Below are 105,360 nucleotides of genomic sequence, written 5' to 3'. Positions count from 1 at the left end.
GATCAACTCATCATCAACTTGACAAACAGTAATGTCACGAGTCTAGTCTTCGATGACATTGCAGCTGCTGTTCTCCAAGAAGAAATCGGCGTAAGAACAAGGAAGACAACAAGTAAATCTGCAACAAGCAGAAGCATTGATAACAATGAGAGGGAGATCAACAGAACGTGGTCAAAGCAGCAGTCACAAACAAGGTAGATCGAAGTCGAGGGCAAGAAGAATTTAAAGTGCTACAACTGTGGAAAGAGGGTCACTTGAAGAAGGATTGTTGGAGTCTAAATAAAAACTCCAATCCACAGGTAATACCGCAAACACTTCAGATGATGGAGATGCTCTATGCTGTGAAGCGTCAACCACCGTGGAAGGAAGAAAAAGATTTGCAGATATATGGCTCATTGATTCAGGAGCAACATATCACATGACCTCAAGAAGAGAATGGTTCCATCAATATGAACCTATCTCAGGAGGATCTGTGTATAGTTGCAATGATCATGCCTTAGAGATCGTTGGCGTGGGGACCATCAAATTGAAGATGTATGATAGAACAATTAAAATTGTTCGAGATGTGAGACACGTGAAAGGCCTGAAGAAAAATTTATTATCCTACGGATTGTTGGATAATAATGCAAGCAAGATTGAAACACAGAAAGGAATCATGAAGGTGTTTCGTGGAGCGCTTGTGGTGCTGAAAGGCGAAAAGATAGATGCATTATACATTGCATAACAAGTAAGCATCACCGGTTGAAATTCAACACATCAAATTCTAGAGGCAAAAGTGTTCTAGAACTGGTTCACTCTGACGTATGACAAGCACCAATTACATCCCTAGGCGGAGCAAAATATTTTGTCTCATTTATTGATGACTACTCCATGAGATGTTGGGTGTACCCTATTAAGAAGAAGTCCGATGTGTTTTCAACTTTCAAAAACTTCAAAGCGCGGGTGGAACTTGATTCTGGAAATAAAATCAAGTGTTTCAGAACAGATAATGGAGGAACACACAAGGAAGAATTTGATGACTTTTGCAGGAAAGAAGGCATCAAAAGACAGTTCACAGTGGCGAACACTCCTCACCAAAATGGAGTGGCAGAGCGGATGAACAGAACCTTGTTAAAAAGAACAAGAGCAATGTTGAGGGATGCATGCCTAGAAAAATCATTCTAGGCAGAAGCAGTCAATACCGCATGTTATTTGGTGAATCGAGCTCCATCAACTGCAATAGAGCTGAAGACACCAATGGAGATGTGGACTGGTAAACCAGCTGATTATTCAAACCTCCATGTATTTGGAAGTATAGTGTACGTGATGTACAACTCCCAAGAAATTTCAAAGTTGGATCCAAAATCCGAAAATACAATTCTTGGGGTATGCTGATGGAGTAAATGGGTATCGCTTGTGGGATTTCACTGCCCGCAAAGTGATCATTAGCAGGGATGTTATCTTTGTAGAAGATAAGCTACAAAGAAAAGAAGAAGATGGTAGCGCTGAAAAGTCAGAGACTACGCAGATACATGTGGAAGAAGAGTTTGAACAAGGAGATTCTTCTTAAGCAGAATCAACACATGATGAACAAGAACCAGAGAGTTCTGAAGCTCCAACAACTCGTCAATCAGATCGTGTGAGAAGACATCCCAATTGGAACTCAGATTATGTTATAGAAGGTAATATTGCATACTGCCTTTTAACAGAGGACGGTGAGCCATCAACATCACAGGAGGCAATAAACAGCTCAGATGCTTCACTGTGGATGATGGCGATGCAAGAAGAAATTGAAGCCCTTCATAAGAATAATACATGGGACCTTGTGCCACTACTACAAGGAAGGAAGACAATTGGTAACAAATGGGTCTTAAAAATCAAGCGAAATGGTGACGATCAAGTAGAGAGGTATCGTGCAAGACTGGTGGTAAAAGGATATGCTCAAAAAGAAGGTATTGATTTCAATGAAATATTTTCTCCTGTGGTTCGACTAACAACAGTTCGAGTAGTTTTGGCAATGTGTGCTACATTGAACTTACATCTAGAGCAACTAGATGTTAAAACAGCTTTTCTTCATGAAAATCTTGAAGAAGAGATTTACATGCTCCAGCCTGAAGGTTTTGAAGAAAAAAAAAGAAGAACTTGGTTTGCAAGTTGAACAAATCTCTGTACGGTCGCCGAGGTATTGGTATAAGAGATTTGATTCCTTCATTATGTGCCTTGGATACAACAGACTTAACGCAGACCCTTGTGCTTATTTCAAGAGGTCTGGTGATAACAATTTTGTTATATTGCTGTTGTATGTAGATGACATGTTGGTTGCAGGATCCAACAAAGATCATATTGAAGAATTAAAGGCACAACTGGCTAGGGAATTTGAAATGAAGGACTTGGGATCAGCAAACAAGATTCTAGGGATGCAAATCACCGAGACAGAAGTAATAGGAAGATTTGGCTTTCACAAAAGAATTACTTGAAGAAGATCTTGTCACGATTCAACATGCAAGATTGTAAGCCAATTTATACCCCTCTTCCTATTAACTTAAAGTTATCCTCCAGTATGAGTCCTAGCAGTGAAGAAGAGAGGATGGAGATGTCTCGAGTATCGTATGCATCAGCAGTGGGAAGTTTAATGTTCGCTATGATATGCACAAGACCAGACATTGCACAAGCAGTGGGAGTGGTTAGTCGGTACATGGAGAATCCAGGCATAGAGCATTGGAATACAATAAAGAGGATCCTGAGATACATCAAAGAGACCTCAAATGTTGCATTATGTTACGGAGGATCAAATTTACTAATCAATGGGTATGTAGATTCTGACTATGCAGGAGATTTTGATAAAAGCAAATCTACTACAAGGTATGTGTTCAAAGTTGCTGGTGGAGCTGTAAGTTGGGTTTCTAAGTTGCAATCAGTTGTGGCTACATCCACAACAGAGGCATAATATGTAACAGCTACACAAGCCAGTAAAGAAGCAATTTGGTTGAAGATGCTGTTGGAGGAGCTTGGGCATAATCAAGAGTATGTCTCTCTATTTTGTGATAGTCAAAGTGCCTTGCATCTAGCAAGGAATCCAGCATTTCATTCAAGGACAAAACACATACGATTTCAGTATCACTTCATTCGTGAAAAGGTGGAAGAATGAACGGTTACCAACAGAAGATCCATACCAAAGACAACATAGCAGATTTCATGACGAAGGCAATCAATGCTGATAAATTTACCTGGTGTCGATCCTCCTGTGGCCTGTCAGAAACGTAAGCAACATGAAGGTACAAGATAGAAAGAATAGTGTGAAGATATGATTGTTCCAATCAAATCTTCAAGTGGGAGATTGTTGAAAAGTCTTGGCAAGCACCGAAATGTGCTAATAAAAAATTCCACCGAAAAAATTTGTCAAAAGTTGGGTTTTTGTTGAATTTTGGACAACGGTAAAATCATAATTTTAGTCATTGTAATTTAGGGTATTTACAAATTAGTCTTTAGAGCTTCAACTATAAATACCCTAGCTCATTTAGCTTCAAAACCATCCCAAAGCATTCTAGCTTTCTTCCAATACTAGAGAGAATTTAGAGAGTTTCTTGAGAGTTGTTTTCTCCTTTTTATCAAGAGAGAATTATCATTGTTTTCTCCTTGGTAGATCGAGAGAGGTTGTAATTCCTATTTATCTCGTAGTGAAATTCTTCTACCGTTGCCCGTGGTTTTACCCTATATTATTTAGGGTTTTCCACGTAAAATTTGTGTCCCTTTATCTTCATTTTTATTTTCTCAAATTATCAGTTGCGATTTTGCTCTATCTGATAGCCGTCTTCCGCAACAATTGGTATCCGAGCTAGATTAGAGTGTGTAATATCTGCTTATTGTCTTTGTGGTTGCCACCAAAAGGTGGATCCTCCAAAATAAGAAAATAAGAAGTTATTACTCATTCTTTGAAGGTTCCAGAGACTATTCAAGATAGTGAAATAGTGGGAGCTATCCGTAGAAGCTATGGCAACGAAATTTGATATTGAAAAAATTCAATGAGAGAAAATTTCTCATTATGGAAATTGAAGATGAAGGCCATCCTAAGGAAAGACGGGTGTCTAGCGGCTATCAATGAAAGGCCGGATTTCGCAGATGACATCAAATGGAACAAGATAGACGGGAATGCTATGGCAAACTTTCATCTAGCATTAGCAGATGAAGTATTGTCAATCGAGGAGAAGAAGACAGCTAAGGAGATATGGGATCATCTCACCAAATTGTCGAGGCCACATTGCTGCACAATAAAATTTTCCTTAAGAGGAAATTGTACACTCTCCGTATGCCAGAATCTACTTCAGTGACGGAGCACTTAAATACACTGAACACCTTATTTTCTCAGCTTACATCCTTAAGCTGTAAAATAGGAGAACAAGAACGTGCTGAACTTCTACTTCAAAGTCTACCGGATTTGTAAGATCAACTCATCATCAACTTGACAAACAGTAATGTCACCAGTCTAGTCTTCGATGACGTTGCAGCTGTTGTTCTACAAGAAGAAAATCGGTGCAAGAACAAGGAAGACAGACAAGTAAATTTGCAACAAGCAGAAGCGTTGACAACGATGAGAGGGAGATCAACAGAACGTGGCCAAAGCAGCAGTCATAAACATAGTAGATCGAAGTCGAGGAGCAAGAAGAATTTAAAGTGCTACCACTGTGGAAAGAAGTGTCACTTGAAGAAGGATTGTTGGAGTCTAAATAAAAACTCCAATCCACAAGGCAATACCTCAAACACTTCAGATGATGGAGATGCTCTATGCTGTGAAGCGTCAACCACTGTGGAAGGCAGAAAAAGATTTGCAGATATATGGCTCATTGAATCGGGAGTGACATATCACATGACCTCAAGAAGAGAATGGTTCCATCATTATGAACCTGTCTCAGGAGGATCTGTTTATAGTTGCAATGATCATGCCTTAGAGATCGTTGGTGTGGGAACCATCAAATTGAAGATGTATGATGGAACAATTAAAGTTGTTCGAGATGTGCGGCACGTGAAAGGTCTGAAGAAAAATTTATTATCCTACAGATTGTTGGATAATAATGCTAGCAAGATTGAAACACGGAAATGAATCATGAAGGTGTTCCGTGGAGCGCTTGTGGTGCTGAAAGGTGAAAAGATAGTTGCAAACTTGTACATGCTGAAGGGAAAGACATTGTTAGAAGCAGAAGCCTCTGTTGCCTCATGTAGTTCAGATTCTGCAATGCTATGGCATAAGAAACTTGGACACATGTCAGAACAAGGAATGAAAGTCCTTGTGGAGCAAAAGCTACTTCCATGCTTAACAAATGTATCACTTACTTTGTGTGAGCATTGCATAACAAGTAAGCAGCACCGGTTGAAATTCAACACATAAAATTCTAGAGGCAAAAGTGTTCTAGAATTGGTTCACTCTGACGTATGGCAAGCACCAGTAACATCCCTAGGTGGAGCAATATACTTTGTCTCATTTATTGATGACTACTCCAGGAGATGTTGGGTGCACCCTATTAAGAAGAATCAGACGTGTTTTCAACTTTCAAAAACTTCAAGCGCGGGTGGAACTTGATTCTGGAAATAAGATCAATGTTTTAGAACAGATATGGAGGAGAATACACAGGCGAAGAATTTGATGACTTTTGCAAGAAAGAAGGTATCAAAAGATAGTTCACAGTGGTGAATACTCCTCAACAAAATGGAGTGGCAGAGCGGATGAACAGAACCTTGTTAGAAAGAACAAGAGCAATGTTGAGGGACGCAGGCCTAGAAAAATCATTCTGGGCAGAAGCAGTCAATACCGCCTGTTATTTGGTGAATCGAGCTCCATCAACTGCAATAGAGCTGAATACACAATGGAGATGTGGACTGGTAACCAGTTGATTATTCAAACCTCCATGTATTTAGAAGTATTGTGTACGTGATGTACAACGCCCAAAGAATTTCAAAGCTGGATCCAAAATCCAGGAAATGCAAATTCTTGGGGTATGCTGATGGAGTAAAGGGGTATCGCTTATGGGATCCCACTGCCCGCAAAGTGATCATTAGCAGGGATGTTATCTTTGTAGAAGATAAACTACAAAGAAAAGAAGACGATGATAGCGCTGAAAAGTCAGAGACTACTCAGATACATGTGGAAAAAGAGTTTGAAGAAGGAGATTCTTCTGAAGCAGAACCAGCACATGATGAACAAGAACCAGAGAGTTCTGAAGCTCCAACAACTCGTCAATCAGATCGTGTGAGAAGACGTCCCAATTGGCACTCAGATTATGTTATAGAAGGTAATATTGCATACTGCCTTTTAACAGAGGACGGTGAGCCATCAACATCACAGGAGGCAATAAACAGCTCAGATGCTTCACTGTGGATGATGGCGATGCAAGAAGAAATCGAAGCCCTTCATAAAAATAATACATGGGACCTTGTGCCACTACCACAAGGAATGAAGCCAATTGGTAACAAATGGGTCTTCAAAATCAAGCGAAATGGTGACGATCAAGTGGAGAGGTATCGTGCAAGACTGGTGGTCAAAGGATATGCTCAGAAAGAAGGTATTGATTTCAATGAAATTTTTTCTCCTGTGGTTCGACTAACAACAGTTCGAGTAGTCTTGGTAATTTGTGCTACATTGAATTTACATTTGGAATAGCTAGATGTTAAAACAGCTTTTCTTCATGGAAATCTTGAAGAAGAAATTTATATGCTCCAGCCTGAAGGTTTTGAAGAAAAAGAAAAAAAGAACTTGGTTTGCATGTTGAACAAATCTATGTATGGTCTAAAGCAGGCGCCGAGGTGTTGGTATAAGAGATTTGATTCCTTCATTATGTGCCTTGGATACAACAGACTTAATACAAACCCTTGTGTTTATTTCAAGAGGTCTAGTGATAACGATTTTGTTATATTGTTGTTATATGTGGATGACATGTTGGTTGCAGGACCCAACAAAGATCATATTGAAGAATTGAAGGCACAACTGGCTAGGGAATTTGAAATGAAGGACTTGGGATCAGCAAACAAGATTCTAGGGATGCAAATTCACCGAGACAGAAGTAATAGGAAGATTTAGCTTTCACAAAAGAATGACTTGAAGAAAATTTTGTCACGATTTAGCATGCAATATTGTAAGCCAATTTCTACCCCTCTTCCTATTAACTTCAAATTATCCTCCAGTATGAGTCCTAGCAATGAAGAAGAGAGGATGGAGATGTCTCGAGTACCGTATGCATCAGCAGTGGGAAATTTAATGTTCGCTATGATATGCACAAGACCAGACATTGCACAAGCAGTGGGAGTGGTTAGTCGGTACATGACGAATCCAGGCAAAGAGCATTGGAATATTGTAAAGAGGATCCTAAGATACATCAAAGGGACCTCAAATGTTGCATTATGTTACGGAGGATCAAACTTACTAATCAATGGGTATGTAGATTCTGACTATGCAGGGGATTTGGATAAAAGCAAATCTACTACAGGATATGTGTTCAAAGTTGCTGGTGGAACTGTAAGATGGGTTTTAAAATTGCAGTCAGTTGTGGTTACGTCCACAGAGGCAGAATATGTAGCAGCTACACAAGCCAGTAAAGAAGCAATTTGGTTAAGATGCTATTGGAGGAGCTTGGGCACAATCAAGAGTATGTCTCTCTGTTTTGTGACAGTCAAAGCGCCTTGCATCTAGCAAGGAATCCAGCATTTCATTCAAGGACTAAGCACATACGAGTTCAGTACCATTTCATTCATGAAAAGGTAGAAGAATGAACGGTAGATATGCAGAAGATCCATACCAAAGACAACATAGCAGATTTCATGACGAAGGCAATCAATGCTGATAAATTTACCTGGTGTCGATCCTCCTGTGGCCTGTCAGAAACGTAAGCAACATGAAAGGTACAAGGTAGAAAGAATGGTGTGAAGATATGATTGTTCCAATCAAATCTTCAAGTTGGAGATTGTTGAAAATTGGCACACCAAATTGCATCAATTGTCAACATTATGGGTGGCAATTTGGTGGCATTATGGGGTGGCAAAATTGGTCAAATTTGGCCACTAAATGTTGAAAATTTTGGATGGTAAAACTATACATTAGTCATTGTAATTTAGGGTATTTACAAATTAGTCCTTAAAGCTTCAACTATAAATACCCTAGCTCATTTAGCTTCAAAACCATCCCAAAACATTCTAGCTTTCTTCCAATACTAGAGAGAATTTAGAGAGTTTCTTGAGAGTTGTTTTCTCCTTTTTATCAAGTGAGAATTATCATTGTTTTCTCCTTGGTAGATCGAGAGAGGTTGTAATTCCTATTTTTCTCGTAGTGAAATTCTTCTACCGTTGCCCGTGGTTTTTACCCTATATTATTTAGGGGTTTTCCACGTAAAATTTGTGTCTTTTTTATCTTCATTTTTATTTTCTCAAATTATCAGTTGCAATTTTGCTCTATCAGATAGCGTCTTCCGCAACATTATGGGTGCGATTTATCGCACCAATTATAAATGCGGAGAAGGTGTTCCTTTAGCTCTTATAGACACTAATTGTTTGCGTCTGTGGAAGGGACTTAGTGTGGTTTGGAATGACGTTTGGAGCAATATCATATGGTCAATTGGGTCAGGCAACGAAATTGGCTTTTGGCGGAATTCTTAATTTCGGGATATTGGTCCTCTCATTAACTATGTCTCTACTGGGAATGTTTCACAAATCCCATGTGTGTCGATCGCCGAAATGTCAACTCCAGATGGAGAATGGCGATGGAACCGGTTTGAGCGATTTTTGCCTCAAGATATTCTACTGCGCATTTCAGCGTTGAAAGGCTCACGTTGCGCGTCATCCGCGGATCATATAGGATGTCGCTATACTAGCGACCTTTCTTTCACTGTCAAATTTGCCTATGCCATTCGGAAGGGGAGGAAAGTCCACCGCGTCAAAGCATATGGAACATTATTCATAAATTTCCAGGGCTGCCGCGGATTAAGATATTTCTATGGCTTGCTTGCTGCCGTAAACTAATGACAATGATGAGGGAGTTCGTCGCATTATGCTTCGATGCGAGTTGTTCTATTTGTGGTGCCTGTGTGAAGACATTGACCATATTTTGCGTGGATGCCCAGTTTCTCATCAAGTTGGACGGAGTTGATTTTACCGAATAGATTGGAGGAATTCTTGGCACTTGATGTGTCGGCCTGGACTGTTTATTAATTTGCAGAGTGGGTCGTCCTTCGCTAAAAATCCGAAAGATTAGAATTTAATGTTTGCGGCAGTCCGGCAGTCCTTTGGAAGTTATGGATCTCTCGGAATGAAAAGGTCTTCAATTCCCCAATAGATGGTGAGGGCTCGGTTGTTACTCGGAGTGCTTGTCTTGATGAGATGATGAACCAAAATCAATTGAAGGTCACGACCTCAGTTCAGCCGTTGGAATTCCTCGTGGTCCGACCCGCTGCTCCCCCCTCCTCAATGGATTGAAATCAATTCAATGATTTTAATGTTTGCGGCAGTCTTTTGGAACTTATGGATCTCTCGGAATGCAAAGGTCTTCAATTCCACAATAGACGGTGAGGACTCGATTGTTACTCGGAGTGCTCGTCTTGTTGAGATGATGAATCGAAATCAATTGAAGGTCACGACAACCTCAGTTCAGGTGTTGGGAATTCCTCGTGGTTGGACCCGCTGGGTTCCCCCCTCCTCAATGGATTAAAATCAATTCAGACGTTGCTTGGCGTGAGCACGATGGCTATGCGAGGTGCGGAGGTATTGCTAGAGATAGTGATGGAAATTGAAGATTTGGCTTCTACAAGTTTATAGGAGTTTGCTCGGTGCTTGAAGCGGAACTTTGGGGAGCGTATACGGGCCTCCATTTCCCTTAGAACGTCGGGTTTCGATAGCTAATTCTTGAACCTGATAGTTTGGAGGCGTTAAGAATTCTTAAGTCGGACTATAACGGGGCTCAATCTTTGGGTGGACATCTCAATGAATGAAGGTCTCGGAATAGGTGTGTTCAAATCCGACACGTTCTTCGCTCTGGAAATAAGGTTGCTGATGTACTAGCGAAAAGTGCCCCCTTTGATACGTTGAAACCGGTGTTTATGCTATCCCTCCATCCTCGATTGTCAACATCCTTCAAAATGATAGCATGGTTATGGATCATAATGGTTAGCCTGGTTTACTGGTTTTGTCCTTGTGTTCTTCATTTGGCCTTGTTTTATTAGTACATGTATTATTTTCCTCCAACTAGGTTAGGGAGGTTTTTAACGAAGCATGTACTAATTTTCCTTATATGATTTTTCATTAATGAAATCATACCTTTCAAAAAAAAACTTCATTACCTGTCTTTGGCAACGCCACTGCACATTAAACTTCTTTCTATTGAATTTTGATTTAGCAACCTAATTAGTTAAGTTTCAATTTGAATGTTGAGGTTTAGTAATCTTTCGGTAATTCAAATTTTGGGGCTCATCTTTTATTATATCTTTAATGAGAATTTGGCTATAAATGTTCACTTTTATTCTCCAATAAACTCAACTTGCACACATGCAAGCCTTCAACCATGGTCGTTGTTGTGGAAAAAAAACACCCCAATAAAACCTGCAAAAGATTATTTGGCATATTAGTTGCATATTTCAATCACATGCTTTAAATAGAATGGCAAATATCACCAAAACAAAAATTAATGACAAATTTCAAAATTCTCTTAACAATATGGTGGCAAAGTTACCCTAAACTTATTGTATTTTCAATTTTTTTTTAAGGTGACCAATTCAAAACTTTAATTCGTTAGTTATAGCAACTAAAATTTAAATTCTCACATGATATATATATATCATTAGTCAAAACCCAATGATAATATGAGGGAAATGAAGAGCAACAATGGAAAGAACCTTTACATGATACGAAGAAAAAATAGTTTTCAATGTATAAATATCGTGTTTAATTTTTTTGAAAGAAATAATACCTTAACGTAAAGTAAAAGTTCTATGTATTCATACGACTGAAGATGACAATAATTACTTGTAAAAATGTTCAGTACTTAAAGAAGAGGAAGCTTTAATGTTTTTCCCCAGAAATTCAATCCAGTGAAACTCTAATTCAACATCAAAGAGAGAGAGGTGATTCTTTCAAAATTTTCCTAGAATTGATTAATTCACCTTATTTACGAGCCCCTGGAATCTTCATTATATCTGACCCAGAAGTTAGTTTCCCAGGCCCATATCCACTTGAAGTACCCGGCGGGATGTAAAAATGTTACATAAAAGAACGCCGTTGCCGGGGATCGAACCCGGGTCACCCGCGTGACAGGCGGAATACTTACCACTATACTACAACGCCTTGTTGAGAGAGCAACATAAAGTTTATATTGTTTAATTAATAAGATACTGAAGCGACAATGATGAAGGATTTATTTTGGCAGATCTTACCTCCTCTTATCCCATATATATATATATATATATATATATGAGAAAAAGAACAGCCATTTTTTTCATAGGACTCCGTATCTTCATAACAAAGCTATGAACGGGAGATGAATAGTGCTTTTTTTCATATTCTTTATTCTTGTAAAATATTTAAATCGAAACTTTGGAAACTTAAAAGGAATCACTTGCCTCAAATATTTGAGCTTTATATGTATATATATCATTTGTCCAAACCCAACAATAATATTAGGTGTTTGTTGGGGGGGGGCACAAATACAGTGTCTCACAGTATCTATCTTCACTCAATCAGATACCCTACCAAAGCCTAGCGCCGCCAGCAGCAATAAGCTACCTATTTCTTTTGGCTTAACATGTTGCAGAATAATATTCAAATATCACTAGTTTTCTCTTCAATCTTGATTTTAGATACAGATCTTCATTGCGCTTCTCGTCTCTTAGTCTGAATTAGCGAACATACTCGGCAACAACAACATGCAACTTCGGCGCAAGTTTACTTGGAGAGAGACATTAAGGCCTGCCCTTTTCAATGCCCTGCAAGATGTTTTTTCAGCCGCTTGAGCATGGACAGGACAATGAGGAGGATTAATGGATCTTAGGATTGGTTTCTTGCAAATCTGCCCGCTGTATGTAGAAGATACAGTCAATCTTTGACTACTTTAGCCAAAAAAAATTCATGCAAGCAAAAATGTAGTAATGCGAGAAGGTATGATAATAATTGGCACCAAGTAACATCTAAAAATAGTGTTAGCTACGTGTCACCTACCCTGGCATACACCTCCCAAATGTTTAAAATGGAGAGAGCAAGAGATTAAGTGCCTAGTTTTAATGTGTTTGGCCCATCTCATGACTCATGAGTGAGCTTTCTGCAACAAAAGTAGAAGCAATGTCTTTGGCTCTTAAGAGTTCTTAATTTTTGAGCTTATGCAGGAACCCTGTCAGAGTTTTCAGACAAAAATATAAATCAATCCTTCTTCATAAAAGAGCTAATGCATAGTAACACTAAATGGGATTCATTTACTTTCTCTTTTACCCTTTAATTGGAAAATTAAAACTTTTCCACATTCATCATTTGATTTAGCTCATTTACCTTCCCTTTATCTCATTTATGTTTATTTCTAACAAACAAACAAAAATATTTTCTACATTTATTTCTTTCACCTTAAAACTATCATTTAGTTTAACAACATTGAATGTTTTATCTTGCTTTCCTTTGTTTTTCCCTGTAAATTCATTCTTGTATTGTTTGGGGCATGGCATTATGAAATAAAGACTATTCAAACATCAATATTGTCTTAACCTATCTTACAACAATGCATTCTCTCTAATAACACTCGGTCACTCACAATAGTAGAGACTTCTCCTAACAAAATCTAATCAAGGATCCTCTAACTATTGAGAAAAAATAAAGGAACACACAGATCACAAGAATACACCATGATGGCATTTAAATTCCATCATATGTTCCTTCACCAGGGTGTGTGGAAATCACTTTCATTATTTCAACACAAAACATCATGTTTAAATTCACGACAGTCTACCAAGGCTGAATACCTTAATCCACCACAAAACTGGGGTTGGAAAAAAGTAGGGCGTCCCTAAATAAGACTATGTTTGTTAGTTAGGAGATGCTTTCCGAGAAAGGGAAAAGTGAGAGTGTATCAACTTAATGCTGATATCAGACCCAAGATTTATGTCAGGGGTGGGGGAACTTCTAAAATTCTGGGGTCGAAAGAGATTATCAATAGGAAATATATGATAATTTGAAATTTTTAGTGGGGTCTTCCGAGCGAAGACTATCGGTCCATCCCTGGATATTCTTAAGATCCCTCGCCCAAGACTCCTTAAATCACTGTACAGGATCAGAGTTTTAGGTTCTAAATGAGATGAACACTAATTCTTTATTAAATTAAATTTCCAAAGTCGGTAAATCCAGTTGCGTAAATGTTATTTCATATGATACAAAAAGGGAGAGAAACTATTCATGATTTTCCCTAATAATCAATTATAGACGAAAATAATTCAAGAAAAAAGAAAAGGCAGAAAACATAAAAGAAAAATCGTAAATCATACATAAAAAAAATAACTAACCTCTTGACAGGATAATTACAGCCTCGATATAGTGTCTGATTTGGATCCTTTAAATATGCTTATGACAGTACCGAGTCAAAGCCATCGCCTTCTCTTTACAATCCGAAGTCTGACACTTCAGCTGAACCCTAACCCTAACTTATTGTTTCCATCGTTCTGCTCGCCATCCTTCTTCTCGTCTTCCTTGAAGGGACTCTTTCCGTAGGTCCAATAGTAGTCCTTGTGTTGTCTCCTTACCTCCTCCATGAAGACCAATAGTGAGCTTTGTACAGCCTGCCAGTTGCCTCAGCCTTCGTAACCGCCGACGAATAACCTCTTGTCGGCTCAGGAACTTGGACTTGGAGAGGGCCAAATCCTCGTCGGTGCCGTCGATGGTAATGGATCCATGGCTGGCGGTTATACGGTGGTGCTGTATCGGGAAATCGAGTTGGCGCACTTTGTTCTAATTGATTTATTTTGGGGCTTTTAATTTTTAGGAAGATTCTTTTAGTTTGATTACGAGATTTTCATTTAAAGATTTGATTACGAGTTCTGATTGATTATTATTCAAGGAAGAGACCGTGAGGCGGTTTTAGTCTTCATTTTAGAAGCCTTCTAATTTAAAAACAATCCATTCAGTCCCATATTTTCGGCCTTTTATAAAAAAAATCACCTTAATATTAAAATATTATCTAACACTCGTTGACCAAAATACCCAAACTACACCCAATATAAAAATCCACCTAAGGCGCGTCAGGTGGACCGTGCCTCCACTAAGGCGCATTTGGTGCACTGTGTTTTTTCTCCCATGTACCGCCTTGATTGCCACTGTATCCCACTACCTCCATCCCCTTCATCACATGCCACCCCTACCTCAATTAATTGCCTCAAAAAATCAGAATGTCTCGTTGCAAGGAAGTGTTTTCCTCCTTTTCGAGAGAATATATATGTCATAGTGTCTCATCCCATCAAATATATACGTTTATGGGAATAGTTCCTGACTGACGACATATAAAAATCTCAGTTTACATAATTGTCTGAGAGGCACGTTCAAAGGGAAGTGCATTCCCTTTTCAGAGAGTCACTGTCATGTCATAGTGTCTCATCCCATCAAACATAATTAACAAAAATAATTGCATGAACTCTCAAACTCTCTTAAATTCTCAAACTCTCTAACTCTAAACATCAAACTTTTGAACTTTCAAACTTTCAAACACTCGAATTCTCAAAATGACTCTTATTTCAGCTATTGTTTATTATAATGGAAAATTTGAGAAGATGAATTTGGGGTTGTTTCCAATTAGATATATTCTTATTACATTCAGAGAAACATCATTATTGAGGAATTAGTAGCAAATCTCAAGGAATGCTCATATTGGAAATACTATAAGGTTGTCTAAACTTCAGTACAGATTTTTTACTGAATTTTTCCTTTAACATATACAACATTCGACCTCTCCACCGATGAAGATGTTGCTATGATGGTTGATACTTCCAATCAAATTCGGACTTTATTACATAAATGTATGTCACATTTGTTGACGTTCATGCAGTTCATGGTATGCTATTATTCTCCTACTATGAGTTGCATCAACCAATTCATCAAGTTGACAGTCCAACTCAAACAATTTGTAATGATTTCATATCATTAATGGCAAATCCACCTCCTGGTGTCGTTTCATCAAGTTCAATAGGGAGACATTCATCTGCCAACTTCTTTGACGTCAATATGGATGCGCCTTCCGGTTCCAAGGGGAAACATTTATCTGCCAGCTCTTCACCTCAATATAGAGAAGCCTTCGACACAACACTCAGTTGATAACCCATATGGAGACTACCCTTCAAGTTCCAGAGTAAGCAAACTGTGAACTTGTTCGACATAAACGTCAAAGTTACAGAGGAACCTTTATCTTCACTAGAAGAACCTCTTCGTAAGTCAGGAGTGGATGGTGCTGAGACTGGACTATTCATTGAACCTGAATCATTACAATTCAACATGGACTCCGATGATGATACGAATGAAATTCCCATAAATACATTTCAATACGAACCTCCAACATTCATGTCTAAAGTGGACTATGACGCGATGTATGGGCTAGAATTTTTGGATATGCCTAATATTGGAGAATATGAAAGGCATTTATAGTCACAATGGTGATTTATATCATGGAATTGAGTTCACATCTAAAGACGAAGCAATGATGACAATAAAGAATTATAATATTTGTAATTCAATTCACTCCAGAGTCGATCGATATGCCACCAAAAAGTATGTATGTTATTGTGTCGAACGTGATAATGGTTGTAACTAGATGATTTGTGTTTCAAACAGGAATAGAAATAATGGCATATGAAAACTAAGAAAATACAACGGTCCTCATACATGTTGTGCACGAGGGATCAACCAAGCCCATCGAAACTTGGACTCCAATGTGATTTACCAAGCCATCATGCCCATGGTCAAAGAAAGCTCTCACATAGCTATTGCAGTGCTGATTTTTGCAATAGAATCTCAATATGGGTACATTGTCTCTATAAAAAACATGGAAGGCAAACAGAATATCATTATAAAACTACACGGTGAGTAGGATACATCTTACAACGAACTACCCAGCTGGTTTAACCTGTTACGAAGACTGAATCTTGGGATAGTAATTAAGTTTAAAACTTGTCATGCTACGAGAATAATCAAGTTCTTCGATATCGATGCCAATTCTACCTTGTTTTCTAGACTTACCCCAATGCATTAATGTTGTGAAATACTGCAAACTCGTAGTCCAAATTGATGTACATACTTCTATGAAAAATACAAACAAGTTTTATTATTGGCAGTAGTCCAAGATGATAATCACAATATTTCTCGTTGTGTTTGCCCTTGTTAAATGAGAAGATACAGAGTCTTGGGCTTTTTATGAGTAATCTACGTTACATGTTGTCACGAGGGAAGGCATTATGTCATTTCAGACTGAGGAGTTAGGATCAAAGCAGCAATAAACTCTTTAGGTCCAATGTGGAAACCCCCGCACGCCTAACATCGTCTCTGTATCTGGCATATTATGTAAACTACCACAGAAAATACAACAAGAATGATGAACACCAATTAATTATGCGTATATGTATGTTACTTTTTCTAATTTTGTTTCTCAATCATTTTCATCTAATTTATTTGTATATCACACTAACTAGTACATATGGAGACTTAGGTTATGAACTCTTACCTTAAAGGTTCGAGGATATTATTCAAGAATTTAAGGAAAAATGAGCAATATAATTACATCAGTAAAATCAATAAAGAAAGTGGACAAATACATACGATGGTGGATATCGATATAGACATATGACAATCAACTTAGCTTAGGCAATCAGTTCAACCTTAAAGGGGGTGCGTCATTTACCAGTAACTGCTTTGGCTAAAACAACATATTTTGTTTAGGTTAGCTTTTTGCGAAGCTCGGGGTCAAGCTCTTGCATGGATGTAAAATGGTCATGTTTATCACCCAAAATTAGTAGCATATCTACAGCAAAAGTTACAGCATCAAATAGAATGTCGGTGAGAAGCTTTTCTCGCACCTAAGAATTATTATGTCACAGAATTGTCATAACCTTTTCAAGGGATTGAATCTAACTCTTCTAGAGTTAATCTACAAGAGAGGTAGTGTGACTGTGGATATTTTTAAGCTCTAAAGTATCCATGCTCCCATGTAATAATAGTTTGCTCACATTCTCATCAAGACTATAAACGTTATGTGGATCTCGTATACTAACTTTCAGAAGTATTCAAGATATATGAATATAAGTTTCCCCTCATATGTAATGAAAAAGACACAAATGGTTCAGACTTGGCTTCTAATTATACTAGATCCAGACTTATTAAGGGATCTAGGTCATCCAAATCCACTCAAAGTCATGTGATATGGATATTCGAGAGACGTCAAAAGAACACAAAGAGTGTGCATTGCAAAACCTAGGCCATAATAGGAAAATTGTCCATATCTTTTATCATCACATAATCGATAACCACTACTCATGTACTTCTTTCTAATGTTTCAAATTATGTTATTTCATTTTCTTTCGGTACCAATTAACGTGATTTGAGCTTATTTATACCAGAAGATGCCCCTTAATGTAAACATTACACATAATAAAAACTTACTTAATATAAAGACAAAATAAAGGAAAATATTACAATAGATATCAACATTATATATCGATGCCTTTGAATATGTCTACATGGTGGTGGTTGTCTACTTCGATGAAGGTTTCTTTCAGGAGGTTGCTCTTCCTCTTCACTCTATCATCGAATCATCATCTTGATCATCATCGTCATCGCTATCGTCATCATCATCACTCTCAGTTACATTTTCTCGATAAGCCATGTACGACGATGTAGGATTTTTTTAGAAAAAGACCCTGGAGGAGTATGACTAATCATTACACCACTTGTTGAGAACTACAAAACCTGTAAAAAAACCAGAAATGGATGTCTACGATCCATACTGTAAAAAATTTTGGATCTATAGATATAGCTGTATAATATCAGCCAAGGGGTGTCATAAAACCCTACAGTCTTTGTACTTAGCCAGGCGGTGGAGGCATCTGAACCGATGGATATGGCATATGAACTAGCTGCGATGACATCTGAAAGTGAGGCGGTGGCATCTGAAAGTGAGGCGATGTCATCTAAACGACAGGCTAGGGATGTAAATAGGTGTCGATGGTTGCTATTGTGATAGTTTCGGTGGCATAGCTGAGGACAACCCGGATGTACCTACTTTTAATCCACGAGTGGGGGAACGATGATGTTGTGATAGTAGACGTTTTTCTCAATGACGATAAATTACCCCCTCGTGCTCCATCTGAAAGTAAGAACGGATTCCCATTTGCATTAAACCATTCATATAACCATTTGAAACCACAAAACCAATTTCTAATATACACTCTCGATAGGGCAAGCGTTGATGTCGATTCTCCCACATCGCTAACCAATCTATATGTTTCTCCACCAATTAACCTCTTTCGAGATTTATTATCGAGATTTGTTGGTGCTTCAGGAATATATTGTGTGCAACCAAAATGGCGAAGCACACGGTCAATCGGATGCTACTCAGCAGTAGCATAACAAATAAAAGGCACAACTGCCAACCATACATTCAATTGCCCATTCAAGTCAGGTGAGATGCAACCCTCATTTCATCGTTCAAATAGGGTAACCATTTGAACTAAAAGAAAAATATATATATTTCTTATCAAAATTTAAATTATATAAATATAATTAAATGAAAAAAATTAAAATTAAAAAGCGTACATCTACACCAACTTTTTGGTCAATGAGTAATCAAATATCTTTTAATTCTTGTGGGATATTACAATTATTTTTTCTATTTGATGACCACCTATTTAATATAAAAAACTATATATATCATTCTATAATAATAAAAAATATTATTTAAAAATAAATTTAGCATTGAAATTACCTTGATAGTAACGGAAAGACAAATGACTCATTCACGATCAGACACAAAAAAGGCATGTGATACCAAACCTACGATTGGAGAAGCATGAGACAACCACCAATAGCAGTTTTACTATATTTCGTGGCCCATCACATTCTCTAAACAAAATGTCAACATTGCATAACCCCAACTCAACGTACAGACTATGAAAATCAATAAGATGTCGCAACCACATACAATGGACTAGTTCCGAACTTGTCAGCATCAATACCCTCAAATAATTTGTAATATGTATGCTCAGGAAAATGAGTTTGCCTCATCCTTGGAACAATTTTCAGGCAATCTTTAAAATTTCTTTGCAACCATACTAACGTTATTTGGCCACCGTTAAAAGTCGTCGGGGCTTCACCAATATAGTTTTTGCACAGATTCTCCCATCATCATCCACTACACCACAATGGAAATTCCATCTATTGGGAGCCCCAACTGCATTGAAACACCACGATGGTGTTGTGATAGTAGACCTTAATTAAATATATCAATAACATATAATGGATGGGGTGACTATTCATATGACTACTTAATTATTGTTTATTTTTATTTTGATCATTGACTTTAAAATTTTATCAATCACCATTAAATTATTTAAGTGTGTCAATCAAGCCATATTGTTAACATTTAACGGATAGTGACATGATTATAACAAAATTATATAATTATACATTTGGTCATCAATTAAGACTACAGTGACATGTGTCACCATATTATTGGAATTAAATTTATTTAATTGAATTGAAATTATATCTAAATTGATAGAATACATAAATATTGAGGAACAAATGTGTGATTAACTGTTAGTGGGCTATCGTGCACCCCGAAAAGTTAGTTCTTAGTGGTTTTGTGACGGTTTCATGGGTTCTTGGTGATTTTCTTTGGTTATTCTCTTCTTTCCCTAGTTTCTTGGGTCTAGGTTGGGGGTTCGCTTCATGGTTACGATAGTTTTGAGAGGCTCTGATGGGAGGAAGCATAGTTGGGGAATACCATGCTCTTGAGTTTTTCCCACTTCTACTTTAGAGGGTATTGTAATCGTTAATCCCTCTCAATGTCTTTGAAGAAGAGTAAAGGAGTGAGAACTATTTATGTGGGTCAATTATTGGTAAGCCTTCAAATTTTGGTGTTTTACAGAAGTTGATTGTTATTATGTGGGGGAAATTGGGGGTTGTTGAGGTTAGATTAACAAGTGTGAACTCTTTTATTTTCTCTTTACTAATCTTACTACTAGGGACTAGGTGCTTGAGCATGGTCCCTAGTATGTTCATAATAAGCCTTTTTTATTTAGGAAATGAGAGCCTAACCTGAAGAGTCTTAAAAGTTTATCTGACTATAGTGCCATTGGGTTCAGCTCTATCATGTTCTTCTAGAGCTTTACTTGAAATATGGGTTAAGCTACATAACGAGTGTATTGTTACACCTCTCTATATGGATGGAGTTATTGCCTCGAGGTAAAGATTAGAGTTTGTAAAGGTTTGCATTAAGGTGGTTGTTGGTATTGCGGTTCCTGATAAGATTGATGTAGTGTTTGTGTGATGGTATGTTGTTGTTGTGAATGTTTATGTTCCTTGTTTTCCCCTATTTTTCAGCTTGTGGTGTATTTGTTCACACTAATAAGATGTGCCCAAAGGGTCAGTAGACAAGTGATAAGGTTTAGAGGGAAAAGTAAGGCTCTAGTGTTGATACTAGTGTACTTGTTGCTAGTATTTATGTGATTTCTAAGGTCCCTATTTTAGAGGTTATAGTAGAAGAAGTTGTTGGGAATAAACCAATTATTTCTTGTACTAGGGTTGAGGGAGTAACTGAATCTAGAGGAGTCGGTTCTAGAGTTGTAATTGAATGGTGTTCTAAAGATGAGTCTTCTGTCACGCAGTTGCAAAGGTGAAATGCTAACCTAAGAGGCGTGTTCCACCTTTAACTTCTAAGAATAGGTTTGAGGTATTGTTTGACATTATTTATCAACTTCCTGAGGTAGTAGGGATGAAGTCGAGGGTTGCTTCCCTTAGATTGCAAACTTGTTTTAGGAAATGAAGAGTAAGAAGAATGATATAATTGAGAAAGGAAAGATTGTGGTGGATAAATGTGCCTTGCATGTTATTGATCTTGGAACCTCTCATCTTGTGTTATAATTGTTAAATTTTAGAATGTGAATGGATTGAACAATCTCCATAAGCAGGGTAGAGTCATTCATGAGTTGGATAAGATGAATGTGGATTATCTGTCTCTTGGAGACTAGGATTAGGGAGGCTAATGCTGGTACTATGAAGGATAGATTTGTTGATTGGGAAGTCTATTGTAATTACAATCTAGTAGCCAACAGTAAGATTTAGGTGTTGTGAAGGAAATGTTTGATGTTTTTGTCCAGTTGGTTATTGATCAAGTTGTCATTGTTAAGGGTTGCATTAAGGGCATGAGTATGTTCATTTCAGTTGTGTATAGAAGTAATGACAATATTGGTAGGAGGCTTTTATGGAGGCATCTTAAGGAAATTAGTCTTACTTGTGATTATGTTCCTTTGGTGGGAGATGATTTCAATGCTATCACATCTCTTAGTGAGAGTTCTGGTTGGACTAGATCAAAGGTCTTATCTTCTGATATACAGGATTTTATAAGCTTCCTTAAGGATTGGTATGGAGGACCATCCCTATAATGATAATTATTCACCTGGTCAAACAAACAACATGAAAGGTACATTGCTCGAAAATTGGATAGGTTTTTGATAATGTGGCTTGGTATAATTCTTTCCCTAGATCTTTTGTTGAGTTTCAAGCTCTTGAGGAGTCTGATCACAGTCATACAGTGGTTTGGTTGTTTAAGGAGATACATACTCGTGGTCCTAAACCTTTCAATTTTTTTAATTTTTGGGCCTTGCATGTTGGTTTTGCTAATATTGTTAGATTGTCTTGGGATACTCTTGTTGTTGGTAATCCTATGCAGTCCATGTTTATTAAGTTTAAAAGGCTTATGGGTACTCTAAAGGCCTTGAATAAGGATCATTATGCAACATTTCTGAGTAGGTAAAGGGAAAATGAAGAAGTTAGAGTTGCAACAACTTTGTATATATCTTGTAGTGGGAGTAATTTGATTTGGATAGGGAAATGATGTTGCAGAGGAAAGTTTAGGAACTATAAGAGGCAAAAAATTTGTTCTATAAGTAAAGGGTAAAAGTTTAGTGGATAAAGGATGATAATCAATGCACCAAGTTTTTCCACTCTTCTGTGGCAGCTAAGTTGAAAAAGAACACCATTAGAGTTCTTGAAACTGATAAGGGAGAGGCTTGATACTTTTGATTTCATGTCTGCTGAGGTAATTGGGTTCTATACTAACATAATTGGTACTGTTGACTCTGAGGTTGAGGGTGTAGTGTTGGGATTTTGAAGAAAGTTTTGCAGTATTTTTTGTCTGCTGAAGGGGCTGAGGATTTGGTGAGGGACATTACTACTGATGATATTCAAATACAATTTTTACTCAGGGAGATGATAAGAGCCTAGGGCCTGATGACTAATATTTTTCTTTAAGAAAGCCTGAGACATGTTGGTAGGAGGGTAGTAGATGTTGTTCAGTTTTTTTCAGTATTCCTTTATGTTTCCTGATTTTAATGCCATTTCTCTTGTGTTAGTCCATGAGGTGCCTAACCTTAGGTTAGTCAAGAACTTCAGACCAATCTCTTATTATTTTGTGATCTATAAGTCTATTACTAAGATTCTTGTAGATATTGAATGTTTATATCCTTACACGATCTTCTTGAATCAGTCTGCTTTTGTAAAATGTATGAGCATTATGGATAACACATTGTTAAATCAGGAATTGGTGAAGGCTATGCAAGTAAATGCTCTATCCTAGGTGTGCTTTGAATGTGGATCTGTAGAAGGCTTTTGATAGTTTATCTTGGAGTTTATTCTTGATGTTATAGAGGTTATGGGGTTATCTGAGAAATCTAGGAGGTGGATTGAGGTTTATCTCACTATTCGGTTCTTCATTTCTTTGAATGGTAGTTTGGAAGGGTTATTTAGGGGGCTAAGGGCATAAGGCAATGAGACCCTTTGTCCCTTACTTTTTGTTCTGGCTATTAATGTCTTATCTAGAATCCTTGATATAGTTGTTGTAAATGATGTTTTCAAGTATCACCCCAAATATAGAAAGATTAGACTAACTCATCTACTTGTGGATGGTCTCCTTATTTTTTATAAGGGACTGTTGGATTCGATATGAATATACGGGCTACATTGGCTAAGTTTTATTCATTCTTGAGGTTGAAGCTTAATGCCTCTAAGAGTGAACTATTCACCTCAGGGGTTGGTTATGGAGATCTTAGCCATTCAATCTATCTTCGAGTTTAAGGTTGGCAAACTTCTTGTGAGATACTTGGGAGTGTCTCTGGTCAGGGGTAAGTTGTATGAGATGGATTGTTCCTCTTTGCTGGTGAAGATTAGTGCTAACCTGCAGTATTTGTCTACTAAGAGCTTGAGTTATTCGGGTAGGTTCTTATCAATTCTGTGCTGCTTAGTATTTTAAATTTCTAGTGTGGGCAGGTAATACTTCAAAAATCTGTGTTGAGTAGGATTGAGCAGATGTGTGCAAGGTTTCTTTGGAAGGGGCGTCATGTTCCTGCTCATGGGGCCATGTTTAGTTGAAAGAACATTTGTCTTCTTAAGGTTGAAGGGGGCTTGGGATTAAGGACATCCACTATTAGAATAGAGCTAATATGTTCCTACTCATTAGATGTTGGGACGATGGGTTGCCTGGTTAAGGCTTATATCCTTAGAGGGGAGGATTTTGGCATGCTGGTGGTGGCAATTCTTTGAGTTGGAGTTTAAGAAAACTACTCCAGCTTAGAGGGGAGGCTGTTGGAATTTTCTCAAGGTCATTGACTTAAGTATTGTACGGGCAAAATTAATCTGTGGAGCTAAGGGTGAGGAGGGAGCAAACGGCATGGTGTAAACTGATTTGGTTTCCTGGTCACATGCCTAGATATTCCTTTATTGTTGGCTCGCTTTGCTCGATAGGCTTGCTACCAAGGATAGATTGAGTAAGATGGGTATTGTTACTGATTCTATTTGTTGTTTTTGTGGGACTGCTAAGGAAACTATATATCACTTATTTTTTTTTTGTGTTTTCTCTAAGGGTCTTTGGTAGGCTGTTTTGAGGATGTGCAATCTGGATAGCAGGGTTGCTGGCTGGGATGAGGCAGTGAGATGGGCTACTGTAAAACTCAGGGGTAAGTCGGTGTTGGTTTACATTTTGAAGATAACATGGAATGCCACATTTTATTTTACCTTGTTGGAAATGAATAGGAGGATTTTTAAGGGTGTTACTTGTAATGAGAATGTGATCTTGGGCTCTATTATTGAGCTGGTTCGACTTAAGTGTATAGATAAGGTGCAGACAATTTATTATTCTTTGTGTTCTACTTAAGGGATTGTTTAAGACATGTTTTTTGTTTGATGCTTTAAGGTTCTAAGATTGTGCACTGTAGCAGTTTTTACTGTTTTGCTTGAGTAATAAAACGTGAAATATCCACACACAAAAATGTGTGATTATACCATTTTTAGCAATCATTTCACCTCTTACGTTAAAGGTTAATGACAAATAGTTTGATTGATATACTTAAACAGTTCAATTGTATGATCGATAAAACTTTAAAATAAACGATTAAAATAAAAAGAAACAATAATTAAATGATCATACAAATAGTTTACTCCGGCAATAATTAGAACCATTCGAGCATCCTTGGTAACTCATCGCTTCCATCACAACCACCTGCATTTGTAGTTTTGTTGTTCATTTCCGGTGTATGTTTGAATCTTCCTCTCCCGTTGGTTTTATAATTTTGTAATGTCTCCTTAACGAAACAAAATAACCCTCTAAAATAGATATTTTAGTGGTTGTGGACGTAAATTCTACCATAACCCAAAATTACATTGGGATTCATTCAAATTTCTCCCATGAATGCAGAATTCATAATCTATTATCCATTGTAGACAGTTAAGCTGCTACGAAAATTTTGCAGCAAACTCGCAATCTTCAATGTGCGAGCACATGCACTTGGAAAATATACTTCGTTTTTCTTTGTTCTTAATCATACAATTCTTAGATAAAAAGTTAATCCGAGAAATATAATAATAAAATAACAATAAATAAATTATATTATTATTATTATTAAATGAACGATGAAATAAATAAAGAATTAAATAGATTAATGAAATTATATTTCGTAGTAGAGAAATAAAAGAAAAATTTGTTTGAGACCTGTATAAACATTTTCTTTAAGACAAATTAATTTCTACTCGGTACTTAAGTAACGTTAAATGTCAGTCTCTCAAGATACAACAACAAATTATCACACTAGTAGAGCCAACATACATGAGGGGTGTCATATGACAAATATTTTTTGAATTTTTTTCTTTGTAAATTTAAATCGACACTCATCTTTCTTTTTTGTCTACTTAAAATAACTCATATAACTTCTAAATTTAGCACATCAAAATAAATTGTCTAGCTTCGTCCCTGAGTGATCATAAGAGTAAATATAACAATAATGATCAATTGAACTTAACTTTATCTTTATCTATCACAAGAAAATGAATTTGAAAAGAATTTCTATGTATTTTTTTTTCAAATTTATAGGTTATATTTAAATTTGAGTCTCAACTAACCAATTTATAGTGACGAGACATAAAATTGAAGGTTTACGATCTTTTAATGAAAAGTTAAGATCACTTGATAAAGAATTTATTGAAAAACTAATAGGTATAAGTCGATGGATGCAACTTTAATTCAAAAATTAAGTTACAAGACTTAATTTATTATAGTCTATTCATCAAATGATAATTTATAAATTATTGTAAATAAAATTAATATCATTTAATTAATTAATTTTCAACGTAATGTTTTACGTACTATTGATACATTTCATAAATAGTGGTCAATATTACTTACCATTGATTAGCATATTGATACATATAATATTCGAGATGTTATAATTTTAGTGGTTAAAAAATAATTGTTATCCTTTAAAATTTTAAATTCGAGCCAAATATTTATAAAGTATATTAACGTTAATTATCAAATAATTAAAAAAATTAAACAAATATTGTATTATACTCATTTAATCATAATAAATTAATAAAAAAAATGTTTGAGTTGCATAATGACCGAGACCCACTATTCTGAATTCAATGTTGAATTCTTGGGGACTTTTAGGATCGTAAAATTAACGTGAAATCAAATTAAAAATGTTGATTTTAGTATAATTTTGCTCATTAAGTAACCCTAAAATTATTTATACCGCTATACACCAAATAAAACCCTAGAGAAAGCCCTTTAAGTGATATTAGCCGTTGATCCACACTACATCATTAGGGATAGCAAAAAAACTCGAATCGAACGGGAAAAATCGAAAACTGAATTAAACGGAAACGGGGAAAAATCGTTTATGTTAAACTGGGACGGGAAAAATCGTTTATGTTAAACGGGGACGGGACGGATTTAGTAATTCCCGCCCCGATTATCCGATTACCCGGCCCGATAAATATTAAAAATAATTATTTTATTTATATATTATTAATAAATTTAATTTAAATTAAAAAATATATATAATTTTTATATATTTAATTTAAATATATATTCGGCCCGATACCTATTAAATAACTGTTTATGATAAATGGGGATACCCGTTTTTTCCGCGGTTTTCCCCGATTACCCTATAGAGATCCCCGTTTAAATCCCCGCGATTTTTTAAACGAAGACAAATACAGATTTTTTAAACGGTGACGGAGAACCAATACTCGACCCGAACCCGACCCGTTACGATCCCTATACATCATAGTACTAGGGATGGCAAGCGGGTATAATTTCATGGATTCCGCACCGCACCCGCTTCAATTGGGGCGGGGATGGGTATAATTTTAGTGGGTGGGCGGATGTGGATTTAGAAAATGGTACCCGTCGCGGGTAGTGGGCGGATAATGGGTTTGAGACCTTACCCGCCCCGCATCCGCACCGCATCCACCGCCCCGCATCCGCCCGCCCCACATCCTCCCGCCCAACTAAATATCCATTAAATTTTGGACCATTATGAATTTAGGTGTAATTTTAAGAGCTAATTTATAAATCCTAATATTGTATAAGATATAACTTGTAATTTAACCAAATATTAGGATGAATTTATGCAATTTTTTTCTTTCAAACCTCTTGTCTTCAATCTCAAGCTTATTCAGGTATGTTTCTTCCCTTTTTACTTGAATTTAATTTTTGTAAGAGTCAATTCCGTAGTAATTTCGTTTTAAGCTCCTCTACATTTCGTTTTAAGAGTTTAATTTTTATTTGCTCGTACTGATTTTTAATTATTTTTTAGATTCATCTTAATGTTTGTTTTAAGCTTAATTTCTTAATGTTCTACAAATCAGTATCTTGTGACTGAGCACCCACGTTTTTTGCTAACAGAGTCAGATCGTTGCTTCTCAAATCTCTATTTTTAATGTCACTGAATAGAATTAAGTGTTTCACTTGTGCTTCTCAAACCTCCATTTTTAACGCCATTGAAACAGACTTTTTTAAATTCAAATTTCAACCGAATATTTTGCAATATTACTATTTTATTATGGTGTTTTATGAGAATGATGATTGTAATACTGAAGTATCATATGTTTTTAACGCCATTGTTTCTCATGTGTTTTGTTAAAATAATGATATAGGATGGTCTCTTTGATCATTGTAGGGATTTGTCAAGGCTCAAAAAACGAAGGCTTACTTTAAGCGGTTTCAGGTTCCTTTCAAGAGAAGGAGAGGTCTTTATATATTTATGATTATATTCTCGCTCAGTGTGTGTGTTTCTATAAGAAATGCAATATGGTTTTGCAATTTGAGCTTCTGGTTTTTCAGTGATTTTCTTATTTACTGAATTTATTAATTGTAGAGGGAAAGACTGACTACCGGGCTAGGATTCGCCTGATCAATCAAGATAAGAACAAGTACAACACCCCGAAGTACCATTTTGTTGTCCGATTTGTATCCTGAAAGCTGTATATTCTTATCATTATACTTTTATCTCAAGAAAGCGTATGATTGAAAAATCTTTTCTTTACTTCCAATGCATGTTTAATATTAAGTTAGCATATTTTGTTTAGGTTATTCGAGGTTTCTCTGTTTGAGTTATTTATATTTTGCGAACTTCTGTAAGTTTTTAAATCCTTGACCTTTTGTCTAGGGCAACAAAGATGTTACTGCGTATCCTGAAAGCTGTATTCTTATCATTATACTTTTATCTCAAGAAAAGCGTATGATTGAAAAATCTTTCTTTACTTCCAATGCATGTTTAATATTAGGTTAGCATATTTTGTTTAGGTTATTCGAGGTTTCTCTGTTTGAGTTATTTATATTTTGCGAACTTCTGTAAGTTTTTAAATCCTTGACCTTTTGTCTAGGGCAACAAAGATGTTACTGCGCAGATTGTTTCTGCTAATATTGCTGGTGATACGGTTCTTGCTTCTGCTTACTCGCATGAGCTTCCAGGTTATGGGCTTGAAGTGGGTCTTACGAACTATGCTGCAGGTATGCTATTGTATGACTTGAATTCTGAGTAAGCGAATAAAATAAATTTCTTAAATGCTTTTGTGTAATCTGGACAGCTTATTGCACTGGGTGCTTTTGGGGCGTCGCGTCCTCAGATGCTCGAATGGATGAGAATATCAGGGCAATGTGGAGGTATATAGTACAATTCTTTCACCATTTTATGTTAAAAGAAGATGTTTTTACACAATTTAGTTATTGATAGTTTATTTATTACTAGGCTACTGGAGAGGATTACTCAGTCGATCCAACTGACACAAGGAGGCCTTTCCGTGCTCTCCTTGATGTAGGGCTGATCAGGACCACCACTGGAAATCGTGTTTTTGGTGCTCTGAAGGTATCATAAAAAAACTAATTGCAATTTTATCTGTTTTAATACTATTGTTTTATTATAGTCGTACGGTTCAGGTGACTTTACGATATAGGTCGGTTTTTCTGCTTCTTAGCTTCCATGAAACAACTTAATAATTCCATTTGTTATAAATTTCCCAAATTGTGCTAGTTTGATGTTTCTTTGTATTGTTGCTCATTAGTAGTTTCAAGTATGGCTTTCTTTGATTTATCCTTGTATGATCGGATTGGCTTGGACCAGTTTTCCTTCTTTATGTTCAACGTTCTGCTGTTTTAATATGAATTCCAAGCATCCAAATTTCGTTGTGCCATGAGTTTAATTTAATGGGGAGGATTAGATCTTTTGTGTTAATGAAGCCTGTCTGTATACTTTTGATTTAATACTTAATAGAACTTGCTTCTGTCTGAACAGGGAGCATTGGATGCTGGTCTGGATATTCCTCATAGTGATAAGAGGTTTGCTGGGTTTTCCAAGGGCAACAAGCAACTTGATGCCGAAGTTCACCGGAATTACATTTATGGTGGCCATGTTGCCGCATATATGAGGGTAAACTTATTTTTATATCCATAATAGTATCCGTCTCTTCTATGAATTAATCATACCTTTTGATTTCCTTTTCTTTTTGGCTGCTATATTATCGTTACAAACAGATATGATGTTTTGTAGACTTTGATGGAAGATGAGCCAGAGAAGTATCAGTCTCACTTTAGCGAGTATATCAAGAGGAGAATCGAGGCAGATAACATTGAGGCCTTGTACAAGAAAGTTCATGCCACTATCCGACCCAACTGCTAAGAAGTCTGAAAAGGAGCCTCCTAAGCAACACAAAAGGTCTGTGTTCGTAATCCGTGAGACTTGTTGGATGCTAGGAAACTTTCTTAGGGATATCTTAGCATGTTAACGTTTATCTCATTGCAGGTTCAACTTGAAGAAGCTAACGTATGAGGAAAGGAAAGCAAAGTTGATTGAACGTCTGAAGGCCCTTAATGCAGCACAGCCGAGGGTTGATTTCAGAGGAAGGATTGAATCAGGAGCAGCATGAAGTCTGATCATTTCTTGCTTTTGTTTATAATTGATTCCTACTGCAATTTTATCCAGAACTTGAATTGTAACCTATGTGGGTTAATTTTTTTGTTTAGGATTTCAGCATGTTTGCAGTTTGATTGCTAGAGTTTCAAGAATTTTTTGGGATGTTTTGCAATGTATCAAAATATTTTACTTTGTATACCCTTTGGCAGCCAATGGGAACCTTGTTGGAAGGTAAAGGTAGAACAATCCATTTATTATTGGATTCCAAAGCTTGAATTTCCTCTTTCATGGCATGAATTCAAAAAGTATTTTTTTATGGCTTCGTACTGAGATTCAATATAATGAGAGGTGGAAAAAAAAGGTAAACTTGAGTGTGTAGAAGCAAATGAGTACGAGGAGATAAAAGAATCTGACCTGGAGGAGAAGACTGAAAAATCTAGAAGATTTTCTGTTATAAGATTCTGAAATAATGGGAACAGGCTGTTATGGTAAAACTTGGCCATGTTGTAAAGATATACTTGTTGAAGCAGGACATTAAGAAGGATAAACTACAAATTCTGAATCTAAAACTGATGGTTGGGAAGGAAGAAAATGGATGTAGAAAGCTGTAAAGGAAAAAAATCATCATGAAAGTGAATCTCTGTCGATAAAAAAGGTTTTAGTATCTAAATTGAATAAAACATTGCCTTTTTGGGTTGTAGAACATCCCATAAAAACATATGCAATGGATTTAGAGGAGTTTTTATCATGATAGTTTAGTTGGGTGGTAAAGATAACCAACCACTCTTAAATGAGAAAGAGCAAGTTGTTTGAGATAAGTTCAAAAGGAGTTTGCTAGTGTAAAACAAAAGAGGTTAACCTATTTATGATATAACAAGAGTTGTAGCAACCTCTAAAAGTTCTGTAAATAAAAAAAACTGTGTTGTTTTGATCCCAAGGCCTTTGTTATGATGCCAGCTATCTGGTTTACTGAGGATACATGTTCCCATGGTTGACATTGCTGAAGTGTTCCTCTGGCATCATATTGTTGCCTTCATATTGCTCTGCATGAAGAGTTAGAGAAGCCATTATTGAACAGGACAAACTACTAGAGGTCTCCATTTAAGCAAAGAAACGATTGCTTATTAACTAAACAAACCATTAATGATGCCCAAGTTTTAGTAAAGCTCAATAATGGTAAGGTAAACAACAGTAACTCAGAGATTTGTGTTAAGTATGGAGGTCGGTGACGCACGCGAGGAAACTGGAGCTGATGAAGACGACGTTTAGGATGGAGGTGAACTGACGACACCACAAGTAACTTGGACGGTAATCGAGGTGGGAAGTTCATTAACAGTGGTTGAGATGTGTAACGGTTAAAATTTTAAGAGGATAATTTGACGGGAAAAAAAAGTTGATGAGCCAGAATTTGAATATTTTATAATATATGGTTCAAATTTATGAAATATATGTTGTTGTGCACCTTATTCTAAATACTTAAGGGGTAGAGAAGGGTCCACATTAGACAAACCTTATCGAATCCTGACCAATGAATTTTGATATCCAGACCTACAAACACTATCCGCTCAGTCTCATTCCACTTAATTTTTTAATTTATTCCATCCATTTTCAGATTGAAACAAGGTGTGTCAATGTCGCATTTGATAACTCCTGTTCCAGCCACCGCAATTTCCCCCATTGCCAAACCCAACAAGCTTATATTTCCTACTTTGCACACGCCTCATCATGTCTTAGATGATACATTTGTTCATCGCAGGTTTGCATATTCAACCCCACCTTTTTATACTGTATGCAAATGTATATGATTGCATATGTAACACATCAGTTCTATGGTATGGATTCAAGTGAAACCCCATTAACTACTACTTCCTAGGTTTGATGCGAATGATGATATTGGGTCGTTGGTGCAGGACCCTGACATTGGGCTTGGTGGGGGCGTTGTTGGGATTCAGTGTTGGTGACCAGAAACAAGCCAATGCAGCAGCTAGAAGGCCGCCGCCACCGCCGCCAGCAGAGAAGAAAGACCCCAGTGTGAGTGGTGTCCAGGCGAAAGTATTAGCTAGCAAGAAGCGGAAGGAAGCAATGAAACAAGAGGTTGCCAAACTGAGGGAGAAAGGAAAACCTGTGGATGGCTCCTCACCACCATCTGAATAGTTTGGTATTTAGATCACTCGTTTTGAAAATGAAAAAAATTTGTACTACTATTGAATTCTATAAGCAAATTTGTAAAATTTCCATTCATTCCAGGCATTCCTTGTTCAATAACGAAGAATGAGCATCTACAGAGCTTTTAATCTTACGACGAAAAGAATAAAAAAATAAAAAAATAAAATAGAACATTCCGGCATTGCCTTGAATTCTACTTGGCGTATGTGATCATATGCTTGGCAATAATAGTAAGGCCTTAATAGGGAAAATTTAAATTATAGAATCCAAAATCATCTGAAAAATATATGAATGACGAAGCAATAACATTAAAACAAACCAAATTCTGTAATTTAGTCACGTAAGACAATGCTTTTGAACACACTGTTTCATTCCCGCAGCTAGATTGGATAGTTTTTACACAACACTCATTTTGTCATCTGTCATGTTCGATTCGTTGAATAAGGGAACAAGTGACCCGAAGTTTGCTCTCAGATGCATATCATTTGTAGTATATTTATCCGCTCGTGTTTTCATCGTATGCAGCATCAGCCGAAGTGGTGTCAATGTCATTCAGACCCAATTCTTCGTTTTGTTCCCATGATCTCTCATATTCCTCAACTGCACACAACAATAGAAGTTCTTTAGAAACGAACCAGATAATCCATGATGATAAAAACATGAAGAGAACCATAATTGAAGCATAGGGCCCGGAATTCATTTCATAACCTCCCTTATCTTCCCCATTAGTTCCTTATTTTACTCCAAACTCTTATTTTCCATGAAGAATCCATTTCTATAATGTGTTCAGACATGCATATCAGGATATGAGCGCCCTGATATTTGGAAAAACTCAAAAAATTTGACGATGCCCATATCGGATGTATGCATATACCAAACACTAATCTCTGAGTTTTGAGTAATATAGAAATATCAATAAGGAAGGGCCCGGGTAAAGTGCCAAAGAAATTGAGACCTTTTATGGTTTCTGACCTATCACAATTGAATACGAGGTGATTTTCTTTTTCCATATGTTCACGATTTAATCGTCTTCATTATACAAACACAATGATTTCCTTCCTAAAATGCATAATACAGAATGCAAAGGCAATCAGAATGATCAATACATGGCCAGAAATTAACCAATATGGCCTTCAGAGTTCAGGTCCAGCCCATTGTCGTCCAACAAAAAATTATTCAAGAAAAAGGTCAATAGGGACATCCCTTTTTTGTCATGATTAGAGAACTTACAAATTAACTGATGGTCATCTTTAATATCATCAGTTGCGGGTGCAATGAAAGAGTTGGCTAATGCATCATCAAGAATTAAAGTCCAAGGTTCTGACATGCTCAGAATCTGCAAAATAGCGAGAAGACATCTGTGAGGAGAAAGCTAAGATTTTCATTCTTCACTTTAAAGGTCATTTGGTATTTATCTCATTCTTCAAGAAATAGAAGTGTCAAGGACTAATGGGTGAAATATATTCCCCGTATCCTTCAATGCGCATGAAACCAAAACACAAGAACAAACATGTGAATCATGTGTTTTTAAGTGAAAGTGATACTAGGAAAGACCTAACAGGACCTTGAAATGGCACACATACTGGTAGACCTGAAAAGGACTGGCATTCAAAGCACATTAATGATAATTTACAACAGAGGCAGTGTTCATACAGTACCTTGTTCAAACTTGCTTTGAAGTCTAGCCATTTGTTTTTCTTAGATTCATCAAGGCTATCCCCGAAAGTAAATCCATGCACTCTCTCAAGGCCTGCACATGGAGATCATGGATATTACAAATTAACAAGCAGGATATGCACAATTAAAGCCTTATCCATGCAATTTCTCATCAAACACATGCAAACAGCAGAAACAAGATTGTAATACTTTGCCAAGGACATCAAATCAAAAAATTGAAGTAAAAGTTCCAGCAAAGTGAAGAAATAGAAGGTTAAGCTGTATGTAGTAAGTAGATAAATCAGGGTGAAGTATCAAACTTAGTAAACAATGGTGGACGAGGACTATAAATAGCAAACCCAGGAAGCAGACTGAAAATCTAGCCTCTCTCAATTCTGGTAGATATCAAACCGGGATAAGAAGATAACCATTCTGGAGTAACACTCGGCAAATAATGGAAGATGACTATATGTAACACAATCAACAAGCAAACATAAAATTTGCATGAAGAAAATAAATGAGTCAAGCAGTACTCACTTTCACTAATTTTTGTAATAAGACCTTCAACTGTCGTAACTATCCCACCGAGTGTGCCACTAGCTAGCTCCAACTCTAGTTCTGGGACTTTTACGCTCGCAGTATCTGACTGATGCACTTACAAAACTGATTGTTAGATAACTTACAATTAGTCTAGAAAAAATTATGATAAAAATATGTTTCATTCCCATGAAATGTTTGGTACATGTAAGCTGACAAGTTGACACTGCTAGAAACTTATGATGACAAGAATGGGATGCAATGTTAAGTTAAACTGCTAAATTACAAGCTAAAGTAATGACCAAAATATGCATTGATAGAACGTGTTACACTTGTGAAAATATATTTCCTTACGGCCAATATATGGCAATATGGGGATCTATGAGTGATTCCTGACACACTATTGTGAAGCTTATACTTCCTTTTTTTCTATCGATTGTGCGCTGGAATCAAGGATCCTTACAGAGAGTTTATTTTCTTTTCCCTTTCCATATTCATATAAGAAAATTGTCTTAAAGTCAACCTACCTAGCTTTCCAATATCAAATAACCACAAACCCTCAAGGATTAGGCCCACATTTCACCCCTTCCTCGGGAAACATGATTCACAGCCAATAGAATCCTGAAGCCTACATCTAAAATACAAATTCGTACGACACCCTTCCCAGACAGAAGTCTGCTTCAGTCAAAATATAGCTTAGTAAATTTACCTCTGCAAATTACACCAAGGATCTTAAAACCATTCAATTAAAAACTAGTCACTATTTCAAACAAATGCACTATTTAAAAACCATTCAATTAAAAACTAGTCACTATTTCAAACAAATGCACTATATTTATCTTGTAAAATTGCGTCCTATTGCAAAAAAAAAAAGGAAAAGAAAATAAAACAAACAAAAATCAGTCTAGGTTATTGTAAAGAGTTAACTTATGCAAACAAACACCAGAAGAGTTGCTAATGTAGCATTCAGCTGAGAACCTAGTGACTATTGCAATGCATCTAAGAAGAATGATACTTATCAGAACAAACCTTTATAACATCACGGCTTAAATCACTGATGTTTTTCACACACAGGGTTATTTTCTTTCCCTTCTCAGGAATTGGTCCACCAGGCTTTAACTGCAAGGTAAGCATGCTTAGTAACCACAAACTTTTTTTATAGGGGAATAAAAGTGCAGTTGAAGAAAAATCACCACCAACCTCAGAATTTCGGTAGCCACAAGTGTCACATGTGGATGCCATGACAATAACTTCTTGAAAATATGGAATCCCTGTATGTGGTTAAGCTCAACAAAAAATTATTGGTAAACTTCACAGGATAGCATGATGTGGCGACACGTAATTCAGATAAAAAGGTCTTGCAACAATATTGCTAGATCTGTAACTGAGCAATTGACAGGCAAAGGAATCTGCGCAGGTGAGTAGTATATGTATTTGTATTGACCAAAAACTAAGATATATGCATCAGTAAATTGTAATTGCATAACATATATCTAAGATGCAATTAACCTTCCATCTCAATAAGAAAGACCAGCACTCATGTTAACAATAAATTTAACTCATGAAAAACCATTAGAATCTGCTTCACCTTACACTTGGCGTTCTACAATTGCCGCAGTAAAACAACATATCAACATTCAAAACATCTATAACTTACATACTTCATATGGGCAAACTGAAAAAGGAAATCACGATGAAAAAATAACTATGCATTTTTACTCAAAATCAGATGCTCATCATGCATAGCCCTAAAGCTGGATCTAACCATGAAGCAGAAATGTTGTATTGCTCAAGGTACAAACCATGACAATATGGAGGATACTGGTTACATACATCCGAGTCTCACACCTAGCTGCACAGGCTCCACAAGTTGATGGGAAAGTCATCACCTATTTGAAGGCAAGAAACAAGTAACAAAAAAATAGGCATAAAGGGAATTTAAGACAGTTTTAGACAGTTTTCTTTGCATTTTTTCTTTTTTCTTAATGAAGATAGCAACATTAGGAAAGAAGCAGGGGAAGAGGATAAATTTCCATTGCATTGCCATTGCCAATCTCTCTCTCTATATCTATCTTCCTTTGTTTCCTTTTTTTGTTGTGTGTGTGTGTTGGGGGAGGGGGTGGGGGTGGGGGGGATTCAAACAACAACAGGTAAATGCACTTAACTTAAAAATCACTTTTCTTCACCTCACTCTTGTTAATTTAGTTCTTTTATTTCTCCAAAAGAATCTGTATAATTTAATAGTTGAAAGTGGCTTACCTCTTCAGGTGCAGAATATCGGAATAAGGCCTCAGCAATTTCAGCACTATTACTCTGAGCAATGGCCTTTTGACCAGCTGCCGCTCCAACTGATCCATGTGGTTGTCTTCTTATTTGATCAACATCATTGTTTGTTTCTCTCATAGATGCTTCAGGCACATTCGACTGCAATGTGTCTACAAGATATCCCAATGATGCTTGTTGTTCAGGTGTTCGATCATAGAATCTAATGCTCAATGATGGATCAGGAGATGGAGCAAACCTGATGACATTATGATATTCTAATGTAAGCTAGAATAACCCAATTTATAATTCAAATTTCTTTTAGTTAAACTTTAATTCTTGTCCTTGGGACAAACACTAATCTTTCATATGGAAGCAACTGCTTTACATTTCAACCACCCATCATGAAAAAAGCATAAGTCCATAAGGAAAAAAATATTAAAATAGCGCCAATTATAATTTTTCCTCTTACGGGTTCTCAATAAAGCTGTTTCCAGCAGGGTCATCCAAGATGAAGGTGAAGGGTGACTCTCCTGTTGCACAAGCCTTCAGCTTCAACAAAAACTGGTCAATTGCTTCTGCAGTTTGAGGATCAGCTTTCTGTCCAGTAAAAGAAAACCATGTCAAGTACTGAAAACTACGTAACATCAAGCAACACAAAATTTCAGTCGCAAAATAAACCTTGCGCTCTTCTTGAAGGGCTTGTAGTCCATCTATAGCTCGTACTAGTATTCCCTCCACCTAGAAGCATTAGGCAATATCTGAGTTGGTTGCAAAAATAAGAGGAAGAAAATCCAAAATTTATAGTAGATAAATGCGTGGCCTCTGCGAAGCACTGAAAAGATTAATAAAGCAAAACAAAATAGGAAAGGGGTTCAAGTAAATACTGTTGATAGACTTCCCCGTTGAGCCTCAGGTGGGATCTCAAAATCCAGTTCAGGGATCTAAAGGAAGAGATAAACCGTGTAAGATAAAAAGGCACAATTCAACGTATTTCAGTTGAGAAATACATATTGGAGAAAAAGTGTTTAACATCAATGAAACATAAGCAGAAATGTAAAATTGGGATCATGAACATTTTAAGAAAATGTACCTTTATGGTGGCAGACTCAGATTTCACCACTTGTCGACTAAACATCTACATTAAAAAGAGACGTACTGGTAAGGCATAGGTATCACTTATTACAGGTAATGATTGTTCAAATAGTCGACAAAGCATATGAACGCACACAAAATCAATATAAAACAGGAAGAAAACATTGATTAGTATTTTTCTAAGAATCGTAGGAACCACAACCTTGGGATCTCCTGATTGGACCTCCAAACGGTAATGGCATCCCTTGGGTTGAATTTCACCGGCAAATTGAACTTCATTGTTCCTAATATAGACAAATAGAAGCATGAAAAAATACCATTTTTTTCAAAAAGAAGTTTTTTTCAAGCATACAGTAAGTAAAACGAGATTACCTTTCACCACAATGCGGGCATTCAAAAGCTGAGAGTAAGACCTGGAAGACAAAACCATAAGTTACCACAAAAACAGAAAACAAAGGGAACAAACTTGAACACTTTGATAATTACCTTCCTAAAATGAGGGATTGAAGTCAATAAAAACCTTGTTGTTCCCTGTAAACAAAAAATAAATCAATACAAACGAAAATAATGAAGTAAAAAGAGAAACATTAGGAACATTTTTTCTGTTTTTATAAAAAAGAAAGAATTACGTTCTGGGTGCAGCGCATGCAGAGACTTTCGACTTCATAAAGAGGAGCGGCGTTATCATCATCAGCTGATATAGCTTCAACTACTGATCCGACGTCGTCTACAACTTTCTCTTTATTGCTCTCCATTTCTCTCTTATAATATAATAAATCAGGCGGACGAAGAAGAGGAGGAGGAAGAACGGCGGACAAATGTAATAAGAATGAAAAGGCTTGGAGGAGTTTCCTGAGGTCTGTTTCTAGTTTAATCGCCAATAATCTCGACAAAGCCCAAACTCAAGCCCCTTATTATTCGGCTTTTGTATTAGAATACGCGCGATGCTTCATGAAATTAGATTAAGTCATTAATTAAATATAAACTTCATATTAATGTACGATTATTTAAAATAAATAAATTTATAATTATAGATTTCTCTAAATTTAAAAGAATTAAAAATCTGGAAAAGCTAGCAGTGGAAATTAACAATGACAATGAAATTACTTACGATGAAGACCCTATAATAAGTGATGACTAGAATCTTAACTTTAGCAATAATCTTTGAATTGAAATTATTTTTTACATATAAAATTGTATCTATAAGTATCGTTTTATGAAAAATAATTAAGCTTGTAAAGTTATAAATATTGACACAATTAATATTGTTATATTTTAGAGAGATAATCTTTAGACATCTCTTCATCTATCATAATCTTCGATTGGTCTGTACCTTCTAAAACATAGTCTATGGTCAACAATTGTGCATAGATAAAACTTTTGATAGACAAGCCTTCTTATTAATCCATTTGATGGCAGAACAAAATTCAAAGTCGGACTATTAGATTTGTATAGCCAGCCAATCAATAAATAATCATGATGATCTATAACTATCACACACCAAAGAAAAACTATAAATATCTCAATAATATTGAAAAAAGGGATGAATCACATGCAACTGATCTACCCCACTTACCCTATTTCTTTATCTTCGTGATATTTCTCTTTCCCTCTCCTTCAAATATCGACCCAAGATTTTCGTTCTCTCAGTGACCGCGATACTCTATTGAAACCAAAAAGAATAATCTTTCATGATTGACGAATCCTCATTGTTCCATCAACAAATATTAAGGCGTTTGATAAAATTATTTAAACAGTGAGACAGAAGGAATTTAATTTTGTTGAGTTTCCTAAATTTAAAAGAGTATCCAATTAAAGTGTGGTTATGAGAATTTACGAGGACTCGTTATCATAAAAGGGAAGAAAAGGGTTCGCTGATTTCAACAGTTTTAGATAGTTAGATAGAGACCTTAGTAGGAAATTGGGTGAAAACATCATGGATGATTTAAGCAAAACATGATTGTGTTGAAGAAAGCATTAGGAAACTGAAATACACGGGCATAACCGGTTTAATAAGTAAAAGAAAATTTAATTTTACGAGCATAATAAAATAGGGAATGAATAGATAGTTCAGTTTCGTGGACATGCCATAAAAAATTAGAAAATTAAATGGATTCGGACTAGGATTAAAGCTTTTAAGGCATAATTTCATACTTTTGGTTAATTTGGAGGTAAGGCAAAGTACACTCATCATTTATCATGGTTAGATTAAGGGCTACTAGGCCTGTAAATGAACTGAATGTTCAACGAACCGTTCATGAACCGTACGACGGGAAGTTCGTTTATGTGCGTTTATTTATTAAATGAACGAACATAAACAAGATTTTGTGTTCGTTTAATTAAATGAACGAACATGAACATAGGTCTCGTTCGTTCATTTACGTTCGTGAACGTTCGGCTATGTTCGTTCGGTTATGTTCGTTTATGTTCATTCATTTATGTTTAACCCAATATTCTTAAATCAATTTTGGTGACCAATTTGTAAGTATCTTAAAAATATTAATTAATCTGATATTCTGATGACCAATTTATGTTCCTATATTCATTTTCCCCCTTTTTTCTCAAACCCTAGTGTTCACTGGAGAGTAGAGACGATCGCTGGAAGCTTCAAAACAAGTTATATTATAGTACAATATGAAGTTTTACAGGTCTGTTTTCATCTCTTTCTTTGTTTTATTTGGCTTAATAGTTGATATGTAAAGTTATTGTGGGTATCTTCACATCTAAAACTCAAGAAAACATCATACTTCTTTCTAGAAATAGATGGGAAGATAAATGTAATAATCCGAAGTATATGAGCATAAGTAAAGAGAAAAATATACAGAATTTGCCATAAAACAAAACAAAGGTTTCTATGCAATTTCTGAAAAAGAGTGTAATAGCGGAAGTAATGGGTTTTGCAGGAAGAACCCATTAATAAGTAGAAAATACATTTTGACAATGAACTTTTGTTTTCATAGTTCTTGTGTGACCTTTAGTTGTGAGTAGAATTCAGGTATTAAAATTTTGAATGGTGGTTTAGCAATAATATTAGTTACAATATGTAGCATCGAAGGGATTTCGGATCTATGTTATTGCCTTGTAGTCCAATTTGTACCGTTTGAAATCTTTATGTTGTTAAATTTTCTACTCTGCCAACGGAAATGACCATTATTAACAAACCTCACTAAAGTCTGACATTGATGTCACAAAACTTTTAGCCAGCGAATTTATTAGAATAACGTAGTGAAAAATGATTGTTCATATGTAATCATTGACCACTAAGATAAATGTTATAGCGTTAATTTAAAGTCGTGTGAATCATTTAATATCTTTAAAAGATCGATCGAAATATTTGATATCTTCAAACATTTCATCACTGCTAATCAGCTCTTACGCTATTTATCACTGTAGATTTGGTTGATTTGCATTGTCGACTATTTTTCATGAAAGAACAATGGAAGATAGGGTCTACAACGTTTATGTTCGTGTTCGTTTATATTCGTTTATTTATTAAATGAACGATCATGAACAAATTATATTCCTTAATAAAAGAACATGAACAAAAAAAAATTGTTCGTTTATGTTCGTGTTCATTTATTTATTAAATAAACGAACATGAATATACCTCTATTCGTGTGCGTTCGGTTCGTTTACAGGCCTAAGGACTACCCTGTTTCATATTTTTCACCAACGATGTAATTATTCTCAATTTCTATGTAATTTCTTCAGCAAACCCCTTTTCCAATAAATTTAACATCAGTGCAGTGCCAAAACCAAAAAATAGGAAGGTCGTCTTTGAATCGCTGAACAAAAACAAACATGCGTTCGTTCTAATAACGGTAACATGAATAAAAAGCAAAAACATCAAAAATCACATCTCAATCCTTTGAATTACCCTACAAACATGTCAACAAAGATTTCCATCTCCCCTACTCTTCATTCTGACTTTCGTCTTTGACGAGCTTGATCATATCGTCTATTCGAAGAATGGTTATGGCTGCTTCAGTTGCAAACTGGCAAAACAGTAATTTAGGAATCATATTAGCAGATTGCTCTCAATATTGGATAACTAACATCTTCAAACAAAAACTGCCGGATTACTGCAATTACCTGAAGAATCTTCACTTTGCTCATCGCGGGCTCGATGACTCCTGCTTCTAAGTTGTTTCGAACAGTTCCATTCAAGAGGTCCAGACCCGTGCTGAAAATTGACAACATCGAACATATTATCTAGTATTTTCTTTTATCAAATTACTCTTGTTCATCATAAAATGCTCCATGTATACCTTGAAAAATGTTTCTTATCAGCTTTGGTTTGAGCAGTGTGGTGGTAAGCCCTAAGTTTTGCAACTAATTCAGTGGCATCCTTTGCGGCGTTCACTGCAAGCACCTGTGCATGTAGACATGAACATTTACTTTTCATATAAAGAAAGAAGTGATATGGGGCAATAAAAGATCAAAATATTCACAACTTGCTGCCTAGCTTAACACTAATGCTACCTTCGGTATAATTAATAGAGCTTCGGCAAACTCTGCAATTGCCAACTGTTCACGTGATCCTAAAGTTGTGGCTAGATATTCCAAATAAACGGACAAGGCAGCTTCAACTGCACCTCCACCTGCTACTACCTAACATTGCCAACACCAAAATGAACATCAGTGAGTAAATAATTAATTACCTACCACATTATGACTATAGAAATGGACACCACTAATAATACATACATTCAGTTCACAAGGGAAAAATACCCACATCAAAGTGAAGATGCTACTGCTGAATATCCAAATTTTAATCATTGAAAATATATCCACCAGCTAAACTCAACTAGACTATTCTCTCATTCATGTGTTGGATCGTGAAACTAAAAATAATCATTACCGTGTTGGACTCAAGAGTCCTTTTCACAATAGATAAAGCATCGTGTAGGGCTCTTTCCATCTCATCAAGCATATAGTCATTAGCTCCTCTTAGGATCAGGGAAACCTTGGAAATGATGAAAACAAGCATCAGACTCATGTGATTATAAAAAATCAAAAGGCATAGACAACACATGACAATCAATATACTAAGGCACATAACTTCAGAACTTTCTGTTTCTTAACATTTTGCAACAATAACAGTAACACAACCTAACAACAACACAGAGCTGTACTTTGGTTTCCATAACAATGAAGATCATATCATAGAAGCCCTAAAATTTGTTTTCAAGATATAAGAGGAGAAAGGGTAGAGATATCTGAATGATAATGAACTACGGATATAATTTTAAAGGAATCAAGAGTCCAAAGTTAGATGGCAAAAAAATACCGCACTGGTACTCTTGGTCCCTTTAATCATAACAACATCATCATCAGCAATGCGCTCCTCTACAACTTCATCAGCATATCCAAGAAGCGATGAATCAAAAGTTTCTTCACCCTCCATATCGGCAAAGGTTGAAACCTACATATCCATCAATGAGGAAGAACATTATAAGACAAGCTTTTACTAGACCTTTCAAGTGAAAAAAATGTAATTGTAAGGCATATTCAGAGATGTTGATTGGAAGGCTGACAAGCTTGCAAAGTCAGGAATTGGGTAACTGTTTGTAGTTCAGCCTACTGTTTTGCTGTGTATAGGATATCTGGGTTGTTTTGTAAGGTGAGGCAAGTCTTGCTAAGTTAGGGATATGGTTTTTGATGAGATGTCAGCAGATTGTTGGTCATTTTTGAGGTTGTATTTTGGTTGTGTATGGCTGTAATGAACTCATGATGTACTTGGTATTTAAGGAATAAAATTTTGAGGTACTCTTTTCCTCCTTCCAATGTCCGTTAAGCTATCTTCGTAGCTTGATGGGTATGAAGGGTTTTTTAAAGAAGCCTCCCATTTTTATCCAAAAAAAAAACTATGACAAGCTAAACGAGTTCAAATTAACAGAATTAAGTTTCAGAAGAATACAGTCCTTCATATCAAAGGGGTTGATTATTAATCATAACCTTCAGTCAATTCAACAATAAACAGAACATGAATATGAGTTATAATGTAGCACAAAGCATGAAAAATTCAGATGGTTGACAAAAGTAAGAATTTACCATGGTCGCACCAGTTGCCTTGGCAACATGGCGCATATCCTCTTTTCGGACACGTCTCACAGCAATAGCTCCCGCCTCAACAAAATACTGAAAAAGCAATGAAGAATTTAGGAAAATATTAAAAAATTAGAAACAAGCCAGTAAGCAGTTGCATAAAACAAAATACGAAAGAAACTTGCCTTGAGTGCCATGTCATCAATCCCTTTTGTAGTCAGGACAACATTGGCTCCAGCTTTCAAAAGTTTCTCAATACGTTCTTTTGTCATATCAGCTTCTCTGTTGAGATATAGATATCATCAATACCACATTTAATGTTTACGAATGTCTATTTTAACATTTACCCTAGGCAGGTTTTACATAAAATGATGAAGTTCTACATATTTCAGACAAGAAAAAAAGGGAAACTTCAATCAAGCAATGCAAATTGTAAACACAAACAAGTTAACAGCATTATGACTCGTCACCTCTGACGAATTTTCTCAAGCTCCCTAGGATCAGTAACCAAGATTTGGACTCCCAGCTGCATTTTTGTCTTCTGAAGATTAAAATCAAGACAAGCAATCTTGGCAGGGGAAACCCTTAAGGGCATTCCTTGTGCAGCACGGCCAGTGTTCAAAGCATAACCATTCAGTAGGTAACTATCTCTGGCACTTTTTCCATGTGCTTTTAAAACATTAATTCCCTGGAATGTGAAAAGGATAATAATGACTTAAAACAACTAAATGAAACTCTAATTACAGATGACGGTAGCATCTCTCCCACCATAAGCTCATTAACTAGGACATCTAGTAAGATATGCTTCAAATACCTACCTTAATTGGGTATCTTACTTCTCCTCGTGCATTGGTCATCTTTATTGCCAGAACTGCTTCTACAACCTATAAATAACAAAATCAACGTATGAGATAAACAGACATCCTTACCAGGGTTTGATCCCTTATATCTCATAAAAGATAGGAAAAAAAACATTTAATGACTTGAATAAGATATGATATATTGTTATAGCAAAAAAAGTTAAAAAGAATCATTACTGCTTAAACAGAAATCCTTTCTGTAAGAAGGTTAAATAAAGTTGAAGATATATGTTTGAAGTGTGAAAATGAATTGAGTGGGTCAAGTAGAAGGATGCGTAAAAATATCGGTTAAAGTATACTCCAAATGGAAGAGAATAAAAAAATAATAGACTACTTAGCTAGGGCAATAATCATACCAAATTAGCAAAGAAGTCGCTGTCACCGGCTATGAGCTTTGAGGACATACTTGTCTTGGCGCAGTTTATTAGAGAATCTTTCCCGAGCTTCTCAACCTAGTAAAGAAAAACAAAGGATGAGCAAAATGAAGACAACATATATAGAACCAAAAAATAAACTACAGGATAGTTTTCAATCAGTTTCAAAAAGGTCATATTTCACACTATATAAGTTCATATTCATTCACTTCTCAACAAGTTCTCAGCAAGACACTTACTTTCACTGCCAACTTCTCTTCAACATATTTGCATGCTTCCCTCATAGCTAGCTGAGCAAACAAAAGACCGAACACATGTTAAGATTCTGATACATGATATATTATTAACAAGAAAAAGGTGACCATACTAAAGGGGATGAAAGTTACTCACCCTGAAGCCGCTAATTATAGATGTTGGGTGAATTTTATTCCTAACCAGATCATTTGCCCTCTGTTGAATTGTAAGTAAATCACACATTATCAAATAAGATTGAGTCTTAAAATACGAAATCAGTCTAAAATGGCTATTTTATGCAAGGATCAAATTCTGTAAAGAAACATACGCAATTACCTTAAGAAATTCTGCAGCAACAATAACAACCGAGGTTGTTCCATCACCAACTTCTCGATCTTGAAGCTCAGCCAATTCAACAAGTACCTGCCACCACAGTCCACAAAGGAGATTAAAAATAAACTACAACTCTATGCAACGGCAGAAGCCTAATAGTAATATGAAAAATACGGCTGTTTATCGACCTTGGCAGCTGGATGTTCAACTTCTAACATCTTAAGGATCGTAGCACCATCATTTGTAATCGTTACATCACCAATGTCATCAACAAGCATCTGAAATAATCAAACAAACAAACACATAAAACATTACAGAAAAAAAGCAACACCATTAGTGCCACCTCGCAACTGATGATTCATTTAAAAAAATAATTCTTCTGAAAACATCAAATGAAGAAAAGACCAACGCTAACAAATGAGGTTTCATTCGTAGCCAAACAGATAGTAAGGGAGACACCTTGTCGAGTCCAACCGGACCGAGTGAGGATTTAACAATGTTGGCAACAGCTTGACACGCCATCACTTTTGAAAAGCCCCAGATGAAAAAAGAAGAACGGAAAATAAGAATCTGTTCATAAATAAAGCACGGAAGGGAACGGAGGGGAGTGAGAGAGAGGGGAGAAAGGTTACCGTTTTGAGTACGAACATCCTGACCAGATTGGCGCTCGCCGAGAATATCTGGAGCTTGAGCTGCAATCGCCATTTAAGGTTACAAAAAAGAGCGATCGAAGTACGAAACAGATATTGGAAATGAAACCCAAGATCGGGATCTAAAGTTGGGGAAGACGGGGGGATTTGCAGTAGTAGGAGAGTTGAAGAAGTGGGAAGTGAGTCCAGATGTTCAGAATCGTTAGGGTTCTGCACTTTCTACTCCTATTTTCTTCGATTGTTTAATTGTTCTGCCCAATGGCCGAAGCTATTCGCCTAAGCCCGTATTTGAAAACCATTTCCCTTACTTCCAGGGCCCAATCTAGCCCTCAAGCGCCAAGCCTCCTAAGCCGTTTAAAAAATAAACCTACCTTTCCTCTATTTCTCTCTCAAAAGAAAATATATATATAAACACGCTTGGTAGAGAAGGGAAACACCTAAACGATGCTAAAAACATGCTAATTAGGGATGGATATAGGAGTATTGGGACGTTGTTGTACCTTTTAAAAACTTAAAATTCTAATATAATTTAAAATTTTCTATTGATGATCTAATTTCGTACTCTCTAAAATTTTATATTTTGTAAACCTAAATTTCTAATACAACTTCCTAAGCTTACACCTCCTAACATAAAATTTTACATTTGGTCCTACTCTTAAACCAAATTTATTCGCATGCAACAATAAATCAATTTCTACTGGATGATCCATAAACACCCGTACTCCATCAATGTATCTTTAGAGATAACAACAAGATCATATGCCAAAATATTCCCTTATCACGAAGTGTGCACTACTTGCACATTATAGGACCTCTTGAGTCTTGAGTATACTCTTGATGCTTCAAACAATACCAGCACCTTATGGTTGTGGCTCTCCAAATTTAATTAGCTTAACATCGTTTGCACTTTGATAGGTTACTCATCAACGGTTGGTTCGAACCTTGTAGGTGGGTTTGTTCTTTGCTTGTATGTGGGTTGGTCACTTCTTGTATTCCTAGTCGGGGGCTTTATGTAGCTATTAGTGGCAGTTTCTTATGGGCTGTGTTTGTAGTGTTGGTGTTGGATTGTGATTCGATATTTTTTGGATCATGTTGTTTGTATCTCACTTCCATCCATAGGTTCACTCTTTTTCCTCCAACTAGGTTTAGGGGAGGTTTTTTAACGAGGTCCTAGGGGTGATGTACTTTGTTTGTTTCTTAATACAAAGTACCCATTTTTAAAAAAAAACTGGACTCAAATCATTCGAGTCTCTCCACAACTTTGTATCTGACAATCAATATAATACTAATGCTTTTCCAATACCCTCATAGTTGTCGTCCTTTATCATCATGTATGACTCTTCTTATAACATCTCGAGATCTCGTTGATAAGAAAAACATCGTCAGTTAATTAGTGTGGACTGTGAAGAAGTTGAGCATCGAGTGTATGAAAGTTAATTTATGTCGTAGTATCCTTATTATGTAACAATCAATATAATACTAATGCTTTTCCAATACCCTTATAGTTGTCGTCCTTTATCATCATGTATGACTCTTCCTAAATGTTAAGAAACTGTATATGAAAAGGAATATATTCAATACTTACTTTAACAATGACTGATACATCACTTATATAGCAAACACTGCTATTCTGTTAAGCTAACAATCTCTCTAACTAACTAACAAGTTTTGGCTCCCAATGCTAACTAAATTGTATTATGCACGTTAATATCAAGCTAACATTCTCCCTACTCTTTTCATTTTCTTCTTTAAGCAACTTTACACCCCTGGCATCACACAAATACTGTGACGAAACTCCTCAAACGCAGATTTTGAGAGAGGCTTTATAAAACCATCTGCTATTTGATGTGCAGCTAATATGTAGTTAATCTTCAACAGACCTGCAGCCACCTTCTCTCGGACAAAGTGAATGTCAAGGTCTATATGCTTCGACTGAGCATGGTACACAGGATTAGCACTCATAGCCACTGCTCCTATATTGTCACACCAGACCACCGGCTCCCTCCGTTGCTGAATCCCCAGGTCTGCAAGCAAAGAACTTGTCCATGCAACTTCAGCTGCTGCATCAGCAAGACACTTGTATTCTGCCTCCATAGTAGAACGAGACACCATTTTTTGTTTCTTTGAGCTCCACGCAACAAGGCATTTGCCAACGAACACACCATAACCAGAGATTGACCGTCGATCATCAATGTTTGCTCCCCAGTCTGCGTCTGCAAAAGCTGACGCAGACAACTCTGTCTCATCTGCTCGGAACAGTAATCCATAATTCACAGTTCCAACTAAGTAACGAAGTATACGCTTGACTACAAGCCAATGTGTTTCTCGTGGTGCATGCATGAATTGTGCCACCTTTCCAACACTGTAGGCTAAATCAGGGCGTGTATGGCACAAATAGAGCAAGGAGCCAACTATGCTGCGATATTCACTTGCGTTTGACAGCAGTTCTCCAACATCTTTTGACAACTTCGACGCCAGTATCATTGGTGTGGAACATGCAGCTGCACCAGCCATACTAGTTTTCTCAAGTAGCTCCAGCATAAACTTTTTCTGATTTAAAAACAGAGAGCCACGAGAGCGATGCACTTCAATCCCCAAGAAAAAATGAAGTGCACCAAGGTCCTTGAGAGAAAACTTCTCACTAAGCAACCTCACTACTTCTTGAATCTCACAAGATGAGTGTCCAGTGATGACTATATCATCAACATAGACCAATACATATATGTCACCAGCACCTCGTTTACAGACAAACAACGATGAATCTGCCCGAGACGCAGTAAAACCAATCTGTACGAGGTTGTCCCTGAGTTTAGCATGCCAGTTCCTAGGTGCCTGGCGCAATCCATATAGCGCCTTCTGAAGCTTGCAGACAAGAACAGACCCATCTTCAGCAAGTTGCACAAACCCCGGTGGTTGTTGCATGAACACATCTTCAGAGAGGTCTTCATTGAGGAATGCATTATTAATATCAATGTGCCTCAACTCCCAGTCATTTGATACCGCTAGTGTCAACACAACATTAAGTGAAGAAAACTTAACAACTGGGCTGAACGTATCAAGGAAATCATACCCTGGAACTTACGAGTAGCCTTTTGCAACCAACCGCGCCTTATAACGATGTATGGAGCCATATGGATTTTGTTTCAACTTAAAACAACCACTTACAACCAATTGGAGTACGCCCTTCTGGTAGTTTCACCAACCTCCACGTGCCGTTTCTTTGAAGAGCATCTATCTCAGCTTGAACTGCCTCCTTCCAATTAGCAGATTGCAATGCCTCTTGAACTGTGGAAGGTGTGTCATTGTCGAAATGAGTAGAGTACGCCTTAGGCTTAAAAACTCCACATTTACTTCGAGTCATCATTGGATGAAAATTCTCCCTATATGGTAGATTAGTTGAAGTACTCTGTACATTATTGGCCCAGTCTAATTCTTCAATAATAACCTGCGTAGTGCTTGCATTATTCAAATTAATTGCATCAATATTCACGGCCCCAGCAGCGTCCATCATGTCGGGCGGTGCGGCCCCAACATCATTGTCGCCCGATAAGGTAGACATTTCTCCCAGTCCACGCGGTGTGGCTGCACCAAGTCCAAGCGGTGTGGCCCCCAAACTATTATTATAATGCGTGGTCCCAACTAAAATATTACCATGCGTGACTTTAATATTCTCAAAGGCACTATCACGAGCTCCACTATCATGTGCACCATCTCCAATATCATGAGATGTCCTAACGGTAATGTTGCTTGGACTTTGCGCACCGATAACATCAACACAAGTGGCCCCAACATCATGCATATTATCGTGGGTGTGTATGGATCCATGACTATTATAATGCATATTGGTCCCATGCGTATTATCATGCGCATTATGAGCAGGTATTATTCCAAAAGGCGTGGCTCCATGATTGACTTGCACATTGGTCTCATGCGCATTGTCATGTGCACTATCTCGGTCGCCGGTTGAAGTGGGGTGTGGTGTGGCCCCGGAAGCATGACTATGTGCATTAGACACTGCTTCTTGTCCCACATTATGCGCATTGTCTCGATTAACGGTTGGTGCAGCGTCTCTAATCCATCTCCTCATATCTGCAACAACTGGAATATCACGTGAACGAGTAACTTTTGTACGTGGGGAACAAGCTGTAACTTTATCTGCAAAAGGAAAATCTATTTCATTAAAAACAACATGTCTAGAAATATAAACTCTGCCATTTCTTGCCAGACACTGATAGCCCTTGTGCCGAGGACTAAACCCAAGGTATGTACAAGACTGAGAACGAAAGCATAATTTGTGCTTCTGAAAGGGTCTTAGATGCGGGAAACACTGGCATCCAAAGACCTTGAGTGAGGCATACTCTGGTTTCTTTTGGAACAACTTCTCGTATGGAGTCAATCCTCCCAGCACCACCGTAGGAAGACGGTTGATCAAATGTACAACAGTCATAATTGCATATGACCAGTACTGCATGGGCATGGATGCTTGGGCCAGTAGAACGAGTCCTAATTCAACAACATGGCGATGCTTACGCTCAACAACCCCATTCTGCTCAGACGTGTGAGGGCAAGTCAGACGATGTACTATCCCTGACTTTGCAAGCAATACAAAAAACACTCTGTACTCTCCACCCCATTCTGCCAAATTGGTTTGCTACCAGTTTGTGAAACAAGTGGAATGCATCAACAGCTTGTGTTGTCTTTTAGAAGATAAAGCCAAGTAAATCGGGTAAACGCGTCCACAAAGGTTACATAATAGCGAAAGCCATTGGAAGCAATGTGAGGAGGTCCCCACAAGTCTGAAAATACAAGTTCAAAGGGTGCAGTATACTCAGTATTGGATGCAGAAAAAGGGAGTTTATGACTTTTGCCCATAAAGCAAGCCACACACGTTTTATTAACATCAATATCCAGTTTAACATCAAGTTCTTTTGCAATTTTACTTAAAGCAAAACTAGCTGGATGTCCCAACCGTCGATGCCATAGCTCAGACTGAGTCACATCTGTTATTGCAAGATGAACTGCAGCACCACAACCTTGTGAAGCCAGATCACTAAGCGAAAAAGTATAGAGTCCTCCTTTTTCTTCACCTTGTAGAAGAATCGCCTTAGAGAATTCATCACGAACAAAGCACTTCTCAGCATGAAATTCAAGATAGACCTTGTTATCCCTAGCAAGCTTAGAGACCGAAAGCAGATTCTTGGTTATGTGAGGCACATGCAACAATTCAGTCAAGATTAGAGTTCTTGAAGAAGCAGAAGAAACAACTGCATTACCAACATTATGAATATCAACAGAAACTCCATTGCCAACAGTAAGTTTACCTTGACCTCTAAACTCAGCAGGATTCGAGACATTCGCAGCATCTGGTGTGATATGATGCGTAGCTCCAGAATCCACCACCCAATGATCACTGGATCTGGATACCATATTAGCTTGCAAATTACCTGCTGTCTGAGAATGACCTTTACATCATTCACATCCCAGGTTTGAAGTTTCAGTAGCAGAGCAGTGTGCATTGGCAGACTGTCCTTTATGAGCTTGAGACTCAGATGTAACACTCATAAACTCTTCATCATAACGATGCCAGCATCGATCAACCAAGTGGCCGAATTTGCCACATAGCTGACATTGAATCTTAGTTCGTCCTCGACCTCGACCTCGACCGCCTGTCCTGTTTGTAAACGATGAGCGTGAAGATTTAGAATCATACCGTCCATTAGTAGAGGAGTCATGACCTTCTACTCTCTCAGCAACATTGGCTGCCATAGGAGCATAATCAAATTGCTCATCAAACCCGGCCAACTGTGCTTCGCATCTAGAAGGATGTGTAAAGGCTGTCCAAGGACAGTGTTTCCTTCATCGTAGTGATAACCACCATAAACGGTTGATACTCCCTGGGCAATCCTTTCAAGATGCTGGCAACATGTCCAACATGCGAGACTGCACTACCACACGAGGCAAGTGCGTCACATACCTCTTTTACACGAGTGAGATACACTCGCATGCTATCATTGCCCTTTCTTAGCGACTGCAACTTACAGTGCAAACTCATAGCAGCCGTCGTGGATCTGCTGGCAAAGAGTTGTTGCACAACACTCCATACTGCAGCTGCAGATTCGGCACCAACAAAATGAGGAAGAAGATGAGGGCTAATGGTTGACAGAAGCCACGAAGCAAGCGCACTGTCCTGCGCAACAAAATCCTCAAATGCATCATTGACACGAATCGCATCGGTATCATCAAGAATCGTCTTCGGTGGTGATTGTAGAGCTCCGGTCAACAGGCGTTCAAGACGGTGACTCCTTACTGTGAGCAGAATTTGCTGCTTCCACAGAAGGTAGTTCATCTCATCAAGAACAACGCTGATTTTCTTGTGAGAGAAGCCCGTACTTGTGGACGAATCCATTGAAACACCAAGCAAGAATCGCGCAGCAAAAGTTATTCAAGAAACCCCAAGACTAATGGCGAAAGATACCATGTTAAGAAACTGTATATGAAAAGGAATATATTCAATACTTTAACAATGACTGATACATCACTTATATAGCAAACACTGCTATTCTGTTAAGCTAACAGTCTCTCTAACTAACTAACAACTTTTGGCGCCCAATGCTAACTAAATTGTATTATGCACGTTAATATCAAGCTAACACTAAACATCTCGAGATCTCGTTGATAAGAAAAACATCTTCAGTTAATTAGTGTGGACTGTGAAGAAGTTGAGCATCGAGTGTATGAAAGTTAATTTATGTCTTAGCATCGAGATGGTCGAGGCAGCTCCACCGCCGAAAAAAACTGAAAATCAACTGCAGATGCCGGACTGTATTGAAATTCCGACCACTTCTACATAGCGGCAGGTTTATTCAGTATAACATTTCCGGTAACATTTTTGAGATCACTGCTAAATATAAAGTCCCTATCGTGCCTAACGGTAAAGGCGACCACGGAATCTTTTGGTGATTCTTGTTCTTCTTTTGATTATGTTTCTTTTAGTTCCATTCTTACTTGATTGATTTTTGTTACCTAAAGATTTGTCATCTTGTTGATTCTTTTCAATTATTAGGGTTTAGTTATGCGTTTAATTCCGAGGCAAATGAAACCGTGGCTGTAAAGAAGATACCGATGCGTTTAGTAAAGCGGTTACTGCAAGGAGAACTCTTCGTGAGATCAAACTGCTTCGTCACTTAGGCCATGAAAACGTCAGTGAGTGGAATCTTATTTTCTTTTCACTTGCTTTTTGTGCAGCTCATTTGCTATTAATACACTTCTTTATTTGGTTTTTTTTTTGCTGTTCTAATGTTGTTGATGGCTGTGCTATTGGTGTGTTCAAACTCCTTTTTATTTTTTTTTTTGCTATAATTGGAGGATCAGTACCTTATATCCTTTCCACTTTGAAGTGTTAATTATGTGCTACAGTATAGGGACGGACATAACTATGTCAGGAGTGGAACCTAATAAATTATATTAGAAATTCAGGGATCAAAAATTACAAAATTTTAGAGATGCGAAATTAATCATCAATAAAAAATTAAAAAAAAAACACTTAAACTACGTGAGAATTTAAAATTTCTAAAGAATACGCATATCACCCCAACAAGCGGGGTGGAAAAGAGTCAAAGCAACATAAGAGTATTTGCTCACTGTTCACCAATCATATAATAGAACATAACTCAAGAATCTAACAAGGTGAAAGTTATAATTTCATTGCAAGTGGCTTCTAATTCTTTTCACAAACATAATTAATACATTTCTATAATTACCAAAAACGTTGCATGTTATGCTACATTGGTAACAACCAGCATTTAGGAACCTCCTCAAGTGAAGAACATAAGTTCTTTTTCTATGTAACTCTGCCTATGTTTATTTATCTTTTTTAGATGGGGATGTTGGATTACCAATAAAAACAGTTTCATTCCATCTTACAATGGTTGCACTTTCTGTATTTGGTTGCTAAGATCGATGAAATATACTGTTGATTTGTGTTTTGTAATGCTATCACTAGTGTTTTTGTTTAAACCTTATCTTACCAGGTAAAACCCTTGACATTATTTAGTTTATAACCTGTTATATATTTATATGAATTCTTTTCTCTAGTTTATATTATACGATAAGAAATACACAGTGTCTGTGCACGTGAGAGAGAGAACTAGGAAGAATGATATATTTTTTTTGTTGTCATTATCAGTTGGTCTCATTTGTGCATTTAATGCAGGTTGTTGCAATCAGGGATATAATCCTACCACCCCAGTGGGAATGCTTTAATGATGTTTATATTGTATATGAGCTGATGGAAACTGACCTGCGTCGTATTCTCCGGTCTAAAGACAAATTTACAGAAGAGCATTATCAGGTTGGAATATAAACTCATGGCTAGTTTTTATAATAGTCATATTTCTTTATTTACTAGCTAAAGTTTTAATGGTACAGCTATTTTCATGGCTATTTCCAGTTTTAAGAGCATAGAAAAAATGAAGAGAATGGAAAAATTAAAGTCATTTTTGGGCTTATATTAGCTGACCAAATCGACGCCGTTGAGGGGTGTGCTTCAGCGTGTTTTATGTTTAAGGGTTAATTACAACTTTGATCCTCGTTATTTTATAATCTCATATGCGTGTTTTTCCATTTTCTGGGCAAATTACAGTTTAAATCCCTTTATATTTGTAATGGATGTAATCATGTCACTTAATGAAGTTTCATTTCGAGCCCCTTATTGTTTTGTGTTTCATTTTAGTCCTGTAACATATATGTTTAAATATTTAGATATCTAGCTGTTAATTTTGCATAGTTTTCATTTTGGCCACCAGTTTATGATTTCTGTTTATTTCATTTTGGACTTAATATTGGTTTACTTTTCATTTTGATCCCTATTTGTTTACTAGTGTGTTTTGGGTAAATACATTATTTTGAGCTGATTTGTGATTTAGTTCATTTTAGTCAATTTTATGTTTTGTGTATTTTTGTGAAGTTCGGATTTTGCCATATTATTTTACACGTGTTTATTTTGATCACTATAAATTCAGTATTTTTAATTATTTCATTTTTAGCATGTAAATTTGGATATTTGTATCTTAATCCTTATTTTTAGTCATGGGTTTATTTCATTTCCAGTGCCTGTATTATTTAACATTTGTGATCTAGGTTCTGGTTTATTTTTAATTGCTATTTTAGTCCTTTAAATTCCTGTTTGTATTATTTTAGTCTTTTAAATTTCTGTTTTTGTTATTTTAGATCTTTTAATCCCTTGTTTGTAATATTTTGATCCTTTATATTTATGTTCATTTTATTTTAGTCCTATATATTATTTATGGGTTATCGATATTTTTTTTGTTATTATTTGACATTTGCGATTTGCAATTAATGTTTAGCCCTATTAGTTTCTATTAATATTATTTTAGTCTTTAAAATTTTCACTTTACTGTATAGTCCTTTAATTTTCTATTTATGCTATTTTAATCCTTTAAGTACATATTTCTTATCATGTTAAAGAATTTTCTTTAAATAATTAATTTGAAGCAAATGAATCAATTTTCAATAATTGGATCATATTTTAACTTGATATCTGATTTAGGATTTCCATCATTACAAAACCGTGTAAGTGACACAGTACCAATTTTGGGCGTTGTGGGGTGTTAATCCTTCCCCATGCGTAACTAACTCCCGAACTCGTTTTAATCGAATCTTTGGGTAAACGCATACAACTTTTGTCTTAAAAATGATTTCTCTTAAAATTATTTTTAAAATACATTTTTAGGTATTCGACCTACCTAACCCAAAGGTTGATGGCGACTTTATCCAATTTAATATCACAAATTTTCCAAATTAAAGTCGAAACCGTTTTTAAACAATAAATAATTGTTCCACCTAAAAAATGGTTATGACAGCTTGGCGACTCTACTGGGGATTTTTTAGAGTCAGTCTGTAAGTCATTTATACATTGTCGTTTTGTGGAAATTATGAGTTCGAGTCTTTAGTTAACTTATGATCCTTTTATTTAAGTTTTTAATCGCTTCATTATTTTTATTTTCATATTAACATTTTGAATTTTTGCTTTCAGATTTGTCCAAGTTTTTGTCGAGTGGTTTCGTTTTCCTTTTGAGTTAAAGGGTTGAATGTTCCTCCTCACACACATCAATTGCATTTGCATAACATAAACTCTATACCCGAGCTCTAAACCCTTTCTAAGTAGGGGGTGAAAGCTACGTCTTCGAGAGAATTTATTCCCCTTGCATGCCTAGTAAGTAACTTTCGGGATTCATATACCTTATATCTTCGAGGGAATTTATTCTCCGCATAGGTATAAGGGAATGTATCCTCTCGAATTAAACTCGTTCCGCTTGAAACCTGTAATGGGTAAGGATCGAGGGTTTGGCAGCCCAAGGGGGCACTGACATCAAGGACAATTCGAGTACCTTTTCCTAATAGAGCCGAAATCATGCATATAGTGAACCGTAGAATGGTCACCCTAGGTATAGACATACTGAACCTCTGTCTGTTAATAGGTACCCAAATAAATATATATAAAGGAGAAGTGTTTCTGAACCTTTACCTTTTTGCTTTATGTTCATAGAATATATTTGTTCTTTTCGAATAACAACATGTGAACTAGATACCATGGTGTTAGGATTAATTTCTTGAAAAAATCATTTTGGGTAGATAGCATGTCTAGGTAGGAATGTTATTAAAGCATGTTCGGGTAGATATCATGATGGGGTAGGTATTTTATTCATCTTTGAATAACATTTTTATTTGTATTGATTATCTTACATGTACTAACTAATTTCTTTTCTTTTGTTTATATACTAATTTATTTCTTTTGTTTGTATCATTTTTCATCTTTCTTTGCATTGCATTGTCATAACATAATGAAAAAATATTGATTCAAGGGGATAGTCAAGTGGAAATTTTGTACAAAAAGAGATAAAAAAAATTCAATCAAGTAGTCGCATACACAAACATGTGTCGAAGGCTAAGCGAACTCCAGAGTACCAGAATGAGACTTGTTCGAAGATCGTGCAATATTTATGATTGGAAAGTTGATCCTTTGATCCAAGAAGTAATCCAATAGTAGATTCTTATCTATGATCATCTCATAACTAGTCATCAAGGAGTGACGTATTAACTTCAACACTACTGAGGCATTAATGGAGTTAGTTTACAGAGCATTAAGGGAAAAATATCCAAGACAGAGCAGTGATCCACTTCAAACTTAACCATCTAAGTGAAGACATGTCTGTAAAACGGACTATCTTGTAATGTGAAAACTTTTATCACTGGTGAAAATTGTTCTATGATAGTCATCGTTGGGATCAACATTTTTGCATCTGCATTTGTATCTTTGTATTTTGCATCTACATTTCATTTTTAAGCATTTTCATAGAAAAAAACATGGAGCTAATTCATGAAGGATTCTATAAAGTGGTCCTAACCACGTGACACCACATAGAAGCAAGAAGATGAAATCAGTACAGTGAGAGCTTGTTCAGCTGGTTGTAAGACTGAGCCTTCCACGATGATTTGAGTAAATAGTTCTCATATCCTGAGGGTTACGATATTGATATCATGTATAACGACCACATATAAAGCTCCAGACATTCCGCTAAAAATTATAAGGCACCGAAGTGCAAGATCCAGAACCTGATGGATTCAGGGGCATGAACAATCGAAGAAGGATGGGGGCATGGCATCTACCACATTGCAATGAGAACATTGTTTTGTTTGAAATCATTTTTGTTCTGTCTTTTATATTTGTTTAATCTTTTAAACGAATGAACTTATGCTACCTTCTAAGGTTGAATAATTGAGAAATTTTAATTTTTAGTTCTTCGAATATCGAATGAATTAAGGATTCTTTTAATTCTTCAAGAATTATAGATTTTTGATATATAACAAGATCAGACCTTTCTTATCCTATCTAAAAAAATCCCTCGATTCTTTACCCAGAATAATGCATGGAGATACAAAGAGTCATACTGATACCTTTGAGTCAATAAAGTCATACTATAGTCTTTTTAGACGTAAAACCAACATATTTACCAATAAAAACCAAGACATTGAGTTGTTCACTTGAGCATGAACATTCCTACCAAAAGACAACGTGGGGCATCTGGCATCAACTTCCTGAAGATGAACCTGAACAATTGAGACATGCTGAGAGCAAGAAACAGAAAGTATAATTAATTCGAAATAATTCTATCATGCATTAATTATATTTTTTCATGTGAATAAAAATTAATCCTGAAAATCTATCCCCCTAGGGATACCTCTTCTGCAAGGACTTTTGTGTATGAGATAATGAACGTCTTTGTTTTATTTATCCATATATGTATGTATATATATCCCTTTTTATCCCCTTTTGAGCCTATAGTGTTTTCCTTCTTATTCAACCCTAACCAAGGATCACTCTCCACACTGGGTGCAAAGTGGAAGAAATCTACTCATATGAGTGAAGACATCAATCCAGAGTAGATATGGAAAGGTGGAACAAATGCCAAGTTCGGATGTGTGTATACTACCGGGATTTCAACCGAGCAAGTCCCAAAGATAATTTTACACTACCACATATTGACACATTGGTTGACAATACAATTGGCCATGCTCTTTTCTCTTCATAGATGGTTTTTCAGGGTACAATCAAATCAAATAAACCCTGAAGATAGGAAAAAACAACATTTGTAACAATGTGGGGCACCTTTTGTTACAAGGTGATGCCCTTTGGACTCAAGAATATTGGGGCTACATATCAAAAAGCCATGGTTACTTTGTTCCACGATTTGATGCATAAAGAAATAGAAGTTTATGTAGATGATATGATTGCCAAATCACAAACTGAAAAAGAACATGTGAAGGTCCTAAGGAAGCTATTTTTAAGATTGAGAAAATACCAGCTCAAACTTAATCCAGCCAAGTGCACTTTCGGAGCTACTTCAGGGAAATTATTGGGATTTGTAGTCAGTAAAAATGGGCTAGAGATTGATTCTGATAAAGTCAAAGCAATCTTGGAATTACCAACTCCTAGAACATAAAAAGAAGTGCGAGGATTTCTGGGGAGGTTAAATTATATTTCCAGATTCATCTCTCATTTAACTGAGAAGTGTGATCCAGTCTTCCGATTATTGAGAAAACAAAACCCAGGAGAATGTGATGATAGTTGCCAAGAATGTTTTGATAAAATTAAGAGTTACTTGACTAATGCTCCGGTTTTAATGCCACCAATCCCAAACAAACCATTGATCTTATACTTGACTGTTTTTGAGAAGTCAATGGGATGTGTACTGGCACAGCATGACGAAACTGGAAGAAGAGAACGAGTTATTTACTATCTCAATAAGAAATTCAATGACTGTGAGAGCCGATATTCCTTATATCAAGACTGAATCCATTAAAATATTTGATGGAATCAACTGCTTTAACCGGAAGAATGGCAAGATGGCAAATGTTGTTGTTCGAATTTGACATAGTCTATATAAATCAGAAAGTAGTAAAAGGAGGTGCTATTGCTGATTTCCTGGCAAGTAGAGCATTAGAAGACTATGAGCTAGTAAAATTTGATTTTCCAAATGAGGACTTAATGAGTATATTTGCGGCAGAAAAAGATGCTCCGAATAATGAAGACTGGAAAATGAACTTTGATGGTGCCTCGAATGCTGTAGGACATGGAATTGGGGTAATACTAGTTTCACTAGAAGGAGATAATTATCCTTTTACTAGTAGGCTCACATTTGAATGCACAAACAACATGGCAGAATATGAAGCATGTATCCTGGGTATACAAGCTGCGATGCTCTAGCTACGTTAGCAGTCATGTTTAAGGCTGATGATCAATCTCGAATGATGTTTATTCGAATGAGTATAAGAGAAATGCAGCTCATTGTTGTAACATTGAGGAAGATGAGGAAGACGATCTCCCTTGGTATTATGATATTCTCTAGTATATGAAGTATCGAGCTTATCCAGCTGAGGCAAGTGAGAATGAAAAACGATCTTTGAGAAGATTGGCAATGGAGTATGTTCTCTATGGAGACATTTTGTACAAAAAAAGCAAAGATCATGTGCTTTTGAGATGTGTGGATAAAATTGAGGACAAGGAAATAATTGATGTAGTCCATGAAGGGGTTTGTGGAACACATGCAAATGGATTCACAATGGTTAGACAGATCATGAGGTTTGGATATTACTGGTCTACTATGGAAAGAGATTGCATCAGATTTGCTCGAAGATGTCATAAATGCCAGATCTATGATAACCAAATACATTTTCCTCCTTCACCACTCCATGTAATGAATGCACCTTGGCCATTTTCAATGTGGGGCATCGATGTCATTGGAGCAATTTCACCGAAGGCTTCAAATGGACATCGTTTTATTTTAGTGGCCATTGACTACTTCATCAAATGGGTTGAAGCTGCCTCTTATGCTAATGTCACAAAAGGAACAATTTGCATATTCTTAAAAAAGGAAATCATTTGCAAATATGAAATACCAGAAAGGATCATTACAAATATGTGTTAAATTTGAACAATGATTTAATAAAGGAAGTCTGCACAAAGTTGAATATCAAACATCATAATTCGACTCCTTATAAAATGAATGGGGAAGTAGAGGCAGCGAATAAAAACATCAAGAAGATCATCAAAAAAGCAACTGAAATATATAGAGACTGGCATGAGAAATTACCTTTCGCACTGCTTGCTTATCGCATATATGTTCGTACATTGGGAAAACACCATTTTCTTTGGTATATGCGATGGAAGCAGTTTTACCTGTTGAAGTAGAAATTCCTTCTTTGAGAGTATTGATGGAATTGAAGCTTGATGAGAATGATAGGGTACAAAGTAGATTTGATCAATTGAATTTGATTGAAGAGAAAAAACTAAGAGCTATTTGTCATGGCCAAATATACCAGAAAAGGATGATGCGAGCTTATGACAAGAATGTTAGGCCTCGAGAATTTCATGAAGGTGATTTAGAGCTAAAAAAAGATCCTCCCTATAAAAAATAATTTCGTGGGAAGTGGATGCCAAACTGGGAATGTCCTTATGTTGTAAAAAAGGCATTCTCAGGAGGAGCTTTAGTTTTGACTGAAATAGATGGAGAAGATTTGCCTAATCTGGTGAATTCTGATTCAGTCAAGCGATATTACACTTGAAAAAGAGAAAAGAAGCAAAAAAGAGAAAAACAAAGGAAAAGTGAAGTAAAAAGAAGACAATACGCATATGCAAAGATTCTCTCAATTCAAATTACGTGTCGAGATTCAAATTATAAGATTGATCAAGCACAATCATTCCAAAATCACTTCACTCGAAGACCATAGAGCATCGAGAGAGACACATACGGGTATATTCAAATTGAGCAAGACATGATTGAAGACATCATAATGAATTGATCCTTGGTTCAATACCCTGAAACACTTGTTTGGTCTTATTTATCCTTTTTTTCTAAACCATGAACCATGGCCTATATTACGTGCCTTAAAAAGTCTTTTCTAATCATATATGGATATCTAAAACAGAAGAGATTATCTTCAGATTTTATCCCGCCCATCAGGATTAATCTTTATTTTCAAAAGGTTTTCTAAAATCTTTAATGCATGATAGAAAAATAACAATAGGGGTTCAAGATGTAAATTTTGAATGAAGTTTTGAAACCAAAGGAGGATTCGAGTTGAAAACCTGAAAATGCGACTCGAATATAAAAATGGTGTAGCTGAGGCGATCGCACAAATTCCTTGATAAGGCATTACACAATCCGAATGTGACCATGAGAGCTGGGAGCCGGAAAACACTTCCAGTAGAGGAGCATACAAGCTACCCCATCAAACCAGTGAACATCAAATAAACAAGAATGTTAAACCTTTGACCAAACACAACAACCTGTGACATTTTACCATTTTCTCACCTAACCATTTCTCAAAGATAGCTTTGATCTTGATACTTGTCAAATAACTATAATTTATTGAAGGATTAATAGTGTAATTAATTCTTTAATATTCATTGAACTCTAGTTTTATGATTTGTCTCAATTGTAAAACATAGAAAGGGGCAATATTTCCAAATCTTTGATTAAACATTTTTCAAAACTCTTCTAATTGATATTTTCAGATTTTGAAAATAAAAGAAGAAGAAAAACACTTTTCAAACAAGACAATCTCTCTAGAGTGGATCTTGGTATTTGACATGTGGCTCTCAGACAAAAAACTCATGCTTAGAATCAGTGTGAAGCAAGCAATGAAGAACAATGGAGCATCTTTAAAGATTCAACAGCAAATGTTGGGGCATATTTAAAGATTTAACATTGAATATTGGGGCATATTTGGGGATTTGACATCCTGATGCGAACGATCAGATCTTCTGAAGGCATTTCCTCCACCAGCAGGAATAAGCAGATTATCAGTATCTTTTGATGTTGTTTCTCTTAAAAATAACAAATTTCATCTCACTTGAGACAATTTCTCAAAACAAATTTTGTCTCACTTGAGACAATTTTTCTCTGAGATACAAATTTCGAGTTTGTTTCACATGAAACAAAGCTGATCACCTTTTAAATTATTTCTCTTTAAACCAAGTTTTGTCTCTTGAGATAATTTCTTTAAAAAAACTTTGAGTATGTTTCACTAGAAACAAATTTTATAATCTTTGAGCCAGTTTCTCTTGAAACACCCATTTATAAAGTCATTTCTCTTGAAACAAATTTTGTATCTCTTGAGACAATTTCTTTTTTTAAAAAAATCTTTGAGTATGTTTCCTTTGAAACAAAGTCGTTACACTTGAGACATTTTTCTTCAAAACACCAAATTCTGAAATTGATTCACTTGAAATAAAAATCATCTTTGAGTCTGTTTCACTGGAAACAACAACCATCTTTAAGATCATTTTTCTTAAAACAAATCTTATTTTCTTTGAGATTGTTTCTCATGAAACAATAACCATCTTTGAAATTGTTTTCCTTGAAATGAATTTTGTCTCTTTTGAGACAATGTCATGTGAAATATCCATATTTGAGTTTGTTTCCCTTGAAACAAAACAAACATCTTTGAGATAGTTTCCCTTGAAACGAATTAAATCTTTGAGTCTATTTCCCTTGAAACAAAACAAACATCTTTGAGATCGTTTACCTTGAAATGAATTAAATCTTTAAGTCTGTTTCTCTTGAAACAATACCATCTTTGAGTCATTCGCTTGAAACGAATTTTGTCTCTTTTGAGACAGCTTCCCTTGAAGCATAATCTGTGAGTTGGTTTCTCTTGAAACCATTATCCTTAAAGATGGCCAACCGTCATCATCATGTAGGAACCGTGTCATCACCTGACCTGATCTCCTCATCATGTAGGAGCCGTGTCACCCCAGATAACCAATTGTCCTCATCACGTAGGAACTGTGTTATCACCTTTAGATGGCTAGAACTCTTCATCGCGTATGAGTTGTGTCATCACCTGACCAGATCTCCTCATTATGTAGGAATCGTGTCAATCCTTGATAACCAGAACTCTTCAGCACATATGAGCTAAGTTATCACCATTTCTAAAGAGGACCAAGATTCATCATAGTATGAGTAATGTCATCTCTAACTAGATCTCCTCATTATGTAGGAGTTGTGTCAACTCTTAGACGACCAGAACTCTTCATCGCGTATGAGAAGTGTCGTTTCCCAAATCAAACACTATCAAGTTTCCAAAAAAAGTTAACCGAACAAAAAACTGGTTATCTTTTTCGTCTTTGTCCTATTCTTGTTAACACAAGAATGTACAAAGAGGGACAGCTGTAGACACCCGTTTTTGTCCGGGTAAAAAAAAACTTATTAAATATTAAATATTATTATTATTAGTTTTATTAATTTTGGTTTTACATTTTTGTACAAGCTAAATGTGGTCTAATTATAACACCAATTTACAAATCCCATGCCAAATACTCAGAGCCCAGATTACTCAACCAACTCAAGAGGATCCAGTCACCCATCAACCCATCCGCAACAGACCCAACCCGAGGATCCATTCCCAGATTTGAACCAACCCAAGGCCCAGAAGCATGACCTGATCCATTACATACTTTTAGGGTTGTTTAAACCCCTAAAATAAAGCCTCTAGCTACCTTCGACGATACAGATTCTAGCTGAGTCACCGACGAGTTGCCAGCTGAGCCGAGCCATCGCCGATCAACATCATCACCTACAACAATCGATAAATTAGCCACAAAGTCATAACCAACCTAAAGTTTCAGGATTTTCTTCACCAAATCATAGAAAAAATGAAACCCATCCCTTTCATTATCTCATCCGAAACAGAGGCAAGCAATATATAAAAACAAAAATAAAAAGGGGGCTCTCGAATAGACAGAGGAGGGTATTCGGTTTGAAAAATAAAACATTTGAACAAAAAGAAACGCAGAGAGATCGAACCGAAGAAAAAAACAAACAAAATATTTTCGGAAAAAATAGAAAGAGAAGAGAGAATCCTTAGCTAGGTAGTAAGAAGCCATTAAGAACATCAAAGGTCGCCAATATCTCGATTATTTCGAAAGGTAAACTTGTATATCTAAGGGCCTAGGGCAAGTTTTAGATGAAACTATTTAGGTATTTAGGTGGAGGGTGAAGAGATGAATCTTTTGAAGGTATTCGTGTCCCTCCGGCTGTCGTACGCCGCCGAAAGCTCCGCCATGAGCTCCACCAACAGCGGCCCCCTTTGCTTCCCTGACGAGAGAAAATGGAAAAACTCTCTCCCATTTCAGTTTTAAGATCATAGAAAAAATGGAGAGAATGGAAATTAAAGCCATTTTTGGGCTTATATTAGCTGACCAAAACGACGTCGTTGAGGGGTGTGCTTCAGCATGTTTTATGTTTAAAGGTTAATTACAACTTTGATCCTCGTTATTTTATAATCTCATATGAATGTTTTTCCATTTTCTGGGCAAATTACAATTTAAATCCCTTTATATTTGCAATTGATGTAATCATGTCACTTAATAAAGTTTCATTTCGAACCCCTTATTGTTTTGTGTTTCATTTTAGTCATGTAATATATCTGTTTAAATATTTAGATATCTAGCTGTTAATTTTGCGTAGTTTTCATTTTGGACATCAATTTATGATTTCTGTTTATTTCATTTTGGACTTAATATTGGTTTACTTTTCATTTTGATCCCTATTTGTTCGCTAGTGTGTTTTGGGTAAATACTTTATTTTGAGCTCTGATTTGTGATTTAGTTCATTTTAGTCAATTTTGTGTTTTGTGTATTTTTGTGAAGTTCGAATTTTGCCATATTATTTTACACGTGTTTATTTTGATCACTGTAAATTCGGTATTTTTAATTATTTCATTTTTAGCATGTAATTTTGGATATTTGTATCTTAATCCTTATTTTTAGTCATGGGTTTATTTCATTTACAGTGTCTGTATTATTTAGAATTTGTGATCTAGGTTCTGGTTTATTTTTAAGTGCTATTTTAGTCCTTTAAATTCTTGTTTGTACTATTTTAGTCTTTTAAATTTTTGTTTTTGTCATTTTAGATCTTTTAAGCCCTTGTTTGTAATATTTTGATCCCTTATATTTATGTTCATTTTATTTTAGTACTATATATTATTTATGGGTTATCTATATTTTTTTGTTATTATTTGACATTTGCGATTTGAACTCTTGTTTATTGTGTAATTAATGTTTAGCACTATTAGTTTCTATTAATATTATTTTAGTCTTTAAAAGTTTCACTTTACTGTTTAGTCCTTTAATTTTCTATTTATGTTATTTTAATCCTTTAACTACATATTTCTTATCATGTTAAAAAAATTTCTTTAAATAATTAATTTGAAGCAAATTAATCAATTTTCAATAATTGGATCATATTTTAACTTGATATTTGATTTATGATTTCCATCATTACGACAACATGTAAGCGACACAGTATCAATTTTGGGCACTGTGGGGATGTTAGTTCTTCCCCACGCGTAACTGACTCCCGAACCCGTTTTAATCGAATCTTTGGGTAAACGCAGGCTAACTTTTGTCTTAAAAATGATTTTTCTTAAAATTATTTTTAAAAGACGTTTTTAGGTATTCGACCTACCTAACCCAAAGATTGATGACGACTCTATCCAATTTAATATCACCAATTTTCCAAATTAAAGTCGTAACCGTTTTTAAACAATAAATAATTATTCTACCTGAAAAATGGTTATAACAGTACTTGACAGATATGCTTTAGAGAATTTTTTTCTGCTTTTAAAGAGCTAATTTTCCAGCTGACCACATTAATTTAGATTCATAATTTTGCTACCTCCAAGCCATTCTTCTTTCTCTTAACTCATGTCCTCTTACTTCATTGAAATGGTAATAGTAGTTATTACATTATTTCTTGATAGGATGTATCAAAGTAGAAGCTCGTGGTAATAAAAGCAACTCCATATTGAACAGCCTTAATTTAAAACTTGCTTAAAAGATTGTTTCTTTGCCTTTTGTTTTCAGAACAAAAACCTAACAACTAGAAGTATCGTAGTTAATTATAGCCCCCATTGGTTTTTAAGGGTTGCCGTTTGAGCCTTAAAATCAAGTTAACCAACTTTCTTTGTGCTTTGCAGTATTTCCTCTATCAAATCTTACGTGGCCTGAAGTATATACACTCTGCAAATGTTCTGCACAGGGACTTGAAACCCAGAAACCTTCTCCTGAATGATAATTGTGACTTGAAAATACGTGATTTTGGACTGCCTTTTATCACCTCTGAATGTCATTCTCAGACAGCATATGTTGATGCTGAATGGTACAGTTCACTATAACTGTTGCTAAAGTCATCACATTCTACTGCAGCCATTGATATATGGTCAGTTGGTTGCATTGTCATGGAATTGATGAACTTAAGCCATTATTTCCTGGAAGGGGTCGTTTGCATCAGCTGCAATTGCTTTTGGAGGTAAATTGTTCTCATCCTGCAACCAATATAAATTACGTAAAATGTTAACAAATAAGTTGATAAATAGGGTGCCATGAGCATTTCAGGAAAAAAGAAACGGTAAACTACAAAAATGCTTGTAGTATTTCACTGTGTACACTAAGTCTTTGCCTTGCAGCTAATTGGCACTCCATCAGAAGCTGAAATGGATTTTTTGAATGAAATTGTTAAGAGCTTCATTCGAAAACTTCCCGTCTTTCGCGGCCAATCTTTCGCCGAAAAATTCCCAAAAGTCCATTCTTTAGCTATTTATCTTGTTGAAAAGATGTTGAGATTTGATCCCAGACAAAGGATTACTGCTGAGTTTGTAGCAAAACAAAGGTCGTTTCTCTCTTTTTCTCTCTCTCTTTTATTAGGAGTGAGCATTTGATCGAGTTGAGTTAGAAAAATTGAGTTAGTCGACTTAAAGAGTCTTATTTTATAATTCAAACTTCATTTAATTTTTTTTGAATCGAGTTGCTCGAGTTTCTATTTAAATTTAATTATAAATATTTATAATGTTATGGTACTAGTCGATTCCAATTTAAATGGCTTTCTATAGTCATATAGGATATACATATACATTTCTTCATATTTTTTCGTATGTGAATACATATATCATTTAGAGTTGAGAGACTCCGCTATAACTTGAAAACAAATTCACAAATTACTAAAAATTTTGAGTTATTCGAGTTTTATTTTATAACTCAAAATTTATTTGAAATTTTTTCGAGTAGAGTCGAGTTTATGTAAATTACATGTCGAGTTGAGTTTTTTAGCGATGAATCAATAAAAAAATTGGTTTTATTTAATTGAGTTTTGTTCACTATTTCTTATGCATATGCTTCTTGCCATGCAGCTCATCAAATATTACTCGGCACAATTCACTTACAAAACTTTTCCAATCCATGCAAAATGGTCACGATTGTCTTAGTTGCCATGTTGTGCAATGCCTTTGTTCTGAGTTGGAACTCATTTAACTCTACTTCCTATTTGTTCCAGTTGAAGATGCAATTGCTCACCCTTATCTAACGATCCTGCACGACATAAGCAATGAGCCTGTGTGTATGATCCCCTCTATCTTCAACTTAGATCTGTGTACATTAACAAAAAGAAGCAGATTTTGGATATGATATACCAGGAGGCACTTGCATTCAACCCAGAATTTCATTAGCAGTAAACAGTCATTTACTGGCTCGATATGCCATTTATTTTACTGTAGCTTTGAACCTGTGTTGTAAAAATGCTTTTTATGTCTTGGGATTGGTGATTGATTTCTTCCTGTACATAGGTTCCATCCAGAACAGGATGGGCTCTTGAGCTTGAGATATGGGCAGAGTTGCACGAAACGGAAACTCTTGTATTAGTGTTTGTATAGACTGTCTAGTTTTCTTTTTTCTTTCTAATCTGCTGAATCAAGCAAGCATGGTTTCTTCGAAAGATCATTTTCGTTTTCCAATTTTGAAACTTTTGTACTTTAAAAACATGAACTCGAATTTTAAAACTAATTCACCATTTGCCTCTTAAATTCATCAAAAATATAACCAACTAAATGCTTTTTAGTGCAAGCAGGCATAGAGAATATCACTGCAAGCCTTTAATTCAGAAAATGCCATCCATCAATGACTACAAACAAGGGATGAAGCAGAAAGCAAAAGCCAAAGGAAAATAAAGGAATTAAACATCATTACAAGCCTTTAATTCAGAAAATATGGGAGAAAATTAATTTTTACTGCAGAAATTATCAGTTACACAATTTGGTATCTTTTAACATGCCATTTTAACTCTTCACACTCCCAAAAAATCTTGAAAGTGGTACTGGACCTTCGCCATCTTCATTGTCAGTGCTTAAGTTCCTATTTCTTGATTTGTGTTTCTTTTTCTTCTATTTCCTAGACTTGGACTTAGACCTCCGTGATTCTCTCTCCTCCTCGTCGCTACTGGACGATTCTGAGGATGAACTCGAGGAGCTAGAGTCAGAAGACCTCCATCTTGAACGCTTCATATAGTCAAAGGTTTAATGAGTGCACTTCGGTTAACATTGGTTGTAATAACAATAATGATAAAAGGGATGATACAGTTTGATTCTATAGCTTGAGCAATTTCATCCGTATTTGATTTCTAATCTCATTAAGGATAGCAGAACTGAACTAAAAATAGTTTGCAGAACTGAACTAAAAATAGTTTGCAGAACTGAACTAAAAATAGTTTGCAGAACAAAAATGAAAATCTCAGACTTCATCGTTTCATTTTTGGTTCATGTACAAAATAAAAAAATTAGTCATATTGTTAGAAACTACAAGTACCTTTCTCTTTTTGCTGCTGCGCTTCTTCGCATCTTTTTCTTTCCGATCTGCAATGAATTCAACACCCTTAGAGAGCAAGAAGAATATACAGTAACTAAAGCACGGGCACGAGAAGACCAGCCTATTTAAGACCTTGTACACATACCCTTTTTATGGCTAGATTTACTCCTGGAGTGGTTTCTACCATGAGCAAGCTTGCTTGTCCTTTCAGCATCTAGCTGAGCTCTATATTCCCGCATCATTCGATCTGTATCTGCTTCTAATTCCCCCATTCTCAATGCATCTTCCTATCATATTAACAAATACACGAAACAACATTGAAACCCACCTTATGAGTCACGTTGTATATCACAGTCAAATAGACAACCAGGCTAGTCTGAAGAACATCTTTATGGTTATCATATTTAGTAAATGAACGGATAATTTCCACAAAGTAACTCCTTAGTGCCTTATTCTTAGAGCCTAGATCATAAACCTCAGTTGCATAAAGCTCACTACTGATGTTTGAAACTAGTATCAATATGATATGGTTGTTGACAAATAATGCTCAACTGGACGGTATTTTGGTCAACTAATTCACCATCAAGGTAGCAAGTTTCTCTCCAATGCACACTAAATTGATGAACTGCAAGAAAAAAAAGTTTCTTTCCCTATCTGTAATAACATTAATGGCATATTTGCACTCAATTACTAAATAAGAAGGCCGATAAGTTTTGTGGATCATTAGAAAGAGATTTAGTCATATGAATATGAAAACTAAGTAGACATGTTTATCAGAAAATGGTTTTCTTAAGGCTTTTTTCCAATATAAAGCTTGTATAATAACAGAAACATGTGATTCATTATGCATCTTTATCCGATTAAGCAACTTTTGCAACAAGTCAAGATGATAGAAACAGGGGGGGTCTAGCTTACTTTTTGTTTCATTTTAAATTCTTCCCACGTAACCGTATGAGAAGTTTTAAGACTGGCCAAACGAGCAGCATGCCACTCTGGTGAATGAAAAGAACAATCCACCTGCGATTCTCCTCATCAGAAATGCTCCAGAAAACAAAAAAATAATTAAGAAAACAAAATATCTACAATCTTATGGCAAAGAGAGAGAGAGAGAGAAAGAGAGAACGAGAGAGCAATGTTTCCATCAATAATTGATTTGCAGACAATGTTCTTCAGTTCTTCAACCAATTATTTAACGTTAGAAAACATCTAGCTACAAAAGAACTTAACCGGTATAGACCAAAAACAAACTCGAAAAAGTTTGAATGATTGCATACTTAAAGAAACATAACATTTATTACACTCCATCAATAATTGATTTGCAGACAATGTTCTTCAGTTCTTCAACCATTATTTAACGTTAGAAAACATCTAGCTACAAAAGAACTTAACCGGTATAGACCAAAAACAAACTCGAAAAAGTTTGAATGATTGCATACTTAAAGAAACATAACATTTATTACACTGATTATGTAGAAATAAGAAAAAATAGTGATAAAGTCGAAACCATAAACTCGCAGTATAGAACAACTCATCAAATCGAGATTACACTGAAGTAAAACAGATAACATATTCCCTTATTAGCATATACTATGCTATTACACCCTTTTTTATATCTAAGAACTAATTCGGGTCAGTATTTGAATGTTATTATACCCCGAATGCGACCTATTCAAGCTTTACAGGAATTTATTTTTAGATCATAACAAATATACATCAACATATCAAACTCCAGAATACCATAGTGATTCTCAAAACAATTAGTGATAGATTAATATCACTGCTTCATTAAATCACTTCTAACGTCAAACACTGAATCAACTACATACAAATTTTACCTATCCATCCAAAAACTATGACAAACAATTCGATAAAAGATAAGTAAACAAGATTTTAGAAGACCCCAAAAGTAAATTTGCAAACTTAGGAAGCACAAAGAAACACAACTACCAATATAAACGAAATGGAAATAAATCAACAAATACAAAGCACCCAAACGAAAAACAAGTGCAAGTAACTATCGAAAAGCAATTTTTCACAAAATCAAATATATAGAATTGTTTGAACATGGAAGGGTACAAACCATGCCATCCTCGATATCTTCAACGCCAGCTGAGGAAGAGCCAAGCCTGGCTCTTTGCATAGCCTTGTAGGTTTGGTTTTTCCCCATTTTCAGAAATATCCAGATCCAGAAAAATCGAAATTAGAGAGAGAGAAAAAAAAGACAATTTGATTTTTGGTGTTTAAGATAATAAGGGTAAAATATCCATATTGAAGTATGAAAGAATATAGGGATTTGTGTTCAGCAAAGAGGAGTTTGGGAGAAAGCGGGAGGGGGATCTCAATTCTTTTTCCTTCAACGCTAAATAATTATTAGGTTTGTTGTAAAAAAAAGTAATCTGAGCATAAGATATTATTTTATTAAATTTTTTATTATTAAAATTATAAAAATGATCTTTTGATTATAGAAAATTATTTTACTTAGTCCTTTGTGTTATAAATTATAAAATGATCAATCGACTATTCATTTTGCTCCAAATTTGTTATTTTTAGTTAAAATTTTGATGACAATCTAAGTTGTACGTTAACCTACTGATTGAGATATGATAAAATATGATATCATAATCTCAAAAGACTATCATATCTCAGTTAGTATGTTAACGTCTAACTCAGAAAATCGCTAATTTTTTAATGAAAAATGATGAGTATGGAACATAATAACTAGTCGAGTGACTATTTTGTAACTTTTAATAGTTAAGGGACTCAACAAAACAATTTACAATTGTTAAAGAATCATTTTATAACTTTTAATAGTCAAACAAATTAATAAAATAATATTATAAAATCAAATAACCATTTGTATACTCTATAAAAAATAGGTTTTTAGTAATCTATCTAAAAACAACTCACACAAATGCAACCGAACAAATAAATAAGGGATATACTACCTCATAGATCAAGACTCGGGTTCAAGTACCATAGATGTCAGGGGTGTGAGCTTTCAATGTCGAAATATTGAGGGCTATCTTTGAACATATATTGCCTTATACTTACTCCAGATTAATCAAAAGAAAAATATTTACGAAGATATTAATGTAATTTTTTTTCTTATTTATTTCCACACCATTGTTCATTCAAATCAGCATGTCCACGTGAAAAGAGCAAGAGTTAAACCGGTCATTTAATAAGTTAACTCATAGTCATATAGGTATCCGAAGGGATAAAACCCTAATGTATTTCTCAATTTCCCCTTCCATTCATTTAGACACCAAAAAGAGTAAGGTAGAAAAGGTGAAAGAAAACAATAGACAAGACCAAGGGAAGTTATTTTGTATAGCCATTATGGATGTCCAGCTGAGTTAGGAACAAGCTCGAGATTAAATAAGCAGGCTACAAGGTTTTATAAGTGCCTAAATTTCGGGTAATAGACTCAAAAATATCATTTAATCGAATGTTTTGATGTTGAAATTATTAATCACCCAAGCGTTGAACAATACACCGAATCATACAGATTGAAACCCAACAATCCAATCATAAATACATGATTAAGCCGCTAAAGTATCAGTTAAACATAGAGGGGCAAAATCATCATTTTAAAATCTAAGGACTAATTTGAAAGGTTTACAAAATTTGTTTAACATAAAAATTCACTGATTTCTAGTTGATTGACTCGATTTTGATACTAGTGACTTAATATCGATTCTCCCCTAAAGAATATCGATACTAAGGGTCCAATATTAAAATAGCATTCATCTACTGTTGATATTACAAGCAAGAATGTATAAATTTAAGCATTTAGAGACCTAAATTGGTCCTAATCATGCTCAGAACATATCGAAAATACATAATATACATCAAAACATATTTACATGTTGATTCACACCATAAAAAACACACTAGTTCAAGATTTTGACCCCTAAGTTCATTTCATGCTTTTTTAGACCTAAAGTAGGCTTGAAGTGCATCATATTATGCGTTAAGCAAAGACGAACACAAGACTCTATGTTAGAGGAAAAACTTGAACTTATAAATTCTAGGAGGTAAAAACTTATTTTCAATAAAAAATAAATAGAAAAAAATTAAAATATATGATAATTTTAAATTTTCAAGGGGACAACTGCCCTCACCCATCCTCTCGATCCATCCCTAGCTCTAAATGTCAACAAGTTATATTACTCATTTCATCATATTAAGCAGCCCATACACACATAATAATAGAATTTCTTCACTTAGCCTCTTTTGTCTCCAAACATGTACACACATAACCTTAAATTAAGAAATCATGCATATATATGTAATATTTGCATAACATCAATTATAACATACCAAGTGACTCAAATGTATTACTTAAACACTTTAACACATCAAAATATCTATATTACCATATTAACTTATTTTAGTCTGTTGTAATACAGTTAAATTATTTATAAAGATCCAATACTCGATGTAACACCCTGAAACCCGAGTTAGTAGTTTGAGTCAACCCGAGACCCAAAGATGAGCCCAAAGTACCTTATAAATTAGCGTACCAAGTTTATTGTTTTTGGGCTTGAGTTAGGGCCTAAGAGTTTTGGTGGTTGGTTATGAGTGTTGTGTAAATTAGAAATTTGGGGGACTAAAAGTGCACTTTACCCATGGTTAATTTTGAAAGCTGAAAACCCTCATATATATTATGTTTTTACGTGAACCACCCCTTATCTTCTCACCAAATGCTCTTCTTCTTTCTTCCCTCTTCCATTCCAAGTGAGAGTTCAAGCATTTCAAGTCTAGTGTGGTGAAACTAAGGTGAGAATGTTAATCTTTATCCTCCAAGTTTAGTTTTAAGTTCCATTTCATTAGTTTTTATGCATAGAACCAAAAATGGGTCTTGAGAGATTTGTGGGAATCTATGGATTCTAGCTAAGTTTTGAGTTATAGGGAGTTTGTTTAGATGTTATTCAACCCCTAGATGGATTATTAATCCATTTTCTCATTTTGTTTAGTGAAGGAGATAGGAGAAAGCTCAACAGCTAAAGGAAAAGAAAAGTTGAATCTTGAGTGAGTTGAGAAAGTTTCTAGCCATCCAAGGAGCAATGTAACACCTTTACAACTCTTCTATACTCTTAGTGAGTCATTAGAATTTCAAGATAGTTTAAATGTTTGAGTTGAGCATGATAAGCATTTTCATGGTGAAATTCTTGTTTTAGAGTTATGAATGTGTTTAAAGCCTATATTATTACCCTTGTTGATCAAATAAAACTTTAAGCATGTTTGGGGACCTCACTAGGGTCTTTGGGATTGAAATATAGCATTTTTGTATGTGTTTTATGACTTCTGCAGGTAGAGTATCGATACTATAGGGATATTATTGATACTTGTTCTTCATTTTGGGCAAATTCATGAGTTTCTAGGCAATAGTATCTATACTCTTTCAAGAGTATTGAAACTTTATGTCATATTTTCGAAACTCATAGAAAGTTTCAAACCTGGGCAGAACAGAATGTTTACAAGTATCGGTACTTATATAAAATATCGAAACTTTTGCAGGAGTATCGATACTCTTGGGCTAGTATCGATACTCTTGGGCTAGTATCTATACTTTCAGTCTGTTTTGGGCAAAAATGTTAGTTTTTAAGGGAATTAGGCTTGATGTACCCTAACACTTCATTTTATCATCAAATAAGACTACAAGTGAGAGTATTAATGATATTAATAATACACTTGAAACAAGATTAATTAAGATGACATAAAAATAGCCTTGGATGATGTTCGAGAAACGATCAAGACACCCCAAGTTCCTTTAAAAAATGCTAGCATTATCGAAAGTATATATTCAGTATGGATATATCCTTAGGTAGTGTGTGAAGCACTTAAATCTAACTAGCTTGGGCGTAAGGTCCGACACTCAATGAGTGGGTGTAACATCCGCAATACCGGGTTAGTGACTAAATTGTAAAGTTTTAGAATTTGGTGACTAAAGTAGAAGAATAAAATAGTTTAATGATTATTGGAAATATATAATGAAGGTTATTTAGTAATTATTAAAAGAAATAAAGGGTAAAATGGTCATTTGACCAGAAAGATTTTTATCTTTCTTCTAAGGTTATAAAATACGTGGAAAGGGTGAGAAGAAAAGAAAAGTCTGGAGCTTGGGTTATCTCCTTCCTCCTCTCTTCCCGTAAGCTCCATGGCAAAGGTAAATTTAATTTCAGTTGGTTAATTCTTGAGTTTTAAGCTTAGTTTTGATTCTTGGGGTGCTAAGAAAGATTATTTAGAGATTAAAGTATGTTGAAACTTCAAAATGGAAGAGTTATGAAGGATCAAATATGAAGAGTTTTTAAGTGAATTAGTGAAATAAAAGGAGTTAATAGATTTTGAAGTTGAATTTGACTTGTCAAGGGTTAAATTGAGAGATATGAAGTGATAAAATGAGTTTTAAAACATGTTAAAAATCTGGTTTGATTCTTGAAGTTAATAAAGAGGAGAGGATATTAAGGTTTAAGAAGAGGTAAATGAATATAAATGAGTTTAAACATGTATATATAAGTTAGGAATTTGAAAGGGGATGAAATATGAAGCATTTGAGTTGAATTAAATGGATTTTCGGGCTTAAAATGTAAATTCTGGGCAAGGTGTATCGATGCACATCGATGCACTCTTTAAAGAAGAAACATCAAATGCAATTGGTGCATCGATGCATAAGGAGTGCATCGATGCATCCCTTTAAAATGAAAACATCGAAGGTAATTTGTGTATCGATGCACATGTTAAAGAATGCATCGATGCACTGTAGAATGCATCGATGCACTTCAAGGGGAAATTGAAATAGACATTTCTTATGGTCTAAGAAATGATAGATTAGTGTATATCAATTGGATACTAATATGTATCAATGAATGATTGTATAGATATCGAGCACGAACAAGTCCCAGAATGATTATCAAGTTATGATTCGATCGCAAGAGAGGAAATTATAAAACTGGATTGGAACTTAGTGAGGCCAAGGTGAGTGCGTATTATTAGAATATGCGTATTGTATATGGAAATTGGACTTGCGACAAGTCTGTTTCCAATATGTTGAATATATGATTGTATGATTAGAAGTATAATTATGCTTGATATTTCGTGAATATGTTTTGTTTGTATTACATGTTATATGGTATGAATTTATATGATCTGTGTTATATGGCAATGATTTAGGTAGTATAGGAAAACGTTATACGAGCTATATGAAACGGGGATATAAGTTATAGGATCATGAACTATGTAAAATACAAATTACTTATGTGATAACAAGAGAATGTGGCATAAGATATGGAACATTATATAAATTACTGGATTTAGATAGAAGAGAATTGGTATAATCAACTTAAGGGATGAAAGAAAAAGTGGGATAATTTAAATAGCATTGACCTATAGAACAATACGAGAATAATATATATATTAGGAAATTTTTATGATAATTTATTAGAAGACTTGCATATGTGATAAGATATGCGAGAAAGACATAAGGAAGGAAATGAATATGTGAGCATAAGAGGACCAAGTATAAATTATACTATATGGTATAAGTGAGTACATGAGAAGGGTTGTAAAACTCTATGAGAATAATAATTTAGGATGCATAAACATAAGTGATTATATGAATAAGTAAAATAAGTTATATAGTAAAAATTTCATGGGCTTAAATGAAATTAAGGTATGAGGTAGATGATAAATATCTATGAAGGCATATGAGAAAAATGACAGGAGCTAGGTGGAACTGAACTAAGTAAAGAGATTATATTAATATATAAGAGGAAAAATAGAAGTGATATGTGTTTATAAGTATGACATAGGTTACATGATTTAGGTGAATATAAGAAAAGAAAGCATAAGCTATAGAAAATGATATAAGTTAGTATATACCTATATGATATATGTTACTAAATATGAGATATTTGATTTAAGAGAAGATTATAAATCATGGGAATGCAAGTTTATAAATAATATATATATCTATGAGAAGTCATAAGAATAGGATACAAGAAATGTGAAATAACATGAAAAGTTGATAGAAATTATGAAAATGTGATATGATCTACGAGATAATAAATCATGTGAATTATATGGAAGTAACTTGTGTGTACATGTCTGATATGCCTTACATGATATGTATGATTTCACAAGAAATGATACGAGCTATGTGATTTCATGATTATAAGAGATCAGATATATAAGATAAGAGATAAGTGTTAGGAATGTGTGAATATGAAATGACATGATAATAATGCCCATGTTATGTGTCATGAGAGCTAGGGGTATAGTTGGCATGCCAAGAGTCGAGGGTCTACGCGGTCCTTCGGGACATATATGTATTCTTTGGAACATGTGTGAAGTCTTTTGAGACACATACTTGATCTTTGGCATACATATATGATTCTTAAGGAATTTTCTACGAGGTCCTTAGGGACAACCTTATATGGCACTTCGGTGCATTTCTACGCGGCACTACGGTGCAATTCTACGTGGCACTTCGGTGCATTTATACGAGTTGCGATGACAGCATTAGTGCACAACCTCTATAGACTTACATATCTATAGTTCTCACATGTGTACATGGGCTAATAAAGAGATAATTGTGAAATCAATGTATGTGATATATGTATATGAATTGCATGATATGATATATGTGTGATATAAGTTATTGTATTTGTTACAATAATAGATGTTGATGTATATGTGAGTGAGTATAAATGACTTATATATGATGATATAAGAATTTGTTATAAGTTAGAGAATATGAATGTAAGAGATCACATGAATAAGAAATAAGAGATATGAAATATAATAGTATAGGAGCAGGATAAAAACATAAATGATGATACGTATGTAATTGTTATATGAAAAACATATGAGTGAGATGATTTGATATGTATGTAATTGTTATATGAAAAGCATATGAGTGAGATGATTTGATAGGATGTGTATGATATGATCATAATAGTTGTTCCTACTTGATTACAAGTTAAAGTTTACATTATATATTATTTATTCGCCTCACCAAGTCATAGACTTAGCGTGTGAGTGTTCACACGTAGGTTCTTACAAGCTTATGGATTGTTGAGGTGCAAGTCAGGTCAGCATTTTTTCTTACAAAGTTTCAGATCAGAAAATAGATGATTTAAATGTATTTTATGGTATAAAAGTCTAGTTAGCTTGTATTTAAAAGATTTGAATTGTATAAGCTCTGAATAATTCTGTAAACGTTTTGAATAAGTTATATGTTATAAAAGTTTTTAAATTACTCACTATTTTATACAAGTAAATGTTTTAAAAAGTCAATGTGACACCTCAGACTCGGATCCAAGTCGGATTCGGGTTGAGGGTGTTACAGTGGGCTAGTAGAGGGGGTTGACCGATGTAGAGATTTTAGGAAACCAACCTCGGTAGACTAGAGGGGTGTGTGAGCTCCAAGATGCAAAACCCTCAGCCGCACCATGATGTCTACCATATAGTAGAGAGTGCAGTATACGAGTATACTCACTATTGCAGTTATCAGTTAGCTTGAGCATGACATGAACACTTTTAGTATGGCTTAGTTGTTAGTGCGACACTGGCTAGTTAGGTAAGCGTTTGGAATTTGTTACCTGACGCAGGTTAGTCGATGAACAATCCGAGAACTTTTTGACAACAATGATCCAGACCCAAATAGTGTAGAGTATTTCTCAAATTCATCTTTAAAGGGCATGTATAATTGTAAACTCCGATTTTTATATTTTTATATGAGTTGTAGCTCATTTTAAACTATGGTCTGTATGATTTAAATATTATTTTGGGAGCTCCTAATGTAAACTATTTTATTTAAATTGTAGTTGATTTATTTTAGCATGAGTGGTTACAAATGATCATTTTTAAAACGAAAAAATTTTAAAGAAAAATTTTGTTAGCCACTTCGTTGATTCCGCGTGGCATTCTAATCAGTCGACTGTGTCGTACTAATTTAGGGTGTTGCACTCAAACACTTATATACATAAGGGAAATGAGATGATACTTAATACGAAAAATTGTGGTTAAAATTTTCTTTTGTGGATCTCAATCACATTCCCGTATGTACTTTTTAACTACAAATGAAAATAAATCATATGTTAAAATACTAAAGCTTAGTAAGAAACTTAAATATACATTTATAACATAATATATAAAAGTTCATTATAATCATGCATTCATTGACTAAATCATAAGGTATGTACATTGTATTTTATGCTCATTCACGAAATGTTCTCATTGCCAATTGTATTAGCCATATATCTAAAGTGGACAATAAAAGTATTTCAAGTTCATCGGACACATGAAGTGCATAGAAACATTAGGCACCATTGGTGCAATCATTGGGCTTATTAAAGTGCAAGCATGGGGCTATTGAAGTGCATATATTGGGCACATGAGTTCATATCATTAGGCACATTAGAGTGCAATCATTTGGGCATATTTTTAACATCCTGAAATTAGAAGTTCATGTAAATGAATTGGACTTGGACATTAATATTATTTTTCAGTTCATGTCTTAGTTGGAAGAAATGAAAAGTAGAAAAGATTTAATCAAATCAAAATTTGACTCTCGAAGGACTACTTTGAACAAAATTTAGATCTTATTAGCACATGTGAATATTAGAAGTTCATTTTAAGAACTTTAAACTTCATATAGATGTGATACGTAAATTCATTGTAAGAATTTTAACGACAAATGATGAAAACGAAATCAATACATGCATTAGATATGATTTAAAAAATAGTTAGATGATTAAAACGAAACTGAAACTGAAACTAAAGCGATAGCTTTGGGTAAATAAAAAAGTCGTAGATTACCATGTTTTTAGCCAGAAAATCTCTTTTACCTCATTTGTCATTCCATCCGTTGTTCAGTCTTATAGTTTATATTTTCTTTCGGTGGTCGAGTTTCCATTGGCTGCCTCGACTTTCTATTGGGAGCTTTAAGGCCTTCTCTATTGACCTGAGATGAGGGTAAAAGTCCGGGGAAGCTTCTATTTCGAATTGCGCCATCGTGCTCTATTGTTAGGGATATTTACTATTTGAAACATGCCGAACTCCATTAATTTATCAACTAAGGGAAAAACATCAACCAATACATCGTCCCCTCTAATTAATAAAAAAAAATAGAGAAAATGAAACACTTTGGATTCGTCCTTTTTTCAGATAACCACAACCTAACCTTTAGTGTCATCAGGTCTGTGTCCAATATAAGGTTTTAACACATTGTTGAACTCTTAAGTAAATTAAGTATAGCAAGAAAAGGAATAGAACTAAAGAAATGGATAGTTTTTCTTATTTTTCTCAGTATCATAGTACACTTATTTATATAGCACTTAACCCTAACAAACTGCCTCAACTGCGACCAGCCATTCTAACAACCACGTGTTATATTCAACGTTTTTCCTACTTGTCTTCTTCCTCTTCAATAGACTGCTCACGAACTCTGGAGCAAAACATTTCAAAGAAACCACTGGATAACGACTTGGTAAATCCATCTGCAACTTGATGACTAGCGGGAACATAATTAATCAGCACTTGTTTAACTGTCACTTTTTCACGTATAAAACAAACATCCAATTCAACATGCTTAGTCCTCGCATGAAAATTCAGGTTCAGTCATGACAACAATACTGCTATTGCTTAGTCCTCGCATGATAAATCAGGTTCAGTCATGACAACAACACTGCTATAGTGCTATTGTCACATCATATCACTGTAACACCTTGTTATACAACTCGCATGCTGAAAGTAAGGCACTAATCTAGGTTACCATGACAGCAATATCAGTAACACTTATGTACTCTGCTTTCACGGTGGACCTGAATAATGACTTCTGTTTTTTAAGGTCCACGAAATCAGATTATCACCTATAAGCACACAGTAACTTGAGGCTGACCTCTGATCATTTGGGTTTGCACCCCAATCCATATCAACAAGCACCGTCACCTTTAACTTTGTTGCAATATGAGATAACCAAGTTATAGTTTACGGTTCCAGGTTCCTACTAAGTACCTGAGTATCCTTTTAACAACAGACATATGACCTTCTCGAGGTACATGCATATATTATGCCACCTTGTTCACAATAAAGGTGACATCTGGACGAGTATGGCAAGCGCATAGTAAGGCTCCTATTATACATCGATATTCTCGAGCATCACAAAGTAAATCAACTGCATTGCGAATTAGTTTAGGCAACACTATAAGAGTCGTAGCTGGATTGGCATAATCTATCTTAGTCTTCATAAGCAATTCAAGAACAAACTTTCGCTAACTAAGAACAAGTGAATCATGGCACCTTTGAACCTCAATGCCTAAAAAATACCCAAACTCATCCAGATCTTTTAGTGAGTATTTAACACAACATTTTCACCACTCTTAATTCCATCATTTGATTCACCAATCACTACAATATCATCTACATATATTAAAATATACGTGTAAATACCCTTTTCATTTCTAATGAACAGTGATGTAAGCTTTATCGATCAATCGGAAATCATTAAGAGGGGTGAATTGGCCTTTTAAGAAATTTGTGGAAGCAATCAAAAAATAAAATTTTTACACAACGATTTAGAGTGGTTCGACTTTTTAAACCAAAGCCTACATCCACTAACTTAACATCCACATTAAAGATTTCTCAAATCCACTAGATTTACTTACCTTTAAGGACAAAGTTTAACCTTACAATTACTTCAGGGTTTATACCCAAAATCCTTGAATACACACTCTCCCAAAGAGTAAATACAAATAAAGCAAACAAATGCGAAAACCTCAAGATAAATAGGTTTGCACAATTTAAGCACTCACCCTCACCCAATACACACTTGAGTAAAATAAACAATGTAGCTCACACAAAATTTTTTTCCTTTCTTTGTCCTCATGGAATGAACCACCTCATGTGCAATTATGACGTTATCTGTGATGTTGCGTCAGGGCACAAAGCTGGTCTGACTATTGGATATCCATTTTAGTAGAAAATGTCTGAGTCCATTTACAACGATTTTTTGTTACCACCTTGTAAATAACTGAACACAAACTTACCAGCCTAAATTGCTTAATCGAATGTGACGCTTTGATATTAGGAATCAGTACTAGTAATGTACGGTTGAAGGATTCATCAAAGCTTCCACCTTAAAAAATGCCTTCGACCAGTTGACATACACTGCTTCCCACTGTCACCAGTTCCTTTGATAAAACATTGCATGAATTCCATCCGTTCCTGGTGCTTTTAGTGGGCTCATATAAAAAATGATTCCTTTTATTTCTTTATCTGTGATCGGTTTGCTTATTTTATCCAAAGTGTCTGATGTGCTCTGAGAGAAGTTTCCTATTCCATCGCTTCAGTTGCTTGTGTAGAGTTCTTTATAGAAGTCTACTGCCATCGCTTTGAGGGTTGCCTGGTCCGTGCACCATGTTCTGTGTGTAGCTGGAGCGAGGTTATATGATTCGTTCGTCTTCGTTGTATTGTGCTTGCATGGAAGAATTTTGTGTTTTTATCGTTTTTTTTTTTTAAGCAAATTTTTATCGTTATGTTGGATCCATCTGTTTCTGGACTTTTGGAACCAAAGAGACTCTTCATATCGCGACATTTCATCTAACTCCAATCTTGGTTATTTCTCAAGAGTCATCAACTGTTCCGAATGGCATTGTTGAAGTACTTTGTCGATTCCCCCTTAAAACAAGCTAGTAATTCTTTCTTTTTCTTGTCGATGTGTCCAAATACGTTTGTATTTCACACTCTGACATTCTTCTGGAATCGTGCTATATTTGCAGTAGCATCCCCATCTTTATCCCAAATACTGGCCAGTAAACCTTCAAAATGAGGATGCTCTTGCCATGGCAATTTAAACACTTATTAACACATAATATCTTGTTATCAATCTTTTAAATACTAATTATATAAATAAATTAAGATTATAAAATAAAAGAATTTGTTAAAACATGAAAAAGAATAAAATACTAATTTTTTAAAAATTATATTAATAAAAATAATGTAAACTAATTATAACAATAAAATAATTAGTTAAATAATTAGATTTAATTATTTCTTTATATGACACACTTAATTCGACCAACTCGTATCATATGTCTAGTTTTAATAGATAAACCTTCTTTTTACCTACACAAAACATCAAACTAGAAACATATTTAATTGATATCGAACAATTTATCACTTAAATTAATTCGGTGGTATTTATAATTATGTATTATAATATTTTGTATAAGATATTATTATATCAACGACATTCATTCAAGTGTCGGATAGAGCTGCAAGTTGCAAGAAATGAAGAATCCCAACACAAGGAAATTAAGGGGAATAAAAAGAAATGATGGCAAAATCTTAATGAATGAGCAATCTCTGTCCTGTCAGACATTTTTAACCTCTTGCGTTGTGTTTTTCTTCTTCAAATACATTTCTTTGACTTTGTCTTTCACACCTGTCTGCATCACACTCTTCCTTCTATATGCTGTAGACAGCTATGTCAAAACCCACTGCTGTTTTATGTTTTTACTGTTCTTGTTTTCATTTACAGATTCTCGCTCAAAAGATTGGATTTTTTTAAACACTTTCGGACAAATTTGAGCTGCCAACAAATTTCATCGCTTTCATGTTCTTTTGTTTGTCAAAAACAGTCGAATAGAGTGTGTGACGGTGGTTTTTTTAGTGTGGTTTTACGTTCAAAGAACAATAATGTCGGCGGCCATCGTGGGCCACCTCTATCTTCTCTTTCTCCTCCTCCTCTCCGCCATTTCGACGGCCACTTCTGTCCGCTATCATCGCCGCCTGCTCCACCAGCCTTTTCTGCCCTTTACTTCCTTTCCACCAGTCTATCCTCCTTCTAGCGCTTCCGCTACACACCCGCCGCGACAGCAGCAACCCAAATATCCTTGCGCCACCACTCCCCCTTCCACTACTCAAAAGCCTTTCTTTCCTTCATTTTCTTCCCCTCCGCCGCTTCCGCCACCATCATCCACAGTACCAACATTTCCCGCCAACATCTCCTCCTTACTCGTACCCCATTCTCCCTCACCATCCTCCCACCGCCGATACATCATCCTCATCTCCCTCTCCTCCGCCCTCCTCGCGGCCGCCGTCATCCTCTCTCTCGTTGTCGTCACCCTCTTCTTCCTCAATCATAACAACCAGAACACTTCCTCCGACGATAAAGCTTCCCTTTCAGACTCCATTCCCTTATTCCCACCCAACATTACCCCCTCAGATGCCTCCCAAAAGCCTCCGGCTCCACAACCACCGCAACAACCGCCAAACTACGTCTCAACAAACCGCAGTTCGGAGTTTCTTTACTTAGGAACACTTGTCAATTCTACAGTAGACCCAGAAAAAGCTATCCTTTCTAGCAAAGGAGGTATCAACTTGGGAGTTTCATCTTCTCCTTATCAAAAGCTTGGTTCGCCGGACCTTAATCCATTGCCGCCATTGCCAAAAGTCCAAACTCTTCAAAGCGGAGAACAGTTTCTCCAAACTGAACAAATGAGTAGTTTTGAAAACGATATTGAAGATGAAGAAGATGAGTTTTTTTCGCCAAGAGCGTCTTCTGGTGGACGAGAGAGTCCACCACCAGTAAGAATAGAATCAAGTTCAAGAAAGGACTTTCATGGTGAGAACTTTGTCAGCCGAAACTTTAACTCAAGAACAGCTTCTCACCCTTTATCTAACTCTTGTTCACCTACAAATTCATTCTTGAACTCGAGCCCTTTGAGTCAAAGATCCAAGTCTCCAGATGCCGTTGTTCCCGTCTATACAGACAGAGTAAAAAACTCATCTTCACCTTCATCATCTTCGTCTTCAGATACGTACTCACCGGATAGATGTTCGAATTTTTCGGGGCAGAACAAGGAATCTCCATCAAAGGTTGCGCTTAAGAAGCTTCCGCCACCTCTCCTCCTCCGCTTCCTCCGTCGCGTTTTTGGGAAGTTCCTGTGGCGGTGAGCTCTGTTATGGAAACTAATTCAAGGGGGCTCCGATTCTTGTTGCACCCTCTAGGCCAATGGCTGTAAATAAGCCATTGAAGAAGAATGAAGGCTTAGAGAAAAGTGAAGAGACCCCAAAACCGAAGCTGAAGCCTCTACATTGGGATAAAGTTCGAGCGAGTTCAGATCGGGCCATGGTGTGGGATCAGATAAAAGCGAGCTCTTTTCAGTGAGATACTCCGCTATCTTACTTTATTAACAATTAGTTTAGTGTTGTTGGCTTTTTCGTCCGAATAATATATCAAGTTTGCTTATATTTTATTCTTCTTTTGGTGTTGAATTACTTTTATGTCTATGTTTATTTCATTTTGAATGTTTTGTTAAGCTGTAGAATGCTATAATGATGGTTGCAGGTTGAATGAGGAAATGATTGAGGCACTGTTTATGGTGAATAACCCAAATATGGCCTTGAAAGATATGGCTCAGCGGCCGATTGTACATGCTGGGAACCCGGAAAATCATGTGCTTGATCTGAAGAAATCTCAAAACGTTGCCATTTTATTGAGGGCACTAAATATGACCATCGATGAAGTCTGTGAAGCGCTTATGGAAGGTAGTATTAATTTTTCATGGCAAATACAATTTCCCTTCTATATACATTTTGATGCCTCCGCTCCGGTGGTAATCTGTGGAGAACATAGCACTGTATTTGATGTTCTTAAAGTGGTTCTTTGCATCATCACTTGCTTCATCCTTACCTTATTTCTGTCCCCATCCTGGCCTTCAATTTTATCTCTAAACCTCTTTATATTCCTTTGCAAACAGGCAATTCAGACACTCTTGGGACTGAACTCTTGGAAAGCCTATTAAAGATGGCTCCAACTGAAGAAGAAGAGCGTAAACTGAAGGAGTTCAATGATGAATCCCCTTTTAAGCTAGGTCCAGCTGAGAAATTCCTCACGGCTGTGGTTGACATACCTTTCGCCTTCAAGAGGGTCGATGCTTTGCTCTACATCGCTAATTTTGACTCTGAAATTGAGTACCTGAAAGGGTCTTTTGAAACTTTACAGGTAAGTAATATACGAAACCTTATGCTTGGATTTAACCCTATGATTTGTAGTCTTATGGTAATCAAGCTCCATGTCAAAGAAAGCCGCTTTTAGTCGGTAACAAATTGGGGGCAACCATGCATTATTTCACCATTTTACTTTAGATAAAGCTTCATGCTGCACGAATTCATGATCTCGACGACCTTTTCATAGCTGTTACTCTTATATTCCAGTCTTGTATTGCTTTAAATGAAGGATTTCGATATTTCAATTTACCATTTTGTGGCAATTCTCAAACGGATACAACTTGTTTCTCCTCTGCAGGCTGCTTGTGAAGAGTTGAGAAACAGTAGAATGTTTCGTAAGCTTTTGGAGGCAGTGCTCAAAACTGGGAACCGCATGAACATCGGCACCAACCGTGGCGATGCCCATGCCTTCAAGCTTAACACGCTCTTAAAGCTTGTTGATGTAAAGGGGACTGATGGGAAAACCACACTTCTGCATTTTGTTGTGCAGGAAATCATCAGAGCCGAAGGTTCTCGCCTTTCTAGTGCCAATCAAAATCTGAAAGCTGAGAAAACCCAGCAATCTGATTTTCAGGATGATGTTGAATATAGGAAGCTTGGCCTGCAAGTAATTTCTGGTCTAAGTGGCGAGCTAACTAATGTGAAGAAGGCTGCTGCTATGGATTCCGATGTTCTCAGCATCGATGTTGCAAAGCTTGCTACCGGTATCTCTAAAATCAGAGAAGTTATAAAGCTAAATGAAGGGATTGCTCCGAAAGACAGTAGCCTTAATTTCTCGGAATCAATGAACGAGTTCCTGAAGAAGGCAGAGGAAGAGATTGTAAGAATCCAAGCCCAATACAGAGATGCTCTCTCTATGGTGAAGGAATTAACAGGGTATTTCCATGGGAACTCTGCCCAGGAGGAAGCTCATCCATTCCGGATCTTCACAGTCGTAAGGGATTTCCTTTCCATTCTTGATCGAGCGTGCAAAGAAGCTGCAAAGGTCAATGAGAGAACGATATACAGTTTGACACGGCCGTTACCAAATCCTCCAATCTTTCTTGGACTCAGCGTGAGGCAGCATTACAGTTCCTCCGACGATGAAACTCCATCATAGTTTGTGATAAATGTCCCACATTTACATGTTTGTGGGTAAATCTCATCATATGGTTAGATGTCCAATATCCAACACTCCCGTTTCAATTGCAGCTGTCAATGCAAATTCCCTTGTGAACAAATTTCATCACATATATATCATATAAAATATTATATCAGAAGCTAAATATAGTATAGCTATAAGGTTGAATCTATCTTGTAAAGAAATTAGTGACTCTCAGTTGAAGCTTATGTTCAATGATAGAAGTAGAACTCTATTGTATTTCTGGAAATTAATTAATCAGCTTTTGGCTGATTAGGATGGAAAATTCTCCATCATTTCATCTTGAGAACAAGTTTGTGTGTTGAATTACAAGCACTGGGTTTATTAGAGTTTGATTCAAATGAATCTGTAAAGCATCGTACTTGTGTTGCTCCACAAAATGCCTTAAAACAAAGATGTTCAAGTTTATTCTCTTTCCTATTAGGAAATCTCCTCAAGTATGCCTATTGGGACGTCAGCATCCATTCGTTCGAGCACCCTCCGAGCTTCAATCCTCAACAGGACCGGTCCAATGAGTTTTAATATCCTGAGCGAGATAATAATTTTATGCCCCTATACTTGTACCATATAATAGACAAAACATAAATAATTTTTTTAAAACAAAAATGTAATAGAAATTATAGTCAAACAATATCAATGTTAATACAAACTAAAACCTAAAGGCTACAAATATCACCTAAAACAATGCATTCGTGCATTTTTTGAAGTAAAAACATCTATTATTTTACGATAATCAAGACTTTGTAAAAATTGACTTTTGATGTTTAGTAATCCGTTCAATCTATCTTGAGTCATCGTGCTTCGAAGATAGGATTTCAAGAACTTCAATTTTGAAAAAATTCTTTCCGCGGAAGCAACCGTAATGGAATTTATAATGTTACTATAGTAATTCAATATTTTTAGTAATAAATAATTACTTTTAACAAATTTAAATCGATAAAGCTGATTATGAGTCAATTTGATTTGAAACTAGAAAAACATTTAAGTCTAATTTGATTTGACACTAAAAGCTAGAAAATGCACAAACAAGATCAATAATGCATTGCGGTCAATGATTAGAACACTGTATTCTGGCTTAGGCCCGAAAAGAGCTGAAAGTATCTTCCGACTTTCCGAAGGCTGGAGAAACCGGTGGAAGAAGCATGATATTGTCATGATTCCAACAAAATACGGCGCATCATTTACAACTAAGTTCTTTAATTAGGTATCATGGAATATTTTATATTTAGGGTTGTCTTTAATCAAGTACTATGCATGTATTTCTGTTGCTTGTCAAGATGACTACAGTTTTCCTACTTAAAAATATAACAATATACAAATAAAGTATCTTTTCAATGGCTGTAGGCGGCAACTCTTGTTAATGTCTACATTGATGGAACTGTTTTAGTTACACACGGTGGCGTTGAGATGGGGCAAGGCTTATATACAAAAGTTGCTCAAGTTGTTGCATATGCAGTCAATATTCCTCTCACTTCAGTCTTTATATCAGATACAAGTACTGACAAGGTAGAAAACTAAGATTGCAATTCAACAATCTTTCTTTTTTATGGTTTATTTGATTTTTTGCAATAAACTATTTGTCTAATTCCATGTTGCATCCGTCTTCTGCTGGTCAGGTTCCTAATGCTGCTCCAACAGCAGCTTCTGTTAGTTCTGATATGTATGCCCCTACATGCTGTCCTGGGTCGTCGCCCATCTGGACATGTATTAGGCCGGCCCTGATCCTCAATCCCTCTTTCATGGCCTCGGGGCGGACGGTAAATGTGAATTGTGGAGTAGAATTTGTTGGATACCTATTCAAGTCGGATAATATTTTATCTATCTAAACACTAAATTTAAGAAATAGCATAAGAGAACACAATCTTTGGAAGTTATTAACTATCATTTTGCAACTCCAACTAGCTTTTGATGTTCTATCTGGGACTTCAGACCATCTAAGATGATCAAAGTGCATGCATATAATCTCTTATACAACAATGTCGAATTCTATTGTTCCTTATTTTCGTTTACAGAAAGGGGTCTAGACAGCGATAATTATGGTAACTCGATCACTGCACCTTAACTCGCCTTGTGACCTGAGCTACAACTTCCACATTTATCAGAGGTTCCATAGGGTTCTCAAGTTCTGTATATAAAACACATGACTTGAAACTGAGGAAATTTCCAACGTCGACCTGCATTAGCCAAGAAAAATCATTAAAAAAGGTCTTGTTCCCTTGATCATTTCATATATAAATAAAACGAAAGATTTCATCGTAAATTTCAGCGCAGCTTTCCACATAATTGATCCATTCGGTTGGGTCTGCATCAACTTAAGAACAGCTGCATGCATGAGTTTCTTTAAAACTCATGTAACGTGGTGTCAAGATTAGTTACTGCAAAGGTTTATTCAGAACTTAACAGTTGTATCTACTTACAGGTTTGAAGAAATCAACATGATCGACTTCTGCAAAACAAGGTGCTAAACCAGCAAACGCGTAAGCATTCGTGAAGGCTAGTTCAGATGCTTTCCGCATAAAAAATCATCCAAAATCGACCATGAATATTCCTTTGTTGTGGTTGGCACACCAATGAATTCTCATGACAAGTATCTCTTATAAGAATGCTATCTCTGTCCGCCAATGCCGGCATGTCGCAGAAAACTCGCCCTTCAGCCAACAGTATGTTACGTCGGTCTTCATCTCCGTCATCAGTATCCTCCTTTTGTGCTGCTCTCTTCTGCTTCTGTCCACAGCAATTTTTCATGTTCAGTTTCGGGCAATAACTGGTTAAGTGGAGCTGATTTTCTGTCTTGGAGTCACGAGCAACGAACGTGAAGTTAGCCACAAGAGAAACTGAATCCGAGGGATCCGGAGAATCTTCAAAATGAAAAAGAACATCATATATAGAGAAAAGCATAAAAATCAGTTCACTCAGCAACATCTGTGTATGATATATCTAAAACGTTAGCATTCATACAGTATAAAACTATAAATATCCCGAGTTTACGATATCGATATTTCGAAGTTGAAACAGATGCTGCAAGCTTCCTACAGAGAGTAAACGGGCCACCAAAAAACCAGATATGTTGAGTCAGAGAGCAAAAACAACTGTGAACATTGATGTAAAGGCCTAAAGGTATGGAGTTGAGTGAAAAATCTTTGAAAGAACAAATAACATTTCAATAAGTGTTATAGCTGAGCTGCTAATTGTCATTGCAAGATGATAAATTCATCAGAGCTGAAGGTTCTCGCCTTTCTACCTATCTCAACAAGCCAAACTCTCTGTTACTTCCAAATATCAGAGATTAACACAAGGTTCCTTCTATTAATCTTTGGGGTTAATGTCATAATGCCTATGATCAATCAATGATTGAGTGATATGCAACATGGATGATCAAAACAGGCCAAAAGCATGCATCTACAACCAAGAACATCAACAACGGAAACTTTCGAACTCGAACAACTTCTAGGTTATCAATGTACCAGAATAGTAATCAACTCGATCTAGCTGCAAACTCAACTTAAAATGATCATTTTTTTATTTCAAGAAGGCAGCCATAGGAGAAAGGACATATTCAGAACCATAAGAAACAAGTAGACAGACACACATGTAAATGAAAACTATCAGCAGCAAACTCAACTTAAAATGATCATTTTTTTATTTCAAGAAGGCAGCCATAGGAGAAAGGACATATTCAGAACCATAAGAAACAAGTAGACAGACACACATGTAAATGAAACTATCAGCAGCAAACTAGCCTTTCCTCTTCACTACATGATGTTGATTGAGTTATTGCCAGCTGAATCTCCATTGATGATCTCCCAACCCATGTAACAGCCCCGGAGATTTCCAAATAGGCCTTGTTGCACCATCATCTTTCCTACAGTGCTAGTTCAAAAGCAAACAACAAGTTACTGAAAGTATGAAATTAAGTACCAGCACATCATTGAATGCATATATATTTCACCGCATTTCAAGCACTATAATCACCATTCACCAGTCTAAACTCAAACAAGCAGAATATAGAATATAGATAACAAAAGATTGTTATATTTCCTACCTTATAGGAGATGGTTCCGGCTAGAGCATCAAGATCCTCAAGCAATTTCCCCATCCTCATCTTTAAATTAAATTAAAGATGTTAAAACAATATGTTTTATACAAATTACTTTCTTCCTTTACAACATAGATATGTTAATGCCAATTCTTGTATCTCAATTTTGTTTTACTTTTTAAATGCCTTTGGTTTTTGAACGTGTTACCTAACTTAATGTTAAAAAATCATGGATTTAAGGTAACATTCAAGAAAACTCTTGTAAAACTTTGTGATAAATTTTTCGTGTTTATTTTATTAAAAATAGAATAACAAAAAAAATATTATACACTATATCATTAAATGATCTTAAAATATTTACTTTTTGAAAATTTCTTTTTGTTAACTATTTTTAATAAAATATACAGACTCTAAACTCTTGAACGTGATCGGATTATAGTATGTATCTATTTATATGGCCACTAGCTACTACGCTGTACTTGAATTTTTTTTGGTTAAGATAAAAAAATAGTTTATTATTGATTAGACATATATGAAAAATCGTGTAAAATTTCTAATTATAATTTAGTTTGTAAATGATTAGTTTTTTTATTAATAATTGTAAGAAAATATTTTAATTATAATTTATTTTACTTTTACGACTATGTTTGTAAATATTTATCTTTTATTTTTAATAAAATCTAGTTACTTTCTATAAAACAATTAGATAATTAAAACTCTAAAACGTATATCTATTATGAATAGATTAATCAAATAAACTTATTTTTTAAATTAAAATACTGTTTACAATTATAATAACAACCTTATTTTTGGAAACCTAAATGAACCCTTGATAAAATTTATAATTTATACAATATATTGTAAAATAAACTAAGTTAGCAAACACTATTAATACAATCTTTCTTTTAAAGTCGCAGGCTTTTTCTCTTCCATAATTTCTCTCCCAAACTAAGTCATAAATAATTAACAGCCTAACAATTAAACAATCCATAAGCTGCTGCCAAGTCATCAATACTTGCTTGCTGCGGTTAAAGTCATTCTTTACCGACTTTGACTTTGATGACTCCTAATCTTCTATATGCTGTCATTTCGTCTGTCTGTTGACACTTACCCTCAAATGTCACTTTTCATTCGAAGGCTTTTTTTTCTTTCGATCTGTTGAATATGCCCACTTTTTGAATATGTCAGTTGACTTTTGATTATGTAGTTGATAAATTTTGCATTTTTATTCTTCATTTGCTCTCATATAAAGTAACACTTTATACCAATGTGTTTGTTTTTGCAGTAGGAGACTGAATTATTTGTACAAGATATTATATTTTTTGTCAACATAAATTAGAGTCGTTTTTTCTTGTGCTAAACTTAGTTCGTTCAAGATATTTTTTAATTTGATTGCTTGGAAAATGCACGCTACAAAGGTTATATGTTCTGCTCTATATATCGAAAGAGCCACCATTTATTGTTTCTTTGAAGAAATTAAAAATATTATTGAACCAACATGATATAAATATATTCAAGTGTTTTTCCGATTATCTAAATCTCATGCATAATAATTAGATATTTTAAAATTCCAACGATACTTTTAAACAATTTTCAATTCACGATTATCTTCTAGGAGTGAGTATTCGATCGAGTCGAGTCAAGTCAAAAAAAATTGAGTTGTTCGAGTTGACGAGTCATATTTTATAACTTGAACTTAACTTGTAATTTTTTTAAGTCGAGTTTAAGAAATTTGAGTCAAGTTATTGGAGTTTTATTATAATTAATATAATGTATATATATATATATATATATTCACATTATAATGTTATTTAATATATCAAATACAATGTAAAATTATGAAATATATTCATAATATTATATTTTTAAAAATGTATTCTGATGGTAAAATATTGATAATTCAAGTTAACTCAAATAAATTGATTCGAATAATTCAAAATTAAAAAAAAATAAAAAATCTTGAGTCAAATTTTATCTTCTACCAGAATGACTACTAACTTGCAGTTATCCATTTTGAAATTTGTTTCACGTACTTTCTTTAAATATACATATTATATCTTCCATTTGCTTGATTGACTGCAAGAAATTTAATTATCCAAATATACATTCACAAGTGCAAATGGTTGATTGATATTTGCCTTATTTTTAAATAAAATTCCAATATGTTCAATAGAAAACATTATTCGACCCTGAATTACATAAAAAAAGGAACATCTTTTTTAATATGTGTTGCGGGGGGCAAGTGCTTCAACTATGTAACTATCTTATAATAATATAATGGTTTAATACGTGTTTTGGCCTCTGATCTAGACCTTAAACTACAATTTGACCTCCGACTTCCTTGGGTTCAATTTGCCTCTTAACTTTAATTTTGAGATGCAATTTGACCCCCAGCTTTTTATTGGGTGTAATTTGATCCCTGGCTTTGGTTTAAATTTGAAATGTTGCTCCTAAATTTGGCTTTGGTTTGACCCTTTCAATTTGACCCGCCTTAATATGAATTCCCATCAACCTTAATGAAATAATTGAATTTGTATTAAACTAAAAACTGAAATATAAATCTTAATATTTTAGATAATTTTAAATTTATAAATAAAATTTTCAATTATTATTTTAAAATTGTATAAAAGATAATAAGGGGTTATATTGCATATCAAAACTAAAGTTAGGGGTTAGATTGCTTCAACTCCTTTTAACAATGCCGGTTCACTCGTAAATGAGCATCTTCTAGCTGCGACAGTTATCGTAAAAACACTGATGACGAAGAAACGTCTCAAACTGGATCAAATCGATTCATAGATGTAATTCAGTCATCTTTCCACCTTCTTCCCCAAAGAGGGGATTCGTATTATAATAAAGCTGAGGGTATATATCAGGTTTCTGTATGTTATAATAAAATTTCAAAAAACACAAAACAGAATACGTCCTAAAGTTTAAGAAATCAAGACTGAAAAATAAATAAAGAACAAGAAGGAATTAAATAGAATATTGAATCAGAAAGAACGTAGCGAAGAGGTATTTTTTTATCATATGAAAAAAACTTGATCATCACCCTTCAATTTCTTTCATCATCTTCGTAACCAAAATCAAACAAAAATAGCAAACTGAAAATGAAAGCTTTAAAATCATGGCAAGAGAAGAAAATTAAAGCAATTTTAGGAGCTTAAACCCTAACCAAGGAAGAAACAATGATGGAAAAGAATGGCGGCCAGGCTTGGCTTTTATACAGAGATGGATTGAAGCCCTAGAAAGAAACGGCGTCGCCCCATTCCGTCTGATTGTTTGGTTATCGGGATAGGATTATTCTGCAGTTATAGGTTGAACAAATTTTTTAAATAATATTTAAAATTTGATTTATAAAAAAGTAAATTAAATTAAAAATTATTTTTAAAATGTGTTTTTATAATACTCAATTTATATTTAAATAATAATTTTACTTAAATTAAATAAAACTTAAATACATAAATACTCGTAAAATGCATATAAACTTAAAAAAGTTGGTGTATAAAGCGAGTTTTCTGGAAAGAAAGACGTAGCAGCCCTTGAACAACTTCCTCTGAACTTCTTAAGTAATTTTAATTAAACCTCGTAACTTTTCAATCCTTTCAATTGAGATTCAAATTTCATAATAATAATTTTTGGGTATAGTTTCGGGACATTACAGGTCCTGAGCCCATTTTGTTGAAAGATTAATCGCGTATACTCAGTTTAGTTTTTTAAGTTTTATGCGATCAAACGAAATCATGGAAAGTGTACATCTTTACATATTATCATGATAAACAATGTACATGTATAAGGTTGAACTTTTGCTCTTAATGGATTCATAACCCATAATTTGAGTGATTCTAGTGAGACTAACTTGATGAATCCACAAGTGTGAAAGAATGAGTTTTTATGTTATTAATGAGTAAATAGGTTAAGATTTGAGTGGTCTTTTTGAGACAAACTTGATGAATTCACCAAATATTTAAAATTAAGAGGTTGGGTTTACAAAATGATCTTAATGGTTTCATATATATAATTCAGATGATCTATGTTGAGATAAACTTGATAAAATCACGAATACAAGTGTGAAGAACTAACCACCTTCTATGAAAGACTTTGAACTATCTTTCTACACTATTTACCAACATCCCGAGGTTTATAGGCTAAATTGTTGATACATCGTAAAACTCATTTGGAGAATTCACTCCTATTTTAACAAGTTTTAGATTAATTAAATTATTAAGAGAATAATTTCTTATTTCACTATATATTAATTCCATACACTTTCATTAGTATTTAAACAATTAATTTCGTTGTTACTATTTTTTATTTTTTTAAAAATTTATATCTTCACGTTAATGGGAGATTGTGGGATGATGCACATGAAAAAAATATGATAATATTTTAAATAAGATTTTCTCCTATTTTAAGTAGATTTTAGAGACAATTAATATTTTTATGATAATCATTTTCGTCTTATTTATTGATTTATTCTTGCTTTTACCCTTATAAATACTAAATTCCAACTTATTATTTTACACATTGAAATTGTTTATTTCTCTACGATTTATATTTTATCTTCCAAAAGAGCAACGAGTTTCACTTTCACTCGGGTATATAAAGAAAGATTGTATTTACTTTGGGAGACAATATCCATTTTTAGAATCACATCAATTCAGACGAAATTAATTATAAGTAAATAAAATTTATCACAATATGAATTATATTATTTTTCTTTATTTATTATTATTGTTTTTAATAATCAATACTAACCATATTACTTTATAGCAATAACTTTACTAACAATAATGCATATATATACAATTGGGTTGAAATTTGAGAACAACTTCCCTAATCATTTGTTTGTTAAAAAAAATATTGTATATTTCCTGGATTGAGCTGACTTTAAATATAACATGGTGTGGGGTGCAAGAAGTAGCAACTAATAACTATTTTATTAATATAGTAAGCTAATTACTCTATTGGAAACTTAAAATCATTTTCTTTGCCATAATCAACTCTTGTGGAATTAAACTTGCTAATTGGCCGACACTTTTCTTTTAAAATTATTAGATTAATATCTTAAATAAAGGTCTAATTTATTAAAGATTGTTCAAACAAATATATAATCTTTCAAGAGGTTAAGTGAAAATTTAATATTATTTAAATAAATGAATTTATTAGATTGACATTATACGGTAGTATCTGTTCGAAATTCTCTCAGTCAATTAATAATGAATGCACACACTCTGCAAATATCGTTGTTTGAACTCGAGACTAGAACAATATTTTTTTAACTACTGAAATCGATTAATCGATTGAATACGATAATGAAAGGTGGCGTAGGGCGCAAGGGATGTTTTTATTTGTTAATACGTAACCTATATTATATATATAGTTAAATTTGAATTCATTCATATCTTCATCTCCTTGTTTTAGCTTCTCCTTGAAGGGGTAAATTGGAGTTGATTAAAGGTATGCTTTCGCTTCCATATATCAGCATCAATTTCTCAGAATTTTATTCATTTTTCAAATATGAATTGGCCCCGAACTAGCAGTTCTAATTGAGTTTGTATAAATGGCAGTAATTTCTTCATCAACTAGGGGCAGAAATCATAGGTACAGACTCCATGGGAGCCAATCTCATAGAAATTGAAGCAGTAGCAGTTGACGAAGATGAAGGCGACACCAAGTGTTTGAAAGAATGTGCAAGTGGGAACTTGGTTGAGGAACCGAAAACGGATGTTGTGGATGAAGATCATGTCTGCAACAAGGTTCACAAGTTTTATTTCGTCAAGGATTGGCCCTACAATAACCAAAAACAAAAATCGAAAAACTGGAGAGGTTTATTCAGAAACTTGATCAAGAAAGAAATTCGATCCGGGTACCAAAATTGGTAAGCAATGAGAACTCTGATTTCCAATAGAATTTGATTTCTATCATTCATTTATATATGGCGGATCTTGATGACAGTCACAAGTTTTCTATGGTAAATTACTGATGCGCCTAAGACGTCAAGGGTCGGACCTTGATTATGCAATGAGCTGCTCCCAAGGAATATTGAATGATCTTGAAAAAGCATTCAACCGCTCCAATTCCCACAATAATTCATATAAAACAGGTTCAAGCTCTCCATCAAATCTTAATTTTCATGTAAGAATGAAGTGCCTGATTCTATAACTCAGTATTTGTACACAAATTTTGATCAAATGACTCTTTTATCTCTGTCATAACCTCATTTTTCGGATTCAGATCAATTCGCGACTTCTTGCATTGCACGGAAGCAGTACAAAGTTGGCAACGGAGAGGGAACTTTTAAAACAGACCTCGACGACTCGAACTCCATTACCGGCCGATGCTAATACTCATTGTGATTCAATTCATTTCAAGGAAATGATTAATGGTTTCGTAAGAACTTTCGAACTTGTTCACGTAAATTATAAAAAATCAGATGGGGATTGTTTTGTGTGGAATGGAATAATGTTGAAAACATTATGGAATCTCATTGTCTGGTTTTATGGGAAACTTCGATGCAGATTCAGTGGTTTTATGAACGAAAGCAAGGTGATGCTAGGTACAAGAATTTCTTCAAAGAGTTCAAACGCTTAGAAAAGAAAATGGAGAAATCTATTGCTGCTACTACTCTACAGGGACAGATATTGAATCCTTGGACTTCAAGAAACACCAGAAAGGAGTACATCACTGTAAGAAAATCCTATTCCTATTGTGTCCCATCATTACTTTAGTAGCAAGTTATCCAAGTTAAAGTGTCAAATACAGATATATATTGAATAAAATATAATTGAAGGGTAAGCATCCTATTGATTTGGTTTCGAATCGAACTCGTTGAATCAAATTGATTAGCTGAAACCCCATCTTATTTTCTATCGATTAGTTCGATCTATACGGTTATCAATGAACCACTTATACAAAAGTCTTTAATCACTCTACTTGTGGTTCAATCGACTGTGATATTGGTGATCGATAATTATTATGTTTATCTGTTGTTGCAGGCTCGCAGCTCATAAAAGGGTTATATGAAGAAATAGAAAAAGACCAGAAAGAAAAGACGGCTGAAGTTAAGCAAGAAGAGACAGACGAGAAGATTGCAGAGATGCTAATGTGGGCACCTCAACTTAATGATAGCCAGGGGTCTGCATACAAGATATTATCCGATCCAAAATTTTAGATATCCGAAAATTTGTATCACTAAAAATGTGATTAATATCAGATCTAAAAATCCGATATTCGAAATTTTGGATCGAATATGTAACACCCCAACCTGTACCCGACCCGGATACGCGTCCGAGATGTCACATTAACTTTTAAAAACGATATTCTTACAAAATAACAAAACATTTGAACTTATTTTAAGAAAATACATCATATATTGTTCAATTGTATTTGGTATAAAATTTTGAGGTAAAAACGTATTTATGAACCATAAAACGTATAAATTTATAAAAATCAAATGTTTCATCTGTATAAAATTACCATTTATATACATATTTAAAACATTACAAAATTCAAACATATGAATTTACAAAACCAATTAAAAATATCGGATTCAAATCTTTGTTTACATGCCAACCATTATGAGTATTATGAAATACATACTATTAACTTCTTTTCTGATATGATCTTTGGAAAGGAGAAACTGACATGTCTTGTATAACTTTTACCAATCTTCCTCTTCTCGAAACCTACGCGTGAAACAATCACACGCTAAGTTGTTGACTTAGTGAGGCATATAAAACATAATTATATGCTAATTGTAAGTTCTACAATGCATGAACATTGATATTACCTTATCATACCAAAGCATATATTATTTTCTGTAATATATACATACATGCACATATTATGTAACGTAACATCATTAACATGCTTATCATTTCTCATTTTATCATCACTAATTTCTTTATATACCATATCATCATATAATGTAAACTCTAAATCACACCATTGCATAAACTATTACCAATCTCATATAACAAATACATTTCACTTAGGAATACACACAATATCACATATGAATCTTGTAAATACTTTTGATGTCTTTTTATAGGCCCATGTACATTACTGAGAACTTAAGGTATGTGAGTACTGTGAGGTTGTGCACTATGTTGTCACCACAGATCGTATAAATTTGCACCGTAGTGCCACGTAGAATTTACACCGAAGTGCCGCATAGAAATACACCGTAGTGCCATATAAGATTGTCCATAAGGACCACATATAAATTCCTTAAGAATCATATACATATACCAAGGATCAAGTAGGTGTCTCAAAAGACCTCATACATGCTCCAAAGAATACATATACGTCTCAAAAGACCACGTAAAATTGTCCCGAATAACTGCATAGACCCTCTACTCTTGGCATGCCAACTATACCTCTAGATCTCATGACACATAACATGGGCATTATCTTCCATATTTATTACATATTCATATTGGCACATAGTTCACTTACACGTAGAACATTTTTATATGATTCATATTAACATGTCACATAGCTTATACCTTGTTCTTATGTCTTCTCATAGACATATATTCTTTCTCACGTAGTCACATAGATCAATACCATATAACATATATCACATGTGCATGTAATCATATAAATCATATCATATAACTTATATTGTTTCTCATGTGTTCATGTAAACATGCATGTCATATTATTTTCACATATGTTCATATATACATCATATAATCCTTTCCTATAGTTCATATTTTATTTTCACATATAGAATATCACATAAATCACATAGCACATGTAAGCACATATCAGTTCATAATATCAAATATACATACATTTCATGTCATTCACATCCTTATAATCAATACTCCATACACTATAACTATTGGAAATAGACTTATCACAAGTCCAATTCCTTATAATCCTACAAACTAAAATGCACTCATAAGAATCATATGAATCATATAACATTTTAGGAGTCACTTCTTACCATATTAACTCCATCACTGACTCATCGCAAGCCAATGTTTTTTCAATAACATAAGTACAATTAAATTGCACTCACCTTAGCCTTGCTTTGATTCGATCCTAATTCTTTGATTATTCTGGAACTTGTTTAGGCTCAATTTCTACATAAATATAATATTTCAAAACAATTATCAGAAGCCTAAACCTCAAACTTGATGTTAATAACTTAAGCTAGTTTAATGAACCAAAATTCAAAAATTATTTTTTCTTTAGGGGGAATCGATACCCCCAGGGGGGAATCTATAACCCTGCATAATCTGGAATTTTCGTTCAAGCCCAGAAAATCATTGTTCATGCACGAAAATTCACTATATCAACTTAAATTCTTCATGTTTCATTCCTTTTCATATTCTTAACTCAAATATACGTACTTAAACTAATTTCTACTCATATATCTCATCTTAAACCTCAAAATCTTCTCCTCTTTATGAACTTCAATAATATACCAAATATTCAATATACTCTAAATTCAATTCTATCACTTCATATCTCTTAATTAAACTGATGACAAGTCAAATTTAACTTCAAATTCAACTTATCAACTCTTTTCCGGAAATTCATTGAGAAACTCATTCTCTTTAATCTTTCATAACTTCTTTATCTTTTGATTTTAAGATAACTTAAGCTTTCCTTAAGCTTAGTTATCATCTAATGATCAAAACTAACTCTTAAAATCAACAAATAATTGATTAACCAGAAAACTCACTTTTGAGATGGAGCGAAGAGAATTCTGGAAACCTTGTTTTTGGTTTCCTTCACCCCCACGTGTAAATATATATCCCTACTATCACATTTTTAATTCCTTAAATGATCAAATGACCATTTTGCCCTTTAATTCATTTAATAATTACTAATAACTTCAGGAAATATCTAAAAATAAATCATTTAACTATTCAACTATTCTACTTTAATCACCAAATTCTGAAAATTTACGATTTAGTCACTAACCCGTAATTTGGGATGTTACAGAATATCTGAATACCCGAATCTGAATTTTAACATAAAATTAATTTAACAAAAATTAAATGCATGAACATTTCCTCATTTTCCAACTGCATGATTGTTTTATGATTGTTTTTGTAACATATATTATGCTATTGCATGACCTGCTATTATTTCTTTTTTATTTCATTTTCAAAATATATTGCTGTTACTTAATACCATTGAAGAGATAAGATAATGAAAAAAGGTTGTAAATCTGTAAACAATTGAGTAAACAATGAATTTGAACTATTTTCTTATTTAATCAAAATCTGCAACAATAAAAAAACCAGCATCTCATTTTTTTTCTTTTTAGTCATTATTAATTATTTATGAATTGCAGTGGGGAGATTAGTATCCCTCTTCCTATTATCTACGGTGCGTAAGGTTGGTCTGCAGAACTTCTAGATTTTGGAGAAATTCAAATTAAGGGTTAAGTTATTTAGTTAGGGTAGAGCTGGCCGGTTGGATTAGTGGGTTAATTGTTTATTGAACCAGCTATTATACATTTTAAAGGTCTATTTTTAATCGGTCTTTTGAATAATTTAAAATTAAAATTTAGTCTATTCGTGTTCGATTCGATCATCAGATCTTTTAGGATATCTTATGATTGAACATGACTCAATTTGAAGAGATTGTTTTTATTGAATAATCACCTACGTCTATCAAGTATATATGTCAGATTGTATCTGCTTATAAAAAAGAATCTTGGGTATTGGTTCCAGAACTCTTTTTCAGTTCTCGTTCCAACACCAATTTTCATATTGATTTGTAAAACATCCGCAATTTGATTTATCACGCGCTTGAAATTTTATCGGACATCACAACAAACATTGTTGAGCACTACGCTCTCGGGTTTTCCCCTCTTCGTTGCTCCGTAGATCGTTTTGGGAGGCCTGTAACTACGATTTTATATTCATAACTACTTTATATAATTATGGTTACATGTATTTCTATCCACCCAAACATAATATCTAGTATCTTCTATATATGTGTCACCCATAGCTACTTTCTTCAATATGGTGATTTATGCAAATAATCCCTATACATTGTGTAACCCCAGACCAGCCTGAAAGTTTTGATCGAATCTAGACGGTCGCATGTCGTATGCATAAATTATTTCTAGGTTCAAAATTCACTTGAAATTCATTTCAGTGAATAAAAATACGAACAACGTGAAATACAAAATACACACGAGTGAAAATACATATCATCATAGGTCTGTATGAAAACATGTTCATAATAAAATATCAGTAGTACAAAACTTAAGCAGTGGTAAAACATGTGTCACCAAAATAACAGAGATAGGTGTAAGAAAATGCACAATAGTACAAAAATGGAGAATTACCGATCCTCTTGATGCTAAGTCTACTAGCTTACTGTCTAATAGTATTTGAAAAGTAAAAATTAAAGAGTGAGCTAAAAAGCCCATTGTGCTCATTGTGGCGTATAAAAACATACAAATAAATATTCGGTAAAAGTTAAGTATAAATAGGTTTTGAAAACATGAACATTATCCCCATCCGAACATTAGAAGGTTCATCCGAACATTAGAAGGTATAGGTTCCCCTGAACTATACACCCACTTGTACACCCGGTAAGGACCTTATATTGATAACATAAGGGTCTGCGATAAGGACTTACCCTGTGCACAAAGTAGAAGAGCTTGTGGTAAGGTCTTACAAGTCATAAACCAAGCCTAAATACTTCCTCCAATCATACCCCCAATAGTAAACATACATATATCTCGATGAAAATAGTGGTTTAATCCTTCAAAACATGAAAACATTACATTTTTCAGAATCATATATAAAAATATGGTAACCAGAGATCATGTCAGAAATATACGGTAAATCAGATATCAAGGATCAAAGCATGTGGTAAAACATGTGTTATGCAATCAGAATATTTAATAAAACCAGAGATTTAAAACGGTTTAGACAAATATTTTAAAACAACACTGTAACACTAGTAGGAACACACCTGTATCGATCTGAGAAGTCTGGGATGGTAGCCTACTCTTGGGTTTGCCTAACACGGTCAGCGGCAGTACTAGATTCTACGAATCAGAATAACGAAAATCAGAATCCTAATGAAATAAGTAATAAGCTTTAACTCAACTATTTACAGAAACCTACGAGTAGCTCTCGAAGAACGTAAATCAGACTGATCAACTGGGCGGGAAGCATAAGATCTAGTAAATCCTCAATCAGGGAATCACGAGTACCTTCATGAATATAATCCAAAATTATTATCAAATCCAAATTAATTATATAATCAAATCCCAAAAATAAGCAGGAAAGCTAAAAAAATACTAATCATTTTCAAATTAACGGGCTCGATTTGAGGCTTTCGGATCAGAAATGGGAAAAACAGATTACAAAATCGAACTCAGGGCATCGAAAAAAGTCAAAGCCGGTTAACGATCAAAGTCAACAGTCAACAATGGCAGTCAACAGCCAATGGTGGCAGCTCGGCGTGACTCGTCTTGGGCCGATTTAATTTGAGGTTTGGGACATACGGGGTCGAATACGTGTCAGGTACGGATCGAGTAGAGGGTCAGGTTGGATTGACCCGCTTCCATGCGGTGGACGATCCCCACGCGCAATGGTGGAGTGCAGCAGCGGGAAAAATTCTAAAAATTTTGAAAAATTAATTTAAAGTGTTTTAGGGCACTTACGTCGATCGGTTCACAAAGATGAATGGCGGAGAACCCGTTACGCTTCACCAAAAACTTGTTTATGCTAACCCTTCACACGTCGACGACTTTGATGACAAGGTGAACCGGTAGATTTAGGATGATGTAAGAAAATGGTGAGAATGGTGTCGAGAACGGATAACTGATCGGTGGTAAAACGACGTTGAAAGAATTTTGTCTTAAGTTTTCTAAAAAGGGAAAGTTGAAGAGAGAAAGAGAAAAAGTTTTCAGAAATGGAAACATGCTGCCATGGGGTGATTTTTTGTCTTAATTTTGCGTGTCAAGACCTTTAAGTGGTGGGCGGTGGGGATTTGCTTTTGTCAAGTTGGCACTTGACGTATCGCGCGACAGCGAGTGTATTAAAAGTGGCAATCGGACGGTATCGAATGAGATTACTAGACTGCTTGGCCTATAATAAGACCCGAAATTCTTCGCTCCTGCTCACCATTCCCAAGAATTCTTCATCTTCCTCGTTTCTCAGCTGAATTTTATATTATGTAATCGAAATTTTCCTTTTATTGTTTATCTAGTTTTCAAATCCAAAACCCGGACTTCAAACGCTCCACTGCAAATTACATTTTCAAACTTGTAAAATAGAATTTGTTCATTCGTTTTGCTCGTTGAATTTTATTTCTTGAAGGTAAAAGCTTTAACTGATATACTATGTTTTCAGTGTTGGGAGTTTGGGAAGCAAAGAGGACGCACCATGGTCAGAAGAAAGTTGAACATCGCTAAAAGAAGAACTAAGGTACTTGGATTTTTTTTTTATAATATATAATGTCCAAGGCAGTTCCTTCCTTTACATCTTTTTTCTGGATGTTGTTTCTCCAGAAAGCGTTGAAGAAAGTTAGGACGTGGAAAGCTTGGACAGCACCGACGAGAGAGGAGGTGACCCGCCAGCTGAACTGGGCTGAAAATTGTTACAGCAAATCGTCCAAATTAGGGGAGCGATTCAACAACAAAGCTTGGCTGCTCAGACTTTGGATGCTCAAGTGAATCACCTCATTTTCGCTTGTCTTGCTAAAAACGACGGCGGCTGATCACTTTTCCTGCTTTTTACCGACTGGTTTTCATTGCATTTTCATTTTATGTTTGATTGTTTCCGAGGATCCTGTCTGGAATTCTGGACCTCTTCTT

The 105,360-nt window shown here is 35.2% G+C and overlaps 4 protein-coding genes, 1 non-coding gene and 4 pseudogenes across 6 annotated transcripts; 4 read left to right on the top strand and 5 right to left on the bottom strand.

Annotated features, from left to right (window-relative positions):
• Positions 1–21,314: 21,314 nt before the first annotated feature.
• On the top strand, positions 21,315–29,937 carry LOC120212757 (annotated as a pseudogene).
• Positions 29,938–30,406: 469 nt separating this feature from the next.
• LOC120212756 lies at positions 30,407–32,082 on the top strand. The gene is made up of 3 exons (XM_039210957.1): positions 30,407–30,528; positions 31,534–31,677; positions 31,832–32,082. Exons 1-3 carry the CDS (start codon positions 30,407–30,409, stop codon positions 32,073–32,075), a joined length of 510 nt encoding a protein of 169 aa, XP_039066888.1. The 3' UTR covers positions 32,076–32,082.
• Positions 32,083–32,452: 370 nt separating this feature from the next.
• LOC120212675 (zinc finger protein ZPR1-like) lies at positions 32,453–38,398 on the bottom strand. Of its 2 annotated transcripts, XM_039210895.1 has the most exons (16): positions 38,267–38,398; positions 38,124–38,168; positions 38,010–38,050; positions 37,840–37,921; positions 37,636–37,680; positions 37,430–37,486; positions 37,224–37,283; positions 37,015–37,142; positions 36,540–36,801; positions 36,103–36,169; positions 35,481–35,551; positions 35,310–35,399; positions 34,281–34,389; positions 33,746–33,837; positions 33,318–33,423; positions 32,455–32,687 (listed from the first exon to the last, which is right to left on the bottom strand). In XM_039210895.1, the coding sequence occupies exons 1-16, from the start codon at positions 38,390–38,392 to the stop codon at positions 32,584–32,586; spliced, it is 1,485 nt and encodes a 494-aa protein (XP_039066826.1). In that variant the 5' UTR covers positions 38,393–38,398; the 3' UTR covers positions 32,455–32,583. The 2 variants fall into 2 exon arrangements, with proteins under 2 accessions (XP_039066827.1, XP_039066826.1); XM_039210896.1 differs by lacking the exon at positions 33,318–33,423 and having other exon boundaries at positions 32,453–32,687.
• A 3,143-nt stretch (positions 38,399–41,541) lies between these two features.
• LOC120212674 (T-complex protein 1 subunit alpha) lies at positions 41,542–46,331 on the bottom strand. The gene is made up of 17 exons (XM_039210893.1): positions 46,119–46,331; positions 45,946–46,010; positions 45,675–45,764; positions 45,490–45,576; positions 45,310–45,369; positions 45,159–45,209; positions 44,902–44,997; positions 44,504–44,569; positions 44,156–44,373; positions 43,871–43,967; positions 43,692–43,778; positions 42,928–43,062; positions 42,499–42,603; positions 42,120–42,248; positions 41,906–42,009; positions 41,730–41,820; positions 41,542–41,632 (listed from the first exon to the last, which is right to left on the bottom strand). Exons 1-17 carry the CDS (start codon positions 46,189–46,191, stop codon positions 41,549–41,551), a joined length of 1,638 nt encoding a protein of 545 aa, XP_039066824.1. The 5' UTR covers positions 46,192–46,331; the 3' UTR covers positions 41,542–41,548.
• Positions 46,332–52,597: 6,266 nt separating this feature from the next.
• LOC120212754 lies at positions 52,598–68,378 on the top strand (annotated as a pseudogene).
• A 351-nt stretch (positions 68,379–68,729) lies between these two features.
• On the bottom strand, positions 68,730–71,726 carry LOC120212673 (protein FAM133-like). Its single transcript, XM_039210892.1, has 5 exons — positions 71,435–71,726; positions 70,270–70,371; positions 69,500–69,641; positions 69,355–69,401; positions 68,730–69,047 (listed from the first exon to the last, which is right to left on the bottom strand). The coding sequence occupies exons 1-5, from the start codon at positions 71,519–71,521 to the stop codon at positions 68,934–68,936; spliced, it is 492 nt and encodes a 163-aa protein (XP_039066823.1). The 5' UTR covers positions 71,522–71,726; the 3' UTR covers positions 68,730–68,933.
• Positions 71,727–84,042: 12,316 nt separating this feature from the next.
• Positions 84,043–87,735, top strand: LOC120212672 (annotated as a pseudogene).
• Positions 87,736–89,126: 1,391 nt separating this feature from the next.
• Positions 89,127–91,616, bottom strand: LOC120212753 (annotated as a pseudogene).
• A 2,920-nt stretch (positions 91,617–94,536) lies between these two features.
• Positions 94,537–94,630, bottom strand: LOC120212788. The gene has a single exon (XR_005524739.1). It is a non-coding gene; the product is annotated as a small nucleolar RNA R32/R81/Z41 (small nucleolar RNA).
• Between the last annotated feature and the right edge of the window lie 10,730 nt (positions 94,631–105,360).

Source organism: Hibiscus syriacus, unplaced genomic scaffold, assembly GCF_006381635.1.
Source record: "Hibiscus syriacus cultivar Baekdansim isolate YM2019G1 unplaced genomic scaffold, ASM638163v2 tig00110015_pilon, whole genome shotgun sequence".
Lineage (NCBI taxonomy): Eukaryota > Viridiplantae > Streptophyta > Magnoliopsida > Malvales > Malvaceae > Hibiscus > Hibiscus syriacus.
The sequence above is the reverse complement of the archived record's forward strand: the minus strand, read 5'-3'. Positions and strand labels throughout refer to the sequence as shown.

Bases quoted from the DNA above. Each gene is read 5' to 3' on its own strand.
- LOC120212675 (XM_039210895.1), bottom strand. From the start codon at position 38,392: ATGGAGAGCAATAAAGAGAAAGTTGTAGACGACGTCGGATCAGTAGTT. The intron at 38,051-38,123 runs GTAATTATCAAA...TTTGTCTTCCAG, and splicing joins CAATCCCTCATTTTAGGAAG to GTCTTACTCTCAGCTTTTGA. The intron at 34,390-35,309 runs GTTTGTTCTGAT...TAAGTGCATCAG, and splicing joins TAAGCCGTGATGTTATAAAG to TCAGATACTGCGAGCGTAAA.
- LOC120212674 (XM_039210893.1), bottom strand. From the start codon at position 46,191: ATGGCGATTGCAGCTCAAGCTCCAGATATTCTCGGCGAGCGCCAATCT. The intron at 45,577-45,674 runs GTCGATAAACAG...CTGTGGTGGCAG, and splicing joins TTGAACATCCAGCTGCCAAG to GTACTTGTTGAATTGGCTGA. The intron at 42,249-42,498 runs GTAATGATTATT...TGGCAATGTTAG, and splicing joins GGACTCTTGAGTCCAACACG to GTAGTAGCAGGTGGAGGTGC.
- LOC120212756 (XM_039210957.1), top strand. From the start codon at position 30,407: ATGGTAAAACTTGGCCATGTTGTAAAGATATACTTGTTGAAGCAGGAC. The intron at 30,529-31,533 runs GTAAAGGAAAAA...ATCCATTTTCAG, and splicing joins GAAAATGGATGTAGAAAGCT to ATTGAAACAAGGTGTGTCAA. The intron at 31,678-31,831 runs GTTTGCATATTC...TCGTTGGTGCAG, and splicing joins GATACATTTGTTCATCGCAG to GACCCTGACATTGGGCTTGG.
- LOC120212673 (XM_039210892.1), bottom strand. From the start codon at position 71,521: ATGGGGAAAAACCAAACCTACAAGGCTATGCAAAGAGCCAGGCTTGGC. The intron at 70,372-71,434 runs GTTTGTACCCTT...GGAGAATCGCAG, and splicing joins AAGATATCGAGGATGGCATG to GTGGATTGTTCTTTTCATTC. The intron at 69,048-69,354 runs GTACTTGTAGTT...GACTATATGAAG, and splicing joins GCAGCAGCAAAAAGAGAAAG to CGTTCAAGATGGAGGTCTTC.